The sequence below is a fragment of the Poecile atricapillus genome, chromosome W (genome assembly GCF_030490865.1).
Source record: "Poecile atricapillus isolate bPoeAtr1 chromosome W, bPoeAtr1.hap1, whole genome shotgun sequence".
NCBI lineage: Eukaryota > Metazoa > Chordata > Aves > Passeriformes > Paridae > Poecile > Poecile atricapillus.
Window position 1 is genome coordinate 66,220,716 of NC_081288.1, and position 144,179 is coordinate 66,364,894.

The window sequence follows — 144,179 nt, forward strand, 5'->3', positions numbered from 1 at the left end:
CTAATTAGGAACGGCGGAAAGAACGACACGGACTCTCAAAGGAGTCAGAACAGGAGAGAATCTCTCAGTTTATTGCTCCAGGCCTGTTTTATAGACAGATACGTGGAAAGTACAGAAAGGAAACTCTTATTGGTTAGTAAACTACTACATCACCATCATTGGTCAGTGGGGCTCACCATCCCCCTGACCTTCTCCTGCAAGGAAAACAAGGAGAGCAAAACAACACCTGCAAGACTGTTTTGTTTCCCTGAGGATTGTTTTAATTCTTTCTCATGTTTTTCCCAGGCTACTTTCTCAGGCAAGCCTGAGGAGCTATGCGGCCTGTAATTTGTACAGGCACTCTGATTCAGATTTAGCATCCATAGTGCTGAACATCCAGGAAGCATGCAAATTCACCCTAGGACAGAGGATGACTGTATTAGTGTCCCACCTGGCTTCTGCTGTGCTGGAAGTAAAAGGCAGGCATTGGCTTTCCCCGCAGAGATTTCTGAGATACCAAGACATAATGGTAGAACAAGATGATGTGGAAATCGTAGTCACTAATCTTGTGAACCCAACTTCTTTCCTCAGCAGAAACACAGGAGAACCCGTGACCCATGATTCCCTGGAAACAACTGAGGCTATGTGTCGTTCTAATTGGGAACGGCAGGAAGAATGACACAGACTCTCAAAGGAGTCAGAACAGGAGAGAATCTCTAGTTTATTGCTACAGCCATGTTATATAGACTAGTTCGTGGAAAGTACAGAAAGGAAACTCTTATTGGTTAGTAAAGTGCTACATTACCATCATTGGTCAGTGGGGTTCACCACCCCCTGACTTTCTCCTGCAAGGAAAACACGGGAACAGACAAACAGCACCTGCAGGCTGTTTTCTGTCTTTGAGGATTGTTTTGAATCCTCCCATGAAATTCCCAGGCTAGCTCTCAGGCAGGGCTGGCAGGCCATGGGCCTACAGCCTGCTCCAAAGCTAGCCTCCACAGCTACGTATTCCAGTCAACCTGATCTGAAAGATACACCTCTGGACGACACCGAGACCTGGTTCACTGATGGGAGCAGCTATGTTGTCAGCGGGAAATGACACGCTGGGTACGCAGTCACCGCCCACAAAGAGGTAATAGAGTCCGGACCCTTGCCAGTAGGCACCTCCACACAGAAGGCCGAGATAATTGCTCTGACCTGTGCCCTAGAACTGACAAAAGGAAAAGAAATCAACATCTACACGTATTCAAGGTATGCATTTGGGGTTTTGCATACACATAGAGCTATCTGAAAGGAGAAAGGACTGCTAAATTCACAAGGAAAAACATTAAGCATACAGAAAAAATAATAAGGCTGTTGGAAGCAGTCCAGCTATCTGAGAAAGTAGCCATTATGCATATTAAGGCACACCAGAAAGTAAGCTCTGAACTGGAGGAAGGAAATGAGCTGGCAGACAGAGAGGCAAAAGAAGTAGCTAAAGGCGAGGTAACTATTAAAGCAGCCTTGATTCCAGATGGACATATTTCCCTTGAAGATAACCCAAAATACAATAAGAAGGATAGGAAATTAATTTAGGATCAGAAGGGAGTTTATAATCAGAACGGGTGAGCTATTACAGACGAAGGAAAAGGAAAGTTAGTTGTCCCCTCCAATTTGCTGTGGTCAGTAGTAAATGAGGAACATCAATAAACACATTGGGAAATAGATGCTCTATACAATTATCTAAAAGAAAATTGTGGCCAGAAATTTGTGGGGTATAGTCACACAGGTGACAAGACAATGTGGCCTTTGCCTCCAGACTAATCCTAAGAATATTCCCAAACCAAAACTGGGGCAAATTGGAAAAGGCTATGGGCCCAGGCAACAGTGGCAAATTGACTTCTCAGAACTTCCAAGAAAGATGGGGTACTGATATTTGCTGGTAGTAACAGGCACCTTTTCAAGATGGACAGAAGCTTTCCCCACCAGGACTAATAAAGTGCGAGAAGTAACAAAAGTTCTGTTATGGGAAATAATACTACGCTTTGGAGTTCCAGCCATAATATCCTCAGATAAGGGACCACACTTTATCTCAAAAATTGTGCAACAAATTAGTAGCCACTTGGGCATAGACTGGGAGCTCCATACTCTGTATCATCCCCAGTCAAGTGGTCAAGTAGAAAAGATGAATCATCTAATTAAACAACAAATTGTGATGATTTACCAAAATATGGGTATGATCTAGTATCAGCATCCAACTATAACGGACAAAGACTCTTTAACCGATTAAGGTTAAAAAGTGTATGTTTATTGGCAGCGCTGGGTCGATGTGCAGGGTCACCCCTTAATTCACATGGCCCCAAATACAGGCGATTACAAACTTTTTATTTACTGAGATATTGAATACAAATGCATATTCATAACTGTCCAGGGGTGACTTTATGATACTGGTATCCCCAATCGCCTGGTTTATGTTATATATTAAGTTCTGCACCTTTAAGACTGGCTCTGAGAGCGAAGGGGGGAAGAAGAAGTGCACAGTTTGTGTTGAAGGAAAACATCACTCCCCCGCATCCTGCTCCTGGACTGTGGTGTCTGCAGCACGAACAGACAGTGGGACAGAGCTTCTCTTTGGCTTTTAGTTTTAGCTAGCTGAGGCAGAGGAGTTCCCTGGACTTTTTTCCTTTTTTCTTGGATCTGTTCAAACCTACTTTGGACTGAAAAACACCCAGACAAACCCCGGGAGCTCATGCCTGTGGCCCACTGGGCCCTGGGCCTCGGCACTTTCCGGCGCTGGAGGGACTGATAAGAACCTGAGCGGGCCAAGCTACATCACATGAAAAGGACTTTTCTTCCTGGATTTGCCATCCCATCGAACAGTGAGAGGTTTTATTGTTTAATATTATTCAATTTCTGTTAAACAAACAGTTTTTTCCACTTCTCTCCAAGGAAATCTTTTTTCCCCGAACCAGTTGGGGGGAGGGGTCATTTGAATTTTGCTTCCCTTGGGGAACCCCATTTGGAGGTTCTCTCCCAAATTTGCCCTAAACTAGGACAATAATTCAGTTACCACCCACTCCCCGCTTGCTATGCCAATTAAGAAAAAACAATTAAGCGTGCGTATGGAGGCTAGCTTTAGAGCAAGCTGCAGGCCCCATGGCCTGTCAGCCCTGCCTGGGAAGCTAGCCTGGGAATTTCATGGGAGGATTCAAAACAATCCTCAAAGACACAAAACAGCCTGCAGGTGCTGTTTGTCTGGTCCCGTGTTTTCCTTGCAGGAGAAAGTCAGGGGGTGGTAAACCCCACTGACCAATGATGGTAATGTAGTACTTTACTAACCAATAAGAGTTTCCTTTCTGTACTCTTCACGAACTAGTCTATATAACATGACTGAAGCAATAAACTAGAGATTCTCTCCTGTTCTGACTCCTTTGAGAGTCTGTGTCGTTCTTCCTGCCGTTCCCAATTAGAACGACACGTGCGCAGTTTGTTCTTTAAAATGAGTCGGTGGTCTCGTTATGGGGAGTGGTCACAAAAGGGAGTAAGGAATATATCTCTTCCTCATTCTGACCTTTCTATCTTTTCAATACAAAGTGACAAATGAACACTTGGCCATGCTCTTATTTTCATGTTTCCAATTGGTTTCTGGTTTGCAATTGTCTTATGTTCTTGAAGTTCCTTACAAGATTCTTCGTTTCTCATTACAAGCCCAGCTGAACAAATATAAGGTTAACAGACAATTAGGTATTGGCTAATGATTAGCTCCTAATTCTAGTCGTGCCTCTCTCTTATAAGTAAATTTAAGAAGGATTAGTTTTTTATTAGATTTAACAAAATTTAATTTTAATTAAGGCTTTAGCTTTTCTAGTATCTTAAATTCTTCAGAGTTTATGCTTCAGTGAGACCAGGGCAAAAAGTGGATTTAACCTGGCCCAAATTCCTCCCATTAGCGTTGTTATGGATTTGGACTAAAGCGCTAACAAAAGCTAAGTCATTTTGAGATGCTTTATGGGAAACCATATGGGGTGTTGGAAGACACTCCAGCCCAAGTAAAAGAAGTAGGAGATGAAACCCTAAACAGATATATGGTGGCCCTGAGCAAACAACTAAGGGAAATTGAAAAGTATGTGGCTGGAACTCAGAGCAGAGAATTAGATGGACCAGTACATAACATACAACCTAGAGATTATGTATATGTTAAGTCTCTTGCAAAAAGGGCCCTGAAGCCCCAATGGGAAGGACCATTACAAGTGCTCTTCAGTACCTTCACTGCAATCAAGATTAAAGAGCGAAGCACCTGGATTCACCATGCACAAGTAAAGAAGGCTCCAGAAGAACCCTGGAAAGCAACAACAGGTGACAATGAACTGAAGTTAAAGCTTATTTGGGCAAAATTAATAGACTGTGGGAAGAAATGTTAGCCTGGCTTGTATTTATTACAGCCATAGCTACAAGTAGGGTTAAGGCAATACTGCACACATATAATGAGACTGGCATATATTTTTGTCAAGGAAAAGCTTATGACTTTGACTCCTGGTAGGTCTCTGTTGATGATGATGAAAGTGACAAATGCAACTGTTTTTGGGAAGGAAGAAATGCCTAGGGATGCGAATATTTTTTTGTTCAAGATGGGTTCCATGAATTCCACCATGAACCTATGAAACTCATCCGAATTGGTCCTGAATGTTGTGACAAATGCTTAACCAACTGTACAGAACAGAGCATTTGTCACTTTGAAATCCATTCAGTTAACCAAATCCAGACAACTCTGCTTGTGTATATCAGTCAAGGTTGTATATGCCTTAGAACAGCATGCTCCAGTATAGTCGTAGACAAGCTCGCCATAAGCAAAACACATTCTAATTTGTGCATTTGTAACTTTGTCAAAATTGAAGGATATGACTTCTCCTACCAGGCACCTGTCGTATCACATCAGTATATAAAGGCAAATCTGACCACTGTCCTGGAAATATTGACTGTGCCTATAGGAATGAATTTGACTTTAGTCAAACAGTTATTGAAACATGAGGATTTAAAGAAAATTCTTGAGGAAATTAGGAGTGCAGGAAAAAGAACCTTGATTACAATACACCATGACACAGAGACCATAATGACAGTCTTTAAAAGGATAGAAGAAGACACATCTCACCGTTAGTGGGATATACTTTTTGGATGGTCACCAAAAGCAACAGGCATACTTAATGCCCTAATTCACCTGATTATGATTTTGCTCATTTTAGTTGGCATAAGTCTAATTTTGTATGTTGCAACACGCGTCTGGAATTAGAGGATGTTACGATGAGTGACAGCCTTGACTTCATTGTCAAGAACATATGGCACAGTTTTAAGAGATACTTACCGTACAAATTGGGTGGATGAAGAGGAATCTGTGTATTAGTGAAAGAATTTACTAACCCTCTAGAGAAAGGGGGGGAATGAGTTAAGAAAATTAGGAAATTAAAATTTTGACTAGAATAGGATCGGCTTATGAGAAAATTTAAGGTAAATGAAATATAAAGAATTTCAGAAGCATTGCAGGTGATTAATGATTACTAGGTATGGTTAGAAGCAAGTCTATACACATCCTGCTTGTAGTCAACGATTGCCAAGATGAAATGAATAGCCCATGGATATATATATCATTCTGCTTGTCTTAATGCTTATTTAGAATAAGACCATATATCATTTACTTGTCTTAAGTAGTGTTTGTAGAAGGAGACAAGAAGGATAGACTATTGCGGAAAGGAAAGAACTGTGTCTGCACCTGCAAGCAAGGAATCTGAACTATGTCCAAGAGGACCAGGAGAGCTGCCAGCAGGACACAGTTGAAAAGTTCAAGCCTGAAGAAGAGGAAGATTTCATTAAAAAGGACCCCAGACCCATTTCAAAAGAAGAACTTAGCATGCCCAAAGGGGCATGGAGCTCATTGCCATATGAGGTGAGAGTGGGCAGTCAGGAAATGAATATGCATTAGGCACATTGTGTAATCCTATGCATATGTAATAATTTAGGGAATAAATTAAGAATGAGGGGCAGTGGTAGGGTGTGCACGTCTTTGAGAGATGACTCTGTGTGCCGCCCTGCCGTAATAAAGCATATCCTCCCTAAATTTAACTAGTTAGAGTCCTTTGTCCATAATTTTACTGCTTCACTAGGGTGATTTTATGATGCTTGTATCCTCAATCGTCTGTTCTGTTTATGCTGAATATTAAGATCTGCACCTTTAAGACTGGTTGCGAGAGTGAAGGGGGGGAAAAAGAAGCGCACAGTTTGTTTTCAGAAACTGTACTTACTCCTCTGCATTCCTTCTCCCGGACTGTGCTGTCTGCAGCACGGACAGGTGGGAGAGAGCTCTCCTTTGCTTTTTAAATAATTTTTAACTAACTGCGGCAGAGAAGTTCCCTGGACTGTGTTTTGTTGCAATCTTCCTCCCAGTGGGTCCCCTCTGTCCCACCCCCCGTGGTGAGTGCCCCGCTCGTCTCAGGGCACAGGCGGCGGAGGGGGTCCTGGAGTGGATACAACACGGACTCAAAGTATCTAGACACAGGAGGCTCAAACTTGCTGGAATAATCCTGGGTTTATTGTCTGTCATCCATCCGGGGCAAGAGAGAGACCGAAATGCACTGGGTCTTATCTCTTATACCAGGGGGCAGGGGTGATTAGGGGATACAGGGAGGTCACAACCAATGGGAAGGGGGAAGGGAAAGTAGGTTTTCAGGTAGGAACTAACATTACACAAACCAGAGGTGAGTTTTACCCTTGGGAGATACCAAGATTTTTAGATGCACTACAACAGTGTTTTTTCTTTCTCTTGCAACTGTTCAAACCTGCTATGGACTGGAAACCCAGAAAAACACCGGGAGCTCATGCCTGTGGCCCACTGGGGCCCGGGACACAGCATTTTCCAGTGCAGGAGAGACTGATAAGAGAACTATAGCCCACACAAAAGACTTTCTGAATTTGCCATCTCTTCAGAACAGCAAGAGATTTTATTGTTTAATATTACTCATTTTTTAAGTTTCTGAATACTTTGCTTGTTAAATAAACAGTTTTTTCCACTTTTCTCCAAGGAAATCTTTTCCCAAACCAGTTGGGGGAGACGTCACTTGAATCTGCTTTATAGAGAGAACCCATTCAAAGGTTCTCTCCCAAATTTGCCCCAAACCAGGACAAGCATATTCCAAAGCCCCTATCCTATCTTGGTTCTCACTGGCTACCAAGGTTGAAAACAGTTTTTTGAGACACATTTTCATAACCAAAGTACAGCTAGTACCAAGGGGGGGGGGGGGGGGGGGGGGGGCCTCCAGAAAAGGGTTGAACCAGAAGGGGGAATTACCTCATCACCTGTGCTTCTAATTGGAAATTCTTGTCAAGTATGCTAATTTGCTAAACTTATAAAAACTGTACTCACTCTGTGCGGGTGGACTTTTGTGGACATTTTTCCATAACTGCCCCTGGAAATCTCCAATCAAGATCCACCTTTATATTACATCCTATACTAATATTATCTTGAAAGTGTGTGTTGTTTCATTTCTAGGTTGAAAAAGTTATCACTCCCTGTTATGAAAACCTTGCCATGTGAACCCAATACAGCTCTAACTCTATGAACAAGCTGTATCTATGAGGTATCAGTATGGCTATTATTCAAGAGATCTGTGGACATCTCTTTTAATCCCATCCTAGGAACCAGAGAAAGATCCAGTTTCCTCCCAAACATAAAATACTAGAAATCAGTATTAAACAGCCTCTAGGCGTGGGATGCTACAAATTCAATCCCTGATTTTAGATAGACCCAAGAGGGTAATTTTCCCATGCAATCTGAAATACTACACAAGTAAATTGAATTTATTAATTAACAACACTAATGGAAATAAAATCTCCCCTCTTCAGCAGCTGTGTTGAAGAAAGAATCTTTCATTTGGCCTCCGGAAGCAGCAAGACAAATCACAGAATCATAGAATCATTAAGGTTGGAAAAGAAAAACCTATAAAATCATCAAGTCCCACCATTAACCCAGCACTACCAAGTCCACCACTAAACCATGTCTTTAAGCATCACATCTACATGTTTTTTTTAACATTTCCCGGGACAGTGGCTTCACCATTTCCCTGGGAAGCTTGTTCCAATGTTTTAAAACTCTGTGAAGAAACCTTTCCTAATATCCAATCTAACCCTCCCCTGGTACAATTTGAGGCCATTTCCTCTTGTCCTATAACTCACGACAGTCTCCTTTCCCATAGTTGTAAAGAGCAAGAAGGTGTCCCCTTACCCTCCTTTTCTCCAGGAAAAACAACATGCCTTTCTTAAACCCATACTGACTGGGCCTAATCCCCTGGTTGTCCTGTACGTGCTGTGTGATGGCACTCAAAATGATCTGTTTCATAACCTTCTCTGGCATCAAGGTCACCCTGACAAGCCTGTAGTTCCCTGGATCTTCCTTCTGGCACTTGTAGATGGCTTGTCACAGTATTGTCACAGTACAGCTGGTCTATATTGGACAAGGTAAATCTGGCCATAACACAAATCCAATTCAGCTAGCCTAGTTCATGCCAGAACAAGTCCCCAGATAAGTTACAGGGGACCCTCAGCCAACCCCATTTGAGCTTAGTTGCAAGTACACCACTGGCCAGAGATCTGTGCAGAGAGAGATCCCAGCCAATGAGCTATCTAAGCCTGGGAGTTTTGAACCGACTATATAAGTAAGTTCCAAACAATAAAATGGGCTGTTTTGTCTGATGATCAAGAGGACTCAAGTCGTGGTTTCTGTCTCCAACCTACAACCTGCACATAACAATGGGTGTCACATTCCCTCATCTCCAGTCAACTGTGACCTCCCTGGTTATCCAGGACTGCCGATAAATGAAAGTGGCTTGATGAGTGCATCTGCCAGTGCCTTTAGTACCCTTGAGTGAACCCCATCCGGTTCCATAGACTTGTGTGCATCCGAGTGGTGCGGCAGATTGCTTATCATTTCCCCTTGGGTTATGGGGGCTTCATTCTGCTCCGTCTCTGTCTTCCAGCTCAGGGGGCTGGGTACCCCAAGAACAACTGACCTTACTATTAAAGATTGAGGTAACAAACGCATTAAGTACCTCAGCCTTTTCCTCATTGTTGAAGAAATTTTTGACACTAAGCTCTCATCTCCATTAGATAGGTTTATTGGCACAGATCAGTACTGAAATCTGGTAGCTCAAGCTAGTTGCCTCAAAAGAGGGACTCAGAACAAAGAAACCCCTGAGCATTTATATCCTTACAGTCTATGCACCTGTTCTTTACACACTCTTTATGCACCTAGCACACGCCTCTTAGTCCAATGGTGATTTTTGGTCTGGGGTCTTCTAACACCTTATTGAATTCTTTCTGTTTCCTCTGTGTCCATGCAAGCAGGCCATTAACAGTTCTTATCTTGTCACATTGCAGCTTCTGGTGATGACCGTAGCCTCTGTCTTCTGGTTTGTACTTCTTGTGTATTAGCTCAGTTGGCAGAGCACGGGAAACTAAAAAGTCTTTGATTTTGAGTAAGCACTATTTAGAAACAATTAAAACACCAGTGTGTTATCAATATTATTCACATACTGTCACGATCCACTAACACAAGTGGGAGTCATGAGAGGTTTGTTTGATCTCAAAATACAAAAAGAACACAAAGGGATTTCAGTTTAAATCACAACAACAGTGCACCTTTATTTTAGTGCCAACAACATGGGTTATGCGATAGAGAGAGAGAGAAGAGGGGGATCACAGCTACCAACGGACAAGATGGGGTCACTGGTGTCTTCTTCCGTGGGGAGATCTCTCCAAGAAAGTAACTTAGAAAAGTCACTTTTATAGTCTGTTTCAAAGCGAGGGGCAGTTGGCCAAGAGGTGGGGAAATTCATAGGCTATTGTGATGAGACCCATTGCTTTGGGAAGCAGGTGTAAGGGACAGAACAGGCCACTCCTTACAAGTCCCTGCTCACCAGCAGGAACGAAGGCAGTGTACTGTGGCAGCACAGCAAGCACACCTGCAAACAATCACTTGGCAAGCATCCACCTCAACCAGGCCAGAACCCCTGTACAAAGTCCCTTGGGGTCTTCAGGGTCTTAGTCTCTGTTCTTGCGATGGTCATGAGGCAAGTGAGGGAAACTTTGGACTGTCTCTTACACATACTAAATCCAAATCACAGCATTGTACAGCTACTAGCAAAATTTCTTAGAAAATTATTCCAGCTGAAAGCCTATCTAGGTGAAAGTTCACAGCTTGGGGCCCAAGCCTTCAGCAAATCCAGCTACTCATGTCAAGCAAGTGAAGCTAAGCAAACAGCATACTAAATCACACAGTATTATAACTTAATGTGACTTATTTAAAATTTACCTATTAAGCCAAACAACTAGTATCTCTCAACATTCATCCTTTGTCACTGTTTCCTCAAGCATACGATAAATCATGGAGATTCCCCTTAGCCCTTGGCTTGTTGTGAATGCATTTATAAAACTTTTTTTATTGTCTTTTACAGCAGTTGATAATTAAGTTCCAGCTAGGCTTTGACCTTTCTAATTTTTTCCTTGCATAACCTCACAACATCCTTGTAAGTCCTCCTTAGTTGCCTTCCCCTTCTTCCAAAGATCATAATCTCTCTTTTTCTTGAATTCCAACCAAAGCTCTCTGTTCAGCCATGTCAGTCTTCTTCACCATCAGCTCGTATTTCAGCACTTGGGAACTCCTGTACTTTTAAGATTTCCTTCTTGAGGACTGTCCAGCCTCCCTGGACTTCTTTGCCCTTCAGGACAGCCTCCCAAGGGACTCTGTCAACCAGGCCCCTAAACAAGACAAAGTCTGCCCTTTGGAAGTCCAAAGTAGCAGTTCTACTAACCATCCTTTAATTTTTTGAGAACTGAAAACTCTTATGATTTCATGATTGCTGTGTCCAAGACAGCCTCTGACAACCATATCACTCACAAGTCCTTCTCTGTTCACAAACAGCAGGTCCAGGGAGGCACCTTCCCTAGCTGGCTCGCTCCCTAGAGGTGTCAGGAATCTCCTAGGCCATTTTCTTTCTCCTGTATTGTATTTCCAGCAGTCACCTGTTAAGTTGAAGCCCCCCAGGAGAACAAGGGCCAGTGATCATGAGACTACACCCAGCTGCTTATAGAATATTTCATCTGCCTCTTCATCCTGCTTAGGTGGATGCAGTGATTGAAAGAAACAAACCATGCAGTTCAAGCAAAGCAAAGTCAGTTTTATTACACTGATTACCAGTATTTATAGTTCTCTAACTTCCCCACAAAATTTTCCACTCAGATCCCTTTGCCCCTGTTCCCTTAGTAACACAATCTTTTTGGTTATCAAGTCCCTGTTACATCTTCTTGTGCCAGCGATGTCCTTGTCAACATCCTCTCTCATCAGAGCAGTCAGACGTGGTGTCTTCACTTCTTGTTCTTGCCTTGAGTTTATCTGTCCCACAGCTTCCACTGTACTAGGGCCAGGAGGTCTGTGGTGCTACCCAGCTCAGCTTCTGTAGAGATCTGATCTTCCACATCTCCCCCTTTCTGCTTTTTTAGCCTTCCCCCTGGTTCTTACTCATGTTGGGGAGGATGAAACAGGGAAACCTTATGAATATGATTGTTTAGCAAAAGATTCTGAAAATATGAAGCCTAGAATCAAAATAGAAATGAAAGCTCACTTTGAGTCATAGGATACTGAGTACTAGTTACTATATAACCAAAGAACAATAGCCTAGCCAGCTGAAGAAGAATCCTTGTTGATAAAACAATACTCTTCTGCTGATAAAGAATCCAAAGGTCAAGCAGCAAGAGAAGAAGTTGAAAAGTAGCCTTTAGAGTTTAAAAGGTAACACTGTATGGTAATGTAGTAGTTCCTATGTGCTATAGATAAATTCTTTAGTGGGTGTGTCTCGTAGTGATTGGTTACTGGGAATTAGAATATTCACTATAGAAAAGGATATAATGTATTGTAACAAGAACTTCGGTCTCTTGTTCTCCCCTCTCTCTTAAGCTCTCTTAACTTCCACACTTCTCTTGCTCCTAACTTCTTCCCCCCCCCAAGCTCTTATGCTCTTAATTCCTATTCCCTTCTCTTAACCCTTAACTCTTAACCCTCATCCCCTTCTCCCCTCTCTCTCTTAAGCTCCCTCCCTTAGCTCTTAAACTGTCTCTCTCTCCTCTCTCTCTCCCTCCCTGACCATGTGCACACCGCGGCTGGCAGCAGAAATGGGTCTCTTCTTCCCTCTACCCATATAATAAATTGCTTATACCTGGACAGCTTGACCCTGGAGAAGTCTCTCACCCCATGTATTTTGTACATCTATATACTCATAAACACTTGACATCACCATCAGTAAGCTCCGGACCATCAAAACACTCCCTACCTCACAGCCTCTTCTTCCTTGCTTGTCCCTTCTGAAGAGTTTATAGCCATCCATTGCTGCACTCCAGGTGTGCGAGTCATCCTAACATATCCCTATGATTGTAACTTTATCATAGCTTTCCAGCAGCTCAACAGCTTCCAGCTTTTCCTATTTGTTGCCCATTGCTGCATGCATTGGTGCACTGCCATGTGGATCTCCATCCCCTACTTCCACTGAACTGGCAGACCAAAGGACCTCACTAGCACACTGTCCCTCAAACATTGGTGTGCTGCCCCCAGTCTTATCTTTAGAAAGCCTGGTTTTATCCCTTTCCCTCTTCAAATCTAGTTTAAAGCTCTTTCAATGACCCTTGCTAACTCCTGTGCAAAGATACTTTTCTCCTTTTGAGACAGGTGTACCCAGCAGACTCAGTGTTGTGCAGACTGACCATGATGGAAAAAACCAAAATTCTGGCAGTGACACCAGGCTCGGAGCCAGCTATTGATCTGCTGGCCCTTCCTGTTTCTTCTCTCATCATTCCTTGCAACTGGAAGGATAGAGGAGAACACTTCTTGTGCTCCTGATTCCTTAACCAGTAGTCTCAAGGCCTGAGGTCTCTCTTGGTTGCCCTTAGACTTCTTGTTGCAACTTCATTGCTGCCTACCTGAAAAGCCAATAATGAAAAATATTATAAAGGCTGTACCAGGGAAGGAAGCTGTTTCTTTGCATAGAATCATAGGATGGTTTGGGTTGGAAGGGACCCTAAACATCACCTAGTGCCAATCCCCTGGGATTGGGACACCTTCCATTAGACCAGGTTGCTCAAAGCCCCATCCAGTCTACCCTTGAACACTTCCATGGATGTGCTGATATTTAGAGAAGATATAACCTTCTGCCATCTGGATACCATTGCTCCCTGTTAAATCCAGCAGAACTAGAGCATCCTTCCTGACAGCCATTCCCCCTAGGGGCTTCTTACATACAGGGGGCAGGGTGGGGGAGTAGAGCACAGGTTGTTCCTGTGAGAAATCAAGTGGTGATTTGTGTCAATTGAATAGCATCCACTTATGTATGTGTGTCTGCAGGCAATGCAGACAGAGACCATGGGATTATTATAAAGAAAAGTTTTGAAAATCAGCTAAAATAAAGCATGGAAGTAAAGTTTAACAAAGTAATTATATAACAATAAGCTTTTAGCTAACAGCTTGTTTTAACAACAAAATTGTAAGTACTTGCAAATAATTAATATAAGCTCTAAACTACCTTGTAGTATAAGTTTTAAACTATCCTTTGTACATGCTATAAATTGGTTTTGAGTATAGAAAATTTTTTAATCACTTAAAAAGGGGAAGTAGGACCAACATGAGCTAAAAAGCGCTACAAAGGCATTTTGAAACCTGCTAACTTTGAGTTTTATAATAACTGAGGAAGGGGCCCTATGAAGACATTTTTAGACAGGTTAGCTTTAGGTTGTGAAATGACTGAAAGAAAGCTTGCAAAATATATGCTGACTAACAAAATAAATGCTTGCTTAAACAAACTGTATAACCAAGAATAATGCTAATGGCAGAAAATATATTTTAAGAGAAGAATGGGAGGCTGGAGGGACATCAGAAGACCATCTTAGACCACCTCCCCAACAGATGTCCAAAAAACCACAACTGCTGATTATGAAGAAAAAGCAAGTAGAAAATAACTGAAAATTTGAGGAAGTAAAGTGCCTAGAATGGTATGAGACTACCCTTCGAGACCTGAATTTGTGTGTTGCTTAGGGTGGGGACCCTCAACGCACCCAGCACACTGTAAAATTTGCTCACCTTTTATCGAACAAATTAATAAATTTGCTATATTGCTTGACTTATTGGCAAGTCTAGCATTTTCATTTATAAGATTCCTGGCTGTGCCCAGGTCCCATCAGCTGCTCTCTCAGCCTCCTGGTGGCTCTCTCAGCTCCACCAAGTTTCTCTGATTCAGGAAATTCCCCTGTGCACTACGTTAGAGTGCTCTGATATGGATCATGCCGGCACGAAAGCTGCTTGCCTCAGCAATGTGCTTTTATATGGTGTCATCTCTGATATAGCCCCTTGAATGTGCACTGTGTGAGTCGACACATACAGGTAAGCAAGGCAACCACCAAACCACAGCTGAAATGCAGAGTAGTTTTATTTCATTACCTTGCTAACACCACCTGGTGGCAGACACACGGGGATAGGCTCAGTTCATCCTGGCGAAGGGCAGGCGGGGGGAGGGGGGCCTGCTGCCTGCCCCAGTATATCAGAGCTTTGCCCACTCACAGATTATTGCAAGGCTGTGCTTTTATGATCGCTCTGTCACTCCCAGCAGGGGGCTCAAAGAATGTCTGTGAGTGTGTTGTGTCTCCACAGGAATTCTACTCCTCAAAACAGGCAAAGGATGAACAGACTAGGCATAATAAATTTAGTTTTCCCACACTAACATTCTTAGCATTCCCAGCTGCAAGGTCAATTTGAGCGAAAGTATCCCCTTCTCTTCCAGTTTTAACCCTTTTCCCCCAATATGTACTTACTGAAAATTAGATGTTTTCTCATGCTGCTGAGGGAATACAGAAATGAGAACAAAAAGAAGCCACATCATAGTACTCATGGTAGTGTTTTTCATCACAAGAGATAAAACTAATTTTCAGAATTTATTTTTCAGTTTCTAAATAAAGATTAGTTCTTATCTAGCATTTAAGTAGTCATTGAACTTTGGAGAAAAAGCCCATATAGTAGGTAATCATGACTGAAGGAAAGGGAAAACTTACAAGTACTTACATACACAAAGACAAGAAATGTCAATACTGCTTTACTGCTTTTGTATTTTATTGTGGAACTGAGTTTTTTTATTTTACATCAAATATGCTCAGTGGAAGAGGGGACACTGCACACAAATATAAAAGCATTGCATATTACTTTCACTGAAAACTAATTTTCTACATTAGATATGACTGGATAGAAATAATGCAGAATTATAAGACATAATACCATACACAGATGCAGACTGACACAAACACCATTCAGAACAAGAGAGGTGTGTGAGGTGCTTCTCAGCCAGCAACAAGACTGTTTCTTTCCATGGTTTGGAAGATGATGGCTGCATGCAAATGTGTGAAAGCATATTTCAAATTTCCTCTTTTACAGTTGTGATTTTGGCCCAGTCCTGAAGAGGTAGCTCTACCATCTGGACCTCCTAGCTGCTCTAGTGCAGAGAAGCTGGTTTTTTTCTTCTTTTTTTTTTTTTGTTTCAATATTTTTATGACATTGTTTTATTTAGTGGTTTGTTGTTTTTTTTTTGTAAAGTCACAACAGACTTTTTTCTTTTTTTTATTTGAAACAAAATTACTATTTCTCTCAAAACATCATAGCAAAACCTCTTGTAACAGATGAACAAAGTGTTGCCACTGAAGCATATGACAGAAATATCCTATATGCATGATAAGTGTTCTTTGGAGATGACTTTCTAGTAGTAAGATGGATTGAAAATTCAAATAACAAATTGATTAAATCTTAGTAAATGAGTACCAGAACTCTCCTAAAATGCATAAGCTATTGTAGAAAATTAAAAACCCCATTCATATACACAGTTAACTCCATTCACCAGAGTATGCAAGATAATTAAAAAAAATCAAAAATTAATTTTATGAAAGATGGCATGAAAAGTAGAGGTCAATGAAGTCAGGCCCACCACAGGACTTTGAAAAGGCATGAAAGAGAGGCTCTGTCTAAGTTCAGGAGCAGGGTGTGACCTCTAAAATAATTCTTCATTGAATTTTATGAAACAGTATAGTAATAGCATGAAGATCATGACTGGGGATGCTATTATGAGTAATACCATCATTTAAATGGTGTGTCCTATTGAATCTTTATAATTAATCAATAAGAAACAATGCTCCTAGAAATCTATGCTGATCAAGAGTACTCATTGTTAATGTACACACAACATTTTCTGACTGTAAACTGATTGTGTAGTGATTAGTACAGTTCAGTTCCACAGTCAGGAAAGACATAAAGGCAAGAGGAGCTAATGTAGGAGTTCATTGCTGTGTTACACCCAGGCATGATTAACATTTAAAAGTGAATGGATGGAACAGGCATTACAATACCTCAGAATAGTCAGACTGGGTTTTTACTATTCTCATAAAAGCAAAAGAGAAATATTTTAAGAACAGCTGCAACTGCCTAATTGTTATTTTTAAAGTAAAATAAATGCTTGAGCCATCACAAACTTACTTGGGGATATTTAAGACTTGATTCTTATTTCATTTACAGTAGGACCTAATGACTGTAACTTCCCTGATTGTAGTGAAATTGCTATTGATTCACAAGAATAAGTGGCATAAGTGAGATTAGACTCAGGACCATTGCTGTACTTATATTTTCTACCAAAGCAGAGGTACAAACCATTTCAGATATTATCAGAAAATCAGTTCCCACCCACTTAAAAAGTTTGAAATCTGACCTATATAAGAATGTAGATAAAGCAGAATTGTAGAAATTGTACAATTATTTTTCCAAACATTTTGCCTATAACTTTGAAGACTATGTATTGCAAAAGCCATTTTAAGTGAATCATTATAAGCACAGCAAACATGCTTGTTTTCGCAATACATTTCCATCTGCCTTTTCTGCCATAGTCATTGTGAGTGAAGTTCTTAACAACTTAAAAGGTATAGCAATAAACAAAACAGCATTGCTAGAGATACCTAAAATGAAGAAGCCATTAAAAATAAATCAAAACCCTCAACAATGGAGAAACAATAATTGACATCATTAAATAGGCCTCAGGAGCCCATATATAAAGAGCCCTAAGGCAATACTAAAAAAACCCTCATAAAAATTAGGAGTGCAAACATATACCTATTAAACAAAAATATCCTAACAATGTAAAATTGAAACAAATTATAAGTAAAGAAAATAAAATGAGGTCATATGTCACCCTGAAAACTCAGCTTCTGAGCTTGCTAACATAGTTTTCTAAAGACTTTCCCAGGACAGTAGCTGTAAACATAGATATGTGTATTCTTTCTGTTACACGTCTTGTGATGGGCATCTCTCATGGCCAGTGCAGTGAGAAAGTGTTATCCTGACCATCCAATCCCTGGCCGTGGTCAGAAGCCTATAAATCCTGGGAGGAAAAATAAACTCTCTCTTCCTTTCACCACACCTCAACCTGTGTCCGTGTGATCTATTCATCTTCAGCGGCAAGTCATAGTTCACTACATTGCAGATCTTAATACTAGCCATAATGGTGAATCATACAGACCAGCACATATTTTCATTTTGGAGGCATTTACACCTTCTATAAAGTCAAATTTGCAAACCTACACTGTAACAAGACTTTTTAATAGGGATAAAACTTCTGAGACTAAAAAGTCCAAACTGTCTTAAATCATGTAACTGTTCTACATGCTGTTCTGCTGCAAGCAGTCTAAAGAAGGAAAGGAAGGGAGAAAGGGACAGAAGGAGGAAAGGGACTTATTTTAGCTTATAATTTATTCTATCTTTTCTCAAGATCTTGGGGGGATTGAGCATGTAGATTACACTCTTGTAAATATTAGGCAATCAACATTTCAAATCCTTTTTTCTGTTGTCATCAATATGTTAATTTTTCCACCAGGGACTCTCTTCCCCCCTGCCTCCAAAAAGACAGTTGACTATTTTCAACAAATCTTACCTCAATGTCCATTCTCACTAGAACTTTAAATAACATTAATTTATCTTATAAGACTACTAAAAAAATGGCCTTGGCCTGAAAAATTTTTCTTTGAATTTTCCTTTAAATTAAAACTTTTGTTAAAAATCTATTAAAAGTTCACACAGCCCTAAAAAAAAGTTTTCTGTACGTTTGTACCCATATATGCTCTTAAATTAAACAAATAAAATAAGGTAAGACAGAGGAAGTTTGAATACTGTACAGACTCACAGATAACCTTCTTCATAATCCTGAATATTTTACCACGTTTTGCAACTCTGATAGTGGAGACCACTTTGATCTTGCTTCCACAGTACAAAAGAACCCTTCAAAAAAAATGCTCATCTTGCTTTGTTGAGCTGTCCTGGTGCATCAATGAATTGTTCACAGAACTAACATACGTACTTCATAGCACTAAGTTGACCAGTCAGATAGGTTTCTAGTATACACTTCATGCACACTCACACATCTTTACTGGCACAACTACGATCCTACACAGATGTTTTAAAAATTTGCTGTCTCAACATTAAAAAATAAGTGCATCAAGTTTCTTTGTACATTCAAGTTACTTTCTAAAGCAAATTGTCTACTGTATGTACTCCCAACTGCTTTGGTATTTTGTTTTAGTTAATTGACAGTGGACATGGGTATTTAAGCATGTGTACTGGTCAGTTCTGACTGAAGTGAATGGATTTTTACTGGGAGCATGCCTTAGATCAACAATTTTGCATGTTGAAGTAAAGGTTTTAGAATTCAAAATGAGGTTCAGACTACATGCATATTTGGCCTATGATTGTTATGGGATGTCAGTATGCAGGGTTCAAATTAAAGTGGAAAACTGCTAATGAGCATTTAGGTTATACGTCACTTCCTAGTCACATTCTGCTTCTTATTTTGCAGCTAACATAATTCTGTATAGTAAGGACTACCTTTGCAATAGCTCAGATTGATACAAATTTCAAACCTCCTTTTCATGTGAGTGCATGAACTGCAGTAAGCAATACAGCTGTTGCCATGAGACTACTGGAGATCTAATTATTTATTACTTTGTCCTCCTACCTCTTTCTCTCTTTGTAATTATTTAGAGGAAAAATGCCTCTACCTGGCATAAGTCACTTGGAGTTGTTAGTACATGGTTTTCAAACATTCAGTGAAGATGAAACTGGATCTGTATTTTCACAGTAATTTTGACCCTATTATGGAAATGCTGTTATTTCCCTTAGCAATCAGCAAAGACTAAAAAATTTTTGTGACTTGCATCACTGTGATAGGGTATAGCATTTTTCAGGTATGCAGTTCAGTAGTTGAAATAGATGGGTTGAATTTTTAGAAAAGATGTTTTCAAATTAAAGAATTTCTGGACAAAAAGTAAAACTTGCAGTGCATGGTCTGGTTCTTATAGTTCAATCTTGCAGGCGGGAAAAGATTCATCTTGCATAACAACAGTGCTGCTGCTTGCTAAAACCATGATGTTGAGGTCCTGCTGTTTCTCATGGGTGTCTTGGTACCATTCTCTCATCACCTCTGAGTCATGGGTTGGGATTAAGGTCACCTGCAACACAAAAGAGAACTCCTGAGGAATGGACAACAGAAGCAACTGATAAGAAAAATGTGTTCTTAAGAAGTCCTAGCCAACAATTATGATTCCCTTTTGGAAAAAGTGGATCGGATAAAAGAAAATAAATATGTAGATAACATGAAATGACTGAGAAGAAGCAGTTTATCAAAATAAAACCTTGGTTCTCTAAGGTACTGAGGTACAAGTTTCCAGAGAAGCAGCAGTTTGTAGTCTGCACCGATAGCTCTTCAGATTATGGCCAAATATTTTGTTTACTTATTTATCATGCTGGAAAGGCACATGAAGTTTCCATGTGTATGCGTTGACGGTATAAACCATGAAACATTCACTTTTCTTTCCTACTTAAAACCTGCAAGGTTTCCAAACTTGGATCATATATGGTATAGCAACAAGATCAAGTAGGCAAATGGCTCTGTAAACCAGTTCCCAACTGTTTTATTCTCCAGAGACAGGTCAGAATGGTCAGAAATGGAGAAGTATTTGAGCATGGTGCAGCTCTGTCCCTGATTTGGGTGTCCTCTCACATTGATAGTAAAAGGTTTTAAAATCATAGAAAATTCGGGGACTTAGAAAGGAAGTTAAGCTTGGAAAGCCCTGGGAAAAGTAGGCCCTGGGAAATGTTAGGCCTTGTGCTTGCTAAAGTTCAGGTGAAACTGCACCTGTGTAATCAGTATATGATAAATGATACAACTGTTAGATGTGATTAGATATAATTATTGTATAAAGAACATGAAGAACAATGTTAGGGGGTTGAGGGGGATCACAAGAAATCCATGCTTGGGTAAAAACAATGCATACAATAGAACAATGTAAGTTTAATAATTAATATGTAAGTTATATAACGATAGAGTATAAAAACATGTTCAACTCAAAACCAAGTGGGGTCAGATTTGGGTATGTGTACCCCTGACACCCAGAGCTCTTAATAAAGCACCTTCATATAATCATTCCATGATTATGTGTGTTCCTCAACGCTAACAACATCACTGGTGAAACAAGGCATCCAAGCTGGGAACTCCTGTCTCCAGCAGCTGCTGCCCACTCCAGAGGCACTCTGGCTTCCTGTAGTTGCTCTCCAGAGAAGATTATATTTCCAGGTAGAAATACTAGCGAAGAGCCTACCTGCATATTACTGTCCCACTGGGCCTTGCCCTCCAGCAGGGAGTCCAGAACAGCTCTGCTTGGCTCCTCAGCTGCAGCATCATTCCCGCTCACCACATAGTAGGATGACCGCACCCTCTTGAAAAACTCAACATCAACATTCTTTCTATTGCTGTGGTTGGGAATGTACACCAGATCCAAATACATCGGAGGTCCTGTAGGCACCACTGTAGATTTTGATGACTTACTATTCCCAGCTCCTTTGGAAATCAAACAACAAAATAACATATCACAGACTAGTTAAAACATGCATTTGTTAATTACCACTATAACTGCTGAGATTATATTCTTAAAATTGCTTGTCTTAGTTAAAAATTACATAACTACAATTGTACTTCTGTGTCCCCTGAAACACTTATGACATTACTCTCCTACATCTGATAACATATTCCAACTTTGTTACAGGCCACTTACAATTGGACTGGGAGGAAAAAAATGGAATAAAAATAGCTAACTATATAATACAAGAAAAACTCACTACCACATAACCAACATTTGACCAAATCTTTCCAAGTAATATACTATTATCCAACAATTACTATGCAGGTCTGTGCTTACTGAATTACCATTCAATAAATGGCAGTATTATTTTCCAATTTAGGAAGTACAACTTTTTGGAAGTCTCAGGTATGCATGATTATAAAAGCTAAGGTCACACAGGGAGCAATGCAGAAGTGGTCTTGAGATTTGGGGTATCAGCACATACCAAGACATAGTAGCTGTTGATATGTACAAACTGTCTTACAGGTGCATCAGGAAGATACTACATGTGAGGAGAGAGACAAAGTGGAACGTGGGAGAAAAGAGATATTTCCTAAAGTAATTACTGCAGGAAACTGAGAACAAGTGTTTGCCTGCTGGTTCCTTATTTGCATACACAAATTAGCCACTTATCACAAAAAGTAGAGGGAAGTATGTTTTTCTGCTATACATAGCATAGTATCTGTTCTAAGAAGAGGTCAAAAATAGCTGCTTTTGATGCACACTGGATCATGGTGTGAACTGACAATCGGGATTCAACCAGTAATTTTATCTAGATGACCACCATTTATGTTTTATTGACCTTCTCGTGATCTTACAGAGGATGAAGTTTGGTATGCTGGTTTTGCATTGATTTATGGTGAAGAGGGAAAAAGTCAGCCACAGAAATGATTTCTTGTGAGGAGCTGCTAGCAGCTTCCTCTGCCTGGCAAAACCAATCGCTGGCTAGCTCTGAGAATTAGCACACTGGTAAGTCAATTAGAAAAAAATGATAACTCCTCTATGATAACATATTTAAGAATGAAAACCTTTGGGAAGCTCTCTTGCTCCCTACTCTCAAAAGAAGGATGGGGGGGGCAGGCCAGAGCCCCTTCCCAGAGGAGGCCACTGGACACCATCCCTGGGTGGCCACTGGGCCATGCTGCTGGGGACCATCCTGGTGCCGCAAACAACCATGCAGCTGGGGCGGCGCTGCAGGGCCACAGTTGTCTCAGCATGGCTCACAATGGACTTTATTTGCTTAGCCACTTTTAACCAGCCATACTGCGATCAGAAAGACAAAAGCTGTGGCAGCAGCTTTTCTTTATTTTGACGTCCTGCATGAAGAAAAAGCGCAGTGGAGCCGGCAGCCGGCACAGCTTCTGCAGTGCCGGCAGACACCACATGACCAATAGAGAGAGAAACACGGTGAGCGATTCCCCGATTGCGGAACCTGGACAAGATTAACCTTTCAGTGCTGCAGAGCTCTATAAAAACTGTTTCAATTTATAGAACTTGAGAATAAATGAACCAGTGAACACTGATTCTCTCCCAAGTCAGAGAAAAGGAAAAAGTGAAGACGTGAGGTTATAAATAAATATTATAATATTGGTTTTTCGCAAGTATTAAGATGAATGTTATATGTATTATGTTAGAATGGCTTTGCTGTGTTAATATAGTTTTTTTTCTCCTGCTATTAGCAAAAATATATGCATAAGTGGTAATAGTCGATATAGTATGTTTGAACTGCCTGCTGGCTAGGATAACCTCCAGTGAAGAGATGATGGGGACCTGGCTGCTATCAACACTCACCACCTGTGGAAAGAAAGAGCCAAAGCCCAGATTAAAAGATGATAAGGAAGGAATTAATACAGCAAGCCAAGAAATGTGCATGCTCTAAAAAGGTGGATCCAAGGAGTGGCCATGCAAAATAGTTCCTGGAAGATGTAAACTAGTTAATGGAAAAGTTTGAATAAGCATAAAGTCTATGAGTATGAATCAAGGTGATGCAGTAGAAATGGTATATAAAGGGTGTTCCCAAAACACCAAATGTGCTCTTGGCAGAGTGCCAAGCACTCAGCCTTTGTTCCTTGCTTTATTATCTGTGTCTCTTATTGTCTTTATTAAACCTTTTAAATTTTACCAGGAGAGTGAACCTTGTTTTTCACACATGAGAAGAACAATATGGCAACACTAAGGTTGATGCAAAAGAGGGAGGGGGAGGAGGAAGTGCTCCGAGAGTTGGAGCTGAGATTCTTCTGCAAGCTGTGGTGAGGATTATAATACAACAATTTCCCTGTAATTCGTGAAGTACATGGGGGGATGCAGCATTCACCCACAGCCCATGAGAAAAAGGCAATTGTGCTGAAGCATGTGGATACTGAAAAGCTGTGATTGGGTGAGAGGTTTGAACATAGAGAAAGAAAATCCTTGCTTTCAGAAATAGAAGACCCTTGTTTTTATATTTGAACAGCTGATCCTTAAAAACTGCACCCCATAAGCTAAATGGCCCACAAAAAGCAGTTGTGGGAAGACTGCAAGCCGTGGGAAGGACTTCACATTGCAAGAAGGTTCTGGGCTGACTGTTAGCTGTAAAAATTAAAACCATGTTGGAAAAGTTCACAGAGAACTGTTTCACATAGGAAAGACACCTTGGCATAACAAAAGAGACTCCTTTCCTTAAGTAAACTGACAAAAAAAATTTAGAAGTGACAAACTAACTAAAAATCCCATGTTTTGTCTCCCTGCACTGTCTGTGAGAAAGAAAGAACGGCTGGGGGGAGGAAAAAGGTGTTTTAACAGTTTATTTTTAGTTCTTATTATCTTCTTTTAATTCTGTTAATAAATTTTTCTTTATAACTTTTAAAGTTTTAAGCCTGTTTTGCCCTTATAGTGTTTTTCTCCTAATCCTTATCTTACTCCGTGAATTTTCTTTCTCCCTCCTCTGCTTAACTATAGCAGAAAATAAATAAATAATTTTCGTGAATGCACTGGTGTTTAGCCAGTGTCAACCCATCACATTTGGTAAACTAAATTATCTGAACAATACATTCTATTTAGGATTACATATTGAAAATACAGGCAAGTCCAATACAATTGTCTAGCAGGACCTGCCATTCATCACAAGGCAATATGTCAAGTAAGCATCATAATATGATAAGATTTTCTGAATTAGAGAGTTTTTAGCTATTGGGTATATTAAAACAACTTTTGTCATATTTTATCATAAAAAATCTGTGATACATCTTTCAGAATTGTATATGCTAACACTGCATAATTTATTACACATTACACTTAAATGTCATTATCAAATAGAACCTTGTCTTCAGTGCTAGAATATACCTTAAAAGTATGCCTCAAGGAAGAAGAATCTAATATAAAACTGAAGTGCTGGAGAAATGTACAGCATGAGGAACTGCACTGCTGCTTTGAAAAACATCTACTAGGACTGACATGCAAATAATTGTGTAAGAAAGGAATAGTGGACCACTTAAAATGATGAAGCTACAGAGAGCTGAATGGTGGTTTGCTTGTACTGAATCCTACACTTGCTCCTTGTAAAAAGTTTTCAATAAAACATCAGTCCTGAAAACAGCAAAATCCAAGTATCCCCAAAACACTCTCTAACAAGATGTGTCAGAAAAAGAATATTAGCACAATGTGTCCTTTAGTAATCTAATTAATATTTTATTACTACTTTGAATGAACAACAGTCATTCAAAATGGCATTAGTTTTCTGGATGTTTAGTCATCACTGATGGCATACAACTTTAACTGTGTATTGGTTCTGGCTGAGCTGGAGTTCATTTTCCCATAGCAGCCCTCACAGTGCTGTGCTTTGCATTTGTAACTGGAAAGGTGTTGACAATATACCAGTGTTTCGGCTACTGCTGAGCAGCGCTGTCACAACATCAGCACTAACATTTCCTCTCCCCCATTCAAGGGGCTGCAAGTGGGCAAGATCCTGGGAGGGGACACAACTAGAACAGCTGACCCAAACTGACCAAAGGGATATTCCATGCCATCTGACAACAACTCAGATAAAAAAGCTAAGGGCGAAAGGAAGAACAGGGGGCCATTGGTTATTCTACAATGCTTGTCTTCCAGAGCAACAGCTACATGAGCTGAAGCTCTGCTTCCCAGAAAGTGACTGAACATCGCTTGCTGATGGGAAGTAGAAAATAAAGGCTTTTATTCTCTTTTTGTGTGTGCGCAAACTTTCACTTTCACTTTAGTAAACTGCCTTATCTCAACCTACAAGTTGTTTTCCATCTGATTTTCTCTCCCCTGTCCAGCTGGAAAGGGAGTGGTACAGTGGCTTGGTGGGCATCTGGTGTCCAGCCAAGGTCAACCGACCACAACTGGATTATGTGATGTATATGCTCAGCTCACTGAAAGTGCTCTTACTACTGTTATAATTTTTAAAAAATACTATTTTTAAAATTAATCAACCAAAGTAATAAAAGCATCAAATGTCTGATTGTACCTATGCCTCTCACAATATTGAATTGCATTATTTTATGTTAAGAACATTATGACTATATGATTCTTACTATGAATAAAGTAATTTACTTCACTACTGATTTCACTTCACCTACACAAGTGATACTTTTAATTCTAATAGTTGTTTAACAATTCAGACAGCATTAAGTTTTTTATATTTGATGTACCCTCTCTAATTCTTTGCATCTGAGCAAGCTGGCACATCAAATTTATCAGAGTGAAAAACTTAATTCAGTGAATTTCATTAATTTAAATGTAGCTATAATACACCAAATTTATATTTAAAACATTAACTTTCCTTGGGGGTTTGCTACGAACCACATTGTCAGCTGATGCAAAGGCAACCTAACTTCACTGCAACAGCAAAGAAAATCTTAACATTAAGGAACTCCTGTCTTTACCTGTGGTTGCAGGTTTTGCTGACTTGTATGTTGTTGTATTTGCTGCATTCTTGGTGTCCTTATCTTTCTCTTCCACTTGAGACTTTACTTCTGGATTAGAGATATTTTTGGTTACTTTCTCCACAGATTCCTTTTTTTGAGAAATTGTTTTAGAATTTTTGTCCAAAGATTCCTTTATAGCTGGTTTCAGTGAAGCCACATGTTTTGATTTATCATCACATTTTTTAAAAGGAGACAACTTGGTCTTAGTACCCTGCTTTTTTGTCTTTGTCTTTTCTTTGAGGTCCTTCTTCAAAGGTTTACCCAGATTCTGATCAGTGGGCAAAATCTCTGGATCAACCATGGAGACATCAGGGTGCCTAGGGGAAGGGCTGTGATCCTGCATTGGGACAGGTGGTGGGTCAATTTGTTTGTATGCAATTGTCTTGTCTGTTGGAATGGTTTCTGACTCATCTTCGGAATCAATGTTAGCATCTGCAGTGATGGAAGGACATTCCTCAGTCTCAGGGGGAACATCTGAATCAGTCTGAGATGGGGCAGACTCACTCATGGATGTGGGAGGGGTTTCATCACACTGCCGCCCTTGCTGCTTTCCCCCAGAAGGTGGCTGAGCTCTCATAGATTGAGTTAATGGTTTCTTTTGATAATGAGACTGTTCTTCACTTGCAAACCACTCAAGGGGATTTGGGTTGATAAATGATGGTGAAAGTTCAGTTTTAGGATGTTTATATTCACAGGAGGACACAAGGCATAAGTCAACATCTCGACAGGATACTGCTAAAGATTTCTCTGGACTAAAATGTGCACTTGCTTCATAGGAATAGCTAGTAGCTTTGGATGACCTGGTGGTTTTCCCAGTTGTCTCAAATGAGAAATCTGTGGCTTTGGGTGAGTTGGTGGCTTTCCCTGTTGTTTCATAGGAGTAATCCATAGCATCAGGTGATCTGGTTGCTTTCCCAATTATCTCATAGGAATAATCTGTGACTCCTGGTGAGCCCATGGTTTTCCCTGTCGTCTCATAGGAATAATCTGTGGACCGAGGTGATCTAGATGTTGAAACTGCCTCATAGGAGTAGCTATTATCCTCTGGTGACATACCAGTTTTCTCTGGGGCCTTGTAAAAATAACTAGGTTCTTCTGGTGATGTGCTACTTTTCTCTAAATCTTCTTTTACTGGGCTGATTAAAGGTTTTGGACTGTGCTTTGTTAGGGATTCTTGGTAACCAAATGCTTTGACAGAGGACACTTGCAAAGATAATGAAGATGTGTGAGTAGCTGACATAGCTTCTGTGATTGCAGAAGGTGAATCTGGAAAACTAGGAGAGTACAGAGAAGATTCCCTTGGAGTTAATGCAGACAGGTCAGACTTTGGTGAAAGCTTTTCTCCTAGGCTCTGCATATTTTCTGAAGTAAAAGAAGAATGTAGTGACATATGTCTGGGTGGAACAGCACCTGAAAAGGTTTCTTCTGGCATTGGTGAAGTTAACTGGGAATGTGTATGAGCTGATGAAGTTGAGGATGAATCTTCAGTTTGAGAAACTGAAATAATTTCTGAAATATCCTTCTCCTGAGAGCAAGATGACTGCTTCACAGGGGAAGTCTTCCATGCAAAAATAGGCTCCTGTATATCTGAAGGGCTATAATCTACTTCTTTCAGTCCATTTTCAGATATATGGTATATACTAGTGCCTACAGTAGGATAGTCTGGAGATTGCCTACTAAAGTCCATTGTTAAAGACTGCTCAGGGGACTCATGACCAAATTCTACTGACATAGTTGACTGCTCAGGAGATCTATGATTGTGCACTGGGGTTCTTGATTTTGTAGTTTTAGGTGAGTAATCTGGTGGAGAAATTGACATGGGTCTTGGGCATTCTTTAGATGGAGACATGTCTGTTTCTTGAAATATTGTTAGTGTTTGTACAACTGACACTGAAAGGAAATCATCAACTTCAGTATAGTTGGGGAATCCAACCTCAGCATGCAAAGGAGATACATCACCAGTAGTTGGTTCTGGAAATGAACTAGTAGCAACAGATGCTGTAGAGACAGAAGCTACTCCTTCTATATGGGAATAGGTATCTTCTGCTACAACTTCATCAACTTGAGTTGTAGATGTGTCAGAAACAGTGCCTTCTGAAATTGACATCTTGGTGTCTTCTTTTAAGGAACCAAACTGACTGATATCTATTTGAGTTGGTAAGAGATCACTGGATAACTTCTGCTCATCCAAGACCAGTGAAGACTGAGAGCTGCTGGGTTCTGTATCCTCCATTTTCTTTTCTAGGCCAAAACCTTCCTTAATTACCATAAACTCCATACTTTTTTCACCTTGTTTTTCTTGGAAAAGGCTCACAGAGCTGGCTTCAGAAGCTGATTTCATCTGAAGAGGTGATTTTTTTTTTTCGGGTTTCCCCTCAGAAGGATTTCCATAATCTCTGGTGGGAGACTTTACATCAGCACTCAAAAATGTATCATAAGTGGTCTCTGAACCTATCAGTGGTGAAGTCCGTAGAGGCAAGAGGGTCTTTTCAATAGGAGATTCTGAATCTGGCAGAAGCTCTTCCATAGGGTTAATTCTTGGTTTGGAAGACTCATCTTTGTCTTCACTGAGTTCAAAGATAACAAGAACTTCTGTTGACTTTTCACCAGTTTCAGAGAGAAGCTGACTGGATTTTTCATCAGTAGGAGATTGATAATAAGGCGTGTGGCCAGCACTACCAGCAGCAGACTGTGAGGGAGATGCTACTTCTAATGTTTTATCTTCAGGGCTTGCACAGTGCTCTTTGGCAACTTCTTGATGTACATCAGACAATGTAGCAATGGGGACAGGCTCAGCCAAGATTTGGATCTCTTTGGGAGTAAATGAAAAGTTCACACTGCGTTCACTCAGTGGTGTTTTGGCAACAGGTGATAGAAGGGACAAACACTTTGCTGGGCTCTTGGCTAGACTATGTTTTCCACCATCTTCTGGATAGGGTTCTTTGAGTTCTAATTTGTCAGTGCCTTGGATTTCACTTCCTTTTTGACAATATACATCTTGGAATGCAGATTTACAGAATTTGTCTTCCTCTAATGAAGAAGGTGGTGAGATGGTAAAAGCTGAGGCATTATAGTGTTTATCTTCTGTGGCCTCTGTTTTGGATCCCTCTGATAATCCATTAAAAGCATCTGGAAGTGGAGAAAGTTTAGATCTAGCAAATTCTTGAGAGTACAATAATGTCTCATACTTGGTAATGTACATATACTCTTGAGAAGGTGACTCACTTTCCTCATTGTTAGTTTCATCACTCATGACTTCACGAGGCATAGACATTTCATCCATTGGAGTTGGTTCATTGGATATTCTGATGGTAGACTGTGTATAACCTGAAGTAGAAGTGAATTCCTCAGGTGAATTTTCTCTATCTTCATAAGAAACAGTGGCTTCACCTTCTGAGCCACCAGGTAATGTTTTATCATGGATAGAAGAAGACAGTTCAATTGCTGGAGACTGAGGCTCTGAGTGTTTTGTTGGTGTAAGTAGGCCACATTTATCTTCAACTTCACCAGCTTCTGCAACTTTGTCTACTACAGCCATCACACAATCTTCTTCAGCTTCTATTTTTCCAGTCTCCTTTTCACCTCTGTCTTTTGCTTTGTCTTCCTTGTCTTCTTCAGTCTCTTCAGTTTCTGCCTTTTCTACTGCTTCTTCCCTGTCTTCCTCAGCCTGTTCATCTGATGTCTCATCATCTGTCTTTTCAATATATTTTTCAGCTTTAATATCAGCCATTATTTCTTCTGAACTCTCTTGCATTTTTCTTGTTTTCTTCATATATGGTTTTGTAGTGACCAGTTGTGTCTTTACCTCCTCATCTTCACCTCGCTCTTCCGCTTCCTCTGTGTCTGCCTTTTCCTCATAATTTCCTCCTTCATATGATTCTTCCAAGACAGTTCCCTCATCTTCAAACTTTTCATAGTCATCAACCCTGTGCTTTTCCACAGGTTCCAATTCTTCAGGTGTTTGTTCACACTCACCCTCCACCTCTGTGGTAGTTATGCCTTCATCAGAGGACTCAGCAAGTCCTTCAGGACCTATTTTTTCTTTTTGGACTTCAAAGGTCTCTTTTTGTTCTGTGCCACTGAGTCTCAGTTCATCCTCTATGAGTGCAACTTGAAGTTTCGTTTCTTTTATTGTTTCATCTTCTTCAGCTTTTATTTCCTCAAAATCCTTTGTTAAATCCTCTGGTGAGGACATAAGGGATCTCTCAATTTGAAGTTCTTTTCCACTAGCGGCAATTTCTGCAGCTGCTACAGTTGTGGTAGTGGCTTGAACTACTGCAAGGGCAGCTTGAGCTCCACTGACTTTAATCTCCTTGACAGTCTTAATTTTTACTTTTTCCTTTGGCTTTTCAGCAGATATAGCTTCTTTTTTAGTAGGTTCTTCCTTCTTTTGTGGTCTAGGCTTTGCTGCTGGCTTTTTGACTTCAGCTGAAGCAGCAGATGTCTTTGTTCCTTTAGGAACCTTCTTGATGTCTTTGATTCCTTTTTCTTCCGTCTTAATTTCCTTCTCTTCTTTTTTACCTAGTTTTTTAACTTCCTTTGGTGGAGCTTCTTTCTTTACTTCCTTCTTAGTTTCCTTCTCTTCCTTTTTCACCTCTTTTTTAACTTCTTGCTTGATTTCTTCTTTTTTGTGTTTTTCTTCTTTTTTGATGGGTGTTTTCTCATCTTTTTTAGAAACCTCTTTCTTTGGCTTTTCTTTTTCCTCTTTCTTCTCTTCAGGTTTTGCTTTGACTTCTTTTTTCACTGTCTTGTCCTTTGCCATTTTTGCTTTTACATCTGTAGCTTTTTTTTCAGGAGTTTCAGATTTTTGCTCTTCTTTACTTTTAACATCTTTTTCTGCTACTATAGGTTTGGTCTCCTGTTTTGCTGGTTTCTCTTTTTTAACTGGAACTTTTTCTTTGTTTTCTAATTTCTGAAGCTTTTCCAGTGCTGGACTAGGTTTCGCAAGCTCCAGTGTTTCTTCTTTAGATTCCTTCCTGACAGGCTTGCTTGGTGTCTTTGCAGCAGGCTTCAGACTCTCCTTGCTGTCTGCTTGCTGTTTCAACTTTGCTTGCTTCACAGCTGGACTAGCAATGTTCCCAGTTAGGTCTTTTTGTGTAACCACTGGTTGTTTAAGAAAGTCTAAGTGTTTGAGTTTTTGTAGTCCTTCTAGAATATTATATTGTGTGCTGTTTCCAGGAAACAGAACTCGGATTATTTTTTCTACAGGATTAGCTGGATGCCACACAATGAGGGATGAGACAGAGGTGAAACAGGATAATGGAATGTCTAGTTCTTGGCCATTTGGTAGCAGGAATTCAGCTTTATCTTTGCTAGTACCATTCCACTGCTGCATAAAATATTGCATTTCTTTGCTATTTTTGACAGGATTAAGCACATACATCTCAAGTTTGCCAACTCCCATTTTCTGAAATAAAATTATAGGGTCAGTGGTATTCCCTATGTTTCTGAAAAGAGGTTCTGGTTTCATAGACAATTTATTTAAATATTGGAGAGTAAACCAAGCTTCTTCTATACTCCTATTTACTCTAAAGTTAGGATCCAGGTTCTTCAGGTTCTCAGGTATATTAAGGAATACAACACCTAAATCAGGTGAGATCAGATTTTTCATCCAGTCACTGTTGGTAGTAGACCCTTGGGACTGTTCCTCTTCTAATTCAGCTATCTTTCGCTGAAGCATGCTATTGATTCCTGGCAGGTTATCATCTCCAATGTGAGTGAGTAGAATGGAATCTACCCTGTCCAAGTGCCGGATAAGTTTCCAAAAGCAAGATTTTCTTTCAGATCCTCCATTGATAAGCATGTTGAATCCATTCACTGCAAACAATGCAGAATCCCCTCTTCCACCTGGGAAAATATAACAGCAAGGTTTGGAGAGTTTCAAGAAACCTCCTGAAGTTGGAGGTTCCAAAATGTCAAAGGGTGGTGGCACTTCTACTGATTCTGACAGATACTCAGTGAATTCAGAGAGTCCTTCCATTTTGGGCAATATGGAAGCTGAGTTGAGCTTAATGTTAATAAAGTCTTGAAGGTTGTGTCTGTCAAGGTTGAAATTTTTCCATTCTCCTTCCTCAGGGCAGAAAAGAGTTAAACTGGCTTTGTTGGCAGGGTGTGTGGTGCTCAATAATTCACCAATCTAAGGTTGTAAAACAAAACCACAAGATACATGTAAATTCATTTTAAAATTACAATTAATATCAGAACATAATAGTTCTTGATCAAATAAAACCTTTTTCATTTGCTTCTGCATTGTTGAGTACCCATCCTAGAAGCTAAAGGAACCAGTTATCACAATTAGTTTTCTACTGTATTTTTTAAAATACAAAGGATCAGTTTATGAGAAAAGGTCCCTTCCTCGCTATCTAAAGGGGGAAAGTACCCCAAGGTTCTCCCCTCCCTCCTCTACCATTTATAGGAGGACAGTACAAGTTTTAATTTAGAGGGGATGAGGACTATGAAGCTAACGTTGCCAGAGCTGCCACTATCTCTGCTATTGGCTCATGAGTCTCCCTGATGCCCCCGTCCATTCAGAAGAAACAGACAAATATCTAAGGGAAACAGCACATCCTCTTAACAGGCAGAAAGAATAACTGCAGCCCAGAGGAGGCTAGCATCCTCCTAGAGCATGTCTTTCTCACCCTCTCCTTACACAGCATGTGTTTCACAACACCACAGTTCTTTCTGCAGACTGGCTCCTGACTTCCAGACTGCAGGACAGTTTTCCAGAACAGTAAGAAATTATTCCATCAAAAAATGCAGAAAGTTGCAAGTTTTGTATTTGTGAGCTTGTGAGGTAAATATATTTATATATGTTCTATTCTGGTTTTGGCTGGGATAGAGTTAATTTTATTCATAGCAGCTATTATAGGGCTGTGTTTTGGATTTGTGCTAAAAAAAAGTGTTGATAACACAGATGTTTTAGCTATTGCTGAGCAGGGCTTATATAGAATCAAGGCCTTTTCTTGCTTCTCACATCACACCATCAATGAGTAGTCTGTGGGTACACAAGAAGTTGGGAGGAGACAGCTGGGGCAGCTGACTCCAACTGACCAAAGAGACATTCCATACCATATGTCATGCTCAGCATATAAAGCTAGGGGGGGAAAGAGGAATGGGAGGATGTTTGGAGTGATGGCATTTATCTTTCCAAATCACCATTACTCATGATAGATCCCTGCTTTCTTGGAAATAGCTGAACATTTGTCTGCCTATGGGAAGCAGTGAACTAATTATTTATTTTGCTTTGCTTGCATGTGTGCCTTTTGCTTTTCCTATTAAACTGTCTTTATCTCAACCCATGAGTTGTCTCATTTTTCCCCCTCTGTCTCACCAATCCTACTGTGAGGGGAATGAGCAGGCCACTATGTCGGGCTTAGTTGCCAGCTGGGGTTAAGCTATGACAAGTATATATAAGAAAATATGTATCATGCAATATATATTTATAATGTTTTATATATAGTCTTATAAATAAAAAAATATAATGCTAATGAAGAGCCAGAAGAAAAAAGTTATGGCTAAAAACAATCTTGTTATTATTTTTATTTTCAACTCATGGATCACAAAAGTGAAAATCTAGAATAACTCCATTAATTTTGACAGTGTTTGAAAATGTGTCCTAGTTTCAGCCAGGACAGGGCTAATTTTTTACAGTAGTCAGGAGAGGGGCATGTCCAGACCTAATGTTATTCAATACAACCTCATGTCATTGCTAGGGATGGGGGGGAAAGGGATCCTCTCTGGCTTCAGAGGAGAAGGGTGACCTTTTCCTGGTCAGGAGAAAAGTGTGGTCAGGAAGAGCCAGTCAGTATTTGTTGAAGTTTACCATGTAAATAGTTTCCTTGTCTTATAGCTTTTATTATTAATATTCTTGGTGTTAGTGTTAGTTTTCTTATCTCATTGCTGTTTCCAGTAAATTGTTCTTTTCTCAACCCATGATCCTTGTCTTTTGTGCTTTCAGTGGGGGTGGAGGGGGAGAGAGCAGTGTCTGGTTTGGGAGAGTCTTAGTGGGGGCACTAAATTGGGGAGTACTATTCCTAAACCACAACATCCTAGTATTAACACAGTTTACTGAAATAAAGGCACAGAAAACAAAAAGTCCCATGCAATAGTGTGAAGAGCTATTGCTCTATTCCAGTCTGAACTAAAAACCAATATTTGGTGTTTCCACATTAGTACACAAACATGTAAAGGTACGTTATACTTTTTATGTTCTTCCAGTTCCACAGACACATTTGACTTTTTTTTTTAAGGAGGAAAATAGGTCAAATGTAGCCCATTTCTGTTCTATTTTCACTTAACAGAGACCACCAAATTATATAAACTTTATAGAATTAATTCAGACATAAAATTCAATGCAAAATATGCCCCCACATGGTATAATGAAAAATACCACAACCTTCTTTGCAGACACTCAATTTCTAGTTCAAGCTATAGAAGTAGTTTTCATAACGATAATATAGATTAGACTGCAGCTGAATAATTTGAAAATCTTGGACTACAAACTGAATCAACAGAAGAAATGGATATATATAAAAAGATGCTTGATTGCAGCAGATCTCTGTGATCCTCTGTGTGCCTTGCTTCCTTTCTTTTTGTTATATAATTTATTTTCAGGACTTACCAATAATAAAATGCAACAAAGACAATGGCTGTAATTGAAATAAAAAATAACATACCAATAACTAAATAAAGCAGAAAATATGTATTTTCTATCTTTGTTGTATTTAAACCATTTGATAAGAGTATAAATAAATCTCACTCCTATGTCAGACATGTCTTTGTCTGTAAAAAGCAAAGCAAAAAAAAAAGAAACAAAACTTGTCTCAACCAGCACACCCAGATCCCTTTCTGCAGGTCTGCTCTCCAGCCACTTGTCTCACAATCTATACTCATGTCTGGCATTACTCCGTCCCAGGTGCAGAATCCAGCATTTGGACTTGTTACATTTCATTGCCCAATGCTCTGATCTATGTAGATCCCTCTGCAAGGCCTCTTGTCCCTCAAGAGAGTCAATAGCACCTCCCAGTTTGGTATCATCAGCAAATTTGCTAATGGTGCATTTAACTCCTGCATTGAGATCATTAATAAATATATTGAACAGAATTGGCCCTAGAATTGAGCCCTAAAGAGCACCATTAGTGACTGGTCACCAGCCAGATATAGCCCCATTTACTACATCCCTTTGAGCCATGCCCTTCAGCCAGTTCTTCACCCAGTCTACCATAAGCCCATTCATCCCATAGCTGGGCAACTTTTCCAGAAGGATGCTGTGAGGGACAGTATCAAAAGCCTTACTAAAATCCAGAAAAACTACATCCATTGCCTTCCTTTCATCTACTAGGTGGGTGACCTTATTGTAGAAGGTCAACAACTTCTCTGGGCAACCTGTTTCAGTGTTTCACTACCCTCATTGGAAAAAAAAATAATTCTTATTTCTAGTCTAAATCAACCCTCTTTTAGTTTAAAACACTTAAGGCCTTGTCCTATTTCAACAGGCCCTGCTAAAAAGTCTGTCCCCAAATTGATACAGCAAGGTCACACTGGAGCTCAAGCAAACTTTTTCAGCTCTGAACTTTCAAAATTCACTCCACTGAAATGCTCCTATTTAATTTTGGTAACTAAATACCTAGGGACACAGCCATATAGATTATTTAAATATATACTTTATGCAGCAGCCAAATTAAGTGTGACAGCTTGTTTACTATGGGTTCCTGCCCTACAGGGACTTTCAGGCACAGTACATTAAGCAAGACAGCAAATTGACAAGTCATAAAAGAAACAGCATTAAATATTGGTATGTTTCATTCTTATATTTTTGTTCTGTAAATCCCACAAGATTTATAGATTTCACTACCAAAATGTTAAACACTACAGTAAAGAAGCCAAACAGGTAGGTGGTGCAAAAAACTACAGCCATTCCAACAGGTAGTCTGTCTTATTTCATGTTACTTATTACTTACCTGCCATCAGGCAAGAACCTGCTGTCAAATTCAACTGCTTTGTATGTGCACCTTAGATAAACAAGCTGTATATTTGTCCTGGGTTGATTATGATGTTAAATTGTATCCCCATTCATCCACCTAACCCAGAGACAGGTTTTGTATTCTTAAAATTTCATCTAAGAGTAAAAGTGAGTGGAAAAGAAGCACCGAGTCTGTTATCAGAGACTGTACTTGCTCTCCCCGCATCAGGAGTTTTGACTACAGCACAGACAGACAACAAGACACAGATCCCCTTGGCTTTCCAACTAGCTGAAGCAGAGGTCTTCCTGGACTGCTTTCTTTCCCTTTTCTGAAACGAATCAAACCTGCTCTGAACTGGGGACTCGGGGGAGCACCGGGAGCTTGCACCCATGGACTACCGGGAGCCCAGCCTGGGCAGTGGCATTTTCCAGCACCAGAGGGACTGATAACAGAGCGAACACCCACAGGAAAGAGACCCTCTGAATTTTGTCATCTCTTCGGAGCGGCGAGAGGTTTTGTAATTTGATATCGTTCATTCTTGTGCTGGGTAGTGCTGTGCCTGTGAAATAAACAGGTTTTTTCCACTTCTCTCAGAGCAATCTCTTCCTGAACCAGTTGGGGGGTGGGAGAAAGGGGCCACGTGGGTTTGCTTCCCGGGGGGGGCCCCCATTGGAGGTTTTCTCCCAAATTTGCCCTAAACCAGGACAATATTTTAAACACAACACTGTCTCCTTCCACTGTCAAAATGTTGCTTGGTTTTCTCGAAACTACAATTTAATTCCCCCAATTAAAATGTAATTCTTTTGCAAAGCAACTTACATCAAAACTGAAGTAAATTAAATGTTTTTAAAGAAAGCCTATAATAAAGAGTAAAAAGCATCAGCATTAGTTAGCTAATGCTAATTTTAACAAAAGGGCCATTTTTAGTCTCTTGAAAACCTATGCCATCACATGACAATATATGGAACACTTTTCTGAACATACCTCTTGATCTGTGAAGATCTCAATGAAATTATTGAAGGAGAAGGTCCCTGACTGAAGAATGAGTTCCCCTGTGTTTTCAAAGCACTGTCCAGTTAGTACAAGGAGCTTGTGTCTTGCAGCATCTGTGATCATTAAGCGCACCTAAAGAGGAGAGAAACACATCAATAATGGGAGTTATCATGTGTTTGTACTTTCCTCTGAGAACATAAGGTTTACCTCATCTAATTTAAAGCATATTTTGCACCAAAGCCTCCATAGGACTATCAAAACATTTTCAAGTTATGGAGTGTTTTTATTGTCTGGAGCTTGATGATGGCACAAATAGAGTTGAGTGCTTATGGGTAAGAATCACGAGAAAGGCAAACAAGGCAGATATCCTGGTGGGAGTCTGTTATAGACCACCCAACCAGGATGAAGAGGCAGATGAAATATTCTATAAGCAACTGGTAGAAGTCTCACAACTCCTAGGCCTTGTTCTCCTGGGAGACTTCAATTTACCAGATATCTGCTGGAAATACAATACAGCAGAGAGAAAACAGCCTAGGAGATTCTTGGACTGTGTGGAAGAAAACTTGCTGACACAGCTGGTGAGGGAGCCAGCTAGGAAAGGCACCTCCCTGGACTTGCTGTTTGTGAACAGAGAAGGACTGGTGCATGATGTGATGGTTGGAGGCTGTCTTTGGCACAGCGATCATGAAATGATTGAGTTTTCAATTCTTAGAGAAGTAAGGAGGGGTGTCAGCAGAACTGCCGCCTGGGACTTCTGGAGGGCAGACTTTGGCCTGTTAAGGAGACTGGTTGAGAAAGTTCCTTGGGAGGCAGTCCTGAAGAGCAAAGGGTCCAAGGAGGCTGGAAGTGTCTCACCTTTTTGCTACCTTTATTATTATTATTATATCTTATTTGTTTCAATTATTAAACTGTTTTTATCTGAACCCATGATTATTTTTCTTTTCTTGATTCTCCTCCCCATACCACCAGGATGGGGGGGGGGAAGCATGCAAGTGGCTGCATGGTACTTAGTGGCCAGTTGGCCAGCTGGGGTAAAACCATGGCAAGTGAAAAAGAGAAAGGAAATAAAAGTAATGCCACAAGGGAAAACAGAGTAAGGAGCAGAAGAGAACAAAATTTGAAAGAAAAAGTATATATTCCTTCCATAACTCTTGTTGAATTTTAATAACTCTGTATCAGGACACCGTTGGGCAACTGTATCCTATATGCTAATATGTCAGACTGTTTTTGGGACGTCAATTTTCTTTTCCCAGTGTACAGCATTACTTGTCATTCTGTTACAAAAATGTCACTAAAAAGTAACAGCCTTAAATCACGCATAAAAGTTGCATATTTAGACTCATTCTGTTCAACTCCCTACAAAGTTAAAGGATGTTTCTGTTTCACCATAATTATAAACAAGCACTCAAATACAGTCACATGTACTGTTTACATCTCATGATACCACTATGGACACTATAACTTTTTTAAGTGTACCAGCCTAAGACCTTTTTCAAAACAATAATAAATTATGTAGATACCTGATTGCTCAAAGGAACTTGCAGTGGAGAAATAAACTTCTGCATTTTGAAATAACTGTTAAATATTTTAAACTAGAGCTTTGTTATTTTATTTTACCCTCACTATAGTTAGTAATAATTACTATTTCCCTCCAGAGGGAGATTTACTTGCATGCTACGAAAAATCCATATATTTAGTATACTTCTGTATACTTCTGTACAGTTCAGTAAACTTTTTTGCAAATGTTGGTGGGTTGACCTTCAGTGGCTGCCATGACCTCACCAAGCCTTTTTATGACATATCGTATATAGTGTCCTATGACTTCATGCTCTTGTAAAAAGTCACTTTCCAGCTTTTTTGTAGGTTCCCTTTAGATACCAAAAAGCTGCTATAAGAAGCCTTCTCTTCTCCATGCTGAACAATCCCAATTATCTCAGTCCATCTTCATTGGTGAGGTGCTCCAGCCCTCTTGTTGCCATTTAATTCAATAAAATGCAATATTAAGATAGTAGCAAACGTTAACAGTTAGCATTAGTTGACATTAGTAGTAGTCATGCTAAGGCTTGGTAGGCCGCATATAACCTGCAAATGAACTGTATAGCAGATATTGCAATGTAAGCAGTGTAACTAGGAGATAATCTAAGGAATGTACCTGTTGGCAGAATTTAAAGGTTAAAGAGATAATCGTACCAAGTAGTGAAAGTTTGTGATGATGAAGAAATCATGTAGAAAACATATAAAAACCCTGTGATTTTTCTGTGAAATGGGGCTCTGTCTTTGGACGCTAGTCCACAGGCTCCCGGGCCCTCAATAAAGCACCACATAAACGACTTCGGTTGTTTGTGTTTTCTTCAGATCGGGCAACAGTTTTCTGGCGACCGCGGCAGGACTCCGAAGGTGACTGGGGCGGTTCGCGTTCTGATCCACTCCACGCCGGCACCGAGTGATTCTCGGGGAGTCATCGGTTCGTGCCCGACCCCAGCACCTGGCGGACGACTGCGAAAGGTAAGCCCGAAGGTGCTTTATTTTCTGGTTCTGGTTTGGGTGCCTGCTCATAAGACGAGGCGGCGATCCTCGCAGGGTTGGGCTAAGACGTCTGGTTGGTAAGCCTAGGCGCCGGCTGTCAGACCGGCGAAAGCTGCGCAGGTCCGGCACTTGCCCCTCGCGGCGTCGAGAAGCGGCAAGTTGGATTGGTCTGGTATTTATTTGGTATTTAATCCCTTTTATTTGCTGTATGTGGTTTGCTTAAATTTGTTAAAGTGTAAATATTAATTGTGGTTTTGTATATTGCTGCTTATTGGTTGATATGATAGTTTGTTGTTGAATTATTGTTTAGGTGTTTGTAAGTTGTTGCTGCTAAAAGTGAAACTACCTCAGTATTGGAGAGATTGTGTGTGAGTGTGTGGTATGATAGATTTTGTTGGGCTGTCAGTGTTGATTGTGGTTTTTATTGTTTCGTATATTGCTGCATATTGGTTGTTGGTATTGGTTACTGAGTTTTTGTACGGCTGTAAGTAAGGTTTAAAATGCCATTTAAAGCACTTAAATTTATGGTTCAGTCTGATAAGTCTGTGGTTCAATCTGATAAAGGTATCCCAGAAAATACCCCGCTGGGATGTTTACTAAAGAGGTGGGAAAGTGAAGGGTTTTTCCAGGAGATGAGTAAAGATAAAATGATTGATTATTGTAATCATTGGTGGCCCGAATATAAGCGAGAGAGGCCGTCATGGCCAGAGAATGGTACTGTGGACTTTGACACCATAAATTCGTTAATGCGCTATTTGGAGGACAGTGAAAAATGGGATGAAATACAGTATTTAGACTTGTTTCATTTACTGCGTCGTAAAAAGGAGTGGCAAACCGAGTGCGGAATAATGATGCTGGAGAAGAAAGAATCTGAGTGCGGGGGGGAGAAGTGTTGTAAAAAGGAATCTAAATGTGTGCGGTGTTTAGCTTTAAAATCCCGGACAGAAGAAGATTTGTCTTTACTGGTGTCACCAGGCGCGCCTTCCACTGCACCCCTCCCTTCTGCTTCACCCCTTCCTACCGCTTCACCCCTCCCTTCTGCCTCACTTCATCCCTCGCTGTATCCGCCGTTACCTGAAAGTAGTTCGGAGGAGGAGGATGGGGAGGATGAGGAGGCGACAAACGTTATAGTGGCACCCGAGAATGCTAAAAAGGTTGCTATACGTCTTCCAATCCCTTCCCCGCGAAATACTCCCCTCGCGGCACGAACCAGACAGGGACGTAAAAATCATGGGGGACCCCAGTTAATCGCCCCTTTAAGGGAAGCGGTGGGACCCCAAAAAGAGAAAGTGGTTGTGAAAGTGCCTTTCTCCCCAGGAGATTTGGTGATTTGGAAGCAGTCAGCAGGTAATTACCGTGAGAATCCTGAAAAGGTGGCACGGGTGGTTAAGATGATTGTTAGAACTCAGAACCCGGACTGGAATGACATGCAGGTTTTATTAGATACCCTAATGGATTCCACTGAGAAAGGGATGGTGTTGCGGGCCATGAAAGAGCGTGCTCGGGAAATGATTAGGCTGTATCAAGCTGGGGGAACTGTGAATGACTTGGTTCCGAGTGATGATCTGGGATGGGACCCGAACAAGGTTGAAGGGATGGAATCTATCAGGGCGTACCAGGAGTTGTTGGTGGAAGGAATCAGGACCGGGATGCCTAAAACATTAAATTGGTCGAAGCTGTATTCGGTCAAGCAGGATAAGAATGAATCTCCTTCGGCATTTTTAGAGCGCCTTAAAGAGACTGCTAGTCGCTTCACTGATTTGGATATTGACAGTGAAGCAGGAAAGTTGCAGCTTGCTTTAATCTTTTTGGGTCAGGCACAGGAAGATATACGTAAGAAACTGCAGAAATTAGAAGGTCAGGATACTCGGGATTTGGATAAAATGCTAGAAGTGGCTTGGAAGGTTTATAATAACAGAGAAAAAGAAACGGCCAAGAAACAGCAGGCGAATCTATTAGCTATAATGCAGCAAGCTGGTAATGGGGGAGGAGGCAGAGGTGGTTTTGGGCGCGGTCGTGGCTCTGGACGTGGCAGGGCAGGATTCCAGAATGTCAATTTCGGGGGACGGGGGATGGCCCCTCCTGGTCCCCAACAAGGAGGGATTGCTCCTAATCAATGTGCGTTCTATCGTCAGATAGGACATTGGAAAAATGAGTGCCCAGTAAAAGCTGGACTGGGAGGAATGCCAGTGAATGGATCAACAGGTTACCCCGTGACTCCGGAAGGTGGCGCCCAAGCATTTGTGTTGGGAAATTATCAGAATCAAAACTGACTAGACCAAGACTTGAAGGACAGGATTGATATTGATGGGGGGGGACGGGAGTTTGTCGTGGATATGAGGGTAACGCATTCAGCATCCACGATAGGCTCTTGTTCTTTCCCATTGGTGATACTACCATACGGATGGTGGGAGCAACGGGACAATTAGAAGAAAGACCCTTCTTACAACCATTAAATTTGAGATTTAGAGAAAAGAATTCAGGTGTGGTTCTGACATTTAATGATGACAACAAGGCAGAGATTTGTTGTCATCGTTGAATTTCAGAATTATATTCGAAAATGGGAGTCGGGGAACCCGGGGAAATCAAAAGCTGCTCAGCCGGTGGTAGTAGAATTAAAAGAAGGTGCTCAACCAGTGAGAATAAAACAATACCCAATCAAATTAGAAGCTAAACAGGGTGTCACTCCTTTGATAACTCAGTTTTTAGCACAAGGAATTTTGCAGGAATGTGAATCAGACTTTAACACTCCTATTTTTCCAGTTAGGAAACCGAATGGTAAGTATCGGCTAGTGCAGGATTTAAGGGCAATTAATAATATTGTCAAAGACATTCACCCAGTGGTTGCCAATCCGTATACTCTATTAACATCTGTGTCAGAAAAATTTAAATGGTTCTCTGTTATTGATTTGAAAGATGCTTTCTTCTGCATCCCTCTGGCATTGGAAAGTAGGAAATATTTCGCATTTGAATGGGAAAATCCTGACACTGGAAGGAAGAGACAGCTCACCTGGTCTCGACTGCCGCAAGGATTCAAAAACAGCCCTACAATATTTGGAAATCAATTAGCAAAGGAATTAGAAGAGTGGAAGACTGCTGAGGTAAGAGAGTTACCCTCCTCTTATGTTGTTCTCCAGTATGTGGATGATATCTTTTTGGCAACAACAGAAAAAGGATTGTGCCTGAAATTGACTATTGGTCTGTTGAATATGTTGGGCCAGGCTGGCTACCGAGTGTCAAAAGAAAAGGCACAGCTGATAAAGGAGAGTGTAATATACTTGGGATGTGAGATCACCCAAGGCCAGAGACGATTGGGAGTCAATCGAGTGGAAGCTATTTGTGCTATTCCCCTTCCCAGGAACCATCAGGAACTAAGGTCTTTTCTGGGAATGGTGGGATGGTGCAGGCTGTGGATTCTGAATTTTGGACTTCTAGCTAAACCATTATATGAAGCTTTGAAGGAACCGCAGTTGAGCTGGGATCGACCGAGGAAAAAGGCCTTTGAAGACTTGAAACAAGCCTTGAAAGAAGCTCCGGCATTAGGCCTTCCCGATTTAAATAAAGACTTTCAGTTGTATGTAAATGAAAGACAGAAACTGGCACTGGGAGTGCTAGCTCAAAGACTTGGTTCATGGAAACGCCCAGTAGGGTATTTTTCGAAACAACTAGATACGGTAAGTGCTGGCTGGCCATCATGCTTGCGGGCAGTTACGGCCACAGTGATCCTCATCCAGGAAGCCAGGAAATTAACTTTAGGCAGGAAAATAGAGGTATTTGTGCCTCACATGGTACTGGCAGTCCTGGAACAAAAGGGGGGACACTGGCTTTCATCCAGCAGGATGCTGCAATACCAAGCAATCCTGAGAGAACAAGATGATGTGGATCTAAAAATGACTAATCATGTTAATCCAGCAGAATTTCTCCGCAGTGAGCAGGAAGAAGGAGAATTGGCACATGACTGCATGGAGGTGATTGAACAGGTGCATGCCAGCCGAATGGATTTGAAAGATGTTCCAATGGAAGATCCGGATTGGGAACTGTTTACCGACGGGTCCAGCTTTGTGGAAAATGGTACCAGGTATGCGGGATATGCAGTGGTAACAGTTACCACTGTAGTGGAAGCAAAGGCCTTAGTCCCTGGAACGTCAGCTCAGCGAGCTGAGATCATTGGACTCACTAGAGCCCTAATATTAAGTTCCGGAAAGAAAGTGAATATATGGACTGATTCAAAATATGCTTTCGGGGTTGTGCATATTCATGGTGCCCTGTGGAAAGAACGAGGGTTATTGAACTCTCAGGGAATTACCATCAAATATAGAACTGAAATTCTAGCCTTGCTAGATGCAGTACACCAACCTGAAAAAGTTGCAATAATGCATGTGAGAGGTCACCAGAAGGAAGAAAGAAAAATATATCGAGGAAACAGATTGGCTGATGTCACAGCACGAGAAGTGGCCAGAGAAGTGTGGACCCAAATGGCCCTGATACCCACTAAGGTGAGTCCTGTAACTCCACATTTGATTCAAGAACCGAAGTATTCCCCGGATGATGAAAAACTAGCATTACTGCCGAGAGCACAGAAGAATGCAACTGGATGGTATGTAACAGCCATGGGACAAGTTGTGGTTCCCACCCGAATTATGAGAGCCATTTTAGAGACTGAACATAATAAATGCCATTGGGGAGCAGAGGCATTGGTAAAATTTCTAAAAAGAGAAGTAATTTCTAACCAGATGTTAACATTGGCAAAACGGGTGAATGCCACGTGTCCAACTTGTTTGAAGAATAATCCAATAGTTAGGAAGCAGATCCAGTTGGAGAAAATTACAGGTAGGACCAGAACCAGGAGATTATTGGCAAGTAGATTTTTCAGAATTACCGAAAGCACAGAACTTCAAGTATCTTTTAGTGTATGTGTGCACTTTCTCAGGATGGCACTGGATATGCTATTGTTAAAAGAGCATGGGGTGTGCCAGTATCTAAAAAGGAAAATTGACCATTGCTGCATCCATATTCCAAACGTGACCATTGAAGTAGAAAAAGACATTTCTCAATTGGAAATGATTGAATCCAAAACAAAAGAAATTGAAAAAGAAGCACAACATAATTGGATCGGAGCAATATTTGAGTCTTTAAGACTTCAGGTTTCTAGATGGGTTTCGTCAGTGATACAGTATATTTTGTTATTTGCAGTCTTGTTACTAATCATTTAGTTAGCTTATAAGTGTGTTCTAAGAGTCATCGAAAAGGAAACAAGACGCACCAGAAGAGTGATCAAAGCCTTAGCAAGAACCAATGAGATACGTCTCAATGAAAGACGCCGACCTCCCCCGAAATATGAAGATGTCGTTGGGCAAGATAATCCAGCATTTGAGAGAACCCACGAGGACTAAGAGTTGAGCATTCTTGCAGAAGATTGAAGAATGCTCAAAAGGGGGGAAATTGTTGCCATTTAATTCAATAAAATGCAATATTAAGATAGTAGCAAACGTTAACAGTTAGCATTAGTTGACATTAGTAGTAGTCATGCTAAGGCTTGGTAGGCCGCATATAACCTGCAAATGAACTGTATAGCAGATATTGCAATGTAAGCAGTGTAACTAGGAGATAATCTAAGGAATGTACCTGTTGGCAGAATTTAAAGGTTAAAGAGATAATCGTACCAAGTAGTGAAAGTTTGTGATGATGAAGAAATCATGTAGAAAACATATAAAAACCCTGTGATTTTTCTGTGAAATGGGGCTCTGTCTTTGGACGCTAGTCCACAGGCTCCCGGGCCCTCAATAAAGCACCGCATAAACGACTTCGGTTGTTTGTGTTTTCTTCGGATCGAGCAACACTCTCATCTTCATGGTCCTCCTCTGGACTCTCCAACAGGCTGATTCCCTTACTGTGCTGAAGACCCCAGAGCTGAATGCAGTACTCTAGGTTAGGTGGGGTCTCTCAAGAGCAGAGCAGAAGGAGAGAATCACCTCCCTGAATCTGCTCGTAATGCTTCTTTGGATGCAGCCCAGGATATAGCTGGCTTTCTCAGCTGCAAGCACACATTCTCAGGTCACGTCAAACTTCTCATCAATCAGCAACCCCAAGTCCACATCAGCCCAGACTATATTGTGCTTGGGATTGCCCTGACCCAGGTCTAGGACCTTGCTCTTGGCCTTGTTGAACTTCATAAGATTTGCACATACCCACCTCTCAGGCCTGTCAAGGTCCCTCTGGGTGGTATCCCATCCTACTGGCATTTCTGGATGGCCCTTCTCTGGACTCACTCCAGCAGGTCTATGTCTTTTATGTTGGGAGCTCCAGAACTGGATGCAGTACTCCAGGTGGGGTCTCACGAGAGTGGAGTGGAGGGACAGAATCACCTCCTTTGACCTTCTGGTCATGCTTCTTTTCATGCAGCCCAGAACACGGCTGGCTTTCTGGGCTGCAAGTTCACATTGCTGGCTCATGTCTAGCCTCTCATCCACCAGCACCCCCAAATCCTTCTTGGCAGGACTGCTCCAAATCCATTAATCTCTTGTCTTGTATTGATACCAGGGGTTGCCCTTACCCAGGTACAGCACCTTGCACTTGGTCTTATTAAACTTAATGAGATTTCCATGGTCCCACTTCTCAAGCTTGTCCAGGTCTCTCTGAATGGCATTCTGTCCTTCAGGTTTGGCAACCACACCACTCACCTTGGTGTCATCTGCAAACTTGGTGAGGGGGCACTTAATCCCACTGTCTATGTCACTGATGAAGATATTAAATAGCACTGGTCCCAGTACAGATCCCTGAGGAACACCATGTGTCACCAGTGTCCATCAGGACATTAAGCTGTTGACCGCTACCCTCTGGATGTGATCATTCAACTAACTCCTCATCCACTGAACAGTCCACCCATCAAATCTATATATCCAATTAAGAGAGAAAGATGTTGTGAGGGATTGTATCAAAAGTCTTATAGAAGTCCAGATGGATGGCATCCTTAGCCCTCCCATTGTCCACTGATGCAGTCACTCCATTATAGAAGGCCACAAGATTGGTCAGGCAGGATTTGCTCTTGGTGAAGCTGTGCTGGCTGTCTCAATCACCTCCCTGTCCTCCATGTGTCTTAGTATAGCTTCTAGGAGGATCTGGTCCATAATCTTCCCAGGCACAAAGATGAAGTTTGCAGTTCCTGGGTGTCCTGGGGTGACTTTATGATGCTTGTATCCCCAACTGCCTTGTTTATGTTACATATTAAGTTCTGCACCTTTAAGACTGGTTCTGAGAGTGAAGAGGGGGGAAGAAGAAAAGTGCAGTTTGTGTTCAGAAACAGCACTCACTCCCCCACAGGCTGCTCCGGATTGTGTTGTCTGCAGCACAGACAGCAGGAAAGAACTCTCCTTTGCTTTTAGTTAGTTTTTCGCTAGCTAAGGCAGAGAAGTTCCCGGATGTTGGAGTCAGAGGCACAGAGTGTGTACCCTTATCTTTGATACCTGGCTCTGACATCCAAGAAAGCACTGAATTTCATATAACACCATGGAAACAACTGTTAAAGTTAAGTAGAAAAACTAGGAGTGTGAGTGTGTAAGTGTCATGGGGTGACTTTACCTTTAAGATAGTTTTTAAAGCTAAGGAAGTGAAGCTGCAGGTGACTGATGGAAGTCTTTTCTCCTGACCAATTATCAGTCGTTTCTAAGAATTGACAGCAGTTTTAACCATTAAAAAGTGAAGTCAACTTGTAAACACCTCCTTAAGATGTAAAGTCAGAGCACTTTTGTCCTCTTTGTTTTCTGGCTGTGAAAGGTAACAGAGCTCCGGCTGGCCTCCCATTCCCTGCCCAGGCCATGCGGCCCGGGCAGGGGCTGGGCTGGGCTCAGCGGCTCCCGGCCGGGAGATGAGGGCCTGCGGGGCTTGCCCCGGGCTCTGGCTGGGCCAGGCCGGTCCCTGGCTCGGCTGCAGATTTTGCCGTGACGGAATTCACCAGAGACTGCTGAGTAAAGAAAGGAAAAAAAGCTCTTGACCTGCGGCAGGCTGAGACAGCGACCACACTCTCCAGAGCAGTCATGAAGAATCTTCTATCAAAGACAGCTCCAGCTCCTGCTCTGGCAGAGATCACAGAACCATCTACAAAGCCTGGGCAAGATTTTAACCCTTTCACTACCCAGATGAGACTTGCAGATTAATCCTTTTATCCAGAGAGAGAAAAAGAGAGTAATCAACATGTAAAGAGACTTTATAAACTATCAGAGACAGTAAAGAAAAGAATTAAGCTTCAGAAAAGGTAGAGAATGAGGAGATGCTTTATAAGCTGAAATATTTTTCTGTTAAAGCTATGGAGATGGACAATAGGGTCTTGAAAAAACTCCTTTAATTCATGACAGAGTATATAGGGAGGAATGGAGTGTTCAAAGTTTGGATTTTGAGCAAAAGGTGGAGTAATTGTGATACAGTGAGGTGCTGGAACAGAGTGAGATAGAGTAATAGTTGAAGATTTGAGGCCTTGAGAGCCAATGAGAAAACTGTTTCCAGAGAAGCTCACAGAAACAGATAAAGAGAACTGTGGATGCTAGCTCTGGAGCAAGCTGCAGGGAGCCTGCAGAAACTGCAGGCCGCATAGCTTCTCAGTCCTGCCTGAGAGCTAGCCTGAGAAATTCATGTGAGGATTTAAAAACAATCCTCAAAGACAGAAAACAGCCCTTGCAGGTGCTGTTTGTCTGTCTCTTGTTTTCTTGGCAAGAGAAAGTCAGAGGGTATTGTACACCACTGACCAATGATGGTGATGTAGTGATTTGATGACCAATGAGAGTTTCCTTTTTGTACTTTCCACGAACCAGTCTATAAAACAAAGCTGAAGCAATAAACTAAGGATTTCTCCTGTTCTGACTCGATGAGAGTCTGTGTCGTCTCTACCCAGCCATTCCTTAATAGAGCGACAGAGAACTTTTGCCTTTGAATAACTCATCCTTAAAAATAATATCCCTAGACTCATTGACCCATAACACACCTCAGAGTGATGTGAAATGGGAGGAGTGAACTGATGACAAGATTTCTGGGCAGCTGGCAGCAGGAAAATAGAAAGCTATAACAGAAATAGCTTTCTTGTAGAAAACTCCATAGATTAGCAGAAGACTTCTGTTTCTCTACAAAGACTGATGAAAAGACTCTAGCAGGAATTGGGACTGTTGTAAACACCAAAGTTCCAAAGTTTTTGTCTCTATGTTGTCATGTGAACCAAGGAATGGTGGGTAGTAGGGGATAAAAAGGGTTTTCTGGAAGTTTATTCTGGTGTTCTTATTCTTGTAGTTTGTTAATAAACTTTATTCCTTTTTAAGTTTTAAGCCTGTTTTGCTCTTGCTCTAATCCATATCTCACAGCAGGAAATAAGTAATTTTTTAGTTACTGTTTTAAAACCACGACAGTAAGTCAGAGTGTTTTCTTAAGTCACTGGGTGAAAAAGAGTTTAAGGTTTAAGCTCTTTTAAAAAACAAAAGACAAGATGGAGGATTTAGGGTGTTGTCGCTTCTTCCTTCTTCTTCTTCTTCTTCATCTTCTTCTTCTAGAGGTTTTTGAGTAGTAATAAATGATTGGATAAAAAGTGCCACAGTGCAGCACACAGGTGTTGGGTCATTGGGTCACTAAGAAAAATAATTTACTTGGCATTTGTTAATTGGATAAATAGACATATAAAAGACCTTGAAGAAGTTCTTTGTTAGCCATTTTGCACCTTTCTATCTTAGTGCATGTAGCTCCTTGTACTCTGTATATATATAATATAAATAAGAGAAGAATAAACAACCAAGTCTGAACAAGAGAAAACTGCCTCTCTCTCATCAATCTCAGTCCAAGGGGGGAAAAGAACCCAGCCACAAGTGTCCCATCCGGACAAAGTGGTGCCCAATGTAGGGCTCTCAGTCCAAGGTGACTGTTTTTTTTTTTCTTCCTTTTCCTTGGATCAGTTCAAACCTGCTCTGGACAGAAAATCCAGAAAAACACCGGGAGCTCATGCCTGTGGCCCACTGGGGCCTGGGCCTCAGCGCTTTCCAGCACTGAAGGGACCGATAAGAGACTGAGCGAGCCGAGCTACACAACATGAAAAGGATTCTTCTGGATTTGCCATCTCACTGAACAGTGAGACATTTTATTGTTTAATATTATTCAATTTCTGTTAAATAAACAGTTTTTTCTACTTTTCTCCAAGGAAATATTTTTCCCAAACCAGCTGCAGCAGGGGTGGATTGAATTTGCTTTCTGGAGGGACCTCATTCAGAGGTTTTGTCCCAAATTTGCCCTAAACCAGGACACTGGGGTCATCCCTTCTATTCTTTGTAAGATGGGTGTGATTTTTCCTTTTTTCTTGTTCACCTTACTGCCACGACTTTTCCAATATCATGGTGAGTGGCCTGGCCACTACATCAGTCAATTCCCTCAGGACTCTGGAATGCATCTCATCAGGTCCCATAGACTTATATATATTAAAGTTCCTTAGGCTATCACAGGCCTAATGTTCTCTTACAGTGGGAGGGACTTTGCTCCTCCAGTCCTCATCTTATAGTCCATCTGTGGATACTAAATGCAAAAAGCAAGCAGGGAATAGAGCCTGTGTGAAACTAAGTCACACAGGCTTCTCACTCTGGCCTGGGAAAGCATAAGAAGGAATCCAAACAGTCCTTGGTAAAGGACAACAATCTTCAAGTGTTGTTTAGTCAAGGGGTGGTGTTCCACTTTACCAATGATGGTGATGTGTTGCTTTAATGACCAATGAGAGTTTTACCTCTCGGACCTTCTCGAACATGTGTATAAAAGATTAAGAATAATAAACTTTGCTCTCTTGGACAATGAAGCTAAGGGAGTCAGTGTTGTGCTTATCGCCGTTCCTAATATAGTGCTACATCCATCCACTTGAGAGGTGTAGGAATAGAGACTGCAGTTTGAGGAAGCTGACCTGAACTGGCCAAAGGGGTATTCCATGCCATAGAACGTCATGCTCAGTATATAAACTGGGAGGAGTTGGACAGGAAGGGACTAACTGGGCACTGGTCAGTGGATGATGAGCTATTGTATTGTGCATAACTTCTTTCTCTTGGGTTTTATTATTCTCTCTCTCTCCTTTTCATTACTCTTATTATTGTTGCTATTATTTTTTATTATTTTATATTTAATTTTGTTTCAATTATTACACTGTTCTTATTTCTACCCATGAGGTTTACTTATTTTTAAGGATTCTCTTTTTTCCCAGTGTGGAGTGAGTGGCTGCATGTGTCAAGACAAAGAATGCAGTGAAATGTCTCAAAACACTGTGAAAAAAGGAAGTTCCCATAAGATAAGCCACCAAAACAGGCACAGCTGGCAAAGAGGAAGGTGTTAATTCCAGGCCTAAACGGAGGACAAAGTTTGGAATAAGGACATTAGACAAAATTGTACTGTAGAAACTTGTGATAAGCACAGATGTCAAGAAAAGGAAGATGCCAGGCCTGGTGAGGCAGATGTGGGTAACCGATTTGGACAAAAATTCCTACCATGGCAAACTGTGAGAAAGGAAGGAAGTCCTTTAACACATGCCAGCCCAAGTTGTGGGAACACCATCTATGCTCTGTAGATACCTGGGACTTGGACTGTGTAAGTTACCTCCAGAAGAAAACCAGTGTATCCCCACCACTGAGAAGACCAGAAGAGGAAAGGCCAGCAGGATGCCACAGGGACCCACATGGTGGTGGCTATCTCTCCACTTAATCTGTCTTTTTTTCTCTTTCTCCCCCCACCTTCCCCATTTATTGTTAAATAAAATCCATACTATTGACTTTGGCATATGGTCGCATTTGCACCTTAATTTGGGTGGAGGCATCTTTTAATAATTTGTTCCTAAAAATATGATACTTAGTTCCTGCTGAGATCAAACCATGAAAGTTTCTTCCTATTTGTGTTTGATATCACTTCATGTTGGTAAATAAGTAGAATTTTTGACAAAGTACTGCAAGCAGAGGGTCTTGGTTTTGCATGGCCTGGTTCTTGGGGGGGGGCACAGAAGTGGCTTCTATGAGAAGCCACTAGAAGCTTCCACCATGTCTGGCAGAGCCAATCCCTGATGGCTCTGAGGATGGACATGCCACTGGCCAACTCTGGGCTGATTAGAGATGGTGGTAACACCTCTGTGATAACATATTTAAGAAGAAAGAAAAACAAAAAAATTGTTGTGCAGTTTTAATTCCAGCCAAAGAAGAGTGGAGTGAGAACACTTGAGAAGAACAACTATGTAGATACCAAGGTCAGTGAAGATGGAAGGTGAGGAAGTGCTCCAGGCACCAGAGCCAGGATTCCTCTGCAGCCTGTGGTGAAGACCACGGTGAAGCAGACTGTCCTCCTACAGCCCATGGAGGTCCACGGGGGATGCAGAGATCCACTTGCAGCCCATGGAGGAGGTGCCCACGCTGGAGCAGATGGATGCCTGGAGAAGGCTGTAATTCTGTGGGAGACCCATGGAGAGAGGGGCCCTGCTCTCAGGCCTGTCCTTGAAGGACTGCACCCCATGGAAGAGTGACCCACGCTACAGCAGTTTTGGGAGGACTGTTGCTCATGAGATGGAACCACGTTGGAGAAGTGTGGGGGCGGAGGAACCCGCTGATCCAGAGATCCTGGCACTCCCCTGGAGGCAAGATACTTTACTGTAAGAGAGAGAAAAGTGACCCTCCCAGAAAGCTTTGAGTTAGTTATGTTAAACTGTTACACTCCATTGGTGTTCTCCCATGCCATCCCACCCCGATACATGTATCCCAGTTTCCCCCCGCCCCTCTCCTCCCCTTATAAATACCCCAAGTTTTCCCCTGTTCGAGAGAGCAGCTGTCACCGGCTCCCTTCGCCAAAGGCTCTGCCTAAATAAAGGCTAGGTCTAAGCGGAATGCCATACAGCTCTCTAGTCCCTTCTTCCGTGTCGCCTGCACGTTGCCGCCGAGCGAAGCCAAACTGAAATCACTCGCCAAGCCAAGGACGCGCCTGTGCTCCCGGGCAGTCCTTTTCAGGACAGCTTCTTCAGGGAAGTTGCGGCACAACCTCCGCTGCCGCAGCAGAGAAGTTCACAGAGAACTGTCTCCTGTGGTAGGGACCCCATGGTGCAGCAGTGGAATGACTCGTCTCCACGAGCAGTGAAAGAAACAACAGGTGATAAAAATACCAAAACCCCCACTCCCTGTCTCCTTGCACTGTCAGTGGGAAGGGGGGAGAGGTTAGGGGGGGAGGGGAAGGTGTTTTTAAGGGTTTATTTTACTTCTCATTATCCTGCTCTGATTTTGCTAGTAATAAATTCACTTTATATCTCTCAGTTGAGTCTGTTTTGCCCTTGGAGTGTTTTCTCCCCATCCTTAACTCACAAAGCCTTTGTTAAATTTTCTCTCCTCTGTCCAGCTGTAGCACAGGAGGGTGAGTGAGTGGATTTTGTGGGTGCCTGGCATCTGGCAACTGTCAAACCACCACACAGAGTCATTTCATTTCCCAATGGAATGCTTCTCAGCACTAGCTAGCAATGTAATTATTACTAATTTTTACAACTTTCACTATCACTAGCTAAATTTGTCAATTTTTTCTTTGAACTACATCCTCAGTTCTTTGGCTCTACTCTAGCAAGTTCATGAATAATTGATAGAACTCTTCTGGGGCACTCTTCAGAGTCCATTGATCATGTCATACAGTTTTTGAAGGACAGATCACATAGATCAACCTAGCGTCACCAGCAGATAGATGGTCATTCTTCCCGAGGACCTAAATTTATCTCAAGGAACTGGATTTCTTTTTCGGCACTTTTTCATATGCAAAAAAGGCAGCCAGAGCTACCAAACAATGGAGGAACAGAAGAAAACCAGCTGTAGTTTCACCACAGCTGTCTTCACTTCATCAAGAAAAGAATATGGTGTGTTATGAGGAAATGAGTGCTGGCTAAGTGGTGTGTTTCTGTCCTATGTCTTTGAAGCTTTATCGGAAGTCCAGGAAAACAGGAAAAAATCAAGGGGCTTTTTGGATGTTTTTGATATTTGCTTCTAACATGTCCTTTTGTCTGCAGTTAGGAGCTTTTCTCAACCTGTCCACTTAATGGAGCTTTTATGACACATCCAGTGAAATATTTCTGGCTGACTTACCTCAGTGTTAACTACTTCATCTGAGGGATTGATTAGGACTACAGTTTCTAAGACATCACTTCTGTGGTGAAGAATCTTCTGACCTGAAAGCACAGAGAGGAAAAAGAAGACATTAAATTCAACCAGTGTGGTTTAAACCAGTGCTTTCCCAGAACTACTTTTATGTTCCACTGTGGGACAGCCCTCAAGTTACCCAAGACAGTGCACACTGGCTACAGCAACTACTGTGCTGGCTCATGTTTTTAGGAATACCCATGGCATGTGGTCTTATAGGCCGGAAACAGCACTCTAGAAAATTCATAGAATCACAGAATTGTTCAGGTTGGAAGGGACCTTAAAGATGATCTCATTCCTACCCCCTGACATCAACAAGGACACCTTCCACTAGACCAGCTGGCTCAGGGTCCCATCCAACCTGTCTTTGAACAATTCCAGGAATGGGGCATCCACAACTTCTCTGGGAAACTTGTACCAGTGCCTCACCATCGTCACAGTAATGAAAGTCTTCCTAATATCTAATGTAATCCTACTCTCTTTCAGTTTGAAATCATTCCCACCTTGTCCTATCACTACTGATGCCATGATGATTTTTTGCCTTTTCTTTTTATATACCTTTTATGTATTCTCAGTATTCTTGGTATACATACTTGTAATTTGTGAGGTAAGGGTCTGTTGTGATGTAGAGTCCACAGGCAGGTCCAAAGGAGAGTCGCTTTATTCCAAAAACCTGTCCTTTTTAAGCAATTAGCCAGTTATCAGCTACATAGTTTTAAATCACAACAAACATAATTAAACCAAACACCATACACCATGATGTGAACATGTGATGGTTACATAACTTGTTTTTCTACCTCTAATTCAGTGGAGTCACTTTCCCATAGTTCTTTTCTACTTAGCCGAAGTAGCAGGCCTGAACCATGATTTTACAAGGCCTTCCCTTTGTAAGGTTTTACCTATATGCAACAGTAATTCTTTAGCCTGACATTTCAGCTTAGGCCCAGTATTCTACTAGGCAAGAAGACCAACCATCCTAAAGGCCTCACAATTGGAAGCTGGAAAGCATAACACTATCTTGAGAAACTAAGACTCTCTCTGGAACATATTTTGTAAACTAGGTTCAAGCCCTATCTGGGGGGAATACTTTAGATTAGGGAGATGTCACACCATTCATTTAAGCTTCTCATTTGGGAATCTTTGTCAGACATGCTAATTTGCAAGGTCTATAAAATTGTATACGCAGTATACCAGGTGTGTGCATTTCGGCGTATTCCACCTTGATGAATTGTTGCACTATAAGGATCCTTATTAAATACCGAGGTAAAAACTCTTTTATCCCTTAACTGTGTCTGGCTCATAATTCTAGGACCAGTGAAAAAGGCATCACTACATGTCCTTGTAAAAAGTCCTCCAGTCCTTTTGTAGGCTCCCTTCAGGTACTGAAAGGCCATATGAAGGTTACCCCAGAGCCTTCTCTTCTCCAGACTGAACAGCCTCAATTCTCTCAGCCTTTCCTCATAAGAGAGGTGCTCCGTCCTTCTAATCATCTTTGTGGCCCTCCACTGGACTTGCTCCAACAGGTCAATGCCCTTACTGTGCTGAGGACCCCAGAGCTGAATGCAGTACTCCAGATGGGGTGTCTCAAGAGCAGAGTAGAGGGGCAAAATCACCTCCCTTAACCTGCTGATCCCACTTCTTTTGATGCAGCCCAGAACATAGTTGGCTTTCTGGGCTGCAAGTGCACATTGATGGGTCATGTCAAGCTTCTCATGCACCAACACCGCCAAAAGTTCTCCTCAGAGCTGCTCTCAATCCATTCTCTGCCCAGGCTGTATTTGTGCTTGGAATTGCCCTGACCCAGGTGTAGGACCTTGCTCTTGGCTTTGTTGAATTTCATGAGGTTTGCAGAGGCCCACGTCTCAAACCTGTCAAGGTCCCTCTGGATGGCACCCCTTCCCTCCAGTGTGTTCACTGCACCACAAAGATTGGTGTCATTGGCAAACTTGCTGAGGGTGCATTCACTTCCACTGTCCATGTTACTGACGAAGATGTTAAACGGCACCAGTTCCCATACCGACCCCTGAGGAATGCCACTTGTCACTGATCTGCACTTGAACATCAAACCGTTGACCAAAACTCTTTGAGAGGGACCATCCTATCAATTCCTTATCCACCGCAAGAGTAGTCCATCTGTCACATACATGTCTCTCCAGTTTAGAGAGGATGTCATGAGTCACAGTGTCAAATGTTTTGCACAATTTCAGAGGCGAGTGTAGTGGTCTTGACCATGTAAATGTGCCTATTTAGAGCTTCATGTGTGACTGCTTCCTTCTTCCACTCCTTGGCATCAATAACTGATTATCTTACAGGGTGGGGTGCTGGTAGTTGATTTTTGTAAGAGTAACTCAGGCTTACTGCTCAGACTGATACTCAGATGCTCAGCTGGAATGAAGGAAAGCCTTCCTCAGAAAGACTTTTATCGAACAGAAATGAAGTATCATAGTGTGGGAGTAGAAAGCAGCAACAGCCTTTTACAAACTGGCAAGATATTGAGACATTAAACTACAGATGAAGTGGGAGAATCTGAGACTTGCGCAGAAGATCTGGAGTTGTTTTAAAGTAACTCTACCAAGTTTTTGCAGCTTATCTCTACACATTGGACAAAATATTATTGTGACACATCAAAGGAAGACATTTCCAGGTTGCACAGAAGTGGTTGACTAGCTAGATTGTATCCACCTCTAGTTTCTGTAAACTAGGTTAAAATCCTATCTAAAGACTTCTGGGAAAAAAAATTATCTGTTTGTAAGTATTTCCTCATCCTTGATTTTATTAAGTAAAGCTTCAATTAAAACCAGATATGAATAAAGAGACTTGGCTGCTGCTTGATTCAGAATCAGTCCAATACAAAGAAGAAGTAAATACCACATGACAGTTGCGTAAAGGGTGATTTCCATGTGCATCATTCTAGTTCCCACAGCCATGAAATCCTATTGCTCACCTATACAGCCAAATATTGATGACATTTATGGTAGAATTACTGAGATCGAGATGGTGTCTAACATTTTCTAGACAAGTGACTGAAAAGGTTCCTAATTTACACATTTGATCTTTTCAAGATGATCAAGCATCATGATCATGGGCCCCACTTTTTATGGTGATTGTGTTGAAGCAAATTTTGTGCAAAACTAAAATGTAAATGAATAGCAAGGGAAAGAAAGCAAGTCCTACTTCAAGTCTTATTTAACCAAGGATCACTACTGACACACTTCTTACTGATTATGCTGGTGCAACAGCAGCCCATGGGGATACATGCTGTAGGGAACAAGCTACTCAACAGAGGGCTTCCCATCAGTCCTTCCTGTCATCCTGGATGGACACCAGTGTTAACTTGCTCCCCATCAATGCCATTCCCACACAAATTAAATTCAGAATAACCTATTTGCAGAGGAAGCAGATGATGTGGTGTGATGTGATGATTCTGGCAGAAAGGGCAAAGGGACAATATGTTCTCTCTGAAGACTGAAGGGGAAATTAAAGCAACCTGCACGGTTTTCTAATGGAAGACTGGCATTTGCCCTAATAACACAGCTGAGCTCTGGGGATGAATTTTCCACATAAACACACAGTTTACACATTTCAGAAATCCTATCTGCTTCTGAGATCTCAATCCTTATTTGACAATGGGCCAATCTAGGTGACTTGTCTAGGTGTCTACCAGACTGCCCTTCTTCCTCTAGGCTGTATCTCAGGATGTGAGAGGAAAGAATACATGTCCTTCTAAGGCAGATTAGATCATAATTGTCTATTGTGAGACATTTTTTTGGTGGTGTTTGTTTTAGATCAGACCATTGTCTGTGATAACCTGTTGAGGCAAATGAGAACTCACATAAACAGCAGAGGGCTCCGTACATTTTTGAGTTCAGTTCTCGTGTTTCAACATACCATATTGAAGCCATAAAAATAAATCACAGAATCACAGATGCCTACAAATCACTGGTTGCCTACAATCCCACTCAGGCCACAGAAGGACAGCATGCATGACTTCAGTTTTTATAACATTGTAAACTTTTGACTGTTCTGTGTTGTCACTGATGTGTCAAGACTGGGCTCTGACGGTGTGTCTGACCTGACTGAAATCAATAATACTGTGTTAAATCTGGAAAAAAAGAAGAAAAATAACAACAGTTGATACAGACAGTAGAACAAAGAGTATTATACTCACTTGATAAGGATAGTAGAACAAAACAACATTTTACTCTTACCAAGGACAATAGAACAGAACAGCACAGCCATGGAGAAATAAAGGATGTAACTTAGGCAAACAGAAGTCAAGCAAAATGCAAACAGGATGCCAGCTCAGCTCTGCAAGGCTGACAAAGTAGAAGTTATGCAAAACAACGATATTGCTCTTACTCAAAAGTGGGGGGCAAGGAACAGCTGTCTAAAAAGGACACCGGACTTGAAGACAGACCCCAAAGAACCATATAAAGACTTCTGATAAGGGGTGAAACTATGTAAAATAAAGTCAAGTAAGCAGGGATAGCTAATGAATATGTAATCAGTGTGTATTATAAAAACTGTTCACCTGACGCTCCGGGCACTCTATTAGAGGAAGGATCCTCCCAGTGACCAGCATGCTGTAATAAAGAATGCCTGCTTTCTAATACTCAAAACTGTGTTAGAAAGTTTCTATCTGGCTAATTTCAGTATCACAGTATTATGGGACCTCATTTAACCAACCATAGTCAATAGCTGTGCCATATGGAAGCAAAACACGAGGGTTGTGTTAGCATGTAGCAGGTGCTCCAAGGCAAGATGAGTGGGTATAGGAACATATTGCTTAAGAGTCCTGTGATATATGAGCCATACACTGTGATGTTCCCCTTGTTGTTAGACAAACCTTTGTCCTGATGTACATCGGGCTACTCAGCACTTCACTATTTTAGACTCAGAGTAATCACCAAAAGGCTTGGCTGAGTGTTGAGGATGTTCCATTGGTACTGTTTTAAAATCGTTTATAGGAGGATCAGTATGCTATATCTGAGGACTAAACTTCTCTAACTTTATTAATGCTAGTTATGAGTTTGTCCTGTTAGGTGACAATTTGGAATCAAGTAACTGTGAGGTTGTCCTGAGTTGATTATGATGTTAAATTGTATCCCCATTCGTCCACCTAACCCAGACACAGGTTTTATATTCTTAAAATTTCATATAAGAGTAAAAGTGAGTGGAAAAGAAGCACCGAGTCTGTTATCAGAGACTGTACTTGCTCTCCCCGCATCAGGAGTTTTGACTACAGCACAGACAGACAACAAGACACAGATCCCCTTGGCTTTCCAACTAGCTGAAGCAGAGGTCTTCCTGGACTGTTTTCTTTCCCTTTTCTGAAACGAATCAAACCTGCTCTGAACTGGGGACTCGGGGGAGCACCGGGAGCTTGCACCCATGGACTACCGGGAGCCCAGCCTGGGCAGTGGCATTTTCCAGCGCCAGAGGGACTGATAACAGAGCGAACACCCACAGGAAAGAGACCCTCTGAATTTTGTCATCTCTTCGGAGCGGCGAGAGGTTTTGTAATTTGATATCGTTCATTCTTGTGCTGGGTAGTGCTGTGCCTGTGAAATAAACAGGTTTTTTCCACTTCTCTCAGAGCAATCTCTTCCTGAACCAGTTGGGGGGTGGGAGAAAGGGGCCACGTGGGTTTGCTTCCCGGGGGGGGGGGGTCATTGCAAGTTTTCTCCCAAATTTGCCCTAAACCAGGACAGAGGTTTTTCTCTCCACTTTAAAAAATCACCATTTTGTCCTGTAATAGCTAGAGGTGGTAAAAATAATGGTGTTTTCACAGCCCTTTGTAATTCTAAACAAAGAAAAAGAGGACCAATGAAGCCATATTGACCCAAAGCATGCTTCAAATATTATTTACAAATCTTTAGGTATAGGATGCTGTCGTGGTTTTAAAGCAGTAACTAAAAAAAATCACTAGACAACTTACTTATTTTTTGTTGTGAGATATGGATTAGAACAAGAGCAAAACAGGCTTAAAACTTAAAAGGAAGAAGGAAAGTTTATTAACAAAAATTACAAGAATAAGAAACCAGAATAAAACTTCTAGAACAACCCTTTTCTCTCCTACTACCCAACCATTCTCTTGTTCACATGACAACAGAGACAAAAAACTTTGGTAGTTAAAACAGTCTCAATTCTTTCTATAATTCGTTCATCAGTCTTTGTAGAGAAACAGAAGACTTCTGCTAATTTATGGAGTTTTTCACAAGAAAACTATTTTTCTTCATAGCTTTCTATTTCTCTGATGCCAGCTGCCCAGAAATTCTGCCATCAGTTCACTCTTCCTATTTCACATCACTCTGAGGTGTGTTATGGATCAAATGAGTCTAGGGATGTCATTTTTAAGGATGAGTTATTCAAAGGCAAAAGTTCTCTTCATCTGGTTTTGTGAGCCTCTTTGGAAACAGAAGTTCTCTCTTTGCTTCTTAAAGGCTACAAATCTTCAACTGTTACTTCTCCCCCTCTGTTCCAGTATCTCACAGTATCACAACTACTTCACTTCTTGCTCAAAATTCACACTTTGAATCACTCCATTCCTCCCAATATACTGTCATGAATTAAAGGAGATTTTCAGAACCCTACTGTTCATCTCCATAGTCTTTAACAGAAAAATTTTCAGCTTATTAAAGCATCTCCTTCTTTCTCTACCTCCACTGAAGCTTAATTCTTTTCTTCACTGTCTTTGATAGTTTATGGGGTCTCTTTACATGTTGAACACTCTCTCTCTCTCTCTCTGGAAAAAAGATTAATCTGCAAGTCTCATCTGGGTAACGAAAGAGTTAAAATCTTGCCCAGGCTTTGTAGATGGTCCCTCTGCCAGAGCAGTGGATAGAGCTGTTTGCGATGGAAGATAACTTTTCATGGCTGTTGTGGGAGAGTGTGGCCACTGTCTCAGCACGCTGCAGATCAATGGCTGACTCTCTTTTTATTCGGCAGTCTCTGATAAAATTCAGCAGCGGCAGAAAACTGCAGCTGAGCTGGGAGAACTGGCCTGACCCGGCCTGGGCTCGCTCGCCTTTCCCCCCGCCCCCCCCGCCTCCGCGGCCTTGTCCAGCCTGGTGGGGGGCGGGGCGAAGAGGCTGAGCCGGAGCCTGCTACCTTTTCAGAAGCCGGAAACCAAAAAGAGCAAGAAATTCCCAGACTTACATCTTAAAGTAGGTGTTCACAAGTTGATCTCACTTTTCAATGGTCAAAATCACTGCCAGTTCTCAGAAATGGCTAGTAATTGGTCAGGGGAAAAAACTCCCATCAGCCTCCAGCAGTTTCAACTTCTCTAGCTCCTAAAGCTAACCTTAAAGGTGCAGAACTTGATATATATATAAAGCAAGAGATTGAGAATACCAGTATTAGAAAGTCACCCCAGGACAGATGCCCATTCATAAATGGAAGGATGAGACCCCTTAGGATAACGTCACCATATCCTTTGAACAACATCTGAAAACAATACTGTTCCCTAGTTATGTGTCAAAGTTCTGCCAAGTCCAGCAAAATATCACAGTGCAACTAACATCTAAACCAAATGAGCTCATCTAGAAGATGTTCGTGCATGGAGAGCCACAGAGCCATTTTAATGTAGACATCTGAATCTGCAGGATGTAAACCAGCATGTATTTAAGAACTCATTTTCCTCTGAATATTTAAAGTCAAAGTATATATTTTCTGGAACCACTAAAGTATTCAAAAAGTTATGGGCTTTTTTTTAATGAGATAGCACTGATATAATTTTCAAAGGTTCTATCACTACCATTAACCTGTAGCACCATTTATAAGGAAACTTTCAGATATTATTTATCTATAAATCTTTGCAACTACTTAAAATTGAACCAGTATTTATAGCTTTCTTGTTGAACACAGACAAGTAGCTCAATCTAATACATATTGGATGTGGCACTCGGTGCCATAGTCTAGTTGTGGTGTTAGGACATGGGTTGGACTCAATGATCTTGGAGGTCTCTTCCAACTTAGTCATTCTGTTGAATTCTGTTGAATAGAAAGAAAAGCAATAATTCACAAATTAAATATACTTGCTGATGCTTTTGATCCTGACATAACATAATGCCCCCTGAAACAACTGAAGTATCATACGAACCAGTTATTTATATTTCTATAGACCGGAGAAGTTATAAAGTGTTGAGATGAAATTATTTCCTAACACCAGCTCTGTGCTTTGTAAAACAAAATGTGACAAACTCAAGTATACTTTAGCACTGTGGCATTATAAGCATAGGTTTTCAGTGCCAAAATTTTCCAGTAGTGGCTGTTTAATAGGTAGACAAAAATTTCCTGACCTCATCTAGACAAATCTCTCTGAAAACCGTATTTTTGATATGGTGTAATACCCAGCATATTCTGAAACCACTAACGTGAATGACCTACCACTTAATTCTTTGGGTCAGGACAATCTAAAAAAATAAAAAAACTTGAGAATTATTCTGTAGTATTTAGCCTGCATTTCCTTTAGTTAAATATTCCTATTTCTGCCTTTTTGTCCTTTATAGTAGCATTGCTCCATCTGCTTTGCTAATTACACTGCTTCAATACTTGCATACTGGCAATGTAACATACCTTTGCCATAGATAATTCAGGACAATAGATCAAATTAAAATTAAAAATTGTGAAACAAGAAAAAATTACATTGACAAGAAAAGGATCATGCTATATTTTTTCAATTGATTTGCCATAGCCTCCTAGTTTCTTCAAACACCTAGACAGTCAAAATGTATAAAAATTCCAGGACTAGAACTGATGCCAAGATGATTTTTTGCCTTTTCTTTTATATGCCTTTTATATAACTTTTATGTATCCCCAGTACTCTTAGCATGCATACTTGTAATTCCTTAAGTCTGATAACTTAGCATAGCCCTAGTATTTTGTTAGGCCAGGAGACCAAACATCCTAAAGGCCTCGTAGTATGAGGCCAGAAAACCCTGCACTATCTTGGAAAACCAAGGTCCTCTCTAGAAGATATCCTGTAAACTACAGATTTGGCCCATCCAGGGGGGAATTCCTTGAATGGGGGAATATCACGCCATTCATCCAGGCCTCCCATTGGGGCATCCTTGTTAGATATGCTAATTTGTAAGGTCTATAAATTGTATATGCAATCTATCGTTGGTGCATCGCAATGCATTCCACCTTGTGAAATGGAGAACCAATAAGGATCCTTATTAAAATGCTGAGGTAAAACCCCCTTATCCCTTAACCGTGTCTGGCTCCCAATTTTTTAAGACCAGGAAAAGGCATGAGTTGTTGGCAACTCCACTGGGATGAGGGAGACCCTGAAACTTGCAGTTCTTGGACTGAGGAACATACTCACTTTGCCTTCTTTGCCGGCATATTATGGTGAAACAGAGAAATTAAGAATTAGGAATCAAGCATAAAGAAATGCTTTGACTAAAAGAAGAGGGCTGCCAAAACCGTATGAAATGCTTACTGTTCCCACAAGAGCAGGAAGAGAGCAAGGCTACAAGATAAGATAAAGAGCTAGAATGCGCAAACAGGATGCAAGGACAAAGGCACCACAGTATAAGGGGATCCCTTGGACCCCTAAGCCGAGAGAAATGGTATCAAAGTCCAAAAGATGGTCAAAGGACTAAAAGGAGCATGCGCAAGGAGAAAAGGTGAAAAGTTCAACTGAGAGGAAAATCGCTGATATCATCCCAAAGATCCCCAGACGACCACCAGTGACCAAAAAGGAGCAGTGCACAGCCACAAAGAGCCGTAGAGCTAATTTTAATATGAAATGGGGATAGGCGGGGTTAGGAAATGAATATGTATTAGGCGTATTGCGTAACCCTAGTTTGTAGAGAATAAAAAGAGGGGCAAGTCTCCAGGGTGTGAATATTTTTGGAGGAGCTATCCCACATGCACCTCAGTGCTGAATAAATTAATACCTGTGAGAAATTAAGTGGTGATTTGTGTCAATCAAATAACACTCACCCCTGTATGTGTGTCTGCGAGCAATTCAGACAGAGACCATGGGATTATTACAAAGAAAAGTTTTGAAAATTAGCTAAAATAAAGCATGGAAAAAGTTTAACAAATTATTATATAACAATAAGCTTTTAGATAGCAGCTTGTTCCAACAACAAAATTTTAAACTTTAAACTACCTTGTTTCCTTTGTATAAACTAGTTTTAAGAAAAATTTGTAATCACTTAAAAAAGGGAAGACCAACAGAAGCTAAAAAGCTCTACAAAAGCATTTTGAAACATGCTAACTTTGAGTTTTGTAATAACTGAAGAAAGAGCGTATGAAGGTATTTTTAGACAGGTTAGCTTTAAGTTGTGAAATGATTGAAAGAAAGCTTGCAAAATATATGCTGGCTAACAAAATATATGCTTAGTTAAACAAACTGCTAATAGAAAAGATATTTTAAGAGAAAGATGACAGACTAAGGAGACATCAGACCATCTCGGACCACCTCCCCAACAGATGTTCAAGAACCACAACTGCTGATTATGAAGAAAAAGCAAGTAGAAAATAACTGAAGATTTGAGGAAGTGCCTAGAATGGCATAAGAGGCTAACCTCTGAGACCTCAATTTGTGCGTTGCTTAGGGTAGAGGCCCTCAATGCACCCAGTGCGCTGTAAAAACTTGCTTACCTTTGTTATAGATACATATTATATTATTGGCTTTTCATAAATATTAAATTTAATGTTATATGTATAAGGTTAGAAAACTTTGCTGTATTAATATAGTTTCTTCTATTTCTGTTATTGATGAAACTTAGAAATAGTGGTGATAGTAAAAGATTTTAAAATCATAGAAAATTTGGGGAGTTGGAAAGAAAGTTAGTCTTGGCAAGCCCTGGGAAAAGCATTAAAAGTAGGCCCTGGGAAATGTTAGGCCTTGTGCTTGCTAAAGTTCAGGTGAAACTGCACCTGTGTAATCAGTATATGATAAATGATACAACTGTTAGATGTGATTAGATATAATTATTGTATAAAGAACATGAAGAACAATGTTAGGGGGTTGAGGGGGATCACAAGAAATCCATGCTTGGGTAAAAACAATGCATACAATAGAACAATGTAAGTTTAATAATTAATATGTAAGTTATATAACGATAGAGTATAAAAACATGTTCAACTCAAAACCAAGTGAGGTCAGATTTGGGTATGTGTACCCCTGACACCCAGAGCTCTTAATAAAGCACCTTCATATAATCATTCTGTGATTAAGTGTTCCTGAACGCTAACAGTGGTATAATATATATATGTTAAGCTGTAGCATGGTATTAAAATAAAAACTACTTTAACCCAGAGACTGAAAAAAAAAATAGTCAGAAACCCCCCTGCATTATTAGATTATTTTATCCAGATGAAGACAGAGGTGACCAGTGCTCCAAAGGAGGAATTTATTGAACCTCTGTTCTCAGGGAATGTGAGACTTAGTGAAGCCAAGAAGATTGATCTATTGGGGAGGGGTGTCGCCCTGAAAACTCAGCTTCTGAGCTTGCTAACATAGTTTTCTAAAGACTTTCCCAGGATAGTAACTGTAAACATAGATATGTGTATATTCTTTCTGTTACACGTCTTGTGATGGGCATCTCTCATGGCCAGTGCAGTGAGAAAGTGTTATCCTGACCATCCAATCCCTGGCCATGGTCAGAAGCCTATAAATCCTGGGGGGAAAAATAAACTTTCTCTTCTCTTCACCACACCTCGACCTGTGTCCGTGTGATCTATTCATCTTCAGCGGCAACAGAGGGGGGCAAGTTAAAGCTAAACAAAGGAACATCTAAAACTTAAGAAGAATGTTTGAATCATGTATAAGAATTTATGAATATGTAATAGGGTTCTGTTTTTAAGGGACAATCCTTTGTTAGTAAGGTGTGCTCTCTTGGCTGAATGCTGAGGCACCCAGCTGTATTTGTACATTTTACTTTATTTCCATCTCCTAATTGTCTTTCTATTAAACTTTTTAAATTTTATATTAAAAAATATGTGAACCTTGTTTTTCACACCTTTTATCGAACAAATTAATAAATTGGCTATATTTCTTGACATATTGGCAAGCCTAGCATTTTCATTTATAACATACCTACTCTTGTAACTTACTCTGTGGGTTATAGAGTTTTCTTTCCACATATCAACGGGGGCTGAGGAAGCCAGTCCGAGTGGAGGCCCCCGACCGGGGCTCCAGGACCCAATATGAAAGCACGGAAGGGAGGTGAGTTAAAAAGGGTCAGCATTGTGCTAGCATCAAATAGGGGAGATCTCTGGGAAGGTTGTAAGGTTGGGTGGGTGTGTGGCCAGGACGGCCCACAAAAGGGGGGTAATTTGACCCGTTTCCCCCAAAATTTTGGTGGAGGAGAGGAGAAAACGCCCTCTGTTGAAATCATGGAGCTTGGCAGCTGTTAGCATGGAGCTGCGGTGTGGCTCAGAGGCTTAAGGCGCTGGTTGAATAGTTGGGAGACCACGGGTTTGGTTCCCGGCGAGGGAGTGTTTTTCACACTCGCGCACTATCACTTTCTATAGTCTACTTATGCTGATAGCTCTGACTCGGTGCTGTAGTTTGTAAAACGGGTATTTCGACTGGGGGATGGGAATTCCTGGAGTGTTGGACCCCAGGCTGCATTCCACAGCTAATAACTCTTTTCCGGCGGGTTTTTCCTGTTTATGAGTAAACCTGGGTTGCGCGTCCTTCGCAGAGAATGTACAGATAGCCTGCGATTCTCTGTTAAATTTGATATTAAAACACTGGCGGTATCTAACGGGGAAAAGAACCCCCCCTGGCACGCAAGAGATAATCAGACTCTCGACACGGGTCTGGACGACTTTAAAATTAGGAGAGCAGGGAAGATGGCCTCGTTATGGTAGTTTAGAGAGTGAATTAATCACAGAGTTATTAGTGGAACTCCCATCCCTGCGCAGATTTGATGAGTTGAAATACGCGAAACTCTTTACTATATTTCCAAATACAGAAGAGGCATACGAGGTGGAAAAAGACTGTTTGGAAATGGTTTTGAGAGGAATGACAGGTTTGTCTTTACAAACAATCTGTGGGTCTGTTGATAAAATGAAACTATCACTGAGAGATAACAGAAATAATGGGACGGATTCCACTGAAGGATGAAAGGGACACTGGGGAAATACCATAAAATTCCACAAGAGTTAAGAATTAAGAGGGGGGTTATACATTAGGGGGGAAATCTTAGGTATTAGGCATTCCGGGAAGTCTGTACCTCTCAAGTACCTCAGCCAATGGGGAAAGAGAGAAGGGACATGCGGCCGGGAAATTAGGATAAAAAGGAGGCTGCACCCTCCAAAAATTTGAGGCACCCCAGGGAAATGCCCCATGGCCTCTCCCTTTATTCGAATAAAGTAAAAGGACTCCTCTGTCTCCTTTTTGGACATAAACCTCTGATGTTTGTGGATTAATTTTCCTGACAGTTTTATGAGGGAAGAAAAAAGAGAGAGACAGAGCAAAACAGCCCCTGGCTGATTCGGTCAGGATTGGGGAAATGGACATGATGGACGTGGATATGGTGGCACCGGCTTTCTGCGCGCGAGGGGGGGGGGGGGGGTCACCTCCCCCCGTGTCACCTCCACCACTGCCCGTGCAGTTGGGGTGGGGGATAGCCGCGCGCAGTCGCTGCCGCTGCTCCCTCCCCCTCCAGGCATGGAGGCAGGTCCCTCACTGCCCCCCGACGACAGTGGGGGCGGGCTTGCTACCGCCCCCTGACCGCCCTGAAGGGGGAGGCGGGGCGGAGATGGAGGTGGGCTCATCACCGCCCACGGCTCCTCCGGAGCTGGGGACTGGGGGGGGGTTAATCACGGCCCCCGCTCCGTCGTGTTGCCAGGGCCAGGGTTAGGGGCGACCAGAGGTGGGCGGGATGACTCCGACCGAGATGGCTCTTCCGGAGCTGTGTTGGAGTCAGAGGCACAGAGAGTGTGCCCTTATCTCTGATACCTGGCTCTGACACCCAAGAGCGCACTGAATTTCATATAACATCCTGAAAACCACTGTTAAATAGAAAAACTAGAAGTGTGTGTAGATTAGAAAGTTTTCTTAAGTCACTGGGTGAAAAAGTTAAAGTTTGGAGTTTAAACTAGTTTAGAGAACAGAAGACAAGATGGAGGACTTAGGGTGTTGTCTCTTGTCCTTCTTTCTTCTTAATCTACTTCTTCTAGAGGTTTTTGGGTAGTAGTAGGTGATTGGATAGAAGATGCCGCAGTGCAGCACACAGGTGTTGGGTCATTGGGTCATTAAGAAAAATAATTTACTTGGCATTTGTTAGTTGGGTAAATAGACATATAAAAGACCTTGAAGAAGATCTTTGTTAGCCATTTTGCACCTTTCTATCTTAGTGCACATTGCTTCTTATACCTTGTATACATGTAATGCAGATAAGAGAAGAATAAACAACCAAGTCCGAACAAGAGAAAAAACTGCCTCCCTCTCATCAATTTCAGTTCAAGGGGAAAAAGAACCTAATCACGAATAGTCAATAGAGACAGAGCTGGGGTCGGAGGGGGTCCACCACTATTCCCACTACGCCGTGCTTCCAGTGCTATGATTAAGAGCAAAGCAGTCCACGACTGGCCCTGGTCTGAGACAACCTCTAATACCCATGAAGCAGTCTCAATTAAAAGCAAATGGGATGATTCTGATACAGATGGTTCCTATGAGGAAGGTGGTAGGAGAAAGGGAAAAGTAGCCCAAGAAGCCATAGGAGCGGCCAGACACATGTGATTGAAGAAAGATGAAGAGGGGAGAGAAGGGCCTGCATTGGAGTTGACTCTGAGACAGGCTGTGGGAAACCAGGGAGTGATTTATATAAAGACACTGTTCTCCCTCAGAGAGCTACCGCTGTGGAAATACTCGGTTGGGAGGTACAGAGACAACCCAGAGAGAGTAGCTATGTGGGTAGAAAGGACCATCAGAGCCCAAAACCCAGATTGGGGTGATCTGAATGTTATGCTGGATGAATTATTAGATAGCATGGAAAAGGAGATGGCTGCTATGTATGTTATAGAGGCCCAAATTGCAGCTGGGACTCTCCAAGGGACAGTTCATGATATGTATCCCTTATCTGACCCCAGGTGGGACCCCAACGTCCCAGAACAAATGGAAAATTGAAGCAGTACCAGAAATGGGTGGTGTTTGAAATTCCAGAAACTGGAAAAGCTGATAGCCCCACCGCTGGCATCCAGGGCTGTAGACTGCTGCATGCCACCACATCTGCAGTCGAAACTTGAGAAACCTGGGAAACACCGAGGCAGCCAGTGCCACAGTCAGCACCTGAGGGACTGGGACACCCAGCCGGCACAAGCAGCACCCAAGACCACAGGGCATCACATCATGCCAGATGAGAATGGCCCCAGACTCCATCAGGGCAAAGTGGGGCTGCCCGCCACCACCAACAGCTGCGTTACCTAGCAATAACTGTGGGTACCAGATGCATCCGTGTGGCAACTGTCAAGCTGCCACTGCCAATGTCAGCTGCCCCAACACCCTCTGAGACGTTCTATGTCTCCAGCCAACAACTGTAAGCTTACCGGGGCTGTGGGAGGAGAACCAGAAGATGGGGGCAGTAGCAATCAGGCCGTCCCAAAAAACTAGCGCCGACCACATGGCTGTGCCATGGAACAGTGGTGAGTGGTGGGCCACTTTCTCAGCAGAGCTAGCTAGACACCCACAGCTCTCTGTATGTGGGCAGTGAAGAAGCGACCCAGGGAGCCAAACAGCCCTGGCAGGGGCAGCACCACATTCCCTGCCCCCCAATCACATGTGGCAGACTTTGCCCAGGAAGGCGCGGCCACCATTTTGCATGCCGGCAGAGCCCTGCAGGCTGTCCCAGGGCAGCCCCCCCCACACTGAGACTGAGGAGAGGGGCCCGCCTGCAGCCTGCTACAGCTCTCCACAACACACCATCCTGGGGGAAGGGGCAATAGCACAGCCGAGTGAACACAGCCACCCCGCCTGCCACTGCTTTGACTCTGCCAAGCAAGGTTCTCATGCCATGCAGACTCTGTTAAGCTGATACTAAGCAGTAGAAAAGACAGGGCAAGTTCAATAGCCCCTTCCTCAAGAGAGAAGACTGTAACATTTGCATGTGTTGAAGTTGAAATTTATTCATATAACATATCTTTGTTAGCTAATTCTTTTGCAGTTACTATTGTAATAAATTAATCTGTAAATAAAAATTCGTAAAAAGTATAAATAAGATATGTATGTGTTGTAATGATATAAAATCCAAAATGTAAAAAAATCCTGCTCTGGGTCTAGTTGGGAGTTCCCTCCGAGACGCAACAGATTGCAACCAACACCCAGATAACGAACATCAGCTCAGAAAATAGACAGGACGAGGGCCATCAGGAGGACAAAAGAACTGGCTCGGAGGAGATATCCATCTCCAGACCTGAACAACTCCCTGCAAATCTCTGTTGGGAAACAATCAGGTCGACGAAAAGACAAGCCCCGAGAAGGTAGTCGTCGCCAGACCTGAACACCCCACCTGTCAAACCGGTGTTGGAGAAGCAATCAAAAGAAACAAAGGGGAAGGCTCCGCCGAGATATCCATCGGCACCAGCCCGGATCACACCACTCTGCCTAGATGACACAAATTGAAATACATACAGAATCTCTTTACATATGAGGAGATCCTGTCCGGACACTTGTTAGCTCTATTTTTCCATGCCAGGAAATCCATTCACCAGACAATCAAGGACACTTGGTGAATGGAGCCTACTTGGAATTCTAGCCTGAGGACATAAAATCTCTATAAAACCCCAGGCCTGAGAACCCTCGAACGTGGATTTGGGAATCCTATACCTCTGGTGTAGACCCTGTCCACCCAGCGCTGCGCTGACCGTTTTCTTGTGGTTTTTTCTCGTTGTTTGTTCTTTGTTGTTTATTAATAAATTTCTCTTTTATTTTTATCCTGAATTTGCCTTTGCATTTATAACACTATGAAGGTGTCACACCAATGTTACAAATATGGACAACAGTTTGCTGAATATGTCCTGAAATTTATAACACAATGTTTATTGATTTTGCTTTTGTGCACTCTGCAGGCATCATGCTTGCTCCATCAACCTGAAAAATAAACCTTACTGTTTTAAATTTAAATTGTCAAATGCTGTCAGGAGTGTTTACAGCTGTGAGCTAAACTTGTCGCTTTTACAGCTAGTCTGTAGAAGTTTTCTGTTTACATTATTCAAATAGCAATTGCTACACAATTTAAAGAGTCCATATTTGTTATTATGCCCGTGTTACCACTACTCCAAACCCTCTTACCATACCACCTTGTGACCCCCTACATTGCTTTAATTGCTTTTCATGAATAGAATTTTAAATTGTAAGCTATCCTTTCAAGTAGAAATTTATTGAGAAACCATTCAGACTATTCAGCCAAGTCTTCACAGAAGTATGGCGAACATAATTTATTTCTATTTTTAGCACACTTTTATAGGGTTTTACAGGGTCCGTGGGCTAAGCAAGTTACTATTGGCTAACACACACAGGTTTACATTTTTTCTCTCATACACAAGGATATTGTTTTTCTTCATTCTCTCTGCTTCAGGAGAGTTTCAAGGACATTAGCTCTTAATATCGCCACTTATACCAAAGGCTGTTTTGTGCAGACAGGCTTTTACTAAAATATCATGCCCACCTTCTGTTAAAATATTCTCTAGAGAAATTAATTGACATGTTCTTTCAAGGTACCCTTTTCTGCAAGATCAGCTTCCACTTTGCTACTTCCCTGATGTGAAAAAGTTACCACTGGCATAAAAATCCCCTAACCCTAACTACCTTTCATATTTAAAATACTAATCACGTTTTCTTATTTTTAAACCAAAATATAACCATGACTTTTAATGTTAAGTTTTTGCAATTACGTATACAGACACTAATCACAGAATGAAAGGCATTTGAGATTACAAAACAAAAATCAAAAACTATATGTGAGAAAGTATTAACAAGAACTTCTAATTAACAAAAAAATTTGTACTGCAAGAAACATATTAAATGAAAATGCATAATCATCCCAAAAAACGTTTTAATTAACTGAAATTGTTGATTAGCCCATGTATACTATAAATTCTTATCTTCCTTCATTTTCCCTAACTCAATTTCAAAACTCCTGACAAAAAGAAATGGTTTGTTATTTACACTACTGCCATTAAGTGATGTTGTTAAGTATACTAATGATAATACAAAAACTATAAGAATAACTTAATTTCTTCCAACCTCAAGAAACAACTTCAGAAGTGTCCTTAGATAACAAAATAATCCAATTTTGTTATATCTGTTCTGCAATGCTACTAACCATCTGTGTTTATAGAGACAGATAACCCAACTGATTTTACACTCTTTTCAGTATTGTGACTTCACAAAGAGATTCTACAGTACAACTGAATAATGTTATTAGCATATCTACTCATCAAATAATAAGCTAAGATCACAACCAAGTGAAAAAGCCTTCACAAGAGAAATCCAAAAGTTCCAAATATACACCTTAAATCATCTATGAAACCCTTAAAACACAGAGATGTATCATTTTTAATTATATACCAAAATGTAACCTGTAAAACCTAACTGAAACAAAGAAATGTTTCCTTTAGTAGTTTTGAATTGCTTTGTTTATAACCAAGAGGTAAATAATACTTTCAAAGGAGTTGCATATGTATGTGTATAGAGTTATAGTTATTTACAAGTTATTTATAATATCATTAGTTATTTAGCTAAGAGAAAGACTTCTTTTAAGGATATAATAGGGAAGCCCACCCAGTCTGGGTCTCAGCTCTGGCCAAGCTGTGGCTTTGACTGGTGGGAGAGATATGCCATCAAGCCTTCCCAGTCTAGGTCTTAGTTCTGGCCAAACTATGGCCTTGACTGGCAAGGAAAGATATCAGACCCTGAGTGATAGTAAAGCATATAGGCAGTTATAAATTTCACCTTATTAATTTTGTTCAAAGGTCCATGTTTTGCTCCTGTTATAGTTGTTAAAACAAAGAAAAGGGGAAGTGTGGGGTGGATGTGCACCCCCCCTCAAAAGTCTTGAATGCTCTCATGCTCTTATGTTCTCATGTCTTTCTCATATTTTTCTGTCAATTCACAACATAACCTAGCAAGACAACAGCTTATCAAAAACAGAAGATTGACAATGGTAGAACAATCTGTCCATCACCCTACTCAAACTCCAAGACTCAAATATTTGGAACACATCAGTGGTAGAAATATGTGTGGTTTTAATTGAAATGGTTTTGAGTTGAATTGTTTATAGTGTTAAGTTGTAACTTTGTAACTTCTAAGCATCAAGCCTGTGACATGCTAGCCTGAAGGTTGGTGGTTTTGCCTAACAGCTCCTAGATGTGAACACTGCAGCTCCAGTGATACATGGGGCACACTACTGGCTGGGAGAGCTAAGTTTGTCACATTGAGTAGAAAGCCTCATTCAAATTAAAATCATGCTGTCTTTGTCATCCTATCTGCAAGGAGCCTGCAGAAGATAAAAAATGTTATAAATAAATTAATCAAATTTTATTAATAATAATTTTTATTAATAAATTTGCAAAAAAATAAGTTTTGGGACAGCTACAATTAAAGGCAACGCCGAGCTCAGGATCAGCACTGGGTGAACCCTGAACCAGTCTCTGCCACACTGATTCCCCCAAGCTCACCTCTGTCTGTTGGGGTGCTGGGTTTTTATACATTTTTTTCAGCCTGAGGCCATGCAGTCTCAGTTTTTATCTCTATGATGTGTTGTTACATATTTAGAATTTAGATGTTGAACTGCTGATGAGGTTTTCTGGGAAGAGGATTAGGTCTGAGTGGATTTTCGGGAAGCAGTCCTTGAAATGTAGAATTTTTCTGAGATTTTCCCAGAAAGGGATGGAGTCTGAGTGGTTTCTGGTTTTTTTCGGGAGACCGACATTAGGATGAACGGTCAACCAAATCGGTATCACGTGCTGATCACTGAATTATTAGTAGCTCGTCTCCTCTGAGTGGATCTGTCTCTGTCTTGGCGCTTCCTTTGTCTTTTTGCAAACAGTCCTGAGCTCTCTGTCGTCCTTGTGGCAATCTTTCGGTTGCTCAAGTTTTTTGCATTGTGCTCAAGTTAGCTTTTGTGCACTATACACGTGAATTATATCACAAAAAATACATATTACAATCCTTCCCCTTCTAATATTACTATTATAATTCACCAAAAAATTATCTTACTTAACAATTTTTCTTTTCATCACTGTATGCTTTTTTAATTTTGTTTCATCTTTCTTTACTTGGGCTTCAAATTTTGCCAGTATTGCTGCTGCCTTTCTCTGTTTTTCTCTTTCTCTTAATTCTAAAATTTTTGTTATATTTGAGGCTTTTTCTAATCTTCCTGTGGCCATTTCGGAGTGGGTAGGTAGGGCTGTGATCTGCATAGCTTGTACCACAGAGTGGATTAGTCGAATCAAACAAGGTATCAAGCAAGGCAAGAATACAATCCCAGCAATTGAACAAGCTAAAAAGAACATTAGTTTTTTCCATTTTGCACCATTGAATAAAAGGTCTTACCAAGAAGCTTGTAAGATTGCATTCCATTTTTGCACTGGTACATGGGCTACCTTTTTAATTTCGGCTGCTACATTTTTCATAGTATTTCTAAAATCATCAATTTCAACACAACATTCAGATTTATTGGATTTCTCACAGACTCCCCCTTCTTCAGCAAGTAGATAATCGAGAGCTATCCTGTTCTGGTAGACAAATGCCCTCATCTGTGAGTGTTGTTTTGCCAGTAATTTGAGGGCATCTGAGGTGTGGTTAGACACTATTTTTACTACTGCTTGTAACTTTATGAGCCTATTTAGGAGGTATACTGGGGTTCGGTATCCCCAACTCCCATCCTGGGCTAACGTTGCAGGACCATAATATTTTATTATTCTCTCTGCAGGCCACTCTTTATTTGCTCACTTCTGATTTCTTTCTGAAATTGGGGGTATTTTCCTGGTTTTTCTTTTTTCTCTGTTCAATGACTCATACAAAGGTGCCTCTAACAGATTGTTCTCGGTTTTCGGCAAGATGAAGAAGGAGGGTCTTATCATTCTTAGGGTGCACGAGCCTCTCCATCTATTTGGTAATTCGCTGTAGGCGTTTTTCTCACAAATCTAATACATACCACCTGGGGCATTCCATTTTATATCAGTGTTCTCGGCTTTGTCCCAATACCTCCTTAGGCTCTTTAGCAAATGGTAAGGATTGGCCCCAGCCTCCTTGTGCTAACATAATCCTACTGACTTAATCCATTCACAGTTTGTCTCATTTTCATGACTCCAATAACCAGCAGGAGCTTCTGGCTGCCAGACTTTAGTTTTTTTTTATTAAGAGTTTACTGTTAGCATGGATATACATGGGGTGTATCCCACTACTACAGTAAACTCCTTTCCTTCTCTGCTTATGCAGAGAGTTCTAATGATTCTTTCTTCTAAAACCCATCCTTCAGGTCTCGACACAGTTTTCAGAATTTGGATATCATCCCATTTTAGGAGTTGTTCTGGAGTCAATCTTTCACTTTTCCATGGTTATTTCTTTGCAGATTTTAATCCACTGCATATCTAACAGTTTGTCAGTCTCAATTCTATGGCAATTTCCTGCATGAGATCTATTAACAAATTTTTATCAATGCCGGTAAGCCCCACTCTTTATACTGTTTCTCTAACTGTTCATATTGTTCACTTAGAGTTTTCAGTCTTTCTTGTTCTACCCTTTTCTTTCTAGCTTCCGATTCTGGCCGTTTTAGTTCCATTGCAACCTGCTGCATCTTCTTTTCCGGATCTATCCTTTCACTATATTTTGAAAAACAGAAAGTTTCCTCGAACTTTAAACATATCTTTTCATCTTCATCTCTCAGCAGATTTAATACTATAGGCTCATTTTTTGAAAGTAATTTGTCTAGTTTCAAATTTTTTCTCACTCAGTAAGTCTTTCCATTCATTACACACATATCTAGTCTATTTTTATCATAGTGTCATGAATAAAATCTCTCAAGAAATCCACCCCGGTTAAAATACTGTGTTTAGTTATGTACAGTTAATGTTCTTATCCCATTTATAAACCTTGTTTGTTGTACCCCTTGTTTACTCCGATGGTTATTAGTAATGTTAATTACCAGTTTCTGAAGTGTTTTAAAGGTTCTTATGAGACATTCCTCTATCCCTTTCCCTTACTTCCTTGCTACTATGTAACAAAGCTGCTCCCATGGGGGCTGGGTCACACTAACAAAAGCAACCCATTAGAAAGGTATGCCATAGAACAAAGCAACTCCCATGGAAGCTGTGCCACACTAGAACAAAGCAACTCCCAGGAAGCTGTGCAACCAAATAATATGCAAATTAAGGCATGCAAGACACCAAAACAACGAGCTAACAGAGGAATAAAAGGACAAGGAAACATTCTAGCAAGCTATGATGAAAGATCATATTCCTGCATCACCATGACCTAAAGAGGACTGGAAAGGACTGACCACCCTAGACAATGAGCCAGAACAACAGGCCTCCTGGCTACTCTCATGAGGATGGAAGCCCCAGCTCTGCAGTATGTACTGCAAAGCTGAATTGTGCCTCCCTCTTGGAGCTGCCAGTGTGGGAACGGCTGTGGTGCAAGCAACTCCTCGGGCCCCCCACCCCAAGACCTGAATCTTAATAAAGGCATAAAACAGGAGTCTTGTCTCCTGGCCAATTTCTTTCAATAGCATAAACTGTTACTTGGAAATACGATACAAAGGTAGACTCTTTCTTACCTCCAATCCAGACTGTCCGATTGCAGTGTTGACAGATCGGGATTTTTGATGCTTACTTAGTATCTCGTTGTTGTCTCACATGTACCTGGCTTTGTTCTTTTTTCGCTTTTATCTTAAAATGAGAGCTGTTAACTGTGTAGTACTTTGGTTTGGTTTTATCTGGGTGTTCGGGGTTAGGTGTCCTTCTTTTAGTTCTATTAGTTACCTGTGGAATTTTTACCCCATTAGTTACGGGGAAAACCTAACTGCAGGTACTTGGTGGATACTTGAAGAACACAAAGAGTTTGGCCGGGCCCGGGAGGGAAGGGGGCAGGAAAAGGGGAGGGAAGGGGGCAGGAAAAGGGGAGGGTGGGGACAGTTTGGCGGGCTTCTTCAGCTTCGGAGAAGAACACTTTGGGCGCAGAGCTGTTGCAGTAGGCAGAAGGGAATTTCGCCATCACCCAGATGGAGCTGCTGCTTCTTCTCCTTCTCCCCTCTTCGTTGCTGGGCCTCGCACCCCCTGTCCTGCCGGGACATGTGGCAGTGCCAGCAACCACCGCAGAGCTGCTGATACACCTCAGCTACCGGCCCGGGATCTCTGCTCATTCCTGCTGTTCCAGCTGAGTGTTTATCAGAGCCCTGCAGGAGCACTGGGACTGCCCACCTGAGGGGGTTTGTGAAGCAAAGCCTCTCCTCCATCCCTTCCCGTCTCAGCCGAGAAGGCTGTCACAGGGTCCCTGGTTCTGTTTTCTTGCTAGCGCTGTAGTTATTGTTGTTTGTTTGCCTGGTTATACTAGTAAAGAACTGTTATTCGTATCCCCAGATCTCTGCCTGAAAGCCCCTTGATCTCAGAATTATAATAATTCGGAGGGAGGGGGTCTACATCTTTTCATTCCAAGGGAGGCTCCTGCCCTCCCTAGCAGACATCTGTCTTCTAAAACCGAGAAAAATTCTAGAGAATTTCTGAGTTTAAGAGAATACGTTTCCAATCTTTTTATTACAAATGTTGCCAGTTTCCCTGATTAAACACTCAAAATTCAACATTTGTTGAACAGAAATCAAAAATTCTAAAATTTTACTGACAAATGACAAGAAAGAAAGCCCTCCTTCCTATTAAACAGTAGAGAAGACATAGGAGCCTCAAAAAGGTTTGACATCAGAGAACCACAGAAAGAATAGACAAACTAAAATATTGTCCTCTAATATGTACAGTGGAATTCTGAAGGTGTCAATGGGCTTCTCCACAAAATCTGAGAAATTAAATTGGTCAAGAGGGCTAAATTTATTCTTGAATGTTCCCTCTTTCCCAGTTTCAGGCTCCCTTAAAGCTCTTTCAACACAGATTTTGGCAGCTTTATGTTTGAAGACTGAACAGTGCTGAAAAAGAATGTTTTAACCTCTATAGATACGGAAAAACTGCCATAATCTATGCTGCAAGAGGAAAAATTAATAACACAAGACATTTGGTACATTATTCAAGACCATCAGGTCAATGATGTCATTCTAGCAAGACATCAAGACCTCTTTGTCAACAATGTATAGCAACTGACCTTAGGAATTTGATGCAGTAGTATGATACAACATTTTATACACCTTTTCACCTGTCTTGATTTTGGCTGGAATAGAGTTTATTTTTTTTTTCTTAGTAGCTGCTACAATGCTGTGTTTAGGATTTGGTATGAGAATAATGTTGATAACACACTAATGTTTTGGTTGTTGTTAAGTAGTGCTTACCTGAAGTCAAGGACTTTCCAGTGTCTCACGCTCTGCTAGTGAAGAGGTGCACAAAAAAACTGGGAGGGAGCATAGCCAGGACAGCTGACCCAAACTGGCCAAAGAAATATTTCACATCATAGAATGTCATGCTCAGTATATAAACTGTGGGAGCTACACAGAACAGGTGCCAATAACAGTTCACGGATGGGTTTGGCATGTCATCAGGTGGTGAGAAATTGTATTGTGCATCACTTGTTTTTCTTGGGTTTTATCTGTCTCCCTCTCCTTTTTATTACCATTATTATTATTATATTTTGTTTCAATTATTAAACTGTTCTTATGTCAACCTACAGGTTTTACTTTTTTGTTCCTGATTCTCCTCACCAACCCACCAGGATGGGGGGGTAAGTTAGAGAGTTGTTGTGTAGTATTTTGTTGCTCCTTGGGGTTAAACCATGATATCACCATACTTAAAAGATGTTTCTGAAGTCAGAATTTATAACATTCATCAACACTAGGTTGTACTAGTCAATGTGCACATGGCCACAATAATCACACCAATAAAAGCAGCCTATACTTTTTGGAGAAAGTTATATATTTTAATACAAAAACCAAGATTAATCTCTCATATACTCACTAAACATTTGCATTAAAGTAATGAGATGTTAGAAAACTTACCAAATACTTGATTTCCATGCACTGAGAATAAAATTAAATTTTACACTTCACAAAATTGTTGGGTTTTTATTTTATGAATCCTCTAAAGGAAGGACAGTCTTGAAGAAAATGCAGCAGATGTAGCCTTTAAAATTCTAGTTTCTTCATACAAGCCAAAGAAAGTTCCTGTGAGTCAAGTTAGACCCTCTATCCCTCAGCCTTTTCATACCAAGAAAAAGAGTCTAAGCCTTTTAGGGAAAAACATGGGGTTTAAGCCATGCTCGTACAACACCCATGATGCCATTTCTGGCTCTATCAAACTGTAGAGCTAACCTTTCAGGTTATTTTCTGTATGTTCTCTACCTACCACAGTGAGGAACAGCTTCAGACTCCAGGACTAATAGATCGGTGCTACACAAACAAACTGTTCAGTCAAAAAGTGAGTTTCACTTAATTTTAAAAGTGGCCTAAAACTAACATCTACTGCCAAAATAATCATGGTGGTGATAGTAAAAGGTTCTAAAATCTTAGAAAATTCAGAGACTTAGAAAGAAAGTTAGGTTTGGAAAGCCCTGGGAAAAGTAGGCCCTGAGAAATGTTAGGCCTTGTGCTTGTTAAAGATCAGGTCAAACTGCACCTGTATAGTCAGTATATGATAAATGATACAATTGTTAGATGTGATTAGATATAATTATTGTTTAAAGAACATGAGGAACAATGTTAGGGGGCTAGGGGGGATCATGAGAAATCCATGCTTGGGTAAAAACAATGCTTACAATAGAACAATGTAAGTTTAATAATTAATATGTAAGTTGTATAACAATAGAGTATAAAACATGTTCAACTCAAAACCAAATCGGGTCAGATTTGGGTATGTGTAGCCCTGACACCCAGAGCTCTTCAATAAAGCACCTTCATATAATCATTCGTGATTATGTGTGTTCCTGAACGCTAACAGTGGGATACATGAAGCTAACTGTAAGAGACGGTCCAAAGTTTCCCTGATCTGCCTCACGACTGTCACAAGAACAGAGACCGAGTCCCTGAAGACCCCAAGGGACTTTGTGCAGGGGTTCTGGCCTGTTTGTGGTGGGTGCTTGCTAAGTGATTGTTTGAAAGTGTGCTTGACCTGACACCTGCTTCCCACAGCAACAGGTCTCACCACAATAGTGATTGTTTGCAGGTGTGTTTGCTGTGCTGCCACAGTACATTGCCTTAATTCCTGCTGGTGAGCAGGGACTTGTAAAGAGTGACCTGCTCTGTACCTTACACCTGCTTCTCAGAGCAACAGGTCACACCACAATAGCCGATAAATCTCCCCTCCTTTTGGCCAACTGCCCCTCACCTTGAAACAGACTATAAAAGTGACTTTTCCAAGTTACTTTCTGAGAGAGATCTCCCCATGGAAGAAGACACCAGCGACCCTGTATTGTCTGTAGGTAGTTATAACCCCTCCTTTTTTTTCTCTCTTTACTTTGCCTCTTTATCCCTCTCTCTCTCTCTCCCTCTCATCTATCACATAACCCATGATGTTGTCACTAAAATAAAGATGCATTATTGCTGTTGTGATTTAAACTGAAATCCCTTGGTGTCCTTTTTGCACTGAGATCAAATGAACCTCTCACAACTCCCGCTTGTGCTAGCAGATCACGACACTAACCTAAAAGGCTTATCATTTAAATGTTTCAGACATTTCCTGTTGTCAGAAAGTAAAAACTATCGATAATTTTCATGCTTTATTTTAAAACAAAGGAAAAAGTATTCATTGTAGAGAATCACAAATTAAAGAAGACCATCCAATATCTGAGTGTATTTGTCAATTCTGCTCATTAAGAAAACATATAAAACTTTGACCAACATTTCCAAAAACTCACCTTGAATTTCAGGAGAGAATCGAGCTGAATGGCGAGACACAAAAAGTTTTAGTTCTTGATCCAAGTTGCATTCAATCAAACTTGTATCCCATGATCGGATTCCTAAAATTTAAAATGCAAAACATGTCTACCCTGATATATGAGCACTCTTTTAATTGATTATTTCTCCATTTACACTAATGACATTTGCATATTCCTAAATTCTAAAACCAACCTCTACTCCTTTTAAGCTATGCAGCTATCCTTTGCAAAGTGCTGAGCACTCACAAAAAGCACTCTGGATAGCAATCAGTCACAAGCAAGAGGAAATCTGCCTTTCCAAAAGGTAACAATCATTCAAGGCCCCTGATTTATGACTGCTGGTTCCAACATCTTAATAGCCCCACTATGAGATGTCCTGGAATTTACTTTAAAATAGCAATACACTGTTTTCTAAAACTGAAAAGACTGAATCACTCAGGGGATATGTTAGCCTTACTGCAAGACAATTGTATGAGAAAAAAAAAGACAACATGTAGCATGTTGCAAATTATTATTTAAATACAAAATATTAAATTTCTGACTTCTTCATTCAAAAGTTTTGAAGCATTCCATATTTAAATTAAAATTTAAGTGATCTGTTATTAATCTAATATCAAAATCCTAGTTTTAAGACTTTAAAATGCTATGCTTGATCTTTTTTCTTTAAAAAAATAAATCTCATTATTCACTACCACTTTTCCCTCAGCTACTTAGAAAGTGAAACACTTGGCACATATATGATCATAAAATGCATTTCTCTGAAATGTATTTTTAAGGACTGAAATTTGAACAGAAAAAAAATAAAAATCACTGTAACCAAAATGCAAATTTATAGTTTCCTACCATAACATTATGATGACTAATTAAAAAAAAAACCAAAAAAACCCACCAAAACCTACAACAAAGTAACAGAACATGTTTTAAGATTTTTCTTTTTAAAAAAAATAAAGTCTCTCAGACTTCAGGCAAGCAGACTTTAGTCTCTTCAGGGACCTGCTTGTTAAGAGTACCATGGGATAAGGCCCTGGAGGGAAAAGGGGCCCAAGAAAGCTGGTTGATATTCAAGGATCACCTCTTATGAGCTCAGAAGCAATGCATTCCAGAGAAGAGGAAGTCAAGCAAAAATGACAGGAGCCCTGTGTGGATGAACAAAGCTCCTAGAAAAACTCAAACACAAAAAAGACAACAGAGGATGGAAGCAGGGACAAATAGCCTGGGAGGAATACAGAGAGATTGTCTGAGCAGACAGGGATCATGATGGTTAAGAAAGCTAAAGCCCTGAGAAAATTAAACCTGGTCAGGGATGTAAAGGGCAACAAGGAAAGCTTCTATAGGTACACTGATGATAAAAGGAAGACTAGGGAAAGGGCGGACCCTCTCTGTAAGGAAACAGGAGACCTGGTAACCCAACATATGGAAAAGGCTGAGATACTGAATGATGGTTTTATCTCAAGTCTTCACTGGCAAGTGCTTCAGCCACATTGCCTGACTCACAAAAGGCAAAGGCAGGGACTGGGAGAATGAAGAACCAACTGCTGTAGGAGATGATCAAGTTCAGGACCATCTAAGGAACCTAAAGGTGCACAAGTCCATGGAACCTGATGATGAGATGCTTTCATGGGTCCTGAGGGAACTCATGGATGAAGTTTCTAAGCCACAACCCATCATATTTGAGAAGTCCAGTGAAGTTCCCATTGACTGAATAAAGGGGAAACATAACCCCCAATTTTAAAAAGGGAAATAAGGAAGACCTGAGGAACTACAGGCCAGTCAGTCTCTTCTCAGTGCCCAGCAGGATCATAGAGAAGATCCTGCTGGAAACTATTAAAAACGAGATTCACTTAATAAATTATAAAAAGAATTTAATATAAATAAAAAGACAATTAGGAGACAAAAGAAATAAAGCAAAGGGTTAAAACGGCCGGGTGCCCTGGCGGGTTGCCAGGAACACACCTGGTATCTTGGGAACACTCTTTTTATCCCCTCCTGCTGTGAGGATTTTATGCATATTCAAAACATGTCCCCTCCCTAGTTCCGCCTTCTTAGAATATGCTTTTGCACAATTTTTATTTTCTGCTGGTCAGCACTATTTTTGCTGGTCATCATTATTTTTGCTGATCACCATTATTTTGAGTCTGGTTTCCTTTCTTCTGCAAATGGTCATTGTTGATAAAAGTCCGGGCCTCTTATCCTTCCTTTGAGGGCAGCTGAGCTTCACATCTTCTGCTGATAACAGATTGGGCTTTATTGTTTTCCTGATAAGCAGCTTGGGCCCCACTGTCTTTGCCCTCTGGGGTTTTTTTGCTTTGTACCTAGGAAATTCTTTTAAGCTTAAAACTTGTTAACAAGAAAAAAAGTACATACATAGCTAAAAAGTATTTCACATATAATATTCATCTTAATACCTGCAAAAGCCAATATCACAATATAATTTATAACAAAACTATGCTCATGCAAATGGAAAATAAGAAGGTGATTGGTGACAGCCAAAATGGCTTCATTAAAAGCAAATAGTGCCTGACAAATTTGGTGGCCTTCTGCCATGGGGTTACAGTGTTGTTGCATAAGGGAAGAACAACTGACTTTACCTGGACTTTTGCAAAGCATTTGACGCTGTCTGACGCAATATTCTTGTCTCTAAACTGTAGAGACATGGATTTGACAGATAGACCACCCAGTGAATAAGGAATTGGCTGAATGGTTGCACTCAAAGAGTTGTGGTCATTGGCTCAATGTGCAGTGGAGACCAGTGACAAGTGGCATTCCCCAGGAGTTGGTATTGGGACTGGAGCTGTTTAACATCTTTGTCAGTGACATGGACAGTGGGACGGAATGCACACTCAGCAAGTCTGTCAATAACATGAAGCTGTGTGGTACAGTTGACACGCTGGAGGGATGGGATGCCATCCAGAGGGACCTTAACAGGGTTGAGATGTGGGCCTGTGCAAAGCTCATGAAATTCAAGAAGGCAAAGTGCAAGGTCCTGCGTGTGGGTCAGGGCAATTCCAAGCAGAAATACAGGCTGGGCAGATAATGGGTTGAGAGCAGCCCTGAGGAGAAAGACTTGGGGGTGTTGGTTAACGAGAAGCTCAGGACTTAGCAGGGCAGATTGATAGAGCTTTAAAGTAGATTGGAAGGGGGGAAAGGGACAAAACCAGGCCTGCCAGTGATAAGCAATGGAACATGTCAAAATTTGAGGGACTGAGTACTAATGAGATCCTTCATTCTGCTCCATGAGTTGTTGGCTACACTGAACTGCACTTGAAATGTTTCTACACTGCCATGAACAGCATGAGGAACAAGCAAGAGGAGCCTGAAGCCTTGGCCCAGTCCTAGAGATATGACACCATTGGCATAAGCAAAATTTGGTGGGATGAGTCTTGTGACTGGTGTGCCATGATGGATGGTTACAGGATCATTAGGAGGGATAGGCAGGGCAGGCAAGGTGGGGGAGGGGCATCATATGTAATGGAGGGGCTGGAATGTATGGACATTGGGAAGAATGGGTTAAAAGCAGAAGACTGGTGAGGCAGATTGCAAATAGATCAAGTGACCTTGCAGCTGTGAATTTCTCTAGATAAGCCTGTGTGAAAAGCAGGCCAATGATCCTCTCTAGCATGGACTGAGTTTAATGGTGCCTGTGTCTCCACTTGAATGCTTCTGCCTGGGTTTTGCTTTGGGGATCACCCAGTTAGTGAGATAACAGCTATAAATTGATTCTTTGTGTTCTAGCCATGAGTTTGTGGTTGTTCTGTCTGCCTGCCCATGTCAACTCATACAAGAGCATGCAGTTGGTGATGGCATGTGGTTGAGAGCCTTTGGGTAAGGATTAAGGGACAAACATATATAATGGATGTCATTGTGGGAGTCTACTATGGGCCACCCAGCCAGGACCAAAAAAACCAATGAATTAGTCTAGTCATTAGTGGTGTTTTGCAGGGCTCTATCTTAGGCCAGTGCTCTTAATTGTCTTCCTAAATACTAAGTTTGCCAATGACACTGAATTGGGAGGAGCTGCTGACTCCCTCGAAGGCAGAGAAGCCCTGCAGAGGAACTGTAACAAATTAGAGGGCTGGGCAATCCCCAACATTTAACAAAGATGAGTGCCAAATTCTGCATCTGGGATGGGACAACCCTGGATATACGTACAGACTGGGGAATGACAGTCTGGTGAACAGCCCTGCAGAAAGGGATCGGGGGTCCTGGTCAATGGCAAGTTTAATATGATTCAACAGTGTGCCCTGACAGCCAGGAGGGCCAACCATATTCTGGGATGTATAAAGCAGAGCATCGCCAGATGGTCAAGGGAGGTGATGGTCCCACTCTACTCTGCATTGGTGTGGCCTTACCTTGAATTTTGTGTGCAGCTCTGGTGACTGCAATATAAGAAAGAATAAACTATTAGAGAGCATCCAAACCAGGGCAACAAAAATGGTGTAGGGCCTTGAGGAGAAGCTGTATGAGGGGCGGCTCAGGTAACTTGGTCTGTTCAGCCTGGAGGAGACTGAGGGGGAGACATCATTGGCAGTCTACAATTTCCTTGTGGGAAAAAGAGAAGGGCCAGACACATCTCTTCTCTGTGGTGACCAGTGACAGGACCTGAGGGAGTGGCCTGAACTTGTGTCAGGGGAGGTTTAGGTTGGATATTAGAAAAAAGTTTTTCACCCAGAGGGTGGTTGAGAACTGGAACAGGCACTCCAGGGCAGTGGTCACAGCACCAAGCATGACAGAGTTTGGACAACAGTCTTGGGCACATGGTGTAACTCCTGGTGATGGTGCTGTGTAGGGTTGGGAGTTGGACTTAATGATCCCTGTAGGTCACTTCCAATACAGCTTATTCTGTGATTCTGCAATTCTTGTCATCCATGTGCTTAGAGATGGCCTCCAAAATGAGGTGCTCTAACACCTTTCCAGGGATTGATGTGAGGCTGTCTGGCTGGTAGTTCCATGGGTACTCTTTCTTGCCCTTTTTGAAGACTGGGGTGACATTTGCTTTCTTCCAGTCCTCAGGCACCTCTCCTGATCATCATGACCTTTCAAAGACGATTGTGAATGTCCTAGCTATAGCATCCACCAGCTCTCTCAGCACTTGTAGATGCATCCTGTCAGGGCCCATGGAGTTGTGGATGACAAGCTTGCATAGGTATTCTCTAATCTAATCCCCCTTGACCCAAGAGTCTTTCTTCCAAGATTCACAGAATCACAGAATGGTTTGGGTTGGAAGGGACCTTAAAGATAATCTAGTTCCAAGCCCTCTGCAATGGACAGGGACACCTTCTGCTAGACCAGGTTGACCAGAACTCCATCCAGCTTGGCCTCCAGGGATGTGGCATCCACAATGTCTTTGAGCAACCTGTTCCAGTGCCTTACCACCCTCACAGTAAAGAATTTCTTCCTAATATCTAATCTAAACCTACCTTCTTTAAGTTTAAAGCCATTCCCCCTTGTCCTGTCACTCCATGCTCTTGTAAATAGTCTCTCTCCATCTTTCTTGTAGGCTCCCATCAGGTATTGTAAGGCCACAATTAGGTCACCCCAAAGCCTCCTCTTTTCCAGGCCAAACAGTCCCAATTCTCTCAACCTTTCCTTGTAGGAAAAGTGCTCCATACCTCATCATCTTGGTGCCTGTCCTCAGGACTCACACCAACAGGTCAATGCCCTTCCTATACTGGGGACCCCAGAGCTGAATACAGTACTCCAGGTGGTGTCTCATGAGAGCAGAGGGGCAGAATCAAGTCCCTTAACCTGCTGGCCACGCTGCTTTGGATGCAGCCCAGGATGTTGCTATATTTTATATATTAGCAAAGGCCTGTATGCACAAACCAGCCTTTGAACTAAGTCGTAATATTAAGGGCTAAAGTCCTTGAAACCTTCATGCAGAAGAGAGAGTAAAGCAAAACAATATCCCTGTGTGTAAGAGGAAAAATGTAAACTGTGTGTGTTAGCCAATAGTAGCTCGTTCTGCTCGCAAACCCTGTAGAACCCTATAAAAGTGTGCTAAAGATAGAAATAAACTGGCATTCACAATTACTTCTGTGAAGACTGGTGAACAGCTCGGGGGTCTTCTCAATATTTGGCGCTCCGACCAGAGACACCCTGCGGGCAGAAGGACTCTGGAGTCATCGGAGTGGATCTGGGCTCGACATCGAGGGCTTGGATCGGCACCAAATAGGCAGCCTGAGCGCGGTGAGACGCGGAGCGGTTAGACGTGGAAGTAGGGCTGCTGGGGGGGGGCCCAGAGGCAAGGGCGTGTGTAGAAGGGTCGCAACCTTCCCCCTTGCGGGTGCTGTCATGGATGTGGAATTTGCGGCAGTAAATCAACTGCTTCTCAGCATCCTCGTTAAACGAGGCGAAGCAGCCCAGGAAAGGGACCTGGATACGCTCATTATATGGGCTAATTGTCTTGGGCATTTGCAGTGCTCACTGCTTCTTGCGGGGCAAGAACGGACTGATTTATCGGCTCTGATATGGGAAACGGCAATTACGGAAAAGAGCAAGGACACTGTGCTTCTCGGTCGAACTTGGCAGATTGTAATTAATACCTTAAAAAACAGAAAAGTGAGATATGCTGAGGATGTGAGCCCTGTAATTCTACCTGCGTCACAGCGGCAGATGCCTTTACCTCCCACTGCTGGGCAAGCTCTCCTATCTATATTGCCCATGGAGAGAGGGAGGGAGAGTTAGGAAAAAAAAAAAAAAATAATGAGAAAAAAGTTCCACAGGGAACGCTGAAACAACGAACAGAATCTGTTCAGTTATGGCAGGATGTGATACATCCAGAACTATTTGCTTCGTTTTTGGAGTTACTTTTAGCACTACAACCTTATTTAAGTTCCATCTTTACCACCCTGGAAGAAAAGAAGCCAAATTTAAATTGGTTTCCACCCGAACCAGGAAGATATGAGGGAGCGAGGTGAGCTCAGGGAACAAAGGCACCCTGGGGGTAGAAGCAGCGCAAGAAAAGTTCCAAGGCCTCTGATCGCCGTTGTTAGCACCTGGCCGTGAGAGACTTTTCGTGTAAAATCGCCTGCTTTTGCATAATCATGCCCTTTTTTCCTTTATCAGCAAACAACAAGAGAGATTGAGAGAAAAAACTGCATTTGTTAAAGTTAACTTTGTGAGGCTTTTTTTTTCTTTCTCTCCGTTTTTCCTCGCTGCGAGAGTATGTGGAGAATGTGAAGAAAGATAAGAGCAGAGCTGCAGCAGCAGCAGAGTGGGCAGTCCACCCCCCCGCTCCCTCTCTCGGGGGGGGGCACTGGGATGGTGCCTGGTTTGTTGCAGAGTCGTGATTTATTGGGTTTTCAGAGTGTTTTTGTATACCCTTTTAGAGTTAATTTTGTGTTTTAAGTAATTATGAGTTTATGCAATTGCAGTTTTTAGAGTTTTATTAGAGAAATTATTGTGGTTCTTTGAAAGTTAAGAAAAGAAAAAAGAAAAAAAAAAAAAAAAGTGTTTAAGGTGAATACTAACAGAAGTTGCCTTGCAATAACTAGTTTTAGAATCCAAGGTTAAAACATGATGTGATTTATAGCTTTTAGGAAAACCTTCTTCCAATTAATGTTATCTACAGAAGAGATTTGTGGTTTAAAAGATAATTAGTTAAGAGAACTTTACTGTACAAGACAAAGTTAAGTTAAGGTATATATTATCCATTTGCTTGCTTTTTCCACAATTTTAATAAGGAAATTTTAATGTGAGTCCTTTGCTATATAAACACATATAACTGCATATTTACCAATTTGGATTTTAGGTTTTAGTTTAAAAATTGGACTTAATGTTTTTGAAAAGTGCTACAAAAGCTGGATGGCAACTTGCCAAATCCCATGTTGTTGTTGTGGTTTTTCTTTAGAAAAACTGCACCTTAACATCCTAACCAATTTAAACATATACTAGGCAAATTTTTATTATGAATAAGTATTTTTAGTAACATTTGCAATTATTGTGGGTTATTTTCAAAGCTAGATGACATAGAATTATGATGTGTTTGCTACATCTTTATAATCTTTATAGTGAATTTATGTTATTGTTATATTGTGTTTAAAAGGTATATATTAAACTTTTAGTTGCTTTTTTGTAGTAACAGAATAAAATTAAGTTATGTTTTCATTTAATATAGATTAAGTGTTAATAGAATTAAGGATAGTCAAGTTTTATAATGTTTAGGCTTGAATGCTTTTAAGTTTTCTAACTTAGATATTCTTTTAAGGTTAAGTTTGTTATTTCCTTTTGTCATATATAATTATTGTGGAGTTCAGAACAGTTTGCTATGCTGTAAGCATCTCATAGCTGCTACTATTGAGAACCTTGTTTTAGAAATGAGTTAAGAGGCATCTTTCCAGTTTAAAGCCTAAGGCCTTGGCCAAGCCTTGACTTTACCTGGATAGAATGTTTGCCAACAGATCCAGATATTTTCTGTCTCAAAACTGTATTTGAGTCACTTTTTGACTCAACAATTTGACCCTATTAATATGACAGCTGGATCAATTTTGAAGTGGGCTTGGAGAGTCATTTTCCGGAGGTGATGATCCAATCCTTCACTGATTTTTGTTTCTGTTTGTTTGCTAACTATGGGATGCTGGTGCAGTGTTTTAGTAATTAATAGCAGTTTTATATTATATATGTTATTAATAATGTTTAAGATTTAATTGATTTTTAACTAGTATAAGTTCTTATTAATTGTGTATATGGTTTTGTGTTGATGTTGTTGCTTATAACAGAAGTACATCTCATTTTTATTTTTTTTTAAGAAAAAACGGGGGAAAATGGATGCCCCACAAGCATTTAATTAGTATAATTTATTAACTTCAAGGAGAGAAGTGTCTGTGTTTTGTTGGCAGGTTCAAAAAGGTCACCAGTCCATCTGACCAGACTGTGTGCCTCTGAACACACGAGATCCAGTGAACAGAGATGTCATCACACAGCCGTGGTACTCCAGCCATGGATCAGAAGTGGACCTGTCAGGACACAGTTGTGTCTGAACACTATATAGACAGTTGCCAACAGAAATTTTATGTTGTTATTATGATGTTGTGTCTCTACCAATTTTTCAGGTATCCTTTGTTTTAAGATTTAGAAGGATCTGAAGAACCACTTGAACATCAAAGCCCTCAGTCACCGATCAACTGCCAGCTGACATCACGAGAGCAGTGAACGTTCCAGGACTGAATCGTGCTGGAGAAATTCTGTAGAAGATCTTAGAAGTGTAGAGACTCCATTTAATTGTATATAAAGTAAATTGTAGTTGTGTGCTTACCCTTTCAGCAAATTGCTTTCACGCTTAGACTACATATATACCAGAGCACCTGTGTTAAAAGTAGTTAGATAATAGTTTAAGTATTTAGCTTATATAGTAATTGTTATGTTAGTATAAAGTATAAGTATTCCCTCTTTAAGAGGTAGTGTAAGCATCTTTGAAAGTTCATTTAACGATTGAAGTTCTAGCTGTGAGTTTGCAAATATGGTGTCATTTACATGGTAAAATGCTTATGGTAATTGTGTTGTGTATAGTCATGACCAACTGTCTGCTAACTAACATCCAAAAGTGACAGAATATATGGGTCACTCTGGCACATTGAACTGGCCAAAGGTCAATGTGTTTGAGCCTAGCCACCCCTGGAGATCCTTTCGCACCTGTCTCACAGGAGTCCCTGAATGGGATCCTCAAGCATTTAAAAGTTTAATTAGTAATGAGACTCAACTGAATCGATTGGCAATGTTGCAAGAGTGCAGTCGCACTGCTGGCTTCACATTAAGACAACTTGAAGCCTGTTAGCAAGCAAAAATTACCAAAGTTCTTAATGTTACAACCCTCAGAAGAATTAAATTTGTTAAGTTCCACCAATACCTCAGGTGGATGGATAATGTTTGAACCCCCGACAAAAAGTCATTCTAACAAAGTAATGCAGCACTGGGTTGCAGTCAACCCTATAGCTGATCTCGTTACTACCATTGAAAGTAAAGCCTTTATTCGTGGTGCAATCTCACAGGACAATTACCAAAGTGATTACCTAGTTCCATATTCCTAATCTGTGGAGATAGAGCATGGAATTAGATTCCTGCTAATCCACATGGAAGACCCTGTTATCTTGGGAAACTTACTTTGTTCCACCCAAGCTTACATCAATTGTTGAATATAGCTAGCAAAGTGAAGAACATCAAACAGTCAAGGCGAAGCCTGAATGAATTAAAGTTTAGCAACTCTAAAAAGGCTCGCCTGTTAGACTAAGGAAGAATTGAACTTAACATCCACAATGTTAAGTGAGCTTTCAGCCGATGTGAGTAGTGTATATTATGCAGTACTATGAAATCAAGTTGCAATTGACTTTTTGCTCTTAGCACAAGGACATGGTTGTGGAGAGCTTGAAGGCATGTGCTGCTTGGATCTTGCTGATCATTCAGCTTCCATCCATGAGCAACTACAACAGCTACAGGATGGGTTGCATGCCCTGAAAGAAGATAGTGATCCCATTGGAAATTGGTTCGCCAGCTGGGGCATCACTAGATGGTTGAAGTCTCTTATGCTAGAAGGGGGACGGACTTTACTTATAATGTTAATTGGGATGACAGTCTAAGTTGTATGTTATCTTATCCAAAGCCTGGTTTGTGCAAAAAGAGAAAGGGGGATTTGTTGCTATATTTTATATATTAGCAAAGGCCTGTATGCACAAACCAGCCTTTGAACTAAGTCGTAATATTAAGGGCTAAAGTCCTTGAAACCTTCATGCAGAAGAGAGAGTAAAGCAAAACAATATCCCTGTGTGTAAGAGGAAAAATGTAAACTGTGTGTGTTAGCCAATAGTAGCTCGTTCTGCTCGCAAACCCTGTAGAACCCTATAAAAGTGTGCTAAAGATAGAAATAAACTGGCATTCACAATTACTTCTGTGAAGACTGGTGAACAGCTCGGGGGTCTTCTCAATAGCAGGATACAATTTGCTTTCTGGGCTGTGAGCACACACTGCTGGGTCATGTCCAGCCTCTCATCCACCAGCACCTCCCAAGTCCTTCTCACCAGGACTGCTCTCAATCTCTTCATCCCCCAGCCTGTATTAATAGCAGGGGCTACTCTGACCTGGGTACAGCACCTTGCACTTGGTCTTGTTAAACCTCATGAGATTCCCATGAGCCTACTTACCATGCTTGTCCAAGTCCCTCTGGATGACATCTTGTCCTTCAGGTGTGTCAACTCCACCACTCAGCTTCATGTCATCAGCAAATTTGCTGAGGGTATGCTTGATGTCTTTGTCTATGTCATTAATGAAAATATTAAATAACACTGTGCTGGAGTCAGAGGCACGGAGTGTGTGCCCTTATCTCTGATACCTGGCTCTGACATCCAAGAAAACACTGAATTTCATATAACATCCTGAAAACAACTGTTAAAGTTAAATAGAAAAACTAGGAGTGCAAGTGTGTAAATTAGAGAGTTTTCTTAAGTCACTGGGTGAAAAAGTTAAAGTTTGGAGTTAAACTAGTTTCAGAAATAAGAGGCAAGATGGAGGAATTAAGGCATTGTCTCTTGTCCTTCTAGAGGATTTTGGGTAGTAGTAGGTGATTGGATAAAGAATGCCACAGTGCAGCACACAGGTGTTGGGTCATTGGGTCACTAAGAAAAGTAATTTACTTGGCATTTGTTAGTTGGGTAAATGAACATATAAAAAACCTTGAAGATCTTTGTTAGCCATTTTTGAACCTTTCTATTGAGAGGAATGACAGGTTTGTCTTTACAAACAAGCTGTGGGTCAGTTGATAAGATGTAGCTATCAGTGAGAGATGACAGAAACAATGGGATGGATTCCAGTAGAAGATCAAAGGGTCACTGAAAGAACACTATGAATTCCATAAAAGTTAAGAAGGGATTATGCATTGGGGGGGGGGGGGGGGGGGGAAGGTATCGCCACTGGTATCAGGCGTTCCGGGAAGCCTGTACCTCTCAAGTACCTCAGCCTATGGGGAAAGAGAGAAGGGACAAGCGGCCGGGAATTAGGATAAAAGGGAGGCTGTACCCTCCAAAAATTTGAGAGACCCCAGGGGAATGCCCCATGGCCTCTCCCTTTATTCGAATAAAGTAAAAGGACTCCTCTGTCTCCTTTTTGGACATAAACCTCTGGTGTTTGTGGATTAATTTTCCTGACACTATCTTAGTGCACGTAGCTCCTTGTATGCACGTAATGCAGATAAAAGAAGAATAAACAACCAAGTCCGAACAAGAGAAAACTGACTCTCTCCCATCAATCTCAGTCCAAGGGGGAAAAGAACCTAACCACAAATGTCCCATCAGGACAACACTGGTCCCAATATGGAACCCTGAGGCACAGCACTGAGCCATTGACCACTACCCTCTAGATTCCTTTACCCTGGTCTCCTGTGTGAAAGATCCTTGATAGTATTCTAAGCTTGACATGAAGAAATAATGTGCGCTTGCAACCCAGAAAACCAACTGCATCCTGGGCTGCATCAAAAGAAGTATGATCAACAGGTTGAGAGAGGTGATTCTTCCCATCTGCTCAGCTCTTATGAGACCTCCACCTGGTGTACTGTGTCCCACTCTGGGGCCTCCAACATAAGAAGGTCCTGTTGGACTGGGTCCAGAGGAAGGCCACGGAGATGATCAGAGGGCTGGAGCACCTCTCCTATGAGAAAAGACGGAGAGTTAGAGTTGATCAGCCTGGAAAAGGTTCTGGGAAGATCTGGCTACAAGAGAAGCCAGTTTGGATGGATCTCTGAACAACCTGGTCTAGTGGAAGGTGTCCCTGCCCATGGCAGCGGGGTTGTAACTACATGATCTTTAAAGTCCCTTCCAACTCAAACCATTCTATGATTCTATGATTTTTTTTCTAGTTTTCTTCCTTTGTTTTGAAAATAATGAGCAAACAGTTTCACTACTGGTAAATCCAAACACTGCAGTGATTTTGAACACCAATGTTATAGTGATTTTTTTCTTTTTTCCCTAAAGTAATGTCATTAAACATACACAAATTAGCTGGCAAATGCATAAGGGATTGCACGTGAGGAATTGTCCAGTGGCCCCTCCTCACATTCCTGAGCATGTTTTTGCATTAAATTCTTTAGTTAAGTCACTTTGGGTTTTGGTACCTTTCAGGTACAGAAATGCTTCAAGAGCTGTGTGGTCAACCCTTTACCATGAGACTAGCAATAATATTTCTTCTCATAACTCTTGTCAGGATTTTAGGCTGCAAACCTTATTGTTAACACTGCCCCTCATGCTTTATTCTCTTTCAAGGCAGCAGAAATGTCAAATCTTGCACTGCCAGAAACCATATTGTAGGGCTGAAGGAGAAAGAGGGGGAAGAGCAGAGAAACCAGATCTGTGCTGGTGGTTTCCCATTGCAGCTCAGCATAGATGAACCTTTGCATTTCAAGAGCTTGAAGCCTCTTCAGGGGTAATTCATCCAGGGCTTTTCCTTGTTAGCATCCCAGTCAAGGTAGGACCATGCTTCTTACTGTGACATGCTACCAGCTATTAAGCAGCTGCCATTTGAAACTAATTTTGGAAATGAAGTGTAATAAATTATTGTTGTATTAAAAATTCGAAGTATATCAACAGGACAAATGTGTTTTGCAAGGACATAAAAATATAAAATGTATAAAAGCCTCTCCTCAGAGCAGGACGGGGCTTTTCTCCAAAAAGTCGCTGATTGCCAGCAACGCCCAGATAACGAACTCAGGCTGGCCCATCAACTCGAACAAACAGACAGGACACGGACCATCAGAAGGACAATGGAGCTGGCTCGGGAAATTATCTACCTCCGGACCCAAGCAACCCCCTGCAGATTTCAGTGGGAAAAGAAACTGATCGGTGAAAAAGACAAGCTCCAAAAGAAAGACTTCGCCAGACCTGAACATCTCGGTGTTGAAAAGGCAATCAGGAGAGACAAAAGGGAAAGCCCGGCCGAGATACCCATCGGCACCAGCCCGGATTCCACCACCCTGCCATGAAAAACCTAACATTGCAACACATACAGAATCTCCTTTACATATGAGGAGATTCTGTCCGGACACTAGTTAATGTCATTATTCTATGCCAGGAAATCCATTCACTGAACAATCAAGGACACTTGGTGAATGGAACCTGCTTGGAATTTTGGCCTGAGGACTTAAAAATCCTATAAAACCCCAATCCTGAGGACGCTCAGACGTGGATTTGGGAGACCTATACCTCTGGTGTAGACCCCTGTCCACCCAGCGCTGCGCTGATCTTTTTATTGTGGGTTTTTATCGCTGTTTTACTTATTATTGTTTATTAATAAATTTCTCTTTGATTTTATCCCAAAATTGCCTTTGCATTTATAACAGAAGTATCACCTGTTTGTTTCATAACCACTCAAAAGAAAAATAACTGAATTATAACCGTCCACCTCCACTTCCTGAATTTATGCATCATTGTTCACAGGCACAAGCAGTGAGAGTCTTCTGTAAGTCTCCCTATCTTCATTTCTCAAAAATCTCTTGGACATATGATGCATTTTTGGAGTGTAGTCTTGTCAGACAAATACAGCTCAGCAGGCTTTAACTTTTTTCAGGTCTTGGAAATTTCTGAGAGCAAGAAAGTAATATTGATATAATACCACACATGTAAAGCGCATATGGAAACTATGACTAGTAAGCTGACATTGATCACAAAGCTGAAGTACACTGAAAAGAAGTTTGTGTGCATTGACACAGGCAGGTGGCCAGAAGAACAACCACAAAACCATGGCTGAAATGCAAAGAGTAAATTTATTTCATTACCTGGCTAACTAGAGGATCCTGAAGCAACACCCAGGTAGAGACACAAAAGTGGGAACACAGGCACCATTAGGCTCAGTCCATTCTGACAGGTGGCAGGCTGACTGTTTGCACCAATTTATCAAGGGCCCATGCACATGCTTTTTATGATCTCTGAGCTTTGATCTCTCTCCTAAAACAGGGAGCTCAAGAATGTCCATGAGAGTGCCTCCAAGTCTCTCCAAATACCTATGTTATTATTACAGATGATAAACAGTAGTAGGAATAATATTTGGGGTTTGCACACTTACTCTCCAGACCTTGACATTCCCAGCTACAAGGTGACTTGAGAGACTACCACCTCCCCACCATTCTTCCACTTTTAATCCTTTCCTCCTAACAAGGTACTAAACTTGAAGAAACTAGAAAATAAATAGCTCACTGGCCTCTGACAGCAGGCTTGTGTGGGAGACTACAAAGCTTTCTAGAGATCAGTTAAGCAATATGGACTATGATTCAGCAATGCTATGTATTGTGTTATTGGGAGACTGAATGTTATAATCTATGGCTTAAACATCTTCATGAAGGACCTTTGCCTATTATAACAAAACTGTACAAAAGCTGCAGAAAAGACTACCACACCCCGAATAGGCCTTCTGACAGAGGCCCTGGAGTGCTTAATGACAGAGATAAGATAAATTCAGGTCTGGGGAGAGAAGAAATACATTCACAGAGGGATCAAGCTTAGCACCTTCGGGGTGGAGACCATAGCCCCAGGGCTATGGCTATCAGCTGCCAGGCTTGAACAGACCCTCACACCAAAGGGTGGGGGGGGGAAGACAGGCTTTGGGTTTGTGGTAAAAAAGCCTCTCATCAGAGGCAGGGAACACCCATCCTCTACTGTGCAGAGGAGCCAAGCTGTAGGGGCACCTACACTCTAGGAAAAGCTTATCCACAGCAGAGGGGTGTCATGGCCCATCAAAGCCCTCCCTCCCCCCCCCCAAGTGATATGGTGTCTTGGTTTGAAAAGACAGGTGTCTGCTAAGGAAGGCAGAAACCTCCCTTGAAATAGAAAAATGTAAACCACCCCACACACACACACATTATTATAATCTTGAAGTCAAGGGTCTCTCAGGCAAAGATATGGGAATAACAGTTCTTTACAAGGAAAATTATAATAAAAATGCAGTAGTACAAAAGAGAAAACCAACAAAAAAAACAAGCCACTGACAGAGTCAGAATACAACTTGACACCCTGTTAGTCAGGGTGTTGGTAGCAGTCCAATTAAATGATGGCTGCAGTCCTCCTAGAGTGACAGACAAAGTTCTGTTGAAGTAATGATCCTGTAGAAGGGCATAGCTTTCCTCTGAAGGTCTGGTGGTGTAGATAGGTCCAGTCTCTCTCCCTAAATTCAGTGGAGAAAGGCTGCTGTAGTGTTCCCAGTCTCCAAAAATATACAGGTTTAGATGCTTGGCTCCTCCCCCTGGGTGGAGCATCTCACAATGGGGTGATGTAATTTTATCAGTCATGTAATGAGACTCAATGGCCCATTAACAGAAGATATCCCTCTGGAGGAAGGATGGGTTGTGGAAGAGATAAAGAACACTGCCACACCTGGTTTTAACAGCTGGCCCATTAACAGAAGATATCCCACACTTATGAGAGATGGGTCATGAAAGAGATAAAGAAAACTGCCCCAGCTGGTTTCAACAGATAGTAAGAGGATACATACTTTTGGTTACATCTTGCATTGCAACCCAAGACATATGGGAAACATGTATGCTTATGAAAATTCAAAATTTTAGAAGCATATAATATGCTGAAGCAGGTGAAGGGGAAACAGAAATATATAGTTTATTTAGCAATTTTGTAAAAGTAGAAAAACAACTTCTAACAGATCACTTAAGAATGTAACTTGTTAGGTAGAAACAACTTGTAACAGAACACATAGGAATTTAGTTGCTAGGTAAAGGCCATAAAGATAAGATGTATATTGTGAAAACTTAGTAAAGCAGGACTTAGGTATTGTGAAAACCCAATAAAGCAGAACCTATGGCTTGAGAAACCAGCAGGAACCAGACTCCTGGTTTTGGCCAGGACAAACTGACCTGGGAGTTAGCCACACCTCTACTGCGCCTGCCCGGAAATGGGGGTCAAACAGCAAACACCTGATGAAGACATCTTACTTCATCAGAAGACCCTGTCTACAACCACCAGGAGGCATGGCACCACAGAAGACTAATTATAATATCAAGCGCAAGAAGGCAGAGAGTGGGTGGGAAATAGGCAGGCAAAGAGGTGTAAGCTTGTGGGATCAATCTTTATTTAAACCTGAAACCTATCTCAACCAGGCATGCATTTATGGTGGAAAATCTCCCATGCATCTTCTCCAGCTAGAAGTAAAACATATTTCTTTACAGTTTTAATTGTAAAGTCCTTACTCTGCAACACAAAAGGGGACCCCAGACCCTGCACCAGAGCGCTGCAACATGATGCAACAGATCCACAGTGTTGCAAGGGACAGTGTCAAACTGGCCCCCTGCAATGGAGGGACCTTGGCATTCTCACCTGGCCCAAACATTTATTAATCCCCTGGATTCTATACTTTTTGACATGGTGTGGCGGCAGGGGACCCTCACCACCAAGAAGACCAGATGGAGGGAAGCCATGAGACGTCATTGGGACCCTTGGATGGGTGATATGTTTCTACCTAACCCCCGTTCCCCTACCTCCCCCCCCACTTCTTTTTCTTTCTCTCTTTCTCTCTTTGCTTCTTTTACTATTAAATAACATATATCAATTTTCTGGCACCAATATCTAACCTCGTTTGGTTTTAATCACATTTTTTGTGTATATTTCAAACCTTTCTGGGTCTGATACATTTTATTCACAAAGGCTTAGTTTCCTTTGGTCTTCCATGTTAAACTGGTTCATAACATGTGTTTGCGTGTCAAGGTTTTGGTACTGGGGGAGATATGGGGTGGCTTCTCCAAGAAACTGCCAAAGCCTTTCCTATGTCCAGTGAAGCAAACACCAGCTGGCTCCGAGATGAACCAAGTCTGAGCCAATCAGTGACAGTGATAACACCTCTGTGATTGCATATATAAGAAGAGGAAAAAAAAGTTGTTGTGCAGAAGCAAATTGCAGCCAGAAAAGAGTGAAAATATGTGAGAGAAACAATTATGCAGACACTAAGGTTAGTGAAGGAGGTGCTCTAGCTGCCGGAGCAGAGATTCCCCTGCAGCTTGTGGTGTTAGACTGTGGTGAAGCAGCTGTCCCCCTGTAGCCCATGGAGGTTGAGTGGAGCAGATATCTACATGCAGCTCTTGGACAATCCCATGCCAGTGGATGTGCCCTGAAGGAGTCTGTGACCCCATAGGAAGACACTGCTGGAGCAGGCTCCTGGTAGAACCTGTGCACCTGTGGAGAGATGCCCATGCTGGAGCAGGGGAAGTAGTCCTCCCCCTGAGGAGGGAGCGGTAGAAACAACCATTCCCCATCCCCTTCTGCCACCAGGGAGAAGGAGGTAGAAAATTTGGCATAAAGTTAAAGCCTAGGAAGAAGGGAGGGGTGCGGGGAAGGTGTTTTTTTTTTTAAGAATTGGATTTACTTCTCATTATCTTACTCTGATTTGATTAGTAATAAATTCAGTTCATTTTTCCAAGTCAGGTCTGTTTTGTCTGTGATGGCAATGGGTGAGTGATTTCTCCCTGTCCTTATATCAACCCAGGAGCCTTTCATTATATTTTTACTTCCCTGTCCTGTTGAGGAGGAGAGTGATAGAGTGGCTTAGATGGACAGTGTCCAGACAAGGTCAAACCACAACATGCTACTAATTATAGGACCTGTCTACCATTCATCCCAAGATGCTTTTGTCATTAATCCTAATTTGCAGTAGGGATAAGATTATGATTAGACATAGACTAATGAGCCAAATAATTTCCAAAATGTCCAAAAAGAAAAAGCCTAGATATACCATGCACACAATAGTCCTAGAAGCTGAAGTCAGGATTTGAATAGGATATCCCAAATCTGCAGCTGTATGATTCAGCATTCTGGATGCAAAAAAATCTGTACATACATTATAATGTAGTATAATGTATTATATACCAAATCAGGTTTGGGTAGAACAGAGGCAATTCTGGAACTAAAATCCAAGATCAATCCGATTATGTATATCATTAAAAGCATAGAAGCAACTACTGGAAGTATGACTGAACTGGAGCTATTTCTACATGCTTAGGAGTGTAATGCCACTAGACACAGAACTTATCAGACAACAGACAGGGCACACCCAGTGCCACCAGTCAATGAGTGGAAAAATACTGAAGTTTTGTATTTTCTCCCTCCTTTTTTTGGTGGGTGGACAATGGGTTGGAGGACTGCCCCTTTAGCAAAGTGACATCCTAAGTGTAATTACTGGAAATGCAGTCACCATACAATTCCCTCTTCATGATATATTGAGAAATAACTGCATTCCACCAGGTTGCATGGCATCACACCATTGATGTGTTATCAGCAGATGTTTTCTTTGACACGTGCTGCAGTCCAGTTCATGAATACACACTTTTTAGTGATGGTACTTAGTGTTATAAATGTGTATTGTGATGTTGGCTTTTTGCAAGTATTAAGATTAATGTTATATATATAATGCCAGAATGGCTTTTGCTGTGTGAATGTAGTTTTTTTCTTTTTCTCCTGCTATTAGCAAGAATTTAGGCGTAGGTGGATATAGTGTGTTCTAACTGCAGGATAACCTCCAGTGAACAGATGATGGGGCCCAGGCTACTATCAATGCTCACTGCCTGTGGAAGAAGGAGCCAAAGCTCAAATCAAAACATGATAAGAAATGAATTAAAACTGCAATGCCAAGAAATGTGCATGCTCTAAAAAGGAGGACCCAAGGAGTGGCCATGCAAAAGAGTTCCTGGAAAAGTTTGAATATGCATGAAATCCATGCAGTAGAATGGTATATAAAGGGTGTTCCCAAGACACCAGGTGTGCTCTTGGCAGAGCACCAAGGCACCCGGCCGTTACTCTTTGCTTTATTTTCTGTGTCTCTTATTGTCTTTATTAAACCTTTTAAATTTTACCAGGAGAGTGAACCTCATTTTTCACATTAGGATATGTACCAGAGAAGACAGTGAGGCAGAGATATCAAGAACCCTAAGGCTATGTTGAGAATAAAGGTTGAAAGAAGACATTTTTTCCAGGCTACAGCATATTTTTCCATAAGAAAGAGATTAGCCAAGACCATATTTGCCTCACATAAAGCTTCAGACTCCTAGTATACTCATCCAGAACAATGCACCTGAAAATTTGATTAAGGATTTTCCTGGCAGGCAAAATTCCAATCAGATTGTCTGACACCAGGAACAGTGAGGTGACTTCTAACCCAAAATGATGAATAAAAAGGCAAAAGCACTCCCTCTGAAGATCTAAAACTGCAAGCGGTTAAGAGGTAGATAGAGGTAACAGAGGCAACAAAGCTATGTAGCGGCAACTGTACAATAGAAGAGACTAATAGAAGAGTGTCATGAAGAAACTGAAGAGCATTTTTTCAGAGAAGGATGACATCAAATGTTTTGAGGGAATAAGTATTAAAATGTATAGAGCAAGTGGATAAAAATGTAAATAAATGCAGCAAATGTTCTTCTGGCACAACCAAAACTTAAGATAGCATTAGCAAAGTGCAGTGCTGAAGAGGCTCTGAATGACAAAGCATGACTCAGTAGTTGTCCTTAGGAGAAAATGGTGGCAATAAAGATACACAGGTCACAGTGAAGCTGGTTAACAGTGATGAGAGAGCCTTTTACCACAAACAGTTATGAAAAAGGAATCAAGAGAAATTACCAACTAAAGCAACAATAGTTGAGAAAACAATAGAGACAAAAGAAGTCCTAGCTGGACTGCTGAACCACACCTATAAGACAAGGCTGCTACCAATTCCCCTTTCCAAGGTCTCTCTCCTACCAATGGCAGGTTTCTGATATTTCTGTTTTCACCAGCTGAGAAGAAAAATATGTTACAAAATCATGTATCAATTGAATTTAACAAACTATAGAGTCCAGCAATAATTTTCTTTGTGCTTCATGCCACTATTATGGCAACAGGGCTTTGTTCCCCTCTCCATGTACACTGTGATTTATTGTATCAGAAACCACATCCGGAAGTTATAATATTGTTATTTCACTAGCAATACCTTCCTGTATTGCTGTTTTAAGGACAAATAAACAGTGAGCCACAGCATCCTGTAGCTGGACAATAATGAGGCTGATCACTCAGGTATTAGCCTTATTACCCATATCTTTTTCGGTTTTGAAATATCTATGTGCATATAGAGCCTAAGTCTTGAAAAATTCTCCAGCCAAGAGAAAAAGTCTCGTAGCCTAAAGTTAGACACAATAGGAACAGCTGTATTCTTGCTCAGGGATCTCTGCCACTGAGAAGGAAAACGCCCTGAATCCCGTTGACTTTTTTTCGCGGTGGGGAACAAGGGTTTGCTGAGGAAGCAAAGGAAACGACAAACGGCCACCCCGCAGCCCGAACACCCCAGTCCCAGCCCCGGTTTTTTTGAAGGCGCGGACGCCCTTTGTCAGCTTCGAGCTGCCATAGGGACCGCAGTGCGGTCTGCGCCACGCCCACCCGCCACTGTCTCCGGGCAGAAGGTCTCAGCGACGCTAGATCACTGCCGCAGCCCCTCCACCCCAACAGTGGTCTTTCCCCCTTTGCCCACTAGACGCTCCTGGGGATGGACAGTGGGGCACGGTACACGTCGAGCCGACTGCGGATCTCTGTGCGGGCGGCAGCGGGGAGCCTCAGGGGGACCGGCCCGCAGTCGCTGACCGCTCGCACCCGACGGAGGGGCTCCGAGTCCGGTAGGACGGGAGGTCCGTGCGCGCAGATGGGATGAAGAGTCCCTCGTGCAATAAAAAGAAACCAGAGATCTAGATTTGGCAGCTTATGTGTCTGTGCCGTGCGTGTGTCGCCCCGATCATAGGCAAGGAGCGGCCAGGCCCCCCCACTCCGCCGGCCGAACCCGGTCAGCGCCCCCGTAGGCCTCGCGCGTAAGGGGAAGAAAATGGGGAGCTACTCCCTGCCCTCTGAGGGGAAGGCGTCTGGGGGGTGGGGGCTCAGGCGCTGCCTGCGTCGGTCCCGCTCCCCGCCGTCTCACCTCGCTCGATATTGGCGATAGCCCGCTGCAGATGCTCTTCGGTCACCAGCTCGCCAATAACCACCAGCAGGTAAAATTTACTGTCCAGGAAGCGATGCGAAAGGCTGGGCGAGAGGGACGTGGGGTTTGGGATGCTACAGGAGGCTTCTGAATCCATTTCCACCACCACCACCACCACGGCGGCTATCGCGGGCGCCTCACTCCTTCGCTTCGCGGCTCCGGGGTGCTGGGAGAAGAAAGGCCGTTCCACAGCTGCTCCGCAGGAAGCAGGGAGTGAGGGTGTACGGGGAGGCGGCGGCGCTTTTATATGGAGACGGTGCAGGGGAGGGACCTGGAGAAGAGGGGGAGAAGGAAAAGGGGCGGGGAGGGGGGGGGGGTGGAGAGGGATCCGGCGCGTCCCAGCACCGCCACTTCTCCAGCATGCATAGCTGATGTCATCTGCGGCAAATGCTCCCCGCGGCGGCCCCCGGAAGCAGGAAGAACGCAGGGGGAGAACAATTTCTCGAGGGGCCGCCACAATGGTGGCCTTGAGGTGCACCCCGACCTTCCACGTGACCCCTCCGCCTGTGCTCCCCTGGCCGGCGCAGGTCCGTCGTCCCTCACATATACAACCTTCTCTTTTGCCCTCCTGCTGTCTTACCCTATCTTACCAGACCCTCACTGCTATCTTGGACATCTCCCACTCCTCGAGGCTCTCCCAGGATCTCAGCCTTGAAGCATCATGGCCGTGCCATGAGGCTCCAGCTGAAACCCTGATGCTGGATTAAAAAAGCAGCTCCACTGTGCAAGGCTGTCAGGAAAATTAATCCACAAACACCAGAGGTTTATGTCCAAAAAGGAGACAGAGGAGTACTTTTACTTTATTTGAATAAAGGGAGAGGCCATGGGGCATTCCCCTGGGGTCTCTCAAATTTTTGGAGGGCGCAGCCTCCTTTTTATCCTAATTTCCCGGCCGTATGTCCCTCTCTCTTTCCCCATTGTCTGAGGTACTTGAGAGGTACAGACTTCCTGGAATGCCTGATATCTAAGATTCCCCTCTAATGTATAACCCCCCTATTAACTCTTGTGGAATTTATGGTGTTTCCCCAGTGTCCCTTTCATCTTTCACTCAATCAGTGGAATCCATCCCATTGTTTCTTTTATCTCTCAGTGATAGTTTCATCAGCAGATCCACAGCTTGTTTGTAATGACAAACCCGTCATTCCTCTCAAAGGCGGAGTCCAGTCTCCTGCATCTTTCTGTGGCAGTGCAACAAAATTTTAGCTGTATTTCCCTCTCTCTTGGCAATCTAAATATTCTTGTTACCTTTTCTGTTTTGTTTCAAAGCAGTTCACTTAATGAGATAGTAAAAACATAGGTTTTCTGCACATTCAGGTATAGATATAGATATAGGTATAGATATATGACTCATGCCAGAAAAACACTGTTTCTGGACAAGCTACTTATGCCCATACTCTGAAAGCTCCAGAGGTTCAAAGGGCTTTGCGTAACTAATTTTGACTGGGCTCAAGCAATTCCAGGGAGAACTGGTATCAGAAAACATCTACAATTACAAAAAAACATTACTCTTGATTATCATGTAAAAGTTAGATATCTGCTCCCCAATATTCAGAGACCCATCGAAGAGAGAAATTCAGTCACCTCCTAAAAGTTTTTAATTGTCATCTAAAAGGGAATAGAGCAGTCTGAGATAAATCAGCCTTTCTAAGATGTTCCCCTCACTTTACTGACAGATGCCAGGCACTGGTTTACACTAAGCATCTTGTTTATATTGATGCCTAAAGGTTTTTAGCTTTTTCATCTATTTGTAACTTTGTAGATTTGTAATATATAGCTGTATAGTTTCTAGCACTTTCTTACACTTTGGAACAGTAGTTACCCTTTCTCACATGTCACACTCTTGAAATTCTATTTACTCTTATTTCCAAGAAAATAATTTCTAAGATGGACATCCTGTTTTGCATCAGCATTTAGGAGACATAAGAAGATATAGGGCTAAAAACCCCTTGGAGGGAGTACAATAAGGCAGGTCCAAGGGTGGGTTACCAGGACAACCGGTCTCCTATTTGGATGTACTTGCTAGATATACTAATTGGTTAAACTTATAAAACTTGTGAAAATTCGATGCTGCAGGTAAGCATAGCTATAATTTGTGCACCTGAAAGCTTTCATTAATGAACTGCTCTTTACATTACTACTTTTAATATTGTTTAGAAAGTTTGTCTTCTGATTCTAGGCAACAATATGGCTAAAGTGATGCAGGAGAAATCTCACTGTGACCTATGAAAGGATATAAATTTTTATAGCCTGTTTTTTTTTAAGATAACCTCTGGTCCATGACTGAGAAGACACTTCCTCTGTGTATAGCTCCTTCCAGTAATGACTGCTCAAATTTCCTGCTTGCTCCTCAGAAACAGAGTACTTACCTGGATGAACCAATTCATCAGTCCTGTTTCTTAGAATATATACTTTGTTTCAGGGCACACTGGACTAGTTCAAAACAGCATGTCTTATTTGCCTAGAGGAATCTGCAAAGATTAAAATGTTGTTGTAGGTTCTGGTTAATACTAATGTTATATCTGCCTATAGCATCTAGTATTTTTAATATGAATAGTTCTTCTGCATAAATATAGCATTGACAGCCTTGATTAATATGGTGTGATGTGTTTGGATGTTGCATCCAAAGTAGACTATTTTTCTGAGCTACCATCACATTGAAGGTTCTACACTGTTGACAAGCATTTTTACAGCCATCTGGTGGCCGTGATGACACGGTGATAAAGAGCAGTGATACTCATTCTTCAGTAGAGCTGACACTGCTAACAGAACAAATGCAATGGCATAGATATAGAAGAACTAGTAGTAGTTCCAAAAGTATTAGTGGCAAGGTATGAATGATAACAGTGTTGCTTTATAGGTGTAATAAATTATGTGTAAATAAAAATTCGTAAAGATATAAATAAGATGTATATATATTGAAATAATAAAAACCCAAAGATGTGTATATAAAAAAGGAAAAACCCTCCTTCCAAGCCTGGCCGGGAGTTCTTCTCCGAAGGCAAAGGATTGCAGCCAACACCCAGATAACGAACATTAGCTCGGAAAATAGACAGGATGAGAGCCATCAAGGACAACAAAAGGACTAGCTCGGAGGAGGAACCCAACTCTGGACCTGACCGATGTCCCTGCAGATCTCGGTTGGGAAACAATCAAAGTTGACAAAGACGAGCCTCAGAAAAGTATCCGCTGCTAGTCCTGAATCGCCCACCTGTCAGACCAGTGTTGGAGATACAATCACTGGAAACAAAGGGGGAGACTCCGCCGAGATTTCCATCGGCACCAACCCCGGATCACACCACTTCTGCCTTGATAACCCAAAATTAAAATACATACAGAGTCTCTTTACATATGAGGAGACTCTGTCCGGACACTGGTTAGGTCTATTTTTCCAAGCCAGGAAATCCATTCACCGAACAATCAAGAACACTTGGTGAATGGAGCCTGCTTGGAATTTTAGCCTGAGGACTTAAAAATCCTATAAAACCCCAATCCTGAGAGCGCTCAGACGTGGATTTGGGAACCCTACACCTCGGGTGTAGACCCTGTCCACCCAGCGCTGCGCTGACCATTTTTATTGTGGTTTTTTTCTCTCATTGTTATTCTTTGCTGTTTATTAATAAATTTCTCTCTTTGATTTTATCCCAAATTTGCCTTTGCATTTATAACATAGGTACTCCGTTTGTCTTAGCCCAGCTATGATTTGGTGTTTCTTTGATGAGTCTGGCGATTTCCACGAGGTGGTATAGATGTCTACCTAGAAATAAGGTCTACTCCTCTGTGACCATGTCTTATATGATCACTGCCCTAACAGTCTGTATTCTAGTTATAGTGATATCAAAATTGGTTGGATAGAAACTTTCTAACACAGTTTTGAGTATTATAAAACAGGCATTCTTTATTGCAGCATGCTGGTCACTTAGAGGATCCTTCCTCTTATCAAGTGCCCTGAGCATTGGTTAAACAGTTTTTGTCATACACACTGATCACATATTCATTAGCTATCCCTGCTTACTTGACGTATGTGTATTACTTTATTTTACATAGTTGCACCCCTTATCAGAAGTTCTTATATCGTTCTTTGGGGTCTGTCTTCAACATCCAGTGGCCTTTTTAGGTGGCTGTTTCTCGACCCCTGCTCTTGAGTAAGCACAATATCGTTGTTTTGCATCACTTCTACTTTGTCAGCCTTGCAGAGCTGAGCTGGCATCCTGCTTGCATTTTGCATTACTTTTGTTTTCCCAAGTTACATCCTTTATCTACTTCTTCAAGGCTGTGCTGTTCTGTTCTACTGTCCTTTTCAGAGTAAAATGCTATTCTGTTCTACTATCCTTATAATATACTAATATATAAATATAATAATTATAATAACATAACATAACATAACATAACATAACATAACATAACATAACATAACATAACATAACATAATATAATAAATAGTAGTGCTTCCTGGACATAAAAGTAAAACAATTACTTGCCTCAGAAGCAGAGCACATTAAATGCATTACTCTGAGAAATGCATGCCAGTATACAATGTAACGTGCCGGCTGTGGCTGGGGAGACAAAGAATCCACAACCCGTGCTCCAGCTGCTCATTAGACAAACAGCTTCGTTTATTATTCACGTGATAAATGTGGCATTGGATAAAAATTCGTGAAGGAAAATGAAGGAATATATGTTATATGTATGATAATGTAAAGATATAAAAAAGTAGTATGATCTAAAGATTCCTTCCCGAATCAAGCGGTAACGATTCACTCAGACGGTAACGATCCACGGTGACGCTTATCAGCCCAAGATAAAGAGCAGGACACGGGCAATCAAGCCAGACAATGAGAGTAGCCCGGCTGAGATATCCATCTGCTTCACACCAGACCTGGACACTCCACCCCGGGAGTCCACCCAAAAGATGCAATCAGAAGGCACCCAGAACCATTCGCATGTGAAAGGACTCTGCCCAGTTGACTATTGACTCAGCTCGACGGATCCGGGAAATCTATTCAACCGCACATCTAGACTCTTTGTTAGACAGTGCTTACTCCGGGTTTTGCCTCAGGATACGAAAATCCCTATAAAAACCCTGGACTGCGATTCCTCCTTCGTGGATTTGGGAAAATCTGTACCTCTGGGTATAGACCCCTGTCCACCCGGCGCTGCGCTGATTTATTTTATTGTGGTTTTTTTTCTCTCGTTGCTTGTGGTTGAAATTGTTTTATAATAAATTGCTTTTTATATTAACTTTATTTTGCTATCCCGTTTATAACATTCAGAACTCACTTAAATACTCAATGCAAATTTCCCAGGCTAGACAGCCATTGGCTGATACTTCTCTCCCTGCCCAGCATCCTGGACAGTGGTGTGCAGTGGTTCATACATAAATTAGGCTAGCCAAACTAGATTTGTGTTATGTCTAGATTTATTTTGTCCAGTCCAGACGAGCTGCACTGTGACACTACTGCAACAATTCACCCTTTTCGGTTAAATTAAAAAATATAAAATGCTCTCTGTTATCAACAAGAGCCCTTTGCAGATATGATAACAGGGACAGCATGGGTTCAATTTGAGTGAAGTTTTCTAATTAATTTGACCAACTTAGTTCTCTTCAGCTAGCAACATGCTTTGTGTATTAAACTGAGTTTGCAACACTCATTTCCAGGAGCTGGCAGGTAAGATCACAATCCTTCAAGCTAACATGCCACGGGTTAACTAATTATTGTTACAAGTTACAACTTAACATTAAAAAACAAGAAACTGTTTAAAACTGAGATTATACTTGAACTCTATTGTCTCGGTTTTGAAAGACAGGTGTCTGCTAGGGAGGGCAGGAGCTTCCCTTGGAATGAAAATGTAGATCCCCTCCCTCCGAATTATTATAATTTTGAAATCAAGGGCTCTCAGGCAGAGATCTGGGGATAGGAATAACAGTTCTTTACTACTATGTATAATGAGGCACACAAACAACAATAAATACAGCATTAGCAAGAAAACAGAACCAGGGGCCCCGTGACAGCCTTCTCGGCTGAGACGGGAGAGGATGGAGGAGAGGCTTTGCTTCACAAACCCCCTCAGGCAGGCAGTTCCAGTGCTCCTCCAGGGCTCTGAGGAACAGTCAGCTGGAACAGCAGGGATGAGCTGAGATCCCGGCCCGGTGGATGAGGTGTATCAGCAGCTCCGCAGTGGTGGCTGGCACTGCCACGTCCTGGCAGGACAGGGGGTGCAAGACCCAGCAACGAAGAGGGGAGAAGGAGAAGAAGCAGCAGCAGCTCCCTCTGGGTGATGGCGAATTCCCTTCTATCCACAGCAAGAGGTCTCGGCAAAGTGTCCTTCTCTGTTGCAATGTGGCTCGGGGGAGACAAAGAGTTACATTGTCCCACCCCAAACCCCTTGTGAAGGATGGCCCCGGTGTTCTGATTTGGTTTGAGTCCCTGGGGGGTTCTCCCTTGTTGTGTTTCTAATGGTCCCTGACCCTGAACTCCACCCTCAAGGGTGGAGTCCCTCAAAAGTCCTGTCCCTCAAAAACCCCTGCTGTGCCTCTGTTCGGGGCTCTTTGTTCTGGATCTGAGTTTGTTCCCATGCTGAATAAATTGTTTCATGAACAAAGGCCCATCTTGTTGGTGCTCCATGCTGGTCCCCAGAATCCTACTGCTTCCCTGGATGAGATCCTGAGGCTACTGACTGCAACACTTCTCCGAAGATGAAGAAGCCCGCTACACTGTTCCCGCCCTCCTCTTTTCCTGCCCCCCTTCCCCCCTGGGCCCAGCTGAACTCTTTGTGTTTCTCAAGTACCCACCAAGTACCCGCAGGCAGGTTTTTCCCGCCCCACAACTAATGGGTAAAAATTCCACAGGTGAGCCAGAACTAAAAGAAGGACACCTAACCCCCAACATCTATAAACAAACAAAAACATTCAGCATTTAGAACTGTGAGAAAAACCCATCTTATCAGAAAAACAATTTGTAAACAAACAGTTTTAAATGAATTGTCCTTTTCAAAAGTCTCTGATTTCCATGAGGTAGATGAATGTAGACACAATATTTTATTTAAAGCTTGTTTGCACAACCCAGGGTACAGCTTACAGCTCAGCTTACAGCTTAGTGACCTTGAAGTCACTGGGAAGAACAACCCAGGGTACCGCTTACAGTGACCTTGAAGTTGCTGTGAAGAATATAAACGAAGGAGAAGATGATGAGCAGGATGCAATAGCCAAGAGCAGTTTTGCTTAAGCCACATGAACACTGGAAAAACCCTATAAGAATGTACTGAGTTATGCAATAAACAAAGTTCACTTTTACCTCTATGAGGACTCTGAATATTCCAAGCGGTTTTCCTTTACCTGGTGGCCTGAACTGGGATTCTAAGCAGGTCAACAGCTCGAGCAGATTCGCACAGCAGGTAGAGGTGAAAGTGGATTGGAGCTGCGAGAGCAGGTTTCACACAGCAGATGGACTTTGGAAGCGAATCTAAGCTGTGGAAAATGGGGAGATGGAGGAGTCTGAGCAAAGACCGAGGGCTAGTCAGCATTGGCACTAAGGTAGGAAGGGTCACTCCCCCCCGTCAGTGGCTCCTAGCATGAATGTTGAATTTGCAGCAGCACAAAAACTGCTTCAATGTATCTTCGTTAAACGAGGGGAAGCAGTAAAGGATAAAGACATGGGAAAGCTCGTTGTATGGGCTAGAGAGAACAGGTACTTGAAAGTGCCTCCACTGCTATTCGTAGTGGAAGAATGGAAAGAAATAGGAGATTTGTTGTGGGAAAAAACAATTACAGGGAAAAGCAAGGACATTCCGTCTTACGGCCTGACTTGGCAGATTGTAATTAATACCTTAAAAGACATGAAAGCAGAACCTACCGAGGCTGTGAGCCCCGTAATTCTACCTACATCACAGCAGCAGCCATCTTTACCTCCCACTGCTGGGCGAACATTCTTGGCAATGATGCCCTTGGAGAGAGGGGGGGAGAGTCAGAGAGAAGAAAATAAGGAGGTGTCCAATGTTTTTAAATTAATTGTGGACATACAGGGACAAGATATTAAGCCTACCTTTGAAGAGAAGCCAAATTTACATCAGTTTCCACCCGAAGCAGGGGGAGCATGGGGGGAGCACTGGAGTATGCTCAGAGAGCAAAGGCACCCCCATGGCGGAGGCACTGCAGAAGAAGCTCCAAGGCCATGCTGAACAAATATCAGCAACTACAGAAACAGTTGGGCAGAGCCATGGTGGCTCAGACAGCTTCAAAGGGAGACAAAATAGTCAAAAAATCGCTAACTATATGGTATCTAGTTCGAAATTCATTACTGTAATTAAAGGTTGATAAGTTGCAATGGTCACCGCTGCTACCACCTGGCCCTGAGAAGCTCTTTGCTTAACATAGTCTGTTTTTGTAAAATGGTGTCCTTTTCCCTCTGTCTGCGAACAACGAGAGAAATATTGAGAGAAATAACTGCGTTTGTTAAAGTTAACTTTGTGAGGTTTTTTTCTCCCCGTTTTTCCCCTCTGTGAGTGTATGTAAGGGATAGTAAAGACTTCACTCGAACCTTTTAGAGATAGCAGCAGAGCAGGCCAGTTCACCCCCCTGCTCCCTCTCCAAGAAGTGCCGGGATAGTACCCAGTTAGTTAAAAAGTCATGATTCGTTATTTTCTTAGTGTCTTTATATACCCTTTTAGAGTTAATTTTCTGTTTTTAAGTAATTATGAGTTCTTGCCGTTTTAGAGTTTTACTGGAGAAATTATTGCGACCCTTTAGGAAATTCAAAAAACCCCTCTTTAGAAATGTTTAGAGATAATATTAACAGAAGTAAAAAGTTATCTTGCAATAATTAGTTTTAAAACCTAATGTCAAAATATTGAATGATTTACAGCTACTAATAAAACAACCTTCCAATTAATGTTATCTACAGAAGATATTCATGGTTTAAAAAATAATTAGCTAGGAGAACTTCACTGAACAAAACAAAGTTAAGTTAACCATATATTACCCATTTGCTTGTTTTTTCCACAATTTTAATAAGGTGATTTCAGTGTGAGCCTTTTTGCTATAAAAAACACATGTAACAGCATATATACCGATTTGGACTTTGGATTTGTCATGGGGTTAGTTTACCTTTAAGAAAGTTAAAGTTGCTAGGGACTCCTGGGAGTCTTTTCTCCTGACCAATTATCGGTCATTGCTGAGAATTAACAGCAGTTTTAGCTATTGAAAAGTAGAATCAACTTGTGAACCCCACCTTAAAGTGTACAACCAGAAGTCTGTGGGGCTCTTTGTTTCCTGACTGTGAAGGGTGGCGGAGCTCCGGCTGGCCTCCGGTTCCCTGCCCAAGCCATGTGGCCGGGCGGGGGCCGGGCCTGGCCCGCCGCGTCTCTCGTCTCCCGGCCGGGAGATGGGGCTTGCCCCGGGCCAGGTTGGGCTGGGCCGGGCCCAGCCCGATCTCTGGTTCAGCTGGAGGTTTTGCTGTAATTACATTCACTAGAAAACTGCCGAGTGAAGAAGGAGAGGAGCTCTGAGCCTGCTGCAAGCAGAGACGGTGACTATGTTTTCCAGAGCAGCTATGAGGAACTTTCTATCGCAGATGGCTCCAGCTCTTGTTCAGCAGAGATCACCGAACCATCTACAAAAGCTTGGGCAAGATTTTAACTCTTTCTTATCCAGATAAGACTTGCGGATTAATCTTTTCATCCAGAAAGAAAAGAGGAGAGTGATCAACATGAAAAGAGACTTTATAAACTACTAGTGGCAAGAAAGAAAAGAGACTTCAAGAAAGGTAGAGAATTAAGAAGATGCTTTAATTAAGCTGAAATATCTTTCTGTTAAAACTATGGGGATGGACAGTGAAGTCCTGAAAAGAACTCTTTTAATTCATGATAGAGTATGGGGAGGAATAGAGTGTTCAAAGTGTAAATTTGAGAAAAAGTAGAGTAATTATGGTATAGTGAAGTGCTGGGAGATTTGAAGCCTTGAGAGGCAATGAGAAAACTGTTTTCTAGTAAAGCGCACAGAAACAGATGAAGAATACTTTTTGCCTTTGACTAACTTATCCTTAAAAATGCTATCCCCAAACTAATGACCCATAACACATTTCAGAGTGATGTGAAATGGGAGGAGTGAGCTTTGATAACAGCAGCTCTGAGCAGCTGATATCAAAGAAACAGAAGACTATAACAAAATAGCTTTCTTGTGAGAAACTCCATAAATTAACAGAAAGGAACTTCTGTTTCTCTACAGAAACTGAAGAAAAGACTATAGAAAAATTGGGACTGTTTAAACCATCAAAATTCTGAAGTTTTTGTCTCTGTTGTAATGTGAACAAAAGAATGGTGAGCAGTGAGAAATGAAAAGGTTTTTCTAAAAGTTTATTCTGGTGTTCTTATTCTTGTAGTTTGTCAATAAACTTTCTTTACTCCTTTTAAGTTTTATGCCTGGTTTGCTCTTATTTTAATCCATATCTCACAGCAAGAGATAAATAATTCTTTTTTTTCCCCTTTTTGTTAATTACTGGTTCAAAACCACGACAGGATTTTAATTAGAAGTTAGACTTGATGGTTCTGAAAAGTGCTACAAAAGCTGAATGGCAACTTGCCAAATCCTGTGTTGTTGTGGCTTTTCTCTAGTAAGACTGCACTTTAAAAATCCTAACAAACTTAAGCATCTACCAGGCAAATTCCTGCTACGAATAAGTATTTTCAGTAACATCTGCAGTTATTATGAGTTATTCTCAAAGCCAAATTACATAAAATCATAATGTATGTTACATCTTTTCAATCTCTATAGTAAATTCATATTGCTGTTATATTGTGTTCAAAAGGTATATACCAAACTTTCAGTTGCCTTTTTTGTAATAATAGAGTAAGATTGAGTTATGTTTTCATTTGATACAAAATAAGTGTTAATAAAATTAAGCAAAGTTATGTTTCATTAAGTCTGACTGTTCCTAAGTGAAGCTTTATTACTTTAGTATTCTTTTGAGGTTAAGTTTTACTATTTCCTTCTGTCAAAGTTAATTTCTGCCAAGTTTGAAATTTAAATTGTCTCATGTTTTGTTAAAAAATACTTGTCTAAATTGCAAAGTATAGTTATTTTCCTAGAGACGGGGATGACTACGACTGAAACAGCTGTGATGGAACACTGATAAACACCTCCTTGTAGGTAGAAGATACAGTCTGTTGCATCCTTCATTTCATCGAAGGTTTAATTTATTTGTTGCAATCTCTGCTGTTTTTGTTTTCTATAGGTAACACAAAAGAATAATGACTGTTATTTACTAGGAAATTTACAAGTTTTTTACCTTATTTCATTTTTAGTCATTAAGACATGAATGTTCTAAAAAGATTATCTTGATTTTCTCAAACACTGCTGACATATTCATTGTATAATGTGAATTTATGGATTTTTTTGTGATGAGCATTATCTATAGGGTGTCATTGTTGTATTTATAGCCAGCTTCTCATATATTTAACACATCTTTGTGTAATTACCTTTTAGCCATGTGTCATGTGAGATCTTTTAGTTTTCTAACTGCAGATGCATCTCTGCAAAGAATCTATACAGCTGTTCCTATACAGAGGTTTTCTAGGTTGTTCTTTTTTTACTCCTTCCCTTGTTTAAGAAGACTTGCTTTTGCCTAATCCAGTGTAGCTTTATTATTTTTCAATGCTTCCAGAATTCCAGGAAAATGTATCGTTGCTGAAAGTCAGCTGCCACGAGAGAGGCTTCAGGCTAAACCAACTGCTAAATGGTTTGATTGGTCTGTTGCCTAAAACTTCTGATCCTTTCCTTTGCACAAATGCATTTCAACAGTTTGCTGAGCTTTAAGCATCTCATAGCTGCTATTATTAAGAACCTTGTTTTGAAAATGAGTTAATGTTCTAATGCTGTTTTTAGAGCATATAATTCACAAGTTTGAGCTGACCAGTTTGGGGGTAATTTTCCTTTCTCAACAGTTTGCATGTTTCTCCCATCAACTACCGCATAACCTGACATCCTTTTCCCATGTAAACATATGGAAGAGCCATCTACATATATTATTTCCCCTTCTGAGAGAGTTTGTTCTTCAAGATCTTCCTGAACCCTAGTCTGATATTGGATAATTTCCAAACAATTATGAATTAAGTCACTTTTTGGTTCTCCATACAAAAATTGAGCCGGGTTTAAACTTTTACTTATTTCTAGTGTCAAATCATCACTGTCTCTCAGGATTACTTCATACTTTAACATTCTAGAGTCTGATAACCATTTCTCAGCTTTCTGGTTTAGCACATTTCGAACTGCATGAGGTGTGTACACAATTAGTTTGCTTCCAAAAGTAAGTAACCTGCTGGGGGTTCCATCTACCCCAGTTTCAGCTGCTTGGCCCGCGGTCGCTCCGCCGGCGGCACCGGAGGCCCTGTTTGCCCTGGCCATCCTGGCCCTGGCGGCTTTTTCCGCACCGGGCACCCCCGCCCTGGCTGTCACGCCCCCAGCCACTTCTCCGGCAGCCACCCCGGCTGTCCTGGCCCCGGTGACTGTGTCCACACCGGCCGCGCTGGGCACCGCTGCTCCTGCCACCATGAGACACGTGCAGACTGTCCACGCCCCGGTTTGGTTTCCACCGAGAGACTCCGCTCTCTCAGTGGTTCCGGTAACAGTCCCCGCCTATGCCCCCCCCTTGGAGGACTCAGTGGCAGGACGGATCCCTGCATGCACAATCCCATCAACCCCTGCCATGGACACGGCAGTTCTAAAGAATTTTTCCCTTAAAGGAGAGGTACCATATCAAAATACAGGAAGTGCAGTTTGTTATAAATCCGTATTGTGATATTGGCTTTCGCAAGTATTAAGATGAATATTATATGTTAAATACTTTTTGGCTATATATGTACTTTTCCTCTTGCTAACAAGTTTTAAGCTTAAAGGAATTTCGTGGTACAAAGCAAGGAAACCCCAGAGGGCAAAGACAGTGGGGCCCAAGCTGTTATCAGCAGAAGGACAATGGAGACCAGGCTGTTAGCAGCAGCCAGGACCAGGCCGCTGTCAACTGAAGGATGGACGTGAAGCCCAGCTGTCACCGGTGGCAGAGGGAAGGGGCCCAGACTGTTATCAGCACTGACCGCTTGCAAAGAAAGGAAATCCAATTCAAATAAAATGATGATCACCAAAAATAAAAACCTTATGAAGCATGCTCTGAAGAGGCAGGTTCAGGGCGTAACCATGCAAAATGCTTCTTAGAAAAGTTTGAATATGCATTAAACCCTCACAGCAGGAGGGGATAAAAAGGGTGTTCCCAAGATACCAGGTGTGTTCCTGGCAAGGTGCCAGGGCACCGGGCCGTTTTAACCCTTTGCTTTATTTCCTTTGTCTCCTAATTGTCTTTCTGTTTATATTAAATTTTTTTATAATTTATTAAGTGAATCTCGTTTTTCACAAGTTCAAAGGTGGGTTTCCCTTGACTCTTCCCCAGAACAATACAGAAAGGCTACTAGTTTATTTCCATTACAAGAAGTCTCAATGGGAGGTGGAAATACAGGATTTGTAAATGCCCCTCCCTTTGACTTCTTCAGAAATCAGAGATTTTAAAAAGGAACTCTTATAAATGCAAAAGCAAATTTGGGATAGAATCAAAAGAGAAATTTATTAATAAACAACATAGAAAAAAACAGAGAGAAAAACCACAATAAAAATGGTCAGCGCAGCGCTGGGTGGACAGGGTCTACACCCGAGGTGTAGGGTTCCCAAATCCACGTCTGAGCGCTCTCGGGATTGGAGTTTTATAGGATTTTTGAGTCCTCAGGCTAAAAATTCCAAGCAGGCTCCATTCACCAAGTGTTCTTGATTGCTCGGTGAATAGATTTCCTGGCTTGGAAGAATAGACCTAACTTGAGTCCGGACAGAGTCTCCTCATATGCAAAGAGACTCTGTATGTATTTTAATTTTGCGTTATCAAGGATGAAGTGATGTGATCCGGGGTTGGTGCCGATGGGAATCTCGGCGGAGTCTCCCCCTTTGTTCCCAGTGATTGTATCTTCAACACTGGTCTGGCAGGTGGGCGATCCAAGACTAGCGGCGGATACTTTTCTGAGGCCCATCTTTGTCTACTTTGATTGTTTCACAATCGAGGTCTGCAGAGACGTTGGTCAGGTCCGGAGTTGGGTTCCTCCTCCGAGCTAGTCCTTTTGTTATCCTTGATGGCTCCCATCCTGCCTATTTTCCGAGTTAATGTTTGTTATCTGGGTGTTGGCTACAATCCTTTTTCTTTCAGAGGAGAGCTCCCAGCCAGGCTTGGGAGAGAGGTTTCTTTCTTTTTTTCACATACACATCTTTGGTTTTTATTATTTCAACATATACATCTTATTTATATCTCTTACGAATTTTTATTTACACATAATTTATTACAGGAACTAAAAGGACTACTAGAAGATCCTATAAACACAGCAGATCTATTGGATCAATTTTTAGGTCCCAACATATTTACTTGGCAAGAAATTGGATCAATAATGAAAATTATATTTTCCTAAGAGGAGAGGCAGATGATTAGAGTTGCTGGAATAAAAATATGGGAAAAGGAAAACCAGCAGGGACCACCAGGGGACCAGAAAATGCCAGTGTTACCCCCTGACTGGAATCAAAATGATGAGGCAGGACGAAGAAATAGGAACAATTATCGTAATCTGATAATCAAAGGAATAAAAGATGCAGCACCTCAAGGGCAAAATCCAAAAAAAGCATTTGAAGGACTGTTAGGGAAGATGAAACAGGGAAACCTTATGAATATGATTGTTTGACAAAAGATTCTGAAGCTATGAAGCCTAGAATCGAAATAGAAATGAAAGTTTGCTTTGAGTCATAAGATGCTGAGTACTAGTTACTATATGACCAAAGAACAATAGCCTAGCCAGCTAAAGGAGAATCCCTGTTGATGAAACAATGTCCTTCTGCTGATAGAAAGTCCAAAGATAAAGAAGGAAAAGAAGAATTTGTAAAGCTTTTAGGATTTGAAATGCAAAACTGTATGTTAATGTAGGAATTCTCATAGGCTGTATGTAAATTCTTTAGTGGGTGTATCTCGTAGTGATTGGTTACTGGGAATTAGAATATTCACTATAGGAAAGCATATAATGGATTGTAACAAGAACCTCGCTCTCTTGATTCCTCCCTCCCCATCTCCAACCTCTCTTCTCCTGCTCTCCCAGCACTCTCTCCCCTCCCCCCGACCACGTGGACGCCGAGGCTGGCAGCGGACACGGGTCTCTCCCTCTCTTTACCCTTATAATAAATTGCTTATACCGGAACAGTTTGACCCAGGAGAAGTCTCTCACCACGAGCGAGCGTTTTGAACAGCAATAAAGGACAACAAGGAAAGGAGGAGACCCCAACTGAATGGTTAGAAAGACTTTGGAGGGATATGAAACAATATTCTGGGATAGACCCTGAGACAATAGCAGGGCAAACCCTTTTGAGAGTTAATTTTGTCACCCATGCCTGGCCAGACATTAGGAAAAAACTGGAAAAAAATGGAAAACTGGCATGACAAAGCTTTAAATGATTTATTGAAAGAGGCTCAAAAGGTTTATGTAAGACGAGATGAAGAAAAAGCTAAAGAGGAAGCAAAAATCCTGGTAGCAACTATGCGAGAAAGTAGTTTCCAGAGAAATTTGAAGCCTCTAAATACTACCCCTAGGCATCCAGGGTTCAGGGGCAGGGAAAAGGAAAAAAACAGAACCTCAGTACAAACAGAATCCCAAGAGCAATTTAAGAACACCTGTTATTACTGTGGGATGAAACAGCACTATAAGAGAGAATGTCCTCACCTAATAAAGGACCAGAAAATTTTCCAAGAAATAGGCCCAGAAGAAGAATAAGAGAGTCATAGGCTTTATTTTCTTGGGGACAAATACCATCTGGACCCTATGATAACCTTAAAAGTAGGTCCCCAGGAGGAAGAATTTGAGTTTGTGGTCGACACAGGGTCAGAGAGGACCTGTCTATTACGGATTCCAACAGGTTGTGATGTAAGTAAAGAAACTGTAAAAGTAACAGGGGCAAAAGGAGAATGTTTCACAGTTCCAGTCATTAAAGATGTGGTAATTGAGGGAGAAACTAAAATTTGGATGGGGAATGTTTTATTAGTCCCTGGGACAGGTAGCAACTTATTAGGGAGGGACTTACAAGTAAAGCTAGGAATAGGAGTTATACCTGAAGAAGGGAGAATGACTGCTAAAGTTCTAAAAATTGACCTAGAGGATGAAGATAAAATAAACAAGGAAGTTTGGGCTGGGAAAGGAAATAGGGGAGGACTGGACATTGCCCCCATAAGGGTCACGATTGAGAGAGAAGAATGCCCCATACATGTGTGTCAGTATCCCATATCCTTAGAAGGAAGAGAAGGTTTAAAACCAGTGATAGAAGGACTAATAAAAGATGGGACATTGGAACCTTGTATGTCTCCTCATAATGCGCCTATTCTCCCAGTAAAGAAGCCTGATGGGAATTACAGATTAGTACAAGACTTATGAGAAGTTTACAAAAGAACCCAGACCCGTTACCCAATAGTTCCAAATCCTTATACTCTCCTAAGCAAAGTTCCACCCCAGCACCGGTGGTTCAGTGTGGTAGATCTTAAAGATGCTTTTTGGGCTTGTCCATTAGCTGAGGAAAGCCAAAATATCTTTGCCTTTGAATGGGAGGATCCAGCTACTGGGAGAAAGCAGCAACTGAGATGGACAAAATTACCACAGGGGTTTACTGAATCTCCAAATCTATTTGGGCATGCTTTAGAAACAGTATTACATGTAACTTTTCTCTAAAAAATCCTTTTTCTGTTTCTCTGTTTCTGCTGCATCTCTTCTGTATTTTTCTTTTTATTCTTGGATTTCTCAGCCTCCTTTGGACTGAATTATTTTGGGATCCTCCCTCATGGGGAGCCCTGCTTATCTCAGTTCTTATGATTCGAAGAAAACTCCCGAGCTTGTTAGAATCTTGTTTCTTGTGTTTATTAAAAGGTCATCACAAAACTTAACAGGTTTCTCCAGGCTGGTTACACAAGGTTAATATTTGCAATCTGGTACATTTCTTTCTTCTGATGGTACAAACAAGGACTTGTGGCACACTTTGTGTAGCAGCGGCCTAAGGGGAGACAAAGAGTTAACATTGTCCCACACCAAACCCCTTGTGAAGGGCGGCCCAGGTGTTCTGATTGGGTTTGAGTCCCTGGGGGGTTCTCCCTTGGTGTGCTTCTACTGGTCCCTGACCCTGAACTCCACCCTCAAAGGTGGAAGCCCTCAGGGGTTCTTTCCCTCAAAAACCCCTGCAGTGCCTCTGTTCGGGGCTCTCTGTTCTCGACCTGAGTTTGTTCCCATGCTGAATAAATGGTTTCATGAAGAGGAGCCCGTCTCGGTTGGTGTTCCATGCTGGTCCCCAGAATCCTGCGGCTTCCTGGACGAGATCCTGAGGTTGTGGACTGCAACAACTTCGTGTATGAAGCACAAAATGGCCACGAAATACGCAGTTCTTTTATTGTTATACCTATGTGATAAATGTATCTTTGGATAAAAATTCGTAAAAGCATAAATAAATATAACTGTATCTATAACGATGTAAGAAAATATAAAATATAGTATGGCCTAAGGATTCCTCCCCAGACCCAGCAGTGACTACCCACTCAGGTGGTAACGATTCTAAACGACGCTCATCAGCCTGAGAAAAAAGGCAGGACACGGACAATCGGGCTAGACAATGAAAGGAGCCTGGCCGAGATACCCATTGGCTCCGCACCGGACCTGAACACTCCACCCTGCAGGCCCCGACTAAAGATGCAATCAGGCTAAACAATGAGAGGAGCCCGGCCGAGATACCCATCGGCTCCGCACCGGACCTGGACACTCCACCCTGAGAGCCCAACCGAAGATACAATCAGGAAGCACTCAGAACCTTTCACATGCAAGAGGACTCTGCCCAACTGTCTATTGATTCAGTTTGCAGGTTCCAGGAAATCCATTCAACCAACCATCTAGACTCTTTGTTGAACGGTGACTGCTCGGAGTTTGGCCTCAAGGCACAAAACCCCTATAAAAACCCCGGACAGACAACTCTCCTTCGTGGATTTGGGAACTCGGTACCTCTGGGTACAGATCCCTGTCCACCCGGCGCTGCGCTGATCTATTTATTGTGGTTTTTTTCTCTCGTTGCTGGTGCTTGAAATTGTTTTATAATAAATCGCTTTTTTATTAACCTTATTTTGCCATTGCATTTATAACACCTATTTTCACGCAATTAACAATAGACATGTATATTATTTTTCTTAATGACCCAATGACCCATCACCTCTGTGATGCACTGCGGCATTCTCTATCCAATCACTTATTACTACCCAAAAACCTCTAGGAGAAGTACATGAAGAAGAAAGAAGAAGGGACAAGAGACAACACCCCAAATCCTCCATCTTGTCTCTTGTTCTCTAAACTAACTTTTTCACCTAGTGATTTAAAAAAACTTTCTAATCTACACACTTACACTTTTAGCTTTTTCTATCTAACTTTAACATTTGTTCTCGTATATCACCATAAAAACATGCTGATGAATTTCATATTATATGAAATTCAGGGTTTTTCTGAATCTTTTAACTACGTATCTGTCATGGTTTTAAGGCAGTAACTAAAAAATTACTAGAAAACTTATTTATTTTTTGCTGTGAGATATGGATTAGAACAAGAGCAAAACAGGCTTAAAACTTAAAAGGAATAAAGAAAGTTTATTAACAAAACTACAAGAATAAGAACACCAGAATAAACTTCCAGAAAACGCTTTTATCTCTCACTACCCACCATTCCTTTGTTCACATGACAACATAGAGACCAAAAACTTTGGAACTTTGGTGTTTAAAACAGTCCTAATTTTTGCTAGAGTTTTTTCATCAGTATTTGTAGAGAAACAGAAGTCTTCTTCTGCTAATCTATAGTTTCTCACAAGAAAACTATTTCTGTTATAGTTTTCTATTTCTCTGATGCCAGCCGCCCAAAAATCCTGTCATCAGTTCACTCCTCTCATTTCACATCACTCTGAAGTGTGTATAAGTCAATGAGTCTAAAAATGTTATTTTTAAAGATGAGTTATTCAAAAGCAAAAGTTCTTTTCATCTGTCTCTGTGAGCTTCCCTGAAAACAGTTTTCTCATTACTTTAAGCAGTCTCAAATCTTCGCCTCACTCTGTTCTAGCACTTCACTATATCACAATTACTCTACTTTTTACTCAAAATCTACACTTTGAACACTCTATTCTTCCCAATATACTCTGTCATGAATTAAGAGTTTTTTCAGAACACTATTGTCCATCTCTATAGCTTTAACAAAAAAATATTTCAGCTTATAAAGCATCTCTTTATTCTCTCTTCTCCATCTAAAACTTAACTCTTTTCTTCACTGTCTTTAATAGTTTTATGATGTCTTTTTCATGTTGATTGTCTCTCTCTCTTTAAAAAAAAAAAGTAATCTGTACATTTTATCTAAGTAGTAAAAGAATTAAACTCTTAAAAAAGCTACAAGTGTTCATAGTGTCAAGTTTCAGTTCAGCAGAACAAACTGAAAACTAAACCAAGCTGGCTGGCTCTGTTTCTCCCCCCCTGCCCTCTGAGGCCTTGTCCGGCCTGGGGGGGGGGGGAGGCCGAGACAGAGCCTTGTTACCTTGTCAGAAACCAGAAACCCAAAGAAAACAAGAGAACCCTGGCTTTACATCTTAAGGTGGTGTTCACAAGTTGATCTCACTTTTCAATGGTCAAAACTGCTGTCAATTCTTAAAAATGACCGATAATTGGTCAAGAGAAAAGACTCCCATCAGCCACCAGCAGCTTCAACTTCCTTAGCTCTCAAAACTATCTTAAAAGTAAAGTCACCCCATGACAGTATCAGAAACAAGGGCACACACTCTGTATTCCAGACTCCAACATTACAAACCTTCCCCACTCCTCCTGGAATACAAATTATCCAATATGTTGATGGTCTTTTGTTATCAGGGGAAGCTGAAGTTAAGTAGGCTACTATAAAACTTTTGAATTTCCTTGGGGAAAAAGGACTAAGTATCAAAAGGTAAATTGCAATTTGTAGAATCAGAGGTAAAATATCTCGGACATTTAATAAGCAAGGGTAGGCGAAAGCTAAACCCTGAGAAGATTGCAGGAATTCTCTCTCCTCATTCCCTCTTCAAAAACGGAGATTAGGAAATTGCTTGGATTATTGGGATATTGTAGATTATGGATCAAAGGGTATACACAGGCAGTGAAATTTTTATATGGGAAATTGACAGAAGGTGAAGACATAAAGTGGACCAACAAAGATGATAGCAAATTAGAAGAACTGAAGTTAAAACTAGCCTCAGTATCAGCTTTAATCTTGCCATCATTAGAAAAACCCTTTTATCTGTATGTCAATGTGGAAAGTGGAGTAGCTAATGGAGTTTTAGCCCAGGAGTGGGGGGGAGTAAAAAAACCAGTAGCATATTTCTCAAAAATGCTGGACCCAGTGAGTCATGGCTGGCCGGTATGTAGTCAAGCTGTAGCAGCTACCACAATCCTAGTAGAAGAGAGCCGTAAACTTACTTTTGGAAGCAAACTAAGTGTGTACACACCTCATGCAGTCCGAAATGTGCTAAACCAGAAAGCTGAGAAATGGTTATCAGACTCTAGAATGTTAAAATATGAAGCAATCCTGATAGACAGTGATGATTTGACACTAGAAGTAAGTAAAAGTTTAAACCCGGCTCAATTTTTGTATGGAGAACCAAAAAGTGACTTAATTCATAATTGTTTGGAAATTATCCAATATCAGACTAGGGTTCAGGAAGATCTTGAAGAACAAACTCTCTCAGAAGGAGAAATAATATATGTAGATGGCTCTTCCATATGTTTACATGGGAAAAGGATGTCAGGTTATGCAGTAGTTTGTTGCCGCTGAAGATGAATAGATCACACGGACACAGGTCGAGGTGTGGTGAAAGGAAGAGAAAGTTTATTTTTCCTCCCAGGATTTATAGGCTTCTGACCACGGCCAGGGATTGGATGGTCAGGATAACACTTTCCCACTGCACTGGCCATGAGAGATGTCCATCACAAGATGTGTAACAGAAAGAACAGACACATATCTATGTTTACAGTTACTATCCTGGGAAAGGCTTTAGAAAACTATGTCAGCAAGCTCATAAGCTGAGTTTTCAGGGCGACAGTAGTTGATGGGAGAAATATGCAAACTGTTGAGAAAGGAAAATTACCCTCAAACTGGTCAGCTCAAACTTGTGAATTATATGCTCTAAAAAGAGCATTAGAACGTTTAGCACATAAAAAGGGAACCATCTATACTGATTGTGATAGATTGGCATTTAAGAAAACAAAGAGAAACACCTAAAGAAGTTAAAACTGCTAGAGGCTGGTGGGAGTTTTTCTCCCAGCCAACTACTGGCCATTTCTAAGAATTGACAGCAGTTTTGACCATTGAAAAGTGAGATCAACCTGTGAACACCACCTTAAGACCTAAACCTGGGAATTTCTTTGTCTCTTTGTTTCCTGGCTGTGAAAGGTAAGAGCTCCAGCTGGCCTCCTGTTCCCCTGCCCTGGCCATGCGGCCCGGGCAGGGGCTGGGCTGGGACTGCCGCGGCTCCCGGCCAGGAGATGGGACCTGCGGGGCTTCTCTTCGGGCTCTGGCCAGGCCAGGGCGGTCCCTGGCTCGGCTGCAGTTTTGGTTTTTTTTCTGTGACTGAATTCACCAGAGACTGTTGAGTAAGGAAAGAAAAAGCTCTTGACCTGCAGCAGGCTGAGACAGTGACCACACTCTCCAGAGCAGCCATGAAGAATCTTCCATCACAGACAACTCCAGCTGCTGCTTCAGCAGAGGTCACAGAACCATCTACAAAGCCTGGGCAAGATTTTAACCCTTTCATTACCCGGATGAGACTTGCAGATTAATCCTTTTTTTTCTAGAGAGAAAAAGAGAGAGTAATCAACATGTAAAGAGACTTTATATATTATCAGAAACAGTGAAGAAAAAAGTTTCAGAAAAGGTAGAGAATAAGAAGATGCTTTATTAAGCTGAAATATTTTTCTGTTAAAGCTATGGAGATGAACAACAGTGTTCTGAAAAAACTCCTTTAATTCATGACAGAGTATATTGGGAGGAATAGAGTAGTTCAAAGTGTGAATTTTGAGCAAAAAGTGAAGTAGTTGTGATACAGTGAGGTACTGGAACAGAGAGGGAGAAGTAATAGTTGAAGATTTGTGGCTTTGTAGAAGTAAAAAGAAAACTTCTGGTTCCAGGGGGGCTCACAGAGACAGATGAAGAGAACTTTTGCCTTTGAATAACTCATCCTTAAAAATGACATCCCTAGACTCATTTGACCTATAACACACCTCAGAGTGATGTGAAATGGGAGGAGACAACTGATAACAGATTTTTGGGCAGCTGGCATCAGAGAAATAGAAAGCTATGAAGAAAATTAGTTTTCTTGTAAGAGACTCCATAGATTAGCAGAAAAAGACTTCTGTTTCTCTACAAAGACTGATGGAAAGACTATAGCAAAAACTGAGACTGTTTTAAACACCAAAGTTTTTTTGTCTCTGTTGTCATGTGAACAAGGGAATGATTGGGTAGTGGAGGAAAAAAAGGTTTTCTTTAAGTTTTATTCTGGTTTTCTTATTCTTGTAGTTTTGTTAATAAACTTTCTTTATTCCTTTTAAGTTTTAAGTCTGTTTTGCTCTTGTAATCCATATCTCACAGCAAGAAATAAGTAAGTTTTTTAGTGATTTTTTTTAATTACTACTTTAAAACCACAACACTGATTCAAGGTATGCCTTTGGAGTAGTACATACTTTTGGAAAAATCTGGGAGGAAAGAGGATTATTAAATTCAAAGGGGAAAGGATTGATACATGAAGGACTCATTTTAGAAGTTTTAGAGGCATTAAAATTGCCTGAAGAGATAGCAGTAGTACATGTTAGGGGACACCAAAAGGAATGACCTCAGAAATAAGAGGAAATAATTTGGCAGATCAAGAAGCTAAAGATGCAGCAGAATATGGGATCAAAAGAGTTCTGTTAATTCTAACTCCAGACATGGAAAAATCAACAATTCCCAAATTCAGTGAAGCAGAGGAAAAACAGTTAAACAAGATAGGGGGAAAACAGGATGCATGTGGAAAATGGAGACTCCCTGATGGAAGACAGTTACTTAACAAGTCACTTACTAGAAAAATATTAGAAGATATGCATCAAAAAAACTCATTGGGGTACCCAAGCTTTGTGTGATCACTATTTAAGGAATTATGGGTATATTGGGATTTTTGTAGTGGCAAAACAAGTAAATGAAGGATGTGTAACTTGCCAGAAAGTGAATAAAAAGGTAATGAGACAGATGACATTTGGAGGCCGTGAGTTAACCCTCTGACCATTTCAAAGTATCCAAGTTGACTTCACTGAACTTCTCTGTTGGGGAGGATGAAACAGGGAAACCTTGTGAATATGATGGTTTAACAAAAGATTCTGAAGGTATGAGGCCTAGAATCGAGATAGAAATGAAAGCCTGCTTTGAGTCATAAGACACAGAGTACTAGTTACTATATGACCAAAGAACAATAGCCTAGCCAGCTAAAGGAGAATCCCTGCTGACAAAACAATGTCCTTCTGCTGATAGAAAGTCCAAAGGTAAAGAAGCAAGGAAAGAACTTGTAAAGCTTTGTAGAGTCTAAAATGCAACACTGTATGTAAATATAGGGAAGCGCATAGGCTGTATGTAAATTCTTTAGTGGGTGTGTCTCATGGTGATTGGTTACTAGGAATTAGAATATTCACTATAGGAAAGCATATAATGGATTGTAACAAGAGCCTCGCTCTCTTACTCCCTCCCTCCCCTTTTCCAACCTCTCCTCTTTTGCTCTCCCCACTCTCTCTCCCCTCCCCCGGACCACGTGGATGACGAGGCTGGTGGCAGACACAGGTCTCCCCTCTCTTTACCCATATAATAAATTGCTTATACCTGAACAGCTTGACCCAGGAGAAGTCTTTCACCGTGAGCGAGTGTTTTGAACAGCAATAAGTATCAAAGAATATGTGGAAACAATTGCAAAAACCCTTGAAAATTTGCAGTTAAAAGGGATAATCTCTCAAACCACACCTTTAGACTTTAAAATTCATAATATCCATCCAGGGGAATGGGTACTGGTGAAAACATGGAAAGAACAATCTTTAACTCCACAATGGGAAGGTCCGTTTCAGGTACTGCTCACAATGGAGGCTGCAATACAGACCAGGGAACGAGGGTGGATCCACACCAGCAGAATCAAAGGACCTGTGAAGAAACCTGAGGAGTGGACTGTAACTTCTGAACCGGGTGATACCAAATTGACTCTAAAGCGGGGACTGGGTGGTAATGAACTGGGACAATCCACATGATCCAAGGAATGTCCAGAGAATAACTCCTACCTGGGAAGTAAGGCCAAGCTTATACCAGTGGGTTCAAGAGCTGCCTGGACAAGCTTTAAAACATCTCAGATACCCACCTTGGGGAGGAATACTCCCGCCTCAAACAGGGGAATCTGGACTGTTTCAAATTAAGAAATTCCCAAGTTCTGGCTCTTTCCTGTGCCTTATACAAGGAGGAAGGAGAATTACAACTCTCATCAGTGCCATACCATATACCCTGTCTCAAACATCCTAATACAGGACATGCTAGCTGGGTTAAATGTAAGTGTTTAAATTGTAAGGAAAATTGGTATTGTAGTGCACACAATCGTCGTTCTCTTTGCATGAAATGTAGAGTGCTAAATCGATCCTCTCTCCAGACTGAATTAAGAACAACTGAAATAATAACTATGCTTTGTGAATGGGAATGATTAGTGCCTGTTGAGTGGGAAATACCTGAGGAATGGTGGGAAACTACAATTAAGAAGTGACAAAAGTGATTTGCCTGGAAACTGACAAAAAGGAGGTGATAAGGAAATAGAAGGCAAGACCGGGTTGGCCGCTGTAGTCGCCACCAAGAAGAGACTATACACCTGCTATGGGTGGCAACCCCATAGGCATGGGAGGTGGGAATATAAGCCATATTGGACCTCTGTTATTCCTTTTTTTGTCACTCATTTTTTGTCTTTTCCCTTTTGGAATACCAGTAAACACATGCCATAAATGCTACCGAGAGCTGTATATGCAAAGACACCGAGGTTCCTTTTTTATCACTCATACCCGTATCAACAGTCACTGTTATAACCCATCCAAACTAAGTAACTGTATGCACAATGGGAAAAAATACTGGATTACAGAGAACTTGGGAGCAAGTGGTAATAGGCTGGGAAGTAAATGCCCAAAAGGGGAGAGATGGATTTGTTTTACATATGTTATTGGAAGCAAAGCCCAAGATTTAGTAAAAGAACAACTGGTAAGCAAAAAGGCAAAACCAGCACAGCAATCTAATCCTGTGTCAGTTTCACTTCAAGATTTGCATACAAAATTGAAACAACAATTAGAAAAAGAAATAGATATCTCAAGACTGGGAAAAAAACAGTTTGTGGAGTTAGGAGAGAGAATCAGTAAGGAACTTAATTTAACCAACCGTTGGGTATGTGGAGGGGCTTTGACATCAGAAGAATGGCCATGGAAAGGCAGCAGCTTAGGTCCAATTGAACTCCTAAAATGGAACAAGACAATTACAGAGAGAGAAAACCGTCCAGAAGGGTGGATTTTAAGCTCAACAGTGATAGGAGAAGAATGTCTCTGGCGCATGGGAAAAAATTTTCTTAATGAAGTAGGAAATACTCCCTGTAAGAGATATAAAGTTAGTAATGGAAATTCCACATGGTGGATCCCAGAAGAACCAACTCTGTACTGGACTCAAAGAAAAACAAAGGAAGTGGATTGTAAATATAATACTGAAATTCAACTGTTTTAATGTAAGAATAAAGGCAAGAATCCTTACTTTGGTATCCCCGAAATCTCCAAACTCTGGGAGAACTTAAATTAACAGAAAAGTGATTTTTGGAAAGCACCAGATGGCTTATTTTGGATATGTGGAAAAAGAGCATACCCGAAACTCCCCCCACGATGGAAAGGGAGTTGTACTCTCGGAATTATACAGCCAGGATTTTTTCTTCTGCCAGGACCAAATGGAGATAAATTAGGAGTACCAGTATATGAGGACCTAAAAAGAAACAAAAGGGAGGTGACTGGAGGATTTAAAAAATGGGGAAATGAAGAATGGCCCCCTGAGCGCATATTGGAAACCTATGGGCCAGCTATGTGAGCACAAGATGGGAGTTGGGGATATCGAACCCCAATTTATATGCTAAATGGCATCATAAGACTCCAGGCAGTTGTAGAAGTAATAACAAATAAAACTGCTCGGGTAATAGAATTAATATCCACTCAGCAACGTCAAACCAGAGCTGCAATATATCAGAATAGGTTGGCTTTAGACTATTTGTTAGCTGAAGAAGGAGGTGTTTGTAGGAAATTTAATACATCAGATTGTTGTTTAAAAATAGATGACAACGGGGATGCCGTTCTGGATATAGTCAATGATATCAGAAAAATAGCACATGTACCAGTTCAAAAATGGGACCCAATGCTAAAAAGCAGTTGGTGGGATAATCTACTGGGAATAGAATGGTGGAAAAAGTTAGGCTTCTTCCTTTTGTGTGCTACAGCTGGCTTGATATTTCTTCCTTGTTTAATCCCCTGTTTTATTCAGCTAATCACCAGGGTAGTTCAGAGTATGCAGGTGATAACAATGCCTATAGATCTAAAATTGACTACATCTAGAGCGGCACAAAAAATTATGGTGTTAAAGAAACAAAACAACATAGAAGATCCTTTTGAAGAAGCAAGATTAATTTGGGAAAAAAATGAGCGAATAATGAAGGCTAGAAAACAAGAAACAATGCTCAAGCCAAATGATTCATGAAAAGAGGGAGGATATTGTTATAAATGCATATCATATGATTTGCTTTTTGCAAATATTATAATGAATGTTATATGTATAAGATTAGAAAATTTAGCTGTATTAACATAGTTTTCTTTATTTCTGTTATTGATGAAACTTAGAAATAGTAGTACATATATGTTAGGCTATGGCATAGTATTAAAATAAAAACTACTTTTGTTTGTATAACCCAAAGACTAAAAAGATAGCTAGAGACCCCCTGCATTCATAAACTATCTTATCCAGATGAAGACAGCAATGACCAGAACTCTGAGGGAGGAATTTATTGCATTTCTGGTATCAGGGAATGTAAATCTCAATGGCGCCAAGAGGATTGATCTATTGGGAAGGGGGCAAGAGAAAACTAAACAGAAGAAGACCAAAGATCCTAAGAAGAATGTATGAATATGTATGAGAATTTATGGATATGTAGTAAGGTTCTGTTTTTAAGGGACAAGCCTTTGTTATTAAGGTGTGCTCTCTTGGCTGAATGCAGACACACCCGGACGTATCTGTATACTTTATTTTTATCTCCTAATTGTCTTTTTATTAAACTTTTAAATTCTATAAGAAAAATATGTGAACCTCGTTTTTCACACAATATTACGAGTTTCTGTGTTTGTCAGGTGGAATTGCTGTTGTAGGGTCTGAATGCCTTGATGGAAGAACTCATGTGATACTTTTGTTTGTGCTAGCATATTTGGCTGTGGTGCTGTCCTATCTGGCTGATGAGGTAAAAACATCCACTCTGGGATGTGTATAGGGTCAGGCCAATGGGTGTTCCACTGTCCTATAATAGCAGTAGGGTACAGATTTACGAGAACAAATACAGTGATACACACTTTTGGGTTTATCTGGTGGACTTGTTGGTTCAAGATAGCTTGATCCACCGTTTGGAGAGTAGCTTTTCGTTCTGGGGTTAATTTTCTAGGGTAAGTTAATTCTGGATCACCTTTCAGGAAATCAAATAAAGGTACTAATTGTGAGCTGGTATCCAATTTCTCTTTTTTGAGGGACCACTGTGGTACCCTCTGACTAATAATTCTTGTAGGATGCAAATTAACGATGACAATAAACACTGTAATACAGATTAGAAGCTCTTTTGCATATATATATAAAAGGTTTTGTTTCAATTTCGAATACCTGTGAGTTACAGTAGACAAGTTTGCACTTTTCACCAGGGTTTGTAGTCTGAAGCTCTCACGTGTTGTGATGGTGTTTGATAGGAGTGGTGCTGGAGCTGGCGTCTGGTGAAAGTTCTGGTTCTTTCTGTGGAGATCGTGTGTTTCCTTCTGTTGTGTGGCTGCGTGGGGCTATGAATGCTGTGGTTGTAACTATAGCGAAGCTGCAACTGTGTTGGGTGCTGTCCCGGGGTCGGGGTCTGGCGCCGGCATGCTTTGTCTTGCTTCTGAGGCATTTCCGGGTTTGTATCCGGGCATTTTACGTGACGTCACCTCGGGGGCCGCCCCCCCCCCCCCCCCGCAGCAGCAGCAGTAGGCAGGCGTGACCAGCGGAGGCAAGATCATAGGCGTGGCTTCTGGGCTGAGCCAATCAGCTCCGGGCAGGGGCGGTTCGGGCGTTTCCGTGGTGCCGAGGGGCGTAGCTGGCTCTGGTGGCTGAGGGCCGGCCTTGGGCGCGGTGGCGCGCGGTGATGGTGGCGCGGGTTCTGCCGCTAAAGAGGTGGGATTTTTCGACTCACTATGGCGTCTCCGCGTGGCACCGCGGCTCGGGTCGGCCAGCGGGTATTTTGGAATCAGGCTGCAATACGTCCTGGGCACCACCGCGGCTCCGCCGCCTGCAGTGTTCCTTTCGGCTGCGGCACAACCCAGGACCCCGCCGTTCCCCTCTGTTCTGCCGCTCGGCGGGGTCCAGACACGTGGCAGGGTTGCTACATTTCTCTAGTCATCGCATGCTGCGGTTTCTCTGCCCGGTGGGGTACAGCCGGCTCCCCAGGCTCTCTGGCTCTGCGGAGTTGTAGAAAACGGCGCTCTAGAAAGCAATTCTGGTGAGAGAGGTGCGTTTAAAGCAACCCTACCGCGTGGGGCACCTGTTTGGTGGTGCCGCTTCCTGCAGGGGCTTGGAACGGTGTTCCAAGCTCTCTCTGTCCTCTCCAGAGATCTGTTCCCGCTTTTCAGGTCAGCATTTATCTGTTTCATTATGTTAAAAATAAATCTCCAAAGTTTTAAAACCTTTATAGCATCTTCATCCCCTTTTGAGACTGCTTTAAGAATAGAATGTCCAGTCCGTTCCCATATATTTGTATCAAAATGAGAGGAATGATGGGTTTGTCTTTACAAGCAAGCTGTGGGTCTGCTGATAAGATGCAGCTATCAGTGAGAGACAACAGAAACAATGGGATAGATTCCACTGAAAGATGAAAGAAGCACTGAAAGAGCACCATGAATTCCACAAGAGTTAAGGGATTGTGCATTGGGGGGGGGAAGGTATCCCAGGTATCAGGCGCTCCGGGAAGCCTGTACCTCTCAAGTACCTCAGCCTATGGGGAAAGAGAGAAGGGACAAGTGGCCGAGAATTAGGATAAAAAGGAGGCTGTGCCCTCCAAAAATTTGAGAGACCCCAGGGGAATGCCCCATGGCCTCTCCCTTTATTCGAATAAAGTAAAAGGACTCCTCTGTCTCCTTTTTGGACATAAACCTCTGGTGTTTGTGGATTGATTTTCCTGACAATTTTTGGGGGCTCGGTCCGGGATATTCCGCGAGAGGAGCTGAAGGTGCGCCTCACCCAGTTTTGGTGGTCAGCTCCCCTTGGTGGCAGCCGGCACCGGTCGATCGATTGGGTTCCCGAGACTGTCCAGGAGACAGACGAGTGGCGGACCAGGGGGGGTCCGTGAAGAGTCCACAGGGAAGGACCACTGAAAATCTCACCGGTGAGTAAAATGGGATCTTCGGGGAGCAAGCCTGGGAGGGCACCCAGGGAGGGTAGCACAGGCAAGCCTGGGAGGGCACCCATGGAGGGTAGCACAGGCTAAACAGGGCACCCATGGAGGGTTGCAAGGGTACAGCCAGGAAGGGGTCCTGGCAAAAGGGATGACGATCCCACAATACCCCCGGAGAGTCCCTTGGGGAGAATGCTGAGATCTTGGAACAGATTATGCATTCACACAGAGGTAACTATGGAAATAATGGTAAAATATTGTTATTATGTATGGCCAGAGTATAAGTTGCCAAATAGACTTATATAGCCACCTTAGAAAACAGAAGTCATTTGTGTTGAGTTCTGTGGAGGTATCTAGAGGAGAACTGGAAAAGATGGATTGAAAGGGAATGTGGATTGATATGGTTTAAACAAACAACAAGAGAAATCTATGTGTTAAGAAAAAAAAAAAAAAAGAGGAAGAGGAAAAAAAAGGGGGAGGGGGGAAGAAGAAAACAGTGAAGATTAAAATGTTTTTCAGCACCTTCCCCCGTCTTGTCCTCCGGTGTTACCAGCTGACCCAGGGGCAGCTGCAGGTCCCTGTATCCTCACCTTCCAGGGCAAAGGGATCAGGGAAATGCTGTTCCTACAGCTCCACCTGAGAATAACAGTGGTGTAGGGGGAAGGGAGCAGCATATCATATCACCCCCTAGAACTAGAAGGAATCTCGAGAATCCACGCCTGGGGTGGGGGGGACAATAAGGGAAGTCAAGAAAGAGTCTTTGACAACAGGGGATGGATGGATTGTGTTGGTGTGCTGGAACAGAATTGGTTAATGAGGAGTGTGGAGAGGTGTGGTTGAAGCAGGGACCAGGAGTGGAGGTGCAGGACCAGGAGCACTGGCTGGGGGCCTGTGAGGCTGCTGGGACTCAGCACTGGGCAGTGCCTGACCCCACCGGCCCCGGGCAGGGGCAGCAGCAGCTGTCGGCCCTTTGAGACTGCAGGATGCCCTGGCCGCCTGTGGTGCTGCCGGCCGTGCCTGCCAGGAGCACTGGAGCGGGGAGGAGCTGTTTGGACAATGTGGCAGGACAGGGACTGGCTCTGGTATATGGTGTATAGTAAATAGAGTGAGCACAATGGGGAAAGGTGAAGGTGATGGCCTTTTTCAGGCCAAAGAAGGAAAAACCGCAAGGTCCAAGGGGTCCCCCAGGACAGAGGGGACGGGATCGGCCACAAGGAAGTGGCAGAAGCTTTCTCTCCCCAGCAGGGGAGATCCAAGCCAAAGAGCGGTTGGGAAAAGATCAGTGTGCTGTCTTCAGGGCGTAGGACACTGAAAATGGCAATGTCTGCAAAAAAGCCAGAACCAGCTGGACTGTTGAGAAAGTCCAGAAGATAAGGGAAATGGATTGTTAAGAGTGTCAAAGGCTCTCATTATATCCAACAACCTAGAGCCGTTGTCAACTTTTAAAGTGGGTCTGGACCAAGGAGAGGTGTGTGTCTTAGTAAAAACAAAGACCTCTCGATTCACCTTAATTTTTATCCCCGAGGGGGAAAATTGTCTAAAGAATTTTTTTGATCCTTCAAAAGAGTTTTGAAAATTGTGGTTTCTTCTGTAAGCTCAAAAGTTTGAATACATCTTTCTCTGAAAAAATTGTAAGAATTGTAGTAAATTAATTTGAGAATTTAATTAATTTGTCTACATGAGGTTTTGTACCGAGCTGAATAGCTCCAGTTTAGAGGAGACCACACCCCTCTGCTTTTTGTATGTTTTGTTGTAAAAAGCCAGAACTGGCAAGTTTCAGTTATGAAGCCAATGCTGCAAGTCATACCTTATGGGAAACACTCCCACCAGTCTGTGGTTTGTTGTGGACCTAAAGCAAATTCTGTAGCTGCAACCTTGTGAAGATAGTGTCCTATGGAAGTCCTGGGTATTTGTCATGCACTTCCTCTGTGGAAGTGTCCTGGTTTAGGGCAAATTTGGGAGGAAACCTCCAGTGGGGCTCCCCCCGGGAAGCAAACCCACGTGGCCCTTTTCTCCCACCCCCCAACCAGTTCGGGAAGAGATTTCTCTGAGAGAAGTGGAAAAAACCTGTTTATTTCACAGGCACAGCACTACCCAGCACAAAAATGAATGATATCAAATTACAAAACCTCTCGCCGTTCAGAAGAGATGACAAAATTCAGAGGGTCTCTTTCCTGTGGGTGTTCGCTCTGTTATCAGTCCCTCTGGCGCTGGAAAATGCCACTGCCCAGGCTGGGCTCCCAGTAGTCCACGGGTGCAAGCTCCCGGTGCTCCCCCAAGTCCCCAGTCCAGAGCAGGTTCGATTTGTTTCAGAAAAAGGGAAAGAAAACAGTCCAGGAAGACCTCTCTGCTTCGGCTAGTTGGAAAGCCAAGGGGATCTGTGTCTTGTTGTCTGTCTGTGCTGTAGTCAAAACTCCCGATGCGGGGGGAGCAAGTACAGTCTCTGATAACAGACTTGGTGCTTCTTTTCCACTCACTTTTACTCTCAGATGGAATTTTAAGAATACAAAACCTGTGTCTGGGTTAGGTGGATGAATGGGGATACAATTTAATCAACCCAGGACAGGAAGTTATGGGAAAACTTTAAAGGAAAGTATTTTGTTTTCTTTCCTTAATAAAAGTTTTAAATGTTAAAGGTTATAAAATGTTCTAAATATTAGAGTTTCCTTAATGGAAGTTAATTTGTTAGTCACCTCCCTATACCTACGATAGACTTGATGCAAAAATTGAGATGGGGAGTGGTTAGTTACTATGGATGCTAACTCTGAAACAGAGTGCCTGTAGAAATTACAGGCCGCATAGTTTCTCAGTCTTACCTGAGAAAGCTGCCTGGGAAATTCATAAAGAGGATTTAAAACAATCCTCAGAGACAGAAAACAGCCTTGCAGGTGCTGTTTGTCTGTTCCTTGTTTTCTTTGCAGGAGAAGGTCGGGGGGTGGTGTGCCCCACTGACCAATGATGGTGATGTAGTAGTTTGCTAACCAATAAGAGTTTCCTTTCTGTACTTTCCACGTATCGGTCTATAAAAAAGACCTGAAGCAATAAACTAAGAAGAAATTCTCCTGAGTAACTCCTAGAGAGTCTGTGTCGTTTCTTCCCAGCCGTTCCTAATAGAACGACAAGTTACTAAAAAACAAAGAAATGTAATGTAATTAACTTGAAGCAGTGGCATTACTTGCTGCTGAACTAGATCATGTTTATACAAAGTCACCTGTTTTGTTTGGGCAAACTTTGCAAAAGAAAAATGTTAGGAGAGTTTGTTCCACCCTCAGAGGTTAAGTTGTTGTAGTATGTGGATAATTTGCTGTTATCAGGGGAACAGGAGGAGATGGTTGAAAGAGCTACTGTGAAACTGCTTAAGTTTCTTGCTGAAAAGAAAAGACTTAGTGTCCGAAAAGAAAACACAGTTAGTAGTGAAAAAGGTCAAATATTTGAGACATATTTTAACTGGAGGGTTACGGTGTATTGATCCAGAAAGAATACAAGGAATTCTACAAGTACCATTACCCCAAACAAAAAGGGAGTTATGACAGTTTTTAAGGTTGGTGGGATACTGCCGAGTATAGATAGAAGACTTTTCTGTTGTGGCCAGACCTTTATATAGCTTTTTAACACAAGACAGTCCTAATGTTGTGGTATGGACACCACAAGGAGAGCAAAGCTTAAAAAAAATAATTAAAAGACAAATTGGTTAATACCCCAGTCCTAGCTCTTCCAGACACAGAAAAGGAATTAGAATTATATGTGGATGTTAAACAAGATCATGCAAAAGGAATTTTGGTTCAAGAGCATGAGGGAACACAGAGACCTGTTGCCTATTTTTCTAAAATGTTAGACCCAGTGGCCAGAGGCTGGCCCCATTGTCTGCAGAACTGTGCAGCCACAGCTCTGATGGTGGCTGAGGCCTGAAAGCTGACAAGGGGGGTTATCTGATTGTTAAAGTTTCACATCAGATTAAAGCTTTGTTAACTGAGAGAGCCTCTAAGTGAATGGCCAGCTCTCGGTTATTGCAATATGAGTCTTGTTTATTGGAACAGGTGGATTTAGAATTTAAAAGCGGGGAAGGTTTTAACCCAGCCTCGTGTTTGAATGGCCCTGAAGAGGGGAGCCAAGGCAAATTTCATGACTGTATTCAAGTAATAGATCTGCAGACTAGGGCAAGGAATGATTTGGGAGACATTCCATGGCCTGAGGAAGAAAATGTGTTTATTGATGAGTCTTCAAGGGTAATAGAAAGAAGAAGATTTACAGGATACTCTGTCGTGAATGGAAAGCAATTAAAGGAAAGTAGAAGATTACCACCCACCTGGTCAGCTCAGACAGCAGAGCTGTATGCTCTTGTGAGAGCATGTGAAATACACCAAGACAAAACAGTAAATGTTTTTATTGATTCTAAATATGCATATGGGGTGATACATGCATTTGAGAAACTATAAGAAGAAAGAAGTTTATTAACCTGCAGAAGAAAGACGTTGGCTCATGAGAACTTAATCTCCCGCCTATTGGAGGTGGTGAATTTGCCAAAAGAGGTAGCAATGATGCACATTAGAAGGCACCAGGCAGGGTGCTCAGAAGAGGCAAGGAGAAGCAGACTGGCTGATGGAGAAGCTTGAAAAGCTGCATTGTTGCCAGAAGTTTCTGAGATACTTCCCTTGCTCCTAGTGACTGCCCCCTTGTCAGAAAGGTTGTCTTTTCCACTGGAAAAACTTGAGATTGTTGAGAGTGGGGCAGAAGAAAAGGGGTGTGGTTGGTTTGCAAGGGATGGTGAGCAGTAGATGCCAAGAGCTCTGACCTTGCAGTTGTTGAAGCAGCTTCATGGGGGAGGTGCCGAGGCTCCCGATGATAGTAAAAGGTCTTAAAATCTTAGAAAATTCGGGGACTTAAGTTTGGAAAGCCCTGGGAAAAGCAGGCCCTGGGAAACGTTAGGCCTTGTGCTTGCTAAAGACCGGGTCAAGCTGCACCTGTGTAGTCAGTATGTGATAAATGATACAATTGTTAGATGTGCTTAGATACAATTATTGTTTAGAGAACATGGGGAACCATGTTAGGGGGCTAAGGGGGGATCACGAGAAATTCATGCTTGGGTAAAAACAATGCATACAATAGAACAATGTAAGTTTAATAATTAATATGTAAGTTGCATAACGATAGAGTATAAAATATGTCCAACTCGAAAACCAAATTGGGTCAGATTTGGGTATGTGTACCCCTGACACGCAGAGCTCTTTAAATAAAGCACCTTCATATAACCATTCGTGGTTATGTGTGTTCCTGAACGCTAACACCGAGAGATGAATGAGACCTTCCTCAAGACGTGTGCTGCTGTGGGTCTTTTTGCTCTGGCAAAGCGAGCTTTTAGGGTTTGTTTGATTTGTGCTAAAACAAATAACAGAGTTACAAAGAAACTTGCCAGAGGGAGAAGGCTTCGGTCGGTACCCTCCCTTCCAGAGATACCAGGTAGATTTCACTGGAATGCCCCTGGTGGCAAGATTTAAATATCTTTTAGTAATAGTATGTCGGTTATGAGTAGCCAGAAGTGTTCCCAGGTGTTTCCGCAACTACAGGGTCAGTTATTAAAGTATTTTTTTTAGAACAAGATCAGGCCGAGTTGAAAAGATGAATGGGGAAATAAAGAAGCATCTTCTGAAGCTAGTGATAGAAACTGATATGCCATGGGTGCAGCTCTTGACACTAGCTTTAGCAAGAATAAGGGCCAGACCCAGGAGAGATATTCAACTATCTTCCTTTGAACTGATGTTTGGAATTCCTTATCCTTGTAATTCTTGGCCTGGGGCAGTGATGTATATTTAGAACAATTTGTGGCCTGGATACTGTCTCTTGTGAAATCTATTTGACAGGAAACTCAGCTGGCACAGACCCTGCCTTTGAACAAGTGAAAACCAAGAGACTGAGTCCTAGTAAAAGAGTGGAAAGAAGCACCACTGGTAGCTAAGTGGCGTGGACATTTCCAAGTGTTGCTAATCACAGAAACAGCCGTCAAGACAGCTAGACACGGGTGGACTCATCACACTTGGGTCAAAGTCTCTGAGGCCCCGAGGTTTGGACATCTCAGGTGGAAGAGAAGGATGGGAAGCCGTGACTGACACTCTGCAGGAGTGAACTGGAGCAGTAGACATGCGTCGACATTGGGGGAAGCCCTGAGTGCCTACCTGTGGATGCTAGCTCTGGAGCAGGCAGCAGAGTGCCTGTGGAATTGCAGGCCGCATAGCTTTCTCAAGTCCAGCCTGAGAAAGTGGCCTGCGAAGTTTTAAGGAGGATTCAAAACAATCCTCAGAGACAGAAAACAGCCTTGCCAGGTGCTGTTTGTCTGTCCCTTGTTTTCTTTGCAGGAGAAAGTCAGAGGGTAGTGTGCCCCACTGATCAATGATGGTAATGTAGTAATTTGCTACCCAATAAGAGTTTCCTTTCTGTACTTTCCACGTATCAGTCTATAAAACAGAGCTGAAGTAATAAACTACGAGAAATTCTCCTGAGTAACTCCTAGAGAGTCTGTGTCGTCTCTTCCCAGCCGTTCCTAATAGAGCAACATCTGGTGACCGCCGACATGATGTGCATCTGCTGAACCCCTGAGTGTGTGCAGCCAGCGGGCAATGAGCCAGCCGCTTCCCCCCAGAGGGGTAAGTGAGATTCTCCCGGGCTCTCCTAGAGAGAGCTGGTATTTAAACCAACGGTATAGTGGAGCCCTGCCAGTGAGCGGGCTTGGAACGGCTTATCTTGGCGAAGCAGAGCTAAAAATCCCAGGTTTAAGCCAATAGCGTCTGCACCACTGCATTCGCGAAGCCGTCAAGATAAACAGTTCTCATAATGGGGAACTGTAATTCAGCTGATGAACAGCTTGTCTACCTTGCGTGGTAGGACGCCTTGCTGCGCATGGGACTCAGTATTTCTGAAGATGCTATGCGCGCTTTGTTCCAGTGGGTAAAAGTGCAAGGTTTTACTGTGACTGTCGATAATGCCTTTGATCTTGAGGTTTGGCTGTCGGTGGGGGACCGTTTATGGTCTGAATTAACTGAAGGAGATACCAGCGTGTGCAGCCTGGCAGCAACCTGGGGTGCGCTTTTTAAGGCGCTGGAACGGTGCCAGTCTGAGGACAGTGAGGCCGGGATGGAAGACTTAGATGCCAGGAGTGCCTCCTTTTTACAAGATGAGAGACTGGGGGATGAGACCGTGGATGAGTGGCGTAGCGCTCCCTCGGTTCGGCCCAGGTCCTCGGAGGACTTTGGCTGCGGGTGGAGGCAGCCCGTGTGCCAGTAATCTCCCTCCCCAAGACCGGCGCTGCGAGCACCGCCGCCAGCGGCCGCGGGGGGTTCTCCTGCCCTCCCGCTACCCTCTGCGGGTCCCATGACTGGGCCAGCGCTGCCCCTTTCCCGGGCCCATTGCAGCTGTTCTGCCGCCGTACCTGCTTTGGTTTCCGAGCGACAACCTACACCGCCTGAAGCAGCCAGCACGTCCACCTCTTCTGGTGCCCGGAACGACCCAGCTGCCAGCCCGCCCTGGGACCATCTCGGGCTGTCCCCACCCCGTCCGGTGACCGCGTATCCGAAGCGTTGGGCACGTTTTTGGGACGTGGTGAAACAGCAAGCTTTGGAAATGGAAGACTGGGAGTTGCTCGAGAGGCTGGGAACACCCGGAACCGGGATTTTTAACACCGTGGGTGCTGGAGCGGGGGGGATGGAGGGAGGACCGGAAGCCGCTTCGGCTTCTGATGACTGGGTCCGGCTGGAACGGGAAGTCGAAGGGGCACCCCAAGGGGCGGCCCAAGCCTTCCCTGTGTTTAAGGCTGCCCCAAATTCGGGACAGCCCAACAGGCATAATGTGATAGCATGGAAGGTAGTACAGGATATACAGAGTAAGGTAGCACAGTACGGGCTCGGATCTCCCGAGGTTATGCAGATCATTAGGGTAATAGACACTGATCTGCTTGCTCCATTTGATATTAGGCACCTGGCTCAAGTCTTGTTCCAGCCTGTGCAATTTAAAGTTTTTGAAAATAATTGGAGACAGATGGCTCAGAAGGCTGCAGACGGGAATGTGCATCTGCCTGCACACGATCCCAGACATGGGATCAGAATAGAGGCCCTTACAGGTGTGGGCGAGTTTTCCAGTCCTGATCTCCAGGCCCATTGGGACCCTAGAGTCCTTGAGCAAGCGCAAAAAATTGGTATTGGAGCATTGCTGAAGACTATAGAAACAGCTGCTCCTAGGGCATGATATGTGACAATCACTCAGGGTTTAAAGGAACCCTTCTTGCCATTTGTTGAAAAAATTGCAGCAGCCTTGGAGAAACAGGTTGAAGATGATAACCTGAGACAGCTCTTGTGTAAACAGCTGGCAAGGGATAATGCTAATGAAGATTGTAGGAAGATCATAGAAGCTCTTCCAGGAGACCCCTCAATACCAGAGATGGTCCGAGCCTGTGCCAAAGTGGGCTCTGTGGGGCACAAAATGTCTGCTCTGGCAGCTGCTCTAGCATCGAAACAACCAGGCTGCCAGAGTGGTTCCAGGAAGCAAAAGAATGCTCAGGGCAAGGCTCGGCAGGTGCAGCAGAATAATAAAGGAAAAGGAAAGTTCTTGTGTGCTAGATGTCACAAGCCGGGTCATTTTGCTGATCAATGTAAATCTAGATATCATGCCAATGGTCAGCTTTTGATGGATTCGGGAAACGTGTACAAGAGCGCACAGGGGAACTGCGCTCTGACACAAGTGAGTTCCCAGGGCACAACACCCCCACAGGCCTACTCAACCAGCTTAGAGGCAGCACCCAAGGGGCAGCAGGAGTGCATGTATACACCGCGACAACAGCTACATTAAATTCCGGTCATGTGTATAAGGTTCCCCTGGATGCTTTTGGTCCTCTGGGTCAAGGCTTGAGTGCACTGCTTGTGGGAAGATCTAGTGCAACCCTACAGGGGATTTTTGTACACCCGGGAGTCATTGATGCTGACTTTATGGGACAGATTTGTGCCCTGGTTTCTACTCCTTCCCCCCCTGTTACCATCCCTGAAAAAACTCGCATTGCTCAACTTGTGCCTTTTAAGTCCTGTGTTCCTAGGACTGTTGACCGGACTCGCGGGGATGGTGGCTTTGGATCTACCGGACTGCCCCAAGTCCTTTGGTTTGCCTGTATCTCCACTCAGCGGCCTCAAATGACGTGTACCCTGAGCCTGCCAACTGCCAGCCCGCCTCAAATTCAGCTTCGAGGTCTCATCGACACCGGTGCAGATGTGACGATCGTCTCCTTCTCTGTGTGGCCTCCGTCCTGGACCTTGACTCCTATGGGTTCGGCCATTGAGGGACTGAGAGGTACCACGCAGACATTTGTGAGCCAGCGGCCCGTTCTGATCAAAAACCCAGAAGGGCAAACAGCTACGGTCCGGCCTTATGTCACTGCAGCTCCACTTAACCTCTGGGGGCGGGATGTTTTGGCAGCACGGGGAATGCGGATTGGGACACATTTTTGATGGGGGCCACTGTGGCGAAGGGCACACAGCTTTCCACGCTGCCTTTATGGTGGCTGGTGACCAAACCCATCTGGGAAAACCAGTGGCCCCTGGCAAAAGAGAAATTGGTTGCCCTTCGTGAATTAGTCCGAGAACAGTTACAGCAGGGACACATTGAGCCTTCCACTAGTCCCTGGAACAGTCCCGTTTTTGTGGTCAGGAAAAAATCTGGGAAGTGGAGATTGTTGCAGGATCTCCGCAAGATCAATGCAGTCATGGAAAGCATGGGGGCACTGCAGCCTGGCATGCCATCACCTACCATGCTTCCCATGGGGTGGAAAATTCTGATCCTTGATTTAAAGGATTGTTTTTTTACTATTCCATTGCATCCTAATGACAAATGCAAGTTTGCTTTCACAGTACCTACGATCAACAATACTGAACCCGTGCAGAGGTATCAATGGAAAGTTTTGCCACAGGGCTGCAAGAACAGCCCGACTATTTGTCAGTGGTATGTAGCTCAGGCCTTATCTGGGGTCCGTGAGCAGTTCCCTGTGTTGGAGTCTGAAATACAGACTGTGTGCCCTTGTTTTTAATTTTTAGTTCTGAGATTCAAGAGAACACTGAATTTCATATAACATGAAATTCATGAGCATGTTTTCATAGTGATACATGAAAACAAATGCTAAAGTTAGATAAGAAAGATAGGTGTGTAGATTAGAAAGTTTCTTAAATCACTGGGTGAAAAAGTAGTTTAGAGAACAGGAGACAAGATGGAGGATTTAGGGTGTTGTCTCTTGTCTTTCTTCTTTCTTCTTCATGTCCTTCTCCTGGAGGTTTTTGGGTAATAGTTAGTAATTGGATAGAAAATGCCGCAGTGCATCACAGAGGTGATGGGTCATTGGGTCATTAAGAAAAATAATATACGTGTCTATTGTTAATTGGATAAAAATAAGTATAAAGATAAAAGAACTGCGTAGTTCGGGGCCATTTTGTGTATCAGACATGAAGTGTGCCACAAGGCCTTGTTTGTACCATCAGAAGAAAGAAATGTACCAGATTGCAAAGATTAACCTTGTAACCAGCCTAGAGAAACCTGTTAACTTTTGTGAGGATCCTACAATAAACACGAGAAACAAGATTCTAACGAGCTCGAGAGTTTACTTCAAATAATGAGAACTGAGATAAGTGGAACTCCCCACGAGGGAGGATCCCAGGAGAATTCAGCCCAGAGGAGGCTGGGGAATTAGAGAAAAAACCTGTATCTACAGAGAATTCAGCCCAGAGGAGGCTGGGGAACTATAGAAGAACTGTATTCACAGAGAATTCAGCCCAGAGGAGGCTGAGAGACTATAGAAAGTTATATTCAGAGAGAACAGAGCCCAAAGGAGGCAAAGAAAAGAGAGACAGAGGTAACACCCTGAAGCTTATTGTTATCATTACATGGATGACATCCTGGTGGCAGTATCCACCCAGGATGAACTGCTGAGGATACAGCCCCAGCTGTTTGGAGCTCTGCGTTCTTATGGCCTGCAAATAGCTCCGGAGAAGGTTCAGCAGCATCCTCCTTGGAAATACCTAGGAGTCAAAATCTTAGATCAAACCATTTGCCATCAAGAGGTGCAATTCATGGATTCTATCAAGACTCTGAATGATGCCCAGAAATCGATGGGTGTCATCATGTGGTTGCGTCCTTACTTGGGGCTAACCGCATGTCGTGGTTTTGAACCAGTAATTAACAAAAAGGGGAAAAAAAAAAGAATTATTTATTTTTTTGCTGTGAGATATGGATTAAAACAAGTACAAACCAGGCATAAAACTTAAAAGGAGTAAAGAAAGTTTATTGACAAACTACAAGAATAAGAACACCAGAATAAACTTTTAGAAAAACCTTTTCATTTCTCACTGCTCACCATTCTTTTGTTCACATGACAACAGAGACAAAAACTTTAGAATTTTGATGGTTTCAACAGTCCCAATTGTTTCTATAGTCTTTTCCTCAGTTTCTGTAGAGAAACAGAAGTTCCTTTCTGTTAATTTATGGAGTTTCTCACAAGAAAACTATTTTTGTTATAGTTTCCCGTTTCTCTGATATCAGCTGCTCAGAGCTGCTGTTATCAGAGCCCACCCCTCCTATTCCACATCACTCTGAAATGTGTTATAGATCATTAGTTTGGGGATAGCATTTTAAGGATAAGTTATTCAAAGGCAAAAAGTATTCTTCATCTGTTTCTGTGAGCTTCACTAGAAAACAGTTTTCTCATTGCCTCTCAAGGCTTCAAATCTCCCAGCACTTCACTATACCATAATTACTCTACTTTTTTCTCAAATTTACACTTTGAACACTCTGTTCCTCCCCATACTCTATCATGAATTAAAGGAGTTT

The 144,179-nt window shown here is 41.9% G+C and overlaps 1 protein-coding gene across 1 annotated transcript; it reads right to left on the minus strand.

Annotated features, from left to right (window-relative positions):
* Positions 1–19,087: 19,087 nt before the first annotated feature.
* Positions 19,088–102,890, minus strand: LOC131591459 (microtubule-associated protein 1B-like). The gene is made up of 8 exons (XM_058862183.1): positions 102,869–102,890; positions 102,464–102,689; positions 80,543–80,644; positions 53,515–53,597; positions 36,887–37,027; positions 25,899–32,076; positions 20,716–20,954; positions 19,088–19,566 (listed from the first exon to the last, which is right to left on the minus strand). Exons 1-8 carry the CDS (start codon positions 102,887–102,889, stop codon positions 19,411–19,413), a joined length of 7,146 nt encoding a protein of 2,381 aa, XP_058718166.1. The 5' UTR covers position 102,890; the 3' UTR covers positions 19,088–19,410.
* Between the last annotated feature and the right edge of the window lie 41,289 nt (positions 102,891–144,179).

Excerpts from the sequence above, each read along its gene's own strand:
- LOC131591459 (XM_058862183.1), bottom strand. The coding sequence starts at position 102,889 with ATGCATGCTGGAGAAGTGGCG. Across the intron at positions 32,077-36,886 it reads AGATCTTCACAGATCAAGAG|ATTGGTGAATTATTGAGCAC; the intron begins GTATGTTCAGAA and ends TTACAACCTTAG. Across the intron at positions 19,567-20,715 it reads AGTGGGACAGTAATATGCAG|GTGACCTTAATCCCAACCCA; the intron begins GTAGGCTCTTCG and ends TTTGTGTTGCAG.